The sequence below is a fragment of the Macrotis lagotis genome, chromosome 8, assembly GCF_037893015.1.
Source record: "Macrotis lagotis isolate mMagLag1 chromosome 8, bilby.v1.9.chrom.fasta, whole genome shotgun sequence".
Lineage (NCBI taxonomy): Eukaryota > Metazoa > Chordata > Mammalia > Peramelemorphia > Peramelidae > Macrotis > Macrotis lagotis.
The window spans coordinates 105,099,098-105,223,877 of NC_133665.1; the positions used below are offsets into that span (position 1 = coordinate 105,099,098).

At 38.9% G+C, this 124,780-nt stretch overlaps 4 protein-coding genes across 7 annotated transcripts; 2 read left to right on the plus strand and 2 right to left on the minus strand.

Annotated features, from left to right (window-relative positions):
* Positions 1-3,386: 3,386 nt before the first annotated feature.
* Positions 3,387-11,656, plus strand: KLHDC8B (kelch domain containing 8B). The gene is made up of 5 exons (XM_074197928.1): positions 3,387-4,036; positions 6,602-6,766; positions 7,051-7,275; positions 7,448-7,549; positions 8,312-11,656. The coding sequence occupies exons 1-5, from the start codon at positions 3,661-3,663 to the stop codon at positions 8,506-8,508; spliced, it is 1,065 nt and encodes a 354-aa protein (XP_074054029.1). The 5' UTR covers positions 3,387-3,660; the 3' UTR covers positions 8,509-11,656.
* Positions 10,895-33,100, minus strand: CIMIP7 (ciliary microtubule inner protein 7). The gene is made up of 5 exons (XM_074197929.1): positions 32,829-33,100; positions 22,214-22,307; positions 18,487-18,600; positions 12,007-12,063; positions 10,895-11,444 (listed from the first exon to the last, which is right to left on the minus strand). The coding sequence occupies exons 2-5, from the start codon at positions 22,241-22,243 to the stop codon at positions 10,914-10,916; spliced, it is 732 nt and encodes a 243-aa protein (XP_074054030.1). The 5' UTR covers positions 22,244-22,307; positions 32,829-33,100; the 3' UTR covers positions 10,895-10,913.
* A 74-nt stretch (positions 33,101-33,174) lies between these two features.
* On the plus strand, positions 33,175-112,237 carry IHO1 (interactor of HORMAD1 1). 4 transcript variants are annotated; one of them, XM_074197925.1, is made up of 9 exons: positions 33,175-33,275; positions 35,587-35,666; positions 42,477-42,543; positions 49,644-49,815; positions 76,776-76,963; positions 87,409-87,457; positions 87,640-87,727; positions 109,648-109,751; positions 110,349-112,237. In XM_074197925.1, exons 3-9 carry the CDS (start codon positions 42,488-42,490, stop codon positions 111,492-111,494), a joined length of 1,803 nt encoding a protein of 600 aa, XP_074054026.1. In that variant the 5' UTR covers positions 33,175-33,275; positions 35,587-35,666; positions 42,477-42,487; the 3' UTR covers positions 111,495-112,237. The 4 variants fall into 4 exon arrangements, with proteins under 4 accessions (XP_074054026.1, XP_074054025.1, XP_074054027.1 ...); XM_074197924.1 differs by lacking the exon at positions 33,175-33,275 and adding an exon at positions 33,343-33,505; XM_074197926.1 differs by lacking the exon at positions 33,175-33,275 and adding an exon at positions 33,343-33,490.
* Positions 52,519-52,941, minus strand: LOC141494920 (large ribosomal subunit protein eL27-like). Its single transcript, XM_074196043.1, has one exon. It carries the CDS (start codon positions 52,939-52,941, stop codon positions 52,555-52,557), a length of 387 nt encoding a protein of 128 aa, XP_074052144.1. The 3' UTR covers positions 52,519-52,554.
* Positions 112,238-124,780: the final 12,543 nt, after the last annotated feature.

The following is a 124,780-nucleotide window of genomic DNA, read 5'->3' on the forward strand; positions in this document are numbered from 1 at the left end:
AATAATATCCCATTACATTTTCATACTGAAATTTGTTCAGCTATTCCCCAGTTGTCAAAGAAGCAATCAAATAGTCTAATTATAGAATCATAGTCTAATTGAAAAAACAGGAACTTTTAATTTTTTAAAAATTTTTTTATTTTGTCATCTCCAGGCTAGGGATCCCCTAGCTCCTTCGACCAGAATCATATGGCATGTTCTCCTGTGCACACTGCAGTCTGATCATCCTCTAGATGAACTTTAAAATGTATCATGTCCTTCCTAAAGTGTGACCCCGAAGCTGAGCACAGTACTCCAGGTGTGGCTTCACTAGGACATTGTACAATGACACTTATTACCTGTTTTTGTTTGTTTTTGGAGGTAACGGGGGTTAATCGACTTTCCCAAGGTCATATGGCAATTAAGTGTCTTGAGATCTCATTTCAGCTCAGGTCCCCTGTGCTTTGGGCCATTGCTCTATCTATTGTACCACCCTGCCCTACTATCACCTTCTCTTGCCTCTCTGGAAAATCTAGGATAGCATTACCTTTTTTTTTTTTTAAGGTTTTTTGCAAGTTAAATGGCATTAAGTGGCTTGCCCAAGGCCACGCAGCTAGGTAATTATTAAGTGTCTGAGACTGGATTTGAACCCAGGTACTCCTGACTCCAGGGCCAGTGCTTTATCCACTGTGCCACCTAGCCACCCCAGCATTACCTTTTTTTGATTATCTGTTTAAATAGGATGCAGGAGGCTTAGTGAAGATGGGGCCACTCTCAGAATCAGAAGACCAGAGTTCAAGTTGTGATCAGCTATCTTTGGTAAATCACTCCACCTCTTAGAGGACTCTAGATAAAGACCAAGTCTTCAAACCTTGAAGACTTAGTGTTATCCTTGAACCTTCTCACATATTCAATCATTTGCCAAATATTACTATTTTACCTCCCCAATATCTTGCACCCAACCTTTTTATTTACTGCCATACCCCAGTTCAGACCCTTACTACCTTTTGACTGGACCATCACCATGACCCCCATTTGGTCTCTTTGTCTCAAGTCTTTGCCTGCTCCAGTCCCTCCTATACATGGCTACCAAAGTAATTTTCTTGAATTGAAAATTTGGCCATGTTACTCTTCTACTCAATGAATGCTAGTAGCTCCATAGTGCCTCTAGGATCAACTTGAAACATCTTGGTTTGTTCTTTTTTTTCAAGTTGGATGAATAGCTTTTGTTTTTACATTATACCTATATCCCCCCCCCCCCCATATTCGTCTTCTTTTTTTTAGCTTTCTTTTTCTTATAACAGATTTTTTTAAAAGAAAGAAAAAATCAGCAAAACCAGTGAACATATGTAAAAACTTGGGCATGATATACAATATTCCACACCTATTGATTCCTACCGCTGCAAAAGAATGGAGGTGTCTTCTCCCATCTTTTCTACGGGCAATAAGTTTGTCCTTTAAAATTTGTTGACATTTTGTTTCACTTGTTCTACGGTGGCTGTTCCTTCCATTTATGTTGTTGTAGCTGTCGTGTATATTGTTTTCTTGGTTCAGCTTAATTCACTTTGCACCATCCATTTGGCTTTTAAAACAATTCACAACCTGGACCCATTTAGTGTTTTTAGCCACCGTACAGATGCTTCTCTTTTTTTGTAGTCTTCCTCTAGACAGACCTCCTCTCTGCCTTTCACACATAGCACTCTCATTTCCCTTGTCTCAGGGCAAAATGACTCTCCCCAAAGTCATTCCTTCTTCACTTTACCAAATCCTTTGATTCCTTCAAGATAGGGTTCAATCATCACCTTCTCCGTGAAGCCTTTCTTGGTTCTGGGAATTGTTAGTGAAGTACCATATTAATACTTGTGTAACCACTGTATAAAGGGGGTCCATGACACTTTTCTGGGTCCTGAGAAATTCCCTAGAAAAACAGTTTGGCTATGCTCCTAAGTCTGGGAACATCCTGACAGGGCTAAAATAGTTGACCCTTGAGAGTCAGGAGATATACCATCAATTCTATCTGAGACTCATCTAATGGTCTTGTTAACCTAATCCTGTTGCTGTTTCTGTAATATTCCTGCTCCCTCCTAAAACTGCCTCTCCTGGTGCAGCTGAAGCGGTGAGATAGTAAACTCCACCCGACCTAAGTCTCCCTGATGGCACTGACCTGGACCACCAGACACAGGTTAAGACCTAAGGCAGATCCTGACCCCCTTCCCTCCTTTATGGGCCTCCTATCCATATATGTTACATGTGTGCAACCGTCTGACAAGGAACTATCTCTAACTGCTATCTGGGCTTCTGTCCCCTGCTTGCTCACATACCCCGGCCCTCAAAATACTATAAAACCTTGCTCATTCTATTCTCAGGTTGTTAGATTGGGGTTTTCATCCTTAGCAACCCCCGAGGTAAATACGTTCTATTCTAAATTTCGTTTGGTCTCCAACTCGCTTTTTTGGGGTACAATACAGTACTTTTCTCTTGTTTTCGTTTTGCGTTTATTCTGTATTTTCTATCGGCTTATATGTGCACAGTTGGCTCTCGGAAGGTCAACTGGAGAAAAGATTTTGGGTTTTTTTGTCTTCCTGAGCGCAGTGGCCACTGCGGGGCCCGCAATGATTGCTCGGTGAATACTTGTTGATGGATGGACTGCCGAGCCGGACGGCGGAGGCCCCGGCGCGCCTCTGCGGGGTCCCGCCGCGCCGCCGCCGCCTCTCAGGCTTTGGGGGGAGGAAGGCGCCCAAGTAACCGGGGCGGCGCCGCAGCCGCAGCCCGGCTCCTCGGGGGGAACAGGGGAGGACGCCCCCAAGGGGGGAGTGGGGAGGCTGGGGGAGGGCGGGCCTCCGGGCAGTCACGGTCCGGCTTGGGGCCGGCGGGACCCCTCAGGCAGCAGGGCCGCCCCGTTCCCGCCGGCGCTCCCCGGGGACTGCGGGCCCGAAGCCTCAGCCCGCTGCCCCCTCCACGTGGGCAGCCGCCGTGGGGCCGCTAGGGGGCGCGCCGCCGCCGCTCCGGCCCGGCCCCGCTCCTCCTCCCGCCGCGGCCCCGCCCCCTGCTCCCGCCGCGGCCCCGCCCCCTGCTCCCGCCGCGGCCCCGCCCCCTGCTCCCGCCGCGGCCCCGCCCCCGCCTCCCGCCGCGGCCCCGCCCCCTCCCGCCGCCCCGGCGGACCAAGGGTTAAGGCGCCGCATGGCGCCCCCGGAGCCGCCGAAGGCTGGGGGCGGGAGGGGGCCGCCGGGGAGGGGGCGGGCCTGGGCCCGGGCCCGCCCCCTCTGCCCGCCCCGCTCGGCTCGGGGCTGCGGGCCGGCGCCTGGCAGAGCCCCGTCCGGACAGCTCGGCGGCGGGGCCGGGGCCGGGCCCTCCTCGGGCGGCTTGGCCGGGCGCCTCCTCGGTGCGGGCCCCGGCTCGGCCCCGCGGCGCTCCCCCCCGCCCTCCCCCGGGGGCCCGGGGCTCCCCGGCTCGGGACACCCCGACGCTGCCCCGGGAGGTGGGCGGGCTGCGCGCGCAGCCCCGCCGCCGCCGCCTCCCGCTCCCCGACTTTCTTCCAGGCAGAGCCCCGGGGCCCCCCCGTCCGGCCCGGGCCGCGGCGGCTCGGCCCCGCTCCCTGAGGCGCCCCCCGAGCCCGGGGCTCCGCCGGGTCATGGCCCGGGGCCGGCCGCCGCTCGCCGCGCCCCCCGAGTGAGCCCAGCCATGGCCGCCGGCGGCGCGCGGAGCTTCGCCTGGCATGTGTTCCCGGCCATGCCCACCTGCCGGGTCTACTGCACGCCCGCCTTCCAGGACGGGCACCTCTTTGTGCTGGGCGGCTGCAGCCGGGCGGGGCTGCCCCTGGGCACGGCCGAGCTGCTGGACCTGGCCTCGCACAAGTGGCTCCCGCTGCCGCCGCTGCCCACCCCCCGGGCCGGCGCCGCCGCCGTGGCCCTGGGCAAGCAGGTGCTGGTGATCGGGGGCGTGGACGCCGGCCAGAGCCCCCTGGCCTCGGTGGAGGCTTACCACCTGGACGAAGGCCGCTGGGAGCCTCGAGCTGCCCTGGCGCAGCCCGCCATGGGCGTCTCCGCCTTGGAGAGGGGTGAGCGAGCGGGGACCGGGGCGGCGGGGGTGCCGGGGCGGGCGCCAGACCCCGCAGGCGGCGGAAGGTGGCCGCGGCCGCGGACCGCGAGGCGCCGGGCCGGAGCGCAGCGCTCGGGGCTCGGCTCGGAGGACCCGAGGGCCGGCGCTGCTCGGCCACTTGGTGCCCACTGGTGCCCACTTCACCTTGGTCGAGTGATTTCATTTCTCCCAATCTGCCTTTATTCCTATAGAACGAAGGAGCGGACCTTGATGGGAGACCGAGGGCCCCTCTAACTTTTGAGTGCGCCTCGGAGAGGCTCCTGAGGGGAGCGATCAACTGGCCGCTGAGTGTCCCAGAAAGACATAGGACTTAGGTTCCTAGTGGATCCCCAGGGGGAAAGGAGTCTCTGCCAACCCTGCCGTACCCCATTCCCAACCGTTTCTCCCCCTTCCAAACACACTGCCTAGGGTCCTGGCACCCCTGTGGTGGTTGTTTCTCTGCTTGGCCCCCACCACACTTCCCCTCAAGACCAGCATTTTGACCTGGGTGACTTGATTCAGCCCCTTCTACGGTTAAGACTTTTTGCTCTGCGTTAGGGCTTCTCACGAAGGAAAAGCTTATAGTTTACTGGAGGATTTATAACATTAACAGTTTTGTTAATATTTTTATTACTAAATGAAGCAAGGGCTTATTGAGGAAAGCAAGGCAACACTTGAGTCTTGAAGAATTTTAATGGATAAGAAGCAGCGAATGTGGGAAACCCAACCGAAACTTAAAGAGAATGTGAACAGAAGTGATGAGAAAAGAATCTGACTCAAACAGCTAAGGACTAGACGAGCTGCTCAGATCTAGGGAACTAGATAGTAACTGTACCTCTGTATCCCAGATGCCACTCTCAAACTTCCCCACTGCCATCACCTAGCACCCACACACTTAGCCCACATCCTTTAAGACTACACAACCTGACCAAGAGCTGGTGCTCTGAGTGGAAGGCAAGGAGTGAGGCTCCAGACATTTTTGGGTAACCAAGGAGGGCCAGACCAGCTTCAGGGAGGGCAGCTCTTCCATTCAAGGGAAGGAGGGAGGCCTTCTGGAGTAGATTGGCTAGAGCCTCTATCCCCCTTCTCCCCCTCCCAAAAAAAGAGAAAAAAGCAAAACAATCTTTATTACTCATCCTGGGAGACATGAAGCTTGGGAATGCAGACAGCAGTGGCTCCCAGAGTTATAAATAGGCTGGGAGGGAAGGGAACAAATGTGAAGATGGGCTAAGAGGAAGATCTCTGTCTAAAACCTTGAGTAATGGAATTGGAATAAGTCCTGTCTAGTTGATGTCCATTCCCACCTGGGAAGCAGGGCAGGGAGATAATTGGAGATCAAAGTTCTGGCTAGATAGCAGATCTCTGGTCCTCCTAGTAATTGTCATGGAAGCACCTGACTGATCTTTACTTCCTCTTTTTGCTTTGCTGTACCTGTAGGATATCCTGCCCCCCAACACACACACACACACACACACACACACACACAGACACACACCCCTACCTCTCTCTCACTCTCTCAGAAAGATGGGGAATAGTATTCCTGGAAACCAGATTCCTCTTTCCAAATATTCCCAAACTGGAGTCCAGGAAAATGTCCCTGTTCAACTGGGGCCAGGGCAAGGGCTAATGGAGGTATTTGGGAATTCTCCCACTCTACAGTCTTCTCATATGTTAAGAAACAGCCCACAGCTGTCTTATTCTTCCTCCATATTTAGGTTGGATCCTATAATCCAAGTAGAAACTTCATTTTGTTCCCCCCCCTTCCCTGATGTCAACTTTATATAGAGACCCCATGGACACCTTCTACCCTGAGACTGAACCCCAGCATTGAACCTCCCTAGGCATCAACTTCTTCCTCTCATCATGCATGAAATCCTCTCCATCCTCAGGTTTAGACTTCAATTTAGCCCCTATTCTAGGTTGTCTCTCCTATAACCCCCTCTCCTACAAAGTGATCTTTCCCCACTGAACTCCACCCTCCCCAATTCAGAATCCTTCCTAAATAGAACTCAGCCCCACCTCATCTCTGTTTAATTTCCTGCTGACCTTAGTGCTCCAGACTGAACCCCCTACTTATTCAAATACCTCTACCCACGCTTAAGTGTGCCCTGGGTTGGGGAGACCTCTAGGTTGTGGATCTAATTGACTTAAGACTTTGATGCTAGACTGGTTGCTATGGAGTCTCCAGGGAGACTGCCAGCTATTATAATTAGATCCCCGCTTTGTGCTTTGAGAGAACCAAGGGGTGGGGATGCTGGTGAGTAGCCCAGGGAGCAGATATCGGCGGGAATCTCCCTCCTTGTTCCCATGGGGGGCAGGGATGGAGCTCAGGCTAGACAGGAAGGGGAAAGAGGAATGAGCCATGGACAGCATCCTGCTGCAGATGGTCCAGCTCCTTGATCTAACAGCTGTGATGTGCCTGTCCCAAAGTACTTCTTTTAGTCTATTGTGAGCATCAGGCTAACCAAAGTGTCCCAGAGTAGGTTGATTCTGGGCAAGCTTCCTTCCAGGAATTGAAAGTCTGAAGCTGCCCTCTCTCTGGCAGATGGTGTGGTATATGCCCTAGGTGGAATGGGTTCAGACACAGCCCCACAAGCTCTGGTGAGGATGTACGAACCTTCAAGGGACCGATGGCTCTCCTTACCTTCCATGCCCACACCCTGCTATGGGGCCTCCACGTTTCTTCAGGGAAATAAGATCTTTGTTCTAGGTAAGTGACTCCGGGTCTGAGGTTGAAAATTTGGGTGACTAGAGTTAGGGATTTATGGCCACAAGACAATTTCTGATTGAGACCAGCAAGGATTAGACCTTGAACTTGTTCTCCCAAACATTGCTTTCATTCTTTGCTGTGGGCAGCAGAGCTTGATGTAAATAATTGAGAATTGCATGATTTATGCATTAGGAGAAGGACCAAGGGATTGGAGGCTGAAAGGCTGAGAAGAGAGGATGTCCTGGTCTGACTCCTCTTGGAATCTTTTCCCTTTTTTTTTCCAGGGGGCCGCCAGGGGAAGTTGCCTGTAACTGCTTTTGAGGTCTTCGATGTTGAGATGCAGAATTGGACTCGGTACCCAAGTGTGCCCAGCCGGCGGGCCTTTGCTAGCTGTGCCATGGCAGAAGGCAGCTTCTTTAGCCTGGGGGGCCTGCAGCAGCCTGGACCCCATAACTTCTATTCCCGCCCACATTTTGTCAACACTGTGGAAATGTTTGACTCTGAGCAGGGTAAGTGCGAGGTCACTAGCAGGCCAAGAGTCTGAGTGCAGAGATCCAAGGGCATGGGCATTTCTGTTTAGATGCAGGACTAAACTTGGTCTTCAGGTCCATTTCTATTCTCCCTTGGGAGCCATAGCAGAGGGGTAAAAGCACAGAGAAACTTGTCTTTTGTTTCCTGCAGGTACCTGGACAAAGCTTCCTCGTTCTCTTCGAATGAGGGAGAAAAGGGCAGACTTTGTGACTGGCTACCTTGGGGGCCGAGTCGTGGCAGTGGGAGGCCTTGGTGAGTTTCATTAGAGCTCTAGTCTTGTTTGTTATATCTCTGAGGTGAGGTGGGGAGAAGGTAGGAGTGTGGGAGTAGTGAGCTTTGCCCCATGGAGTTACAGTGATTACATTGGTACGTGGAGTGCTAACATCTGAAGCTTAGACACTGTCTTCACTTTCTTGGGTGTGTATTGATGTATAAAGACATTTAATGGACCTTCAGTTTACCTACCCATAAATTGGGGATGGGTTAATTTCCTTAACTTCACAGAGATGATTTCAGAACATAAATAGATGAGGACTTTTAAAACTCAAATATGAAGTGGATTTTCTTAGGGATCTTTGCTATGGTAAGGGGAGGTCTTCTGAAAGAATTGAGTATACTTTTCAGCATTAATGAAGTCCTTCTGCTTGTAGGATTAGGGTATGGTGTACAAAGGACACAGACTTAGGAGCCAGACAACCTAGGTTCAAAATGTGACTGACCATGGATGAATTACAGAACCTCTGAGAGGCTCACTTTACTCTTCTTTAAGATAGGATTCCAGTATAATCTATGCTTATCCCAACAGGGTTGTCAAGGAAGGTACTTTGTACACCTTAAAGCACCAAATAAAAGTAGTTATAAAACCAGAGGCTTGGACTAGATGACTTGTGGGGTTCCTGGACTCAGTGTTCTTGGGGAAGGACTGGTATAGGGCTGCCATGTAGATTGGCCTTCTGGGGCTACCCTTGTACCCAGAGCTCAGATTCTCATCACCCTGGATCTCTCCTCTCAAAGGCAACCAGCCATGTCCCCTGGGCTCTGTAGAAGGCTTCAGCCTGGCAAGGAGGAAATGGGAGACACTGCCCTCGATGCCGACAGCTCGATGTTCCTGTTCCAGTCTCCAGGCCGGGCAACAGCTTTTTGTCATTGGTGGAGTGGCCCAGGGCCCCAGTGGAGCTGTGGAGTCCTTATGCCTACGGGATGGGGTCTGAAGACTGGCACTACCTACCCGATGAGATATGCCCACCAAAGACTACATTGGCGCTTTCTGCAGAGACTGGGTGGTAGGGAGGGGAGGAGGGTGTGCTGCCACCCCTGGCTCAGTGATACTGTTTTCCTAACCATGTTTAGAACAAAATTTGGCTTCCTGAGATAGGAGTAGTGCAGAGACATGAGCACGCCCTCAGGAAGAGCTGAACCTGGGACATGGAACAATAGCTAAAGGGTTGACCCACTTCTATCCTTAGAGAGTAGGGTGAGTAGGGGAGGTGGTGAGGGCAAGTTAAGCTGGCTACCTATGACTGAGCTCTCTGGCATTAACACATCTTGAGCATCAGGGCTCTAGGGACTCCCCCAGTTTACTCTATCCCTATACTCCCTTTGCCCTTCTCCGATGTGGTTCCCACCCCAGTTCTACCACAACAGGGAGTTGCTGTGGCCCTTCATAGCTGTCTCATCCCTGAGGGCCTAAACTGAGAAAGTCAGGAATAGCTCATGGGACCCAACAGGAAGTCCTCCCTAGTTAGTGCCTATAAGGAGGTGACTTGACACACTTGCACCTCCTCAATAAAGTTGGCCTTCACTGTAAACACCACACTGTAAACACACAACACTCAGTGGAACTGTTTGTACTGAGGGAACAAAATACCTGTGATTTGGGGGGTGTTCTTGTGTGGGGGAAATCTGAATTTTATCCTGCTCAAAGACCTCTCTGCTTACTACTGGTATAAGGTGGACAGAAAGTTACTAAATGGAATTGGCACTGGACACTGGTTATACTTCCCCATTCTACCAGTAGTTGTTGGGTGACTTTGAGCAAGTCCCTTCAGCTTGTTGTGCCTCAGCTTCCCTATCTATGAAATGGGGATCTATAATATAACCTGCCCTACCTACCTCACAGGGCTGTTGTGGGGCTCAAAGCTGTCATCACATGAAATATGAAGACCTACTGAAGTGCATGGTGGTGTCGATTACTCTGTGAACTTTGCTTTTCTCCGTTCTCTTCCAAGGACCCATCAAGGGGAGGACAACTTGAACCAGAAATTTATTTCCTTTTTTAGAATTCTAGTGTTGGGGCTTTTATGGGTAGTATGGTACATCTTTCAAATGCCCTGTACTCAAGCAGGATAGAGGACCAGTGACACTAACAGTGGATTGTGGCAAGAGGCTTATGTGATGATGTGTCACACTATAGCCATCTCTGTTCTGTTCCAAGGAGCATATTCTCTGGCACATGTCACCTTATTTGTAAAGGCCATCTGGAATATAAGCAGGAGGCCTGGCCACTATCAACCTTTTAGAAGCTCAATTTATCTGTCAAATAGGGTTTAACAACTTCCCTTTCTGCCACATGGGCATGCTATATGAGGATTCATGAGAAAATGGAGGGAAAATTTCTTTGCAATGCAAGCCCTAGAGTGATTTGGCAGTCCTTTTAGATTTTGGACAATCTTGAGGTATCTCATATTTTGACCTTGGTCTCCCTTTGAGAGGCGGGGAATTTTTGAAAGGAGGCTATGGGTATTAAGAGTATAGTCCCTTGCTCTTCCTACACTGACCAAACTGTTCATGAACTACCTATGTCAACAGCATAGTGTTTGTCCCTAGGTCAGGTCTTGATCCTCCATCTTCTCTCCCCAATGGGCAGTGTTTGAAGATCTAAGCCACAAAGGGGCTATGGTCCTTTCCAGGAGAGAGAACTTTACTGACTTTACCTTGATCTCACTCCTGAAGGTGGTCTGAAAGTTCTGCTTTTTCCTATAGCTGTTTCATGTGGGAGTCAGATGAGAGCTATCAACATACCATAGCTGGTACTGCTGTGTTTTCTGTTAACTTGATTCACTCCCCATTGAATACTGCTGTCTGTAACACTCCATATACCTATATTCATTCTGATCTCCTACTTTGGGGAGGAGTTTCTGGATCTACCCCTTCCTACCCAAGTCATGCCTCTCAGCACTAGCAGGGAGCTTTTGCTTGGCTTGCTGGTCTCTGGCATCCTTGTAGGCACATTTCTGGAGGACATTAGATTTGGGAAGAACCTCAGGATATTTAGACTAAACTGTAGCTGAACAGGACTTCCTTTGATTTCCTTTCCCTCAACCTCTACTTGTGATGGGAAATGCAACCCAGGCTACTTTGGAACAACTTGAATGCTCCAAGTGTTTCCTGACATCAAGATGAAATCTTCCTCTGGAATTGCTAACTGTTGGTCCTAGTCCTTTGGGGCCAGAAAGAAAAATGGAACCCATTTCCAGATGGTGATCTTCAAAATATCTGAAAATAACAAGTCTTGTCTTCTCCAGACTAAAAATCCCTAGTTTCTTTGAAGGATCCTGCTAGGAAAAAAAAGTAAAAAACAGGCTGGTGTACAAGGTGTTAAGGGAAAGGATGAGGACTAACCTGCTTTCTTTAATGGGTCAATCCATTGTAAACAATCAGAGACAGTGAGGTGCAGGAAGGGTTCTGTTTTCTTATGATTCACTGTAACGAGTTCAGGCAGAGTTTCAGGGCCAGGGGAAGGGGAAGTCCCCAGTTTTTCCTTGCTCTCACAAATCTCCTTTTTAAACTTCTCATCTGGCATCTGGTGTACAAATTGAACCTCCTTTTTAAACTTCTCATCTGGCATCTGGTTTACAAATTGAACCTCCTTTTTAAATGTCTCATCTGGCAAATGGTTTACAAGTTGATGGCAGAAAGTGTGTTGGTAGGTGGTGCTAGGTATCTGGTGTACATCTAGACTCTGAGGGATTCCAGCCTGAATATAATGGACTAAGGGCTGAAGAAGTGGTCCATCCATGCCACCAGGCTCCTTGTGGTAGTCTTTTTGGTAACTAGAAACAAGGGGCTTCTGGGTTTCATCATAAGGCCAGTTGAAAACATTGCATTTCTTCTTGAGTTTCTCCCAAGCTTTCCGTTTCCCTATTCCCTGTTATAACAGGAGAAAGGGGTCACAACTCATTGATCCAGGCCCAAGGCTACCCTCCCCAGGGTCTTGCCTTCCTCTGACCCTACTATTGCTGATCTCATCAGCTCAGTCTAGCCTATTCACAATTGATGTAAAGTTTGGTCTAGTCCCCAAGGGACACACAAGCACATTCCATCCCTAGCAAAACCATCTATCTGCCATATTCCCATCTCTGGCTTCTTTTCGCACCCCTTAAATGCCTTTCCCTTTTCCTCTATATATCTTTCAGACTTTGCTCTTAGATTTATTCTAAGGCATAAATCATTGATAAAATGTAACATTTCCAATAGTTGCTCATTTTAATAAGTCAACCTATTAAGGCATCAGCTATGGGATAGGGCAGAGAAGTATTTTGGCAGAGCTTCTCCAGTGCCTTTCGAATCCCATTCAAAGTCAATTGTCTAATTGGTTGAAAGGTTGATTTAAAGGAAAAGAATGGAAAATCCCATCTAATGTCAGGACCTGGACACAACTGGGGAAGGGAGTGAGGAGCCTACTCTTCCCACCCTCCTCCAACACTCACTGGATCAAAGACACCTCGATTGTCATGTTTGGAGAATAAGTGTTGGTCTGGTGGTTCCTGGAGAAAAAATAAAAAAATAGTGTAAGAGGGGGAAGTTGTTCATTCTCTCCTCTACTTTATGGCTCCATGACATGAGTTCACTGAACCAACCCAGAGTTTTCAGTAAAATGGAATTGTGTTCTCTGCCAAAGATTTAACACTGCCAAAGATTTAACAAGAAAACTAAGTGGAGAAAGGACTGCTATGGACTCCAGAATCATGTAGGTGCCTCTTCCTGGGTTGAGTCTGGGTAATGCTGTCTTCTGAAGATTGAGGTTTGTGGGAATCCATACACTAGGAACAAAGATCACCATCTTCAGGAGTGCTCTGTGCTTATACTGGAGACATTTTTAATGAGATGTAGAAGTTGCCCTTTTTTATGCTATCTACAAATAGCCTTCCTCCTCCAATGTGACCAGTGACTCTGTAGCCTTGGACCCTGCCAACGGCCATCAAAGTTCAAAGAAAGGAAGCCTGCTATAGCAGAGGCCAGGGAGAACCCAGATCTCCTACTTCCCAACCCAAGGTTTTGTTCATGTTATTATACTGCTTGTTTGACGATACTCAAGTTTGCCTTCTCCTAGGTATTAAACATATCAATAAAAAGTCAAGCACTTCCAGGAATTTAATAAAAAAAGTGCAAAAAGAAGGGGGCTTAGCCCTACCTGATCTAAAATTATATTATAAATCATCAGTCAGCAAAACTGTCTGGTATTGGCTAAGAAATGGAGTGGTGGACCAATGGAATAGACTAGGTGTAAAAGCAGGAGATGATTATAGTAATCTGCTGTTTGATAAACCCAAAGAGTCTAGCTAATGGGACAAAACTCTCTCTTTGATAAAAACTGGTGCGAAATTGGAAGTTAGTATGGAAGAAACTTAGATTAGACCAACACCTCACACCCTTTACCAAGATAAGGTCCAAATGGATACAGGATTTAGACAGAAAAAACAATACTATAAGCAAATTAGAAGATCAAGGACTAGTTTACCTGTCGGATCTATGGAAAGGGGAGCAGTTTATGACTAAGGAAGAGATGGAAAACATCACCAAAAACAAACTAGATTATTTCGATCACATTAAATTAAAAAGCTTTTGCACAGATAAAACCACTGTAACCAAGATCAAAAGAAATGTAAACTGGGAAACAATCTTTACAACTAATGATTCTGACAAAGGACTCATTTCTAAAATATACAGAGAACTGAGTCACATTTAAAAAAAAAGCCATTCCCCAATTGACAAATGGTCAAAGGATATGTAAAGGCAATTTGCAGATGAGATCAAAGCAATCCATAGCCATATGAAAAATTGCTCTAAATCATTAATTAACGGAGAAATGCAAATTAAAGCTTCTCTGAGGTACCACCTCACACCTCTCAGACTAGCCAATATGACCAGAAAGGACAATGATCATTGTTGGAAGGGTTGTGGGAAATCTGGGACACTATTACATTGTTGGTGGAGCTATGAACTCATCCAACCTTTCTGGAGAGAAATTTGGAACTACGCCCAAAGGGCAACAAAAATGAGCATACCCTTTGATCCAGCAATACCACTACCCAGTCTATACCCTGAAGAGAGATGATGAAAAGGGGTAAAAACATCATTTGTGCAAAAATATTCATAGCAACCCTGTTTGTGATGGCAAAGAATTGGAAATAAAGTAAATGTCCTTCAATTGGGGAATGGCTTAGCAAACTGTGGTATATGTATGTCATAGAACACTATTGTTCTATTAGAAACCAGGAGGGACAGGAATTCAGGGAAGCCTGGAGGTATTTGCATGAATTGATGCTGAGTGAGATGAGCAAAACCAGAAAAACACTGTACACCCTAACAGCAACATGGGGGTGATGATCAACCTTGATGGACTTGCTCGTTCCATCAGTGCAGCAATCAGGGACAATTTGGGGCTGTCTGCAATGGAGAATACCATCTGTATCCAGATAAAGAACCATGGAGTTTGAACAAAGTTCAAGGACTATTCCCTTTAATTTAGAAAAAAAAACCAGATATCTTATTGTCTGATCTTGTTATCTCTTCTTATTTCTTGCTTAAGGATATGATTTCTCTCTCATCACACTCAATTTGTATCAATGTACAACATGGAAACAAAGTAAAGACTGACAGATTGCTTTCCATGGGGGGTGGGGGGAGGGAAGTAAGATTGGGAGAAAAATTGTAAAACTCAAAATCTTTAATAAAATAAAAAAATTAAAAAGGGAACACAGTAAAAAAAAATATCACTTGAACAGAGAAGGGCAGCTCATCAGGCTTGCTAGAAAAACCCCATGATTCAACCTATTAGAAATTTAGAACACCTAACTTTCTTTATTGTAAATCTATACTCAACAAATGAGCAAATTAGATCTTAAGTGTATTTGCTTTCTAGGAATGGGCTGTTCTGTTCAGTGAAAATGCAGATGGTTCTTAAGAGTACTTATTGACATATATGCCCTGAATCTATTGGTTTTAAAAACTTTGCACATCATATTCATCAACTGAGAAATCTAATGCAGAGCAGTAAGATGATCAAGACCTGCATCACTCATTTAACGATTCCCTTAAGTCCAGTGGGAGTGGGTCAAGATTCTGGGCCTTCTGTTCTCTATACACACACTTGAGGACCTCATAAGTTCACTTGGGGGTCAGTCTTTCCTTAGGTAACTTTCTGATCTATATAGCTAGTCTCTCTCCTCTATATAGCTAGTCTCTCTCCTGAGATCCAGTCCTACATGACTAAAATTGCCTATTGGATATTTTGAACTCAATGTCCATAGATGTCTCAAATGTAACATATGTCAAGCACAACTTATCTTTTTTTCTGAACAGCATAGTCACTCATTTAGATTTGCAGTGTCACCCACATACTCTCACCTATGTATCCAACCAGTTGTCAAGTTTTGTAGATTCTGTCACTAACATCCCTTGCATATGTCTCCTTTTCACTCATTGAGCACCATCTTAGTTCAGGCCCACAAGAAACACAACTGGGACTATTCTAAGAGCCTCATTAGTCTCCTTGCCTTCGGTCTTTCCCCTCCCTAATCCATCCTCCACACAGCTGCCAAAGTGATAGAATAGGCTATGACACCCCCAAGATCAGCGAACTACTGATCTAAAGGAATATACTCCTTAGTATCCTCTAGGATCAAATTCAACTTCCTTTGTGTGGCATTGAAAGCCTTTCACAATATAGCTTCCACTTACCTTTCCATGTGTACACACACATACACATGTATATATATATATATATATATATATATATATATATGTATATATATACATATATATACATATAAATATATAATCAATAACTCCTCTATACTTTATGATCTATCAAAACTGGTCTTGTGGCTTCTCACTAGTCTCAATGCCTTTGTCTTGGCCATCTCCCTCAGTGTCTTTCCTTCAGAGTTCAGTGCAAGTGCCATCATCCAAAAGAAGTCTCTCTCTTTCCTCAAGTTGCTAATTCCTTCCCTCCCAAATTCATCTTGCATTTATTTTTGTATACTTATTTATATGTGTATTGTTCCCAATAGTATGTAAGCTCTTGAAGACAAACACGTCCATTTTTGTCTTTGTATTCCCAGCAACTGCAACAGTTACTAAAAGTAAGTACTTGGGCCATTGCACAGCCCAGGCAGGGATAGTCTTCTATGCCTATATATTAAATATGATTAAAGCTCTCCTCCAAAGCCTCATTGTAGCAGGAAGGTGACTCTAAATTCTTGAAGGCTCTGCCACTGAGCACTAACTCTGGCAAATTCCTGGCCATGCTAAACACTTCAAATATAGAATGAACTGTGTATGGATTGTCATCTGAGTATGAGCCCAGAAAGTGACCTCCCAAGCTATGAAGTTTTTGAGACATTGTGATCTACAGCTGATGAACTGACTGATGAAATCAGTTACATGCATAACCTTTCTTTAAAAAAAAAGTAATAGCCAGTGGTAAAGGCACGATACCTAACAGTTCTTATATTTGGTGCTATTAATGATGATCCTAGGGCAACTGCATCGCCTTTTCATTCATAAAAAAATGCTGTGATGCTGTTCACCAAATCAGGCAAAAGAATTTAGACGTTTTAGAAAGGTTTTCAATAGCAAGAATTAAAGCAAAAAAGTTTGCTGTTAATCCTCATTTAACCAGAAAAATTTATTAGAATTCAATATGTGACCACTTCTCAGGGGCATTATGGTACAATGGGAAAAAGTGCTAAATATGAAGCAAGAACAGCCCCCTCACACTAGTTATTAATTGTAGCCACTACTCTGCCCTCTCCAGGTCTCAGTTTCCTCATCTGTAAAATATATAAAAATACCTATAGTGCTTACTCAACAGGATTGTTTTGAGGAAACAATGATAACGAGCTGCTTTGACAACTTTAACTCACCATATATATTAGCTATTATTACATAAATTAAGGATTCACCATATTAGTCCCTTTGATTTTTACAATGGCTTCAAGTTTGTTTTGATTGTAGTATAGATTCTTTTCACCAGTCCTGAAGTGTGTTTAAGTAGTCACATCCTGCACTTTGGAACTTTAGCTCCTTTATGACCTCCCTCACCCTGTTCAGCTTCTGTTCAGGACTGGTACATCTAGGGAAAAGTAACTAGGGAAATGACTCAGTTGTTCATCCCAGACTGTTTCAGCTCCACCACTGACACTTGGGAAAAAGTTCACAAACTAGCTCTTACTAAAAGCTTTGCTAATAATTTCAAGAGCTGAAACTCATCTGCTTATTGGCTTTCAGACAGAAATTATTTGTTCTGAGTATGGGGGGTAACTGAATTATGGGGCACAGGGATTGGAGATGGTCAGTCTTGCAAGGTCTGTTGAGAAAACTGAGAACATGGAAGTATCTCCTAGGACTGTCTTTTGAGATTATGACATTTTTTCTAGATTATATACTAGAGAAGGTAGGCAAGTTAGGGAAGATTGTATACTAGGGAAGCTAGAAGTGATATATGGAACTTAGAATTAAAACATACTCAAGTCTTATTTCAAAACAACCACCCTTGGAACCAGACAAATGACTTCACCTATCTGAGTCTCAGCTTTCTGATCTGTAATTTGGAATAATATCTGTAGACCTTTCCCTTGAAAGGTTGTTGTGAGGAATGTGTGGGGTTGCCCCAAAGCCAAAAAAGTATGGGCATAAACTTTAAACAAGGATGCCCTCTGTATGTAAAGCACTTTGCAAACCTTAAAAGTGATCTAGTTATTAGTTCTGTTGTTGAACCAATACATTATGTATCAGAGTAAATGGAAGGTTGGGAGAGATCTGCCCAGTGGGACCTTATTTATCTTGGTGAATCTAGGGCAAAGTCTTGATTATGACCTTTGTATATCTGATAGAATCAGAGATATGCAGAGAAATGATTTGTGAAGAATGTGATCTAATTCAAGAAAACTAGAACAACTAAAGAAGTGTTAGCTTTCCTTCTACCTTTGCTCGGACAAGCCAAATGAAACCTAAAACTACTTTCTGGTAAATACACAGGTGAATTTGCCTACCAGAAATGAGCTGTTCAGTTCAGTGACTGAATATAGTGAACTATTGGCTGAAGAACTGATCCATCCATGCCCCCTGACTCCTAGAATGGGGAGGTGCAATGAGGCTGTGAGAATTGAGAAATCTAATTGAGAACAAGACCCTAATGAGATTCACTCTTTCTCATGGCCAGTCCATCTTCAGTCATCTGCCCTGGGCCTCTCTCTACTTGAGAGCACCACCTTCAGTAGCTTTTTTTGAACATTTGATCATGTAGCTAGCAATGAGTATTGGTAGACGGAGAAACTGCCTTTCACACTAGATAGGAAGAGGAGAAAACAATTCATGTAAATAGATCAATAGGGGATCCATTTGATTTGAACAGTGTCATGACTTGACTTCCTTTGGGAGAGCAGAATTCAAAATTAACTTCCCAGTCTCCTAAAGATCAACAATCTTTGGACCACTAGACTTAGAGTTGGTAAAGACCTTAAGACTATCCTCTTCATTTTATAAGAAAACTCAGGCCCAGAGAGGAAAAGAGACTTCACAGGTAGTAGTAGAATTGGGGTTGGAGCCCAAGGGTGATCCCTCAGATCCTGTACTCCTTTCACATTCCCTGGATAGAATAATTCCTTTTCCTTCTCAGAGATATTTTCAGAATTTGTTTTGGTTTGTTTCTTTGTTTTTAATCTCTGTCTTAGAAGATAAAGGCTGCGTCAAATTCTGGGGTAATTCATTGTGGGTGAGGGCCAAGAAGTCTACTTGAGGGCAAGTGACTCTAAACCTCTGGTTCTGCTGTGAATTTGCAGCATCAAGAAAAAAAAAAGACTTAATTGATAAGCAAAAGGAAAGTGAGGTCAAAGAAAGGAGCCTGTTACCTGCCCAGGGTCTATAGTCAGAGGTGCCTCACTCCCCCCCCCCCAACTTCTTACCTTAAGTCTTTGGAGGAACACTGCTGGAGGCTGGGGCTTGGCTGCCAGGCGGTATTCCTGAGCTATTTCACACTTGAATTGGCCTCTATAGTGGCCATAGAAACCAGTGTTGTACTGTAATAGGTAGTAGAAAAGATGAATGAATATGGCTGGTTCCCAGGGCACCTGGGCCTAAGGCTATCAGTTTAAGGCTGCTTCCCAAGGCTTTGTCATTAGGGGAGTCTCAACCCACAGAGATTCCTGGCTAGGCGATGCCTTTGAACAAATGGAACTCATAGAAGCACATCTGGGAAGAAGCAAATCTCTGAAGGAAAAAAACCCAGGTCTCTGGAGTTCAAACCTCTCAAGGAATGTTTCTGACTTCAGCTCTTAGGGGGAAAACAATCAGATATACTATTTTAGGGTAATTAGAACTTAAAACATGTAGAGCTTTACAAGACAAAGGAAGGCAAGGGGGAGGGAGGGGAATAGCTTCTTATTGTGAAGATTATAGAATGTGGGGAGCTATTCCTTCTTCCAAGGGATTAGAACTATTACAGAAGCAGCCAGATTTGTCCTGAGGGAATCCAAGACATTGGAGATTTGACTATACAGTAGGAGTGTGTGCATCTCCCCCATCCCACTCATCCCCCAAAATGCCAACAGTTTCTAAATCCAGTTTGAAAGGTGCAGACTAAGAAGAGGTATGATCAAAATCCATAGCTTCATTAGTAGTCTAGATAAGAGAAGCACAGCCTTATTTACACAGCAAATGTTGAAATGCTAAGTGTTTTTGGGGGTGGGAGGTGGTGGGATGGTAAACATTGTAGGGGATGGTTATCATGAATGATGTTAGGGAGAAGCTGTGGTAGAGTAGAAAAAGTCACGATTTTGGTGTCAGAAGGCCTGGGTTTAAATTCCAGCTTTGCCACTTTCTAATTGTGTGACCTTGAGGAAAGTTAATTTCTCTGGGACTTGCAAAATGGGAATAAAAATTCCTGTTGTATAGATTTGTATAGAATGGTATATCTAGAGCTGAAAGTGAGTGGAATATTCCCCTCTTAAGAGTTAATCTTCCTAGTGAAGTCCTCTCAGGGTTAAAAATCATTAAAACAAAGACAGACTATTACTCTTAGACTATTCTTAGAAGAGGGAGAGAGGCCTTGCATTCCTAGTCAGACACCCTCTCGATTCTGCTAGGGAGTGAAACAGTGGACTATTACCAGAAAGACCTTGCATTGATTCTGTTAGGGAGGGAAATAGTGGAACACTTCCAAAGAAGAGATCTTGCAGTCTTAGTTAGCCACCTATTTGATAATGGACTGTGAAAACAGTAGCCTGCCTTCTCTTATTTAAGAAGTGCTAAACTAAGAAGACCTTGCATACTCAGACATTAATTCATTTAACAAAAGGTCATTAGAAATCTTCTTTTCATACCCTCACCATCTGTATGGTGAAGTAATATTTTATGAAAACATTTTATTCTTCTCTTTGTTGCTAGGTAGATTATAACTCTGAAAACCTTAATGAACCAGGTTGGAAGAGAGGGGGCTGGGGGGGGGGCAGTGATTGTGCTAGGCCATATAATCTTGCTTAACTGTCACCTAGGGGCAGCTCCTTGATCTTCATTACCTTTGTGAGACTTGCGGGTGCCCTTTTCTCAAGAAAAGCCAAAATAAACTTTCCTTTTGCTCAGAAGAGTCTCTGTATTTTTTAAGTGGATTTTTATTCCACACAAAAGGGACCTTAATAATGATTTAGTACAATCCCCTCATTTTACTGATGAAACTCAGGTTTACGGAGGTTAAATGACTTGCCTAATATCACAAAGTTGGCAGTGATCAGATCTGGGATATTTAGAAGGCTCCAATGAAATAGTATTGGTGTCTGCTGGACAGCATCAAGATCGTAAACCTAGAGCTGCAATGGACCTTTGAGGTCATCTGCTTCAACTCACTCCTACCCACTCAATCTAACCAAATTCAGGTCCCACCCATAGCTAGTCAGTGTTTAGAGGAAGGCTCTGAACCTAGCTCCTCTTTTGCAGAGCTGTTAGTATTTGTTCTATACTTGGCTGCCTCCCTTCAGTTCAGGAGAGATAAATCATATATAACACACTCAAAAACTTCTTAAAATAATATAGGCAAACAATGTAAATGTAAACAAAAAAGATTTTGATGGAATTGTTGACAAAGCCATAGATGTTACCTTACCTTTTAATAAGATCAATGTCCAAGAGACCCATCATAATCACTCATATTATGTACTGAGCTGAATGGACCACTGGGTCTAAAACCCAGGCATACAACTCTTATGATCCTAAATTGTTTCTGCTGCAGCCCTTTGCCTGGAAGAAGAAGAAAGCTAAGCCCAGACATCCCAGACCCAGGAAGGAAAATGAAAGGCAATAGGCAAGGAAAAGTTCTTCAGAATTGTCAGTAGGCATCCACAGATAATTTTGGGAACAATTTTGTAAGTAATACTTTTCTTTAAAGATTTACACTACTTCAGGTTTATATTTTCTTATACCTGCCCCATCAATAGAAGACTAAGTGGCTCATGGTTTAATGTAGTTAAATAAATTCCTTTTTTCTGGGTTGCTTTTCACATAGTAGCTTCACTGAAACACATGACTTATCTCTGGGAACTTGGGGTGTGCCAAAAGGATACAATGATGATATAATACTTCCTTATCCAATATCCCTGGGTTGGTGTTTATGTAGAGGAATTGAAGTCAAGCTGACTAGATCAGAATAGAGGAGAAAAGCTTCATTGATAGCATCTAAACTGGATGAATTGGTCAGTGGAAGTAACTTGAAAAAAATTTATAGCTATATTTTATTTTTTCAATGCCTTCATTTCTGAATACAGTTCTCTGCTCCCCCTCTACCTAGTGAACCATCTAAGGAAGAATTAAAAAAAAAGAGCAGTCTAACATAACCATCCATCCCTTCAACCATGTCTATACTCATCACCTAGAGTGCCCTGCCTCAGCAAATACAGGAGGCAGGTCCATTTAAAAGAAACTTGAATTGTGAATGGGGAGGGAAAAATTGGAAGACTATCAAGAGGTTCATGTTTAATATAGTTACAAGCTCATATCCTAGTCAAAGGGTAACCCTTTGGGCAAACTCCCTTCATTGGTTTCCAGTTTTCTCTTCTTAGATAAAGGTGGATTAGACTCAATGATCTCTAAAATCCTCTCTAAAACCTAAATCCTATATTCAGATTTGTAATTATTAGGGTAAAAGGGTTTTTGATTCAGGATGCCAACATCTGGAACCTCTAAAGGTGCTGATCACATGTATGCTGCTGAAATTGGAAAATGAATTTAGCAACTAATTAGTTAAAATATGAAGGAATCAGTTGGTTCTTCCTCTCCATGTATTACACTCTCATTCCTGGATGACTTCCCTCATAACAGCCACAGCAATTCCCAGGGTTTCTCCTCCATTTAAGACTATGTCCTCAAGTTCAACTTCTGTCTGACAAAAGTTCTCTTACCTAAATTTTGAAAAGTTGATTTGAGGCTTTCTAATAATAATATTCTGTTCACTCCATCAAACATTTTGGGGGGATTGACTGAGGCATTAGAATATCTAGTTAAACCTATAATCTTTAGGTTCTATTTATATTTAATTTTCTTGGTTCTCTTGAGTTAACATGTAATCAATTAGTAGAATAGCCACAGAATTAAGGTGCCGGACAATTATGTAACTAACTGGTTATAGATAGGATAGGCTCTTACCCAAGATCCAACTAAAGCACTTTTCATCATCTCCCAAGGAAGGAAAGTGAACAGCTGGAGTAGCTGCTATTGCCTCTGTTTGAGATGATTAAACCTGAAAAGACAAATGCACTGTGGTCAGCTCCTTGTTGCTTAGATACCAGATGAGTTGTGACTGCACAATCCTGATTGTTGGAATGAAAGATGGCTTTCTTTGCTCTATTTTCCTTTGTGTTTTCAATTCTCCTCTAGACAAGGTAATCTTGAAAACAGCTGTCCCTGGAAGATCATCATATATGAATCCATGTAATATAGAGGAGATGAAATTAAAAGTAATATCTGATTTAGAGAATTGTCTGAGTTCCATTGGCTTAAATATAAAAGAATGTCAGGAAAAATTTGCATTTCTAAGCCCGACTCTTATACAGGCAGGGATTCTAATTTTAGAAACAGTTCCAAGGGAGCCAGAAGAAATGTTAAAAGGGATGGGAAGGGTTTCTTTTTTATAATTTTTTAAATTGTTTTTTTGAATTGTACAATTTTTCCACCAATATTGCTTTCCTTCCTCCTCCCCCCACAAAAGGCAGTCTGATAGTCTTTACATTGTCTCCATGTTATACATTGATCAAAACTGAATGTGTTGAGAGAGAAATCATATCCTTAAGGAAAAAATAAAATATAAGAGATAGCAAAATTACATAATAAGATAACTTTTTTAAAAATTAAAGGTGATAGTCTTTGATTTTTGTTTAAACTCCACAATTCTTTCTTTGGATACAGATGGTATTCTCTATCGCAGATACCCTAAAATTGTCGATGGGAAGTTCTTAAAAGGTTAAACTTAACAGTGAGTTCCTGTTAGCCGGCAAGAATTCTAGGATCACCAAGACTCCCTGATAAGTCAAGTTAATAAGAATTTATTAGCACCTAAGATGTCCTAAGTGCTGGGGCTATGTTGTTGTTCAGGTTTTTCAGTTGGATCCAACTCTTTATGACTCCATAGGTTTGCTATTCCCTTCTTCAGCTCATTTCGAAGGTAAGGAAATTGGATTAAGTGACTTGCCTATGCTAGTATGTGTCTGAGGTCCCATTTGAACTCAGATCTTCCAGAATCCAGACCAGATACTTCTCTACTGAGCCACCTAAAGGAGTCTACACAATCCAATGGGAGAGACATTATGCAAACAACTAAATACTAATAAGCTATATACAGGATAAATTAGGTATTATCAAAGAAATAAGATACTAGTTTAAAGGGCAACTAGGAAAAGCTTTTTTTTTTTTTAATTTAGGGCAATGAGGTTAAGTGACTTGCTTAAGGTCACACAGGTAATTAAGTGGCTGAGGTCCAGTGCTCCATCCACTGTACTGCCTAGCTACCCTAGAAAAAGCTTCTTGAAGAAGGTAGGATGTTAAGTTTAGAAAGGAAGTTAGAAAATCCAGAAAGTAGAGATATGGAGGTAAAGAAATCCAGGCAAATGGGGGGATGGAACAGGGCTGACATTCAAGTGAAAATTCGTGGATTCTAAAGATGGAGTGTTTTTATGTGAGGAAAAGCTGGGAGATCACATCACTGGATTATAATAGAATATACAGGGGGAAATAAAAAGTAAGAAGACTGGAAAGAAAGGTAGGAAGAGGCCAGGTTATGAAGGACTTTAAAAGCCAGATGAGTTTATGTTTCATTCTGGAGATAATGAAGAGTCACTGGAGTTTACTGAACTCCAGTGACTCTTCACATTACTGAATGTAGGATGACATGGGGATAAATGCTTTACAAAGATCATTTTGTTAAGATTAAAATACCTACTTTGGTACCTTTTAGTTTGGAAAAATACAATGGGATGCTAAGGAAAAGAAAAACCTGCCAGAAAATAATACATTATATAAAACACTCCTAACAATCTCCTCTCCCCCTGCTTCCCAACTTCAATTCATTCAGTATCTATTAAATGTCTGCTAAGTTCCTCATCTGTAAATGAAGTAGATAAGGAAATGGCAGGTATTACAGTAAACCAAGTGAACTTGTCAACAATGAAGTGACAAAGGCCTGCACCAAAATAGTGGCAGTGTTAGAGAAAAGAAGGGGATGGATATGAGAGGAGATAAGAAGGCAGAAATGGCAGGACTCAGCAACAGATTGGATGTAGGAGAAGGGCAAGAATTGTATATTTAGGATGATGGTAGAAATTTAATTATACCAGGCCTTATTAATTCTATGTTTCCTCCCTTCCTCACCTTTGTTTATTTCCAAATAATCTTTTAACATCAAAACAGTAAGGATTTACTAGGAGGGAAAGGAAAAAAATGTACCTGGACTCTAAAAATATTTTTTTTCTTCTTCAGTCATGAATAGACGTCTGTTTTCTCAGTGTCTCCCAGAAAGCACACAATCAAATATTCCTAGGTCAAAGCTCTATTCAGAAGGTATGAAATTAATGAAGTTCAAGTGAAGGCTGAGAGTATAACAGAACCCTAGAAAAGATAGGTAGTACAATGGACAAAGCACTGGTTTTGGAGACAGAACAGACCTAAGTTCAAATCTAACCTGTATGACCCTCAGGGCAAGTAACCGAAACCCTATTGCCTCCTCCCTCCAAAAAAAGAAAAGAATATCTACTGTACATGAAAGAAGATCCATTCCAATCTCCATGATTGCTAGTCAATTAAAATTAGATCTGCCTGTTATGAAAATCACTGTTTTTGTTTAATTTACCTATAAATGGAAGAAAACAGTAACAAATTTCTTTTAAAGATGATGAACTGAAATGACAATTCAATATGGCATCATGCTAGGTGCGATTAGTACAAAGACATACATACATACACACACACACACACACACACAGACAACAGTCACTGCCCTTTAAGGTTGGAAAAATACAATGGGATGCTAAGGAAAAGAAAACCCTGGCCAGCAAATGATACATTATATAAAACACTCCTAACAATTTCCTCTCCCCCTGCTTCCCAACTTCAATTCATTCAGTATCTATTAAATGCCGGCTAAGTTCCTCATCTGTAAATGAAGTAGATAAGGAAATGGCAAACCATTCCTTTGCCAAGAAAACCCCAAATGGGGTCACAAAGAGTCAGACAAGACTGAAATGAAGAACAATTCAATATGTATCCTAAGTTTATTGAAAAAAAAAAAACTAAATGTAAAGTTCCAGCAGATAAAACAATCTAGATCTGGAATTCTTAACCAAGTGTTAAATGTTCATGGACAAATTTCAGGGAGGTCCATGCATTGGATGCAAAAATACATTTTAAACCAAAATTGGACATTTCTTTCTATTATGAAAGTTGTGTAATAAATCTTTATTCTGAGAAGGGTTTCATTAGGTTTCATGAGACACAAAAAATGGTTAAGGAAGCCCTGGTACAGAGTGTGTTAAGGAGTTGAGTTAATAAGGGTTAGGTAGCTCCTCCATGTATAAAGGATTAATGGTATTGCTGTAGGGAGAATAGGAAATTTCCCTATATTTGGAAGTATTCTATATTTGGAGTTTCACTTGGAGCAGCACAAAAGCTATGTAGAGGGGCACAGGGAGATAGATAGGTGTAACTACCCAGAGGCCCTTCTGGATCCTTTCTTCCTAGTGTCCTGAACCAGGATACATTCAATTTGGCCTAGGATTTATTGTATTCTCATACAATAATTCATCAATCTATGTTTTTCCTGCCCTCTGGGAAAATTTCTGAATACAGTTTATGTACCATTTTTCCATTAAGGTACTTAGCTTCTTCTCAAACTTCCCCAAAAGGAAAAAAAAACACTTGCATTATAGTTTAAAATATATTTTCTGCATGAAATCAGAATTTATAAGATACAATATAAATAAACTTCCCAAGCAGCTGGCAGTCTGCTGTTTCCATCAGGTCTGAACTCCCAATTCAGTTCACAACTTACTTTTGCCAAGGGAACAAATGCACCCTGGAGCTGTTGGCAGAGGAGACCAATCATTTGCTCCCTTCCCCAAATCAGTCCTAAACTGGTAAAAATGCCATCTTGCCACCAGTGACAATCATACTTAACTCCTGTAGAGGCAGCTGTTGCTCCCTGATGTATGCTAGGCAAACTCTGGAGGCTGAAGCTCACTATGGATGCCTCAGTCATTTCCTCTGTACTTCCTACACTAAGGACCAGGCCCCCAGGAAATTACATTTTAAATTCATCCATGACACTTCTCATCAGCTCAGTCTCTCTTAGTTTTCAGTATTCTACTGTAGTAGATAATGTTGTGATAGAACTTTTTATTTTAATATCCTAAGGTTGTACAAATGCCAAAAATATTTCCCTACTTTGGTACCTTTTAGGTTGGAAAAATACATGGGATGCTAAGGAAAAGAAAACCCTGGCCAGCAAATGATACATTATATAAAACACCCCTAACAATTTCCTCTCCCCCTGCTTCCCAACTTCAATTCATTCAGTATCTATTAAATGCCTGCTAAGTTCCTCATCTGTAAATGAAGTAGATAAGGAAATGGCAAACCATTCCTTTGCCAAGAAAACCCCAAATGGGGTCACAAAGAGTCAGAAAAGACTGAAATGATGAACAATTCAAATATGGCATCATGCTAGGTGCAATTTGTACAAAGACACACACACACACACACACACACACACACACAGAGCAGTCACTGCCCTCAAAGAACTTACATTCCCCTTTAACCATAGTAGGAACGGGGGCAGCTAGGTGGTACAGTGGATAGAGAACTGGCCCTGGAGTCAGGAGTACTTGAGTTCAAATCCAGTCTCAGACACTTAATAGTTACCTAGCTGTGTGGCCTTGGGCAAGCCACTTAACCCCATTGCCTTGCAAAAACCTAAAAAAAAAACCCAAAACAAAAATTAACCATAGTAGGAATGGTCCCATATGTTTTCCATGAACCATGCTTATCTCTAACTTTGTTTATGTTGGTTCCTGTCTGGAACCAACAAAATAGGTGGTTTAATATATCCCTAAGCATACTAAATTTTATCTCTTTAAAAAAATTATTTGAAGGCAATGGGATCTAGTGATTTGCCAAGGTCACACAGATTTTATCTTCTCTAAGCACCAAATATAGTGATCTGCAGAGAGTAGGCACTTGAAACATTTGAAAGGACTGTCCTGTCCTTTCAACCGATATGAATCTTAGCCCATAATTCCTACTCTATAATTTGCCAGCAAAGACATTTCACAACTTCCCTATTAGTAGATGAATTGCCCTTGTGTAGTTCCCTGGAAGTGCTGGATTTTCTTAGCTTTTACAAAGAATGTTTTTCTGTTAAAATGTCAGAGGGAAAGGGGGTAAGGTCACATGAATAAGAAGTAAAACAAGGAGATCATAACTCTTAGGTAGTTAAGACGTCCAGAGACAGAGCCTAGCCCCATATCTCTGTTTCTGCTTTTACTAAAAATAAATCTGGCTTATTTCCAGGTAGGACTATGATTAAGCTTTCTATTTTTGTTAAAATGAGAGTCTGTTTTTCTTTGGTTATATAGACTGTGTATATTTAAAAATCCATGTAGCAACAATGCTAAACTCACTCAGGTTTCCTTCTGTGCATGGGACAGCTAGAACTAGGTAAAGAATGTACTCTTTAGTGGAGATCTGCTGTATATTTCAGCTGCCCAAATACAGTCTTTTACAGACTAGTAGAAAATATAGTATAGATTTCTCATAATATACAACTGAATGTTTTGGCTGAGCTTAGATGCCAAAGCTTTTGGATGGATGCTGGGCTACTGTTATTTGCTTAAATAATCAGCTCATCTGTTTTCTGGTTGTTTGAACATATGGCAGAAATGTTCTTTCTTCTGTCTTCTGTTTCTCAGTAGAAAACATTACTTTTGAGCTATGGTACCAGCCTTTTGGATAGGGATTAACTATGAATTCAGATGGGGAAGCTCTTGAAAGCAGAGGACATATCTTTTTTTGGCAGCCACCAGCTCTGGGAACCTGGTACAATAAAAATACTGTATAATAATAATAATAATAATAATATAAATTTCTGTTGTGTTAAGAGTTTTCAAAGGGTTTTTTTCTCTCACATCTATAGACTCCTTTCAATTGAACATTTATTAAGTGTATATCATGTTATTTTTGCAGCAAACCCTGGAATACTGCAGGACTTTATCCAAGACCACTCAAAGAGATTGGTCAAACAACTCAACTTCAGGAAGAATGTATATTGCTAAGATTGTGGTGTGAAGTTAGCAGGTGATTAATCAACTTGATGTTACCTGCTGAGTATCACCTTCTGAGCATCTGGCTAGGGAGAGTTAAAGTTATTCTAATACTTAGCTAAGGGCCCTGCTTCCAGCCTGGGACCAACAGTCTTCATAGCTAAAGGTCAAGTGGTCACTAACCGCCATCAAAATCATCAGTCTAAGATGAAGTCAATTCTTTGAATTTCCTTACTTCCAGTTAACTGCTCAAGGTCCTTGGCTCCATCACATCCTCTCTCCAACATTCATGCCTTTATTATGAATACCGACTGAAAAAATTGCTGATATTTTTGCAATGTTCTGGACAACACAAAAGCTGGTGTTTTGAGTGGAAAACTAGAGATTGAGAATGGGGCCTATCTCTGTCTTTCTGTATTTTCAGTATTCTTTACATAATAAATCTTTAATAAATGCTTCTTTACTCATTCAGAGGCAGAATCACAAGTTTAAATTAAGGGAGTGTTGAGAGAGAAGAATGAATTAAAGATGATTCAAAAGTTATTAAAGTGGGTTTGGAAGAATGGCAATTCTCCAGAATTTGGAGAAGAGGTGGGTGAAGGAGAAATGAGTTCTATTTTGAATATAATGAATTTAACCTCAGTAATCTACCATAAACATAGCCATATTGAAATCTCCCTATCACTTCTGATCAATAGCAACTAAACTAAAATAGTAGTTGTATGAGCAGAGATAAGGAGATTGCCATAAGAATAACTGCAAAATGAGCTGAGATGCCAGGAAGACATACAGGTGGAAATGTAGTTCAGGAAGGAGTCTGGGGTTAGCTATAGAGCTGGGTAGTCATTTGTAAAGAGATGATAGCTGAATAAATAAACTAATGGGATCACAGAGAGAACATGTTTTAGGACCCTGAACTTTTTTTCCAAATGAGTCAGGATTGTTCTTAGGATTCAAAGAAATTGAGTGAAGAGAAGTCCTTATCAGATTTTCCTCTTTGCTTTTAATGATAATTGCCTTCTAAACAAGCAATTTGTGATAAGACTTTCATACCCAAGAGAAAAACACAAAAAACAAATGTATAAAAATCTATCAATTTAAAATGTAAATTATATCCTTGGTAGCTAATAAAGGTCTTTGAACAAGTTAATATGAGATGTTCTGCAGGTTCATGTCCTGTATTGGAATTCAACCTGTTATCTGAATAGACTAGCAGTCTCATATGAGTCGGTGGGAAGGAATATAGTTGGGAGAGAATGTGGTTAATAAAGGAGTTAGTTGGCATTAACTTCAAGAGTTCCTAGAAGAGTAGAGAGCAGTGAAAAGGTCTGCTGTTACAGGTTGATTGTTTGGCCCAGTAACATCTCAAAACCTTTTTCCAGAATATCTAGGAGGAGAGGTAGTTGGCAATGAATGGCAAAAGATGCAGAGAGGATTAAGAAAAGGGCAACAGATTTCACAGTTAATAAATCACAGTTCCTTTGGAGAGAGTTATTTCATTTGAATGGTGGAGGTCTGAAGTCACATTGCAAGGAGGCAAGATGTAGGAGGTGAAGAGTAAAGAGAGTGGGTAGAGATTTTTTTTTCTAGGAATTTGGCTGTGAAATAGAAAATTCATACCGGAGAGTTTAAGGGAATGGCAGAGTCAAGTTAAGATTTTTTTTTTTTGAGGATGGAAAAGACTAAAGCACATTTGTTAAATTAACATAAGTTAAGAAATTAAGGAAAAGTCAGTAGCAGATAAGTAGAGATTAAAGATTAGAGAAGGAAAGATCAAAGGGACAATTTATTAGAGGAAAGGGGGAGAACAGGGATCAAGGTGCAAATAGAGGGGCTGGTTTTGGAGGAATAGGCTACCTTTTCTCTGACACCTAAGCAGAAAGAGATGATAAGGGGAAATGATACAAAAGGACTTTCAGAGGTGGAGAAGGGAAAAAAAGAAGGCATCCATAGCAAATGGCCTTGATTTTCATAGAGTCATTTGGAAACCAGGTTCTCAGTTGAGAGAGATAAAGAGGTGATAAAGGTACTGGGGGTGGGGGTTGAAAAAAGAAAAAAAATCTGGATTTCTTTGGCAATTAATATAGAAGGTCAATCAGGAAAGAACAAAAGTGTTTCCATGCTCAAGAAAATTCTGCTGAGATTAGATAACATAATTGAATAGAGGATCGATTCACAGTAATGTGGTTTTTTTCCTAGTAATATTCAGCAACATTTAGCTTTGAGAGAAGATATACATTAGGATCACAGAGTTAGATTTGGAAGAGATCTCAGAATTGAAGTTTGACATGACATTTGCAACAGAGAGGATAAGAGAAAGATTCAAGAGCAGAAAATAGTTGCATAATTGAACTGAGTTCAAGATTTCAGGATATATTATGTTTTAAAACAATTCAGTACTATGATTTAGATATAAAGGATGACATCATAAACAATTAGAGGAGCTGAGAAGAAATCACCAGTCAAATCTCTGAATAGGGAATGAATATGACCAAACAAGCAATGGAGAGGTTCACAGGAGATGAAAAGAAAAATTTTTTTTTTGACACAAAATTTAAAACTCTTTGTACTTGGAGCTAAAATTAGAAGAGAAGCAGGAAAATGGGGGGAATCTTTGCAGCAAGTTTTTCTGATAAAATCTCATTTATAAGACATAGATAGGGAACTGATTCATAGTTATAAGACTAAGAGCCATTCCTCAATTGACAATTATCAATTTCAGACAAAGTAATCTTAGCTATCAATAGCCATATGAAAAAAAATGTTCTAAATCACTAATCTAAATCAGAACAAACTGGGAGATATTACTTTTTATCCACAAAATTGGCAAAATTGACAAAGAAAAAAATGACAAATGTTTGAGGGGCATTGGGAAAACTGGTACAATAATGTACTACTGGTTGATTTGTGAACTGGTTTGGTCATTCTGGAAAGCAATTTGGAACTATGCCCCAAAAGTATAGTTCATACCCTTTGATCCAGTGATAAACTATTATGGGGCTTATGCCCCAAACAGAACAAAGAAAAATGAAAAGGATCCATTTATACAATAATATTCATAACATCTCTTTTTATGGTGGCAAAGAATTAGAAACTAGGGGAATGGGATGTTTATCAATTGAAAAATGACTAAATAAACTATGGTATATGATTATGATGGAATATTATTGTGCTGTAAAAAATGATTTCAGAAAACCCAGTAAGACACAAATTGATGCAAAGTGAAATGAGCAAAACTAGGAGAACAATTTATACAAAAATAGCAATATTATAGATATTGATTTGTTTGATTAGCTCTACAATTTCTATAATCAACTGTGAAAGGCATAGTAACTGATCAACACAAAGACCCCCCCATACTTCCAAAGAACTCATATTAAAAAAAAATGGTTATCCACCAGTAGAGAACTGATGATTCAAGAATGCAAATTGAAGCAAATTTTTTTCTTGCCTTCCCCCCTTCCCCAGAACATGATTAATGCAGAAATTTGTTTTTAATAATTTTGTATTTGTAATGGGTTTTTTTTTTTGCTTTCTCAATGGGTGGGGAAGAAAATATTTGGAAGTATAAAGTTTGGGACTCTCAATAAATAATTTTCTAAAAAAAATATTTGTTCAAGATGATACACAGTAAAAGCCTGATTCCCAAAGCTAATTCTCTATTACACTTCATTGCCTTCTTTTTTTTTTATTTTAGTTTTTGCAAGGCAATGGGGTTAAGTGGCTTACCCAAGGACATACAGCTAGGTAAGTGTCTGAGGCTGGATTTGAACTCAGGTACTCCTGACTCCAGGGCCAGTGCTCTATTCACTGCACCACCTAGACGTCCCACTTCATTGCCTTCTAATCTAAGTTGTGGACAAGTATGGGTTTGGCGTCCCTAGATTTAGCCCCGGAGAAGGGAACCAGAATACCAGCATCCTTAACTGAAGCTGACAGAAGGCAGAGGCATTGTTTACTCAGGTGGTTCTCTGAGGCAAGGGCAGATAGAGGGGTATTTCCTCCAAAGATTTTAGTACTGTTCATGAGAAGGGCTGAATCTGGAACCCCACCTTTTGGGGAGGGTGAGAAGGGAGGAAGGGGTCTTTATTAAGTCAGGATCACCCCCCCACCTGGGTGGCTAAGGTGATGATGGGAATGGGACAGAGAGCCCCCCTGCCTGGCTCCATTGTCATACCAGTTACATGAGCCTCAGCCACATCCATTGAGGGTTCTGGGTTCAGATCCTCTGACCATTACACTCTGTGTCCCAGGGTTTCAGTAAAATGGGAGGGTGGGACTAGCCCCTCTATAGATCCTTCCAGCTCCAGGCCGCCTGGAATCACAAACACCCCGCTTTCAGACAAATTAAAATTGCAGGTTAGAAGCACCAAGAGAAAAAAAAATTAAAAATATAAAAATAAAGAAAAATTAAAAAATTAAAAAATAAAAAGCACCAAGAGAAAAAATGAGAGCACCTGTCTGTCCTCAGGGGGCCTATAGTTTTTTCATGAACCACTTCCCCTTATGCTGTCCACTGTGGAACGGAGATCATCATGAGCGTCCAGGGCTAGGCCTCTTCACCCCTGATGGGAAGGCTGGGGCCCCTAGTCCTTCACTGAAGGCCTTTCTCTAGGGGGAGGAAAAAGAGGGGCCCCGACCTTGGGGATGCAGCCAGCTTCTGGTGTTTCCCCAGGCTTCCCCGGATGGGCCTGCGCCAGGCCACGTGCTTGTTCCTGCCTTTTGATTGGTTGCTTCCTGGAGAGGGAAACCTGATCACGTGGGAGGCCGATGGGCGGGGCCTCTTGTGGAGGTGGGGCTCAAGTGTCACACAAAGGGTGAGGCTGAATTTCCCCCCACACCTCCCCCCAGGTTTAGGGGTTGCGGTTCCGACTTGAGGGGAGTTCCGGGGGCAGCTTTTTGAGGTAATCCTTCCGAGTTGATCCTGTGAGAAATGAGCCCCCCCCCCCCCAGATTGCAGGGTGGGGCGCTCTGGAGAGCAGGCCCCTGGCTTCGCGCTTCCCCTCCCGGCCTTTGCCCCGCTTTCCCGCGCTACTAATGCTGCGCAGGCGCAGCTCCTCCCTCATCCCCTCCCTCTCCTGGACCCTTGGTCTATGCGATGGAAGCTCCTTGAGGACAAGTATTTTCGAATTTGGTACTTGTTAAAAGTAGGCCCCCGTCTCCGCGACCCCTCCCCCCCTTACCCACGGAGGTCGCGGTCTCGAGATCTATGCAGCCCATTCCCCCAGCCGTCGTGCCCTAGACCCAGCGTGGGGAGAGGAACCCGGGTTCACTTTAACTAACCCCTGTTTCTTCGTCTGTAAACCGAGTCATCTGGATAAGAGTTGGCTTAAATGATAGACCTACTAACACTAATGCTAGGCTTTAGATGCATGAAATGAAGAAGAAACAGATCCTACTTTCTTTACAATGGTTTTAACCCTTCTCCCCCTATATTTCTCTACCATCTTCCCCTCACCCTTTGAGATCTCCCCTCATGTATGGGCACATATGTATATATATATATATATATATATAATATATATATATGTATGTATGTATATATATCCTCCCTTTATATACTCCACAGAAATATATGCACAAAGCAGTGCTGGGGTTCAGTCAGTTCTAATGGGTTCCACAGAATTGGTACTTAATTTTTTGTTGTTTCACAAATGGGTTGATTTATTTGAACCCCACCACTGATATATGTAGTTGTATTTTAATATATATGTCTACACATATGTAAATATGGTATACTTGGGGTTTTTTTTAGGTTTTTGCAAGGCAATGCAGTTAAGTGACTGGCCCAAGACCACACAGCTAGGTAATTATTGAGTGTCTGAGGTCCGATTTGAACTCAGGTACTCCTGACTCCAGGACCACCTCATATATACTGTAAATGCATACAACATCTCTTCCCCAAAATATATAGTAAGCATAGATATATAAGCTGCGGAAATGATAAGGAAAACGTCTTTGAAGTAGTAAGACTCAATAATCTTTGGACATATAGGTGCTGAATAAGCATTTTATTAAATACTTTCTGCATGGAGCATCTGGCTGATGCTAAGTAAAGAAGGTGAAGAAAGCAGATCCAGGCTTTCTGAGAAGACTTGCCATCATTGAGGGTGAATACTTAATTACAGACTTAAGTAGTCCATTACATTCAGATAAAGTTTAGTAACATAAGTGTAAATAAGGTAAGTGCCATGGAACTTCACCTGTTTGTTTAAAGTTGTGATCTGCACCCCCCTCCCATTTTTACTTAAATCAGCTTAAATCAGAGTGAGTAACAGTAGCAGATTGAAATGTAGGGCTAGAGGAGCACTGTGATATAAGAAGCAAATGTATTTAGCTCTGATTATAGGAAAGGAAGTATCTAGGTGAGGAGTAAACAGGAAAATGGGGGATCCAGCATTTATGTAAATACACTCACCATTCCTTCAACTTGATCAGTCTTGTGTGGCAGTGCAAAGTGTAGTTTAGTGGGAAAATGTAATTCCCACTCATTAGTGAAGAGACAAAATCCTTTGCTATATATACCATTCTGATTTTGTTCTTGAGTATAGTAGATATTTTTATAAAAGTTCTTGAAATTTTATTGTGAGCTGATTTTAAAAGTAGCAACAAATTTATTTTCCTTATTTTAGGATAATTATTTCAAGTAATGTAAAAGAACTGGAAAATGATTGTATTTTTTTTCCCTCAAAATCTTTTTTGTCTTACTTTTTTAGAAAGAAAGGTGACTGAAAGGGTCAGAGAGTGGTAGAAAAAGATGGAAGAAATGACTATTTTGTAAATGAGTTTGTAAAACATATAGTTATATTTTTTTAAAAAAGGTGACAGGAAAATCTGAAGTTTTTTTATGTATTATGGGATGACTTGACTAGGCTATTACTTTGCTTAATTCTTCAAACAAATAAATGATCACACTTCTTATAGGGGTTCCTTAGATTATTAAATATTAGCTATTTGTGAATAGGTTTCTATTTTACTGATGCTAGAATAACACCTGCTACATAGCTTAGAAACTTACCAATTAAAATGTTGATTACTTCTCAAAAAACTTAACTCCTTTTTAATCCACATAATCTGCTTGGCATCAGTTTAATTTAAAATTACCTTGCCTCTGGACTCCAAAAAAAAAAAATCTGCATTTCTTTTTCTTGCCAAGTGTTTACATATCTTACTGTGTTTACATATCTAGAATTTTGTTTATTTTTTTCCTTTCAGATCTGTGACATCTTTAGTGTCAAGAACTCCTGGTGTGGAAACTCTTCTACCACTTCAACAGCTATTCTGCAATTCTGCAGGTCAGAGGGCTGCCTGGGCCACCAAAAGGTTAAATGATTTAGCTAGGATTATACAATCAGTATGTGCCAGGGACTAACTCAGACTCATCTTTTTGATCCTGAGACTCCATCCATTATGTTGTGTTGTGGTTCTTGCATATATAATTTTTGGTTCTATGATAACTTCACTGTTATGAACTTTTAAATGTTGCTGATGTCCTTTGACTTTGGTTTGAATGTTTGAACTTTGTGAGTATAGAATGCCTTCTGGGTTCTCTCTATCCCAACTCCCACAAGCATTGTGTGGGTTAGGTTTCCATGAAGCATTCCTCTCCCAAAAAGAACCATGTGGTATTGAGGTTGGTTTTTGTACTATTATTACTCACAAGTTCTCATCTTATGTACTCCCAGATGATAACTAGCCAACCAAACTTAGATTTTAGAAAGGAGTATTTACTGAAATGCCATAGAAAAATGGTATAAACAGAAACTGGGGTGCTCTCTCTCCCACAAGTACATAGAGTATAAGGTAAAGTGGAATCAAGCTTACAGAAACACATGTAGCAAAGTGGTAACTCACAGCTCAACCTGGGAACACAAGTCCTTTTTGCCTCCAATGAGAATTCCTGAAGTTCCTCTGATGGATGTGTGGCATTCTGCTGGACCTTAACAGTAGGGACCCTTGAGTCCAGTTGCATTTTTGCATTATTTTTTCTTTCACAAAAAAAGTCACTTTCCTCAACCAGCCTTTCTTCAGGAGGTATACTTTGTCCTTTCAGCTTTGAGATGGATGTATTGTTTGTACTAGTTCAATCTCTTTGATGACCAGTTTAATGCGAGGAAGGTGACAATACTCCCTCTGGACTTACCTCCACCCTTTTGCTGCTATGGTTACAGTGTGTACAAGGATCAGATCTTAAAAAAACTCCCCAAACTTTCCTACTTTCCTACACTCCTGCTTGAATCCCTTTGTGTTTGTATGTTTAGATGTGTGTGTGTGTGTGTGTGTGTGTGTGTGTGTGTGTGTGTGTGTGTGTGTGTGTGTGTAACAAATCGGTGAAGGGATTCAAGAAGGAATGTGGGTAGACTGGGAGTGTTATATAAATACATATACACATATGTTCAGAATGTGTGTTTTATTCTTTAACTAATTTGATGTCATTTAATTGGGTAACTAGGCGTCACAGTGCATAGAGTGCCAGGCCTAGAGTCAGAAAGACTCATGTTCCTGATTTAAAATCTCACCTCAGGTACTTACTAGTGTGAGCTTGGGCATGTACTTGACTGAACAAAAAAGAAAAATTTCATCTAATGACTTGCATTTCTCTACTTGCATCTAGTTTATATCTTTGATTAATTGATTCAATAGTGATATCTATGAATTGTCCATACCTAATTTATAGATTTGATTGATTGAAAGAAGCATACTTCATTTTCACCTGATGGCTATATCAGTGTACAATGCATCTTGTTAGTTACTTAATTGGGGCTCAGGTGAAGTGTGTAAAACATTTCTGTTACATGGGCTTGTAAACTTTTTTCTTTTGATCCATGAATGAGGCAAGATTGTGGCAAGATTTGAGAACTGCAGTTCTATCTAATGATGAGTTTGTACCTTTAGAATAAATACCTGTGGTCAATCCATCAGGATTTGGTGAATTTAGATAACCCTCTTTGGGGAGTATAGAAAGGCCTCCTGGGGAGCTAGGACTATGACCCCAAGCACAGTGTGTGGGATAACAATCCATTTTAAAAAATAGAGACTAGGGGTGGCTAAGTGGCATAGTGGACAAAGCACCAGCCCTGGAGTCAGGAGTACCTGGGTTCAAATCCGGTCTCAGACACTTAATAATTACCTAGCTGCATGGCCTTGGGCAAGCCATTTAACCCCGTTTGCCTTGCAAAAAACCTAAAAAAAAAAAAAAAGACTCCTCTAAGAAAAAAAGAAAGTTTATTTTGGCTTTTCTGGAGAAAAGGGCATACTTAAAGTTTCACAAAGGTAGTGAAAATCAAGGAGCTGCCTGATGTGACAGTCAAGCAAGATTATATAGCCTGTCCTGTCCCCCCCCCAGCCCCCTCTTCCAACTTGATTATTTAAGGTTTTCAGTTACAATCTTTTACTTGAAAAATCTCCCCTTTAACAAAGAGAAGAATAAAATGTTTTAAAAGAATATTACCTCACCATCCAGATGGGCCACCTAGCCGCCCTGGAATATTAACTCTTAAGAGGGAATATTCCACTTAACTGGTAGGAGTCTAAGTGAATTCCAGTTTATCATTCTTGACCTTTTCTGTTTCATGGGCTAAACTTTTCCTGAACTGTTTTTGCTGTTTGAACTATAAACTTCCTTTAAGTGTGAGGCATTTAATAAATGTTCAAGTGAAGCTAGATTATTAAAAAAATAAACTCTTTTCTTTCTGCTTTCATCTCATTTAGTTTTGTTATTTATTTATTTACTTTGTAAGAAGAATCATTTGGTGAACTCCTTTGAAATTAGAGTACAGGGGCAGCTAGGTGGCATAGTGGATAGAGCACTGGCCCTGGAGTCCGGAGTACCTGAGTTCAAATCCAGCCTCAGGCACTTAATAATTACCTAGCTGTGTGGCTTTGGACAAGTCACTTAACCCCATTGCCCTGCAAAAAAAATCTAAAAAAAAAGTAGAGTACAAAGAAAAAATTAATATATCCCTGTATTCAGACAAGTTGAAACTAATTAATTGCTGTATTTAGTAAAAACTAACCAATTTTTTTCAGATAAGACAAATGTAACTTAGAAGATAGTCTTTTGCTTTTATATCACCTCCATTTCCAAAGATATTCCTTCCCCTTGCTCCCCAGAGAGCCATTCCTTATTAAAAAAAAAAGAGAAAAAAATGGGAGGAAAAAAAAGCTATTCACCAAAGTTAGCCAACACCTCAACTGAGTCCCATAGTATATGCAATGTTAATGTATTCCTTTAGTTCCCTACCTCTTCAAAGAAGGGAGGGAAATGCAGGTTAGTCTTTTAAATAATAATCACTTAAATTAGAACACAGTGTTCTTTTTTTTTTTTTAGGTTTTTGCAAGGCAAATGGGGTTAAGAGGCTTGCCCAAGGCCACACAGCTAGGTAATTATTAAGTGTCTGAGGTTGGATTTGAACTCAGGTACTCCTGACTCCAGGGCCGGTGCTCTATCCTCTATACCACCTAGCCACCCTGTAAATGAACTTTTGAGACAAAGAAAAGCAATTAAGAAAAATGTCAAATCTGATAATATAGACCAAATGCTAGCTGCTGCAGTTGTCCTTCCAACTTTATAAAGAGAGAGAAGAGGTAGGTTTCATTATATATTCTCAGGGAGTTGAATTGATTTTTTCCATTACAAAGACTTGAAGTTCTTTTGTGTGATCTTTTCATTTTCATTGTTGTAGTCACTATGTTTATTATTTCTTAGTTTTGCTTATTTTCCTCTTCATCAGTTCATATAAATTTTCTTGTTTCTCTGAATTCCTAATGTTAAACCCAAAGAGCAAGACAGAAACCAAAATTTGATAAGTTTTGGAGATTATTACCTGACTATGTGGAGTTACATTTTCCCTCAAATTGCATAACACCGAGTGTCCAAAGAACAAGGTTTTTATAGTATTGGGGGGGTATTGTGAGTAAGCAGGATACAGAAACAGAGATAGCAGTTAGATATATTTCCTTGTTAGACTATTACAAACATATGCAAACATATGGCCTAGTATAGCTCTTGCTTTATGTCTTAACATGTTTCCCAAGACAGAGGGAGTCACATATTCATGGGCTTCCCACAGATTCAAGGAGAGTGGAATTTACTATCTTATGGTTCCAGCTGCATCGGGAGGAAGGGGAGGAGTCTTGGGAGAAAGCAGGAATTTTATAGATACAGTAAAATGATTAAGTTAACAAGAGCATTTTGCAAGTTTCAGACAAGTTTTTGGTATATCTCTTGAACCCAGAGTCAACCATTTGGGTACAGTCAGAATGTTCTCAGACCCAAAATGGTGCCTACCCAAAGTTATATTTCTCAGGAGTTTCTTGGGGCCCAGAAAAGTGTCAAGGACCCCTTTTATACAAGGATTACACAAATATTAATATTGTACTTCACTTATATGCCTCATACTGCACTATAATGGTCCATTATAGTCACATACTGAAATTCATTCAATCATTCTTCATTTGATGGGCATACATTTAGTGTGCTACAACAAAGAGTGGTGTGGAAGATTCTGCACCATTTAGTATGTTGGATCCTTGTTTTTGTATTTGATTTCCTTGAATTATATGCCCTAGGCCAAAGGGTATGGACAATTTAATCATTTTTCTTGCTTAATTAGGATATTAAGTTTTAGTGCTAGATTATCATCCATTTTCTGAGAAAACTGAGATGTACTCAGAAGATTAGGCGACTTCTTATAGTCACAGGGCTAATAATTTTAAAGAGAGAACCAGATATTTTTGAATTAGTTTTTAGATTATGAAAATCGAGGAAAAGGAGAAAGTGATGTGTATAACCATTTTTGACTAGTGTTTAATTGTAAAGTCAAGACCTTATAACTTTGTGGTTTCTGAATAATGTGTTTGTCTGCTGGATTGCATTACTGTTTTAGAATAAGAAACAGGCTTGGAATGCCCAATTAAGTTCTATCTATTTTAAAAGAATTGTTTATATTTTAGTATAATAAACTTCCCAAAATAGATGGTATAAAATACAAATGTTAATATTTACTCTCAAATGTTTCAGTATGTATTTAGTGTTCTGTATGACTCTAGTCAAGTCACTTTATCTGTTTGTCTTAGTTTCCTCATCTGTAAAATGAGCCCAAAAGGTGGTATGGCAAACCACTCCAAACCACTTATCTTTGATAAGAATACCCCCAATGAAGTCACAAAAAGTTGGACATGATTGAAAAAACGATGGAACAACAAAGAAATAACTATTACTGCTTCTTACGTATTATCTCAGTACCTGTATGTCTTCTACACATTTGTTGAAGTCAGTGTTAATCAGAGTTAAATCAGTTAAAATTAATCATTGTATAAATATTTATTAAGCACCTGCTTTGTAACAGACACTGTGTTAAGAACCAGGGATACAAAGAGAAGCAGTTCAAGTCCCTGTTCAAGGAGATCACAATCTAATGGACGAGATGCAAACAACTATTTGCAAACAAGTTTTATGCAGCATAAACTAGATATAATCAACATAGAGAAGGTCTTAGAATTAAAGAGAATCAGGAAACACTTCTTTATATGATAGGATTTTAGTTTGGACTTGAGGGAAGCCAGGAGGTGGAGATGATGAATATTTCAAGTCTCAGGGAAACTAGGCAGCAAAAATTTGGAGTCTTGTAAATGGAGTTGAATTGTGCACGGAAAAGGAAGGAGACCAGTGTCACTGGATCTCACAGTTCCTGGAGGCTGAAGAAGGCATCTAGGAGGGTTATTACAAAGATAATATATTGTAATCATTTGTATGTTATTGAATCTCTCTTAGCAGAACACAAGCTTTCTTTTTTTGCAAGGCAAATGGAGTTAAGTGGCTTGCCCAAGGCCACACAGCTAGGTAATTATTAAGTGTCTGAGGTTGGATTTGAACTCAGGTACTCAGGTACTCCTGACTCCAGGGCCAGTGCTCTTATCCACTGTGCCACCTAGCCGCCCCTGAAAATAAGCTTTCTGATGGCAAGACCTAGATTTTATTTAGCATGCTATAAGGAAAAGAATGCTGAACCTGGGCTTGAATCCCACTGCTGAAATTTCCTAGTTTTGTGACCTCATGTCATCTCTTGTGTTAACTATAATTTCCCTTTGGCTAAAATGAAACAACAAAGTTAGTTTTATAAATGAAGTTTAACTCTCTAGGATCTTACCAAAACCCATGGGTGTATGGCATCCTTACAAATGCCAACACTGACTCAATATTTTGGGGGAATTTTTATACAATTTGAACATGTAATAATAAAACTTAGGTGGCCAACCAATGAGATTTCACATAGATGACATGATTTTACCAAACAATTCTCTCAAATCTTATAATATTTACTGAAAATTCCTATTGACAAGAATTCCACTTATGTTGAAGAGTAAATGTTTACAAACAACAATAGGATTTTCTCTTTTCTTATCCAGGATGTCTCTTATCTTAAAGTTTGTTGATCAGGTACTAACATTGAGATAACTGGATAGTATTGATATAGGTGTAGTCAACATTGCGGGAGACAGGCCTTACATAACAGAATAACATTTTATAAATCTTAGTTAAAGGTTAAGAGACTAACTTCTGATTAGTAATATATAGATCAAGAAATGTTAATTCCATCTTAAAGATATCATACTAGACCCTAGGATTATTGCTTTTTTCAGTTGTAAAATGAAGATAAATTGTAATAATCTCTCACAGGATTTTGTGATCATACATTTAGAGCTGAATGAATCACAGAGATCATTTGTCCCAAATCTCTTGTTTTAAAAATGAGGTTTAAAGATATGAACTGTCATGTTCAAGGTCATGTAACTGATTAGTGACTAAGTCAGAATTCACATGTAGGCCTGGTCAACTAAATAAACATGGAATTTTGACTGAATTAGCTGATGATAGATTAGAATACTTTCTATTTTTTTTTCTCTATTTCAAAGCAACCAAAAATTCTTCCTAGGGAAAGGTTTGTGCTTGTTAAGATGGTAAAGAAAACGTCTTGATGGAAATATAATATAGATACTACTGTTAGGACATCCTGGTTTCCACAGAATAGGCATTTGTTAATTGTTTTTGAAAAAATTACTCTAAATTGGTATAATTAATGATTTTTCCTTATTTCTAATAGAATCTTAAGAAATGAACTCTAATATCTGGAATGTCAAAGAGATGTTCAGTGTCCCTCTGGGCCCAGGGTAAGTTTTATAAATATATACTCTGTAGATTAAGGAAGATCTTGTGGCTGCATTTATTATCTTATTTAAGGAGAAAATTTAATTCAGTAAATATATCCATTAAATAATACATGACTGACATTGTTTTAGGTACTATGGGCAGATACAGATAAAGTATAAAACACAGTCCAGGTTATTCAAATTCTTTATAGTCCAATTAAAGAAACAGTTTAATTCAACACGTTTGTTCAATAAGTAATTACTTAGTGTCCAACTCTGGTTTAGATATTACAAGAAATACAGAAACTGGACATATGGTCTCTCATATCTAGGAACTAAAATCAATTGAATGAATGAATGAAAAAGCATTTATTAAAGAATTTTCTATTTGCCAGGCACTGTCATGCACCCTGATGATACAAATTCAAGTAAGCAAGGCAATCCCTGGCCTCATGGAGCTGACATTTTGAATGTGGGTCCTCCTGACTCCATAGTCTGTGGTCTATCCGCTTTGCCATCTACCTGCCCCGGAGCTGACATTTTAATAGAGGAAGACAACATATCTAATTAGAAATAGGCAGAAAGTGGTGTGGGAACTGAGAACAGAACTAGATAAAGTGAAACCTCACCTATCAGAGGACAGGGTCAAAGGGAATATAACTGAAGAAATAATTTCATTCACCAATCATTTATTAAACACCTACATTGTTCCCACACTAAAATAGTAGATACTTTGGAGTGTAAAGGGTCAAAGGGAATATAACTGAAGAAATAATTTCATTCAGTAATCATTTATTAAACACCTACATTGTTCCCACACTAAAATAGTAGATACTTTGGAGTGTAAAGAGGATATATATATATACATATATATATATGTATGTATGTATGTAAAAAGATGTCCCTACTATTGAGGACCTTACCATCTAAATGGGTAGATAAGACATAAACACACAATGAGCACATAGCATCATAAAATAGTTATATAGCTTTATGAAATTATGTGGGACAAACTCAAAAAGATAGAAGTTCATGATAGCTTTTAAATTGAACAAGTTAGGTATTATCCTGTCAGATATCCTAATCTGTGGACTGACTAGAGAAAATTTTCCAGCCCACATAGACAAAGTAATTTACCTGTGAGCACATATTGGTACCTACCAGCTATGTCTTTTACCTAGCTTCTGTTTTAACTAATAGGTGAGAGGGTATTCTAGAAGTGGAGGGAAGAAATTTAAGAAATTTCTAATTGTCCTCCTGTATGAGTACTCATTGCATGATTGCTTTTGTCCAGACACTTACATGAAAATTCATTATTAATATATCAGAAATCTACTGTTTTGTTCTCTTTAAGAAAAAAGTTAGTTAGTATTGAGTATGAAAAAAATTTACAATCTTTGTTTATTTCAAAACTTACCTAAAATATGGGAATAGAGTGTGATTCAACTTGACCTTCTAATTTATTCCAGCTCAACTAATCACTGTGGCTTTGTGAGTGGGGGTGGGGAATCACAAAGATCTATTTTGAACTACTATTATGCAACTTTTCATCTATATATGTATATACATTCATATTTACATATATACTCATATATATATTAATACTTATAGCTCTATCTTTCCAGAGTGTATGGAGTTTGTAATTTATCATTATTTTTCATTAATGATATAAAATATTTTTCTTGCTTAGGATATGTATTATATTTATATACTACTTATTTTAAATTTTATATTTTGAAAAGAATGACCTTTGTGGGTTTCGGATTTTTAAAATAATTTGATAGTACCCTATGGCACAAATAATCTATATTTCTCTTAAATTTGACATTAATACTCTCTTATTTGTTCAACCTATATGGTTTATTATATTCAGATGGAATTGACATTAATTTTAGTTCAATTTCATTAGTGCTTTTTGGGTTACAAAGTCTTCCCCCCAACAACCCTAGGAAGTAGGTAGAACAAGTATTATATCTCCAATAGATAAGTAATAAAACTATCACTTGCCAATATGCCTAGTGGTAGATTTGATAGAATCAGGGAGTCCAACTCAGCTCTATGACTTCCACTGTATGGCAGCACTGTGCTCCTACTGCTCCCTACATTCTTTAAGAGTTAAGAGAATGAATAATATTGCCAAATTCATTATAGGAAGATAATGAATGGAGTAACTTCCCACAGGAAATTTTGAAAGTTTCAACAATTGATAATTTCTTATCCGAGTATCTTTTCTTTTTTTGTAAAATGAGAAGGTTGGACTAGATGATAGCTCAAGTCTAAAGGAGAGGGCAGTGATTCTTCTGAAAGCTGTAAGTGTATATAAAATGTAAGTAGTCAAGAAAAATACAAAGACAGGAGTTTTTTTTTAAAGAAACATTTTATTTATTGTGAGTTTTATAATTTTTTCCCCTAATCTTGCTTCCTTCCCCCACCCCCCACAGAAGGCAGTCTGTTAGTCTTTACATTATTTCCATGGTATACATAGATCTAAGTTGAATGTGATGAGAGAGAAATGATATCCTTTAGGAAGAAAAATAAAGTATAAGAGATAGCAAAATTATATAATAGGATAAAGGTTTTTTTTTCCTAAATTGAAGGTAATCGTCGTTGGTCTTTGTTCAAACTCCACAATTCTTTCTCTGGATACAGATGGTATTCTCCATCACAGATAGCTCAAAATTATCAGGTTGGCCAGTATGACAAAAAAGGGAAATGATCAATATTGAAGGGGATGTGGGGAAACAAATGTATTGTTGATGGAGTTGTGGACTTATCCAACCCTTCTAGAGAGCAATTTGAAATTATGCCCAAAGGCCTATAAAATTGTTCATGTCCTTGGATCCAGTTATACTACTAGATCTGTATCCCAAGAAATCACAACAAAGGGTAAAAAAACCCACATGTACAAAAATATTGATAGCAACTCTTTTCAAAGTAGTAAAGATTTGGAACTTGTGGGAGATGCCCATTAGTTGGGGAATGACTGAACAAACTGTGGTATATGAATGTGATGGAACACTATTGTTTTATAAGAAATCATGAGGACAGGACTTAAGAATAGTCTGGAGGAGCCAAGATGGCAACAAGAAGGGATCGAGTCTTAGGGGCTCTCTGAAAAAAATTTGAAACTAAGGACTCTAACTAAACTTTTGAGACACAGAACCCACAAAGGGACCCAGAGAGGCAGTTCTCCTACTCAAGGTAACCTGAAAAAGAGCAGAAAGGCTCTGTTCCCCCGGGGTTGGAGGGGGGGGCCCACCCCTCTGGTGGGCCGCCAGAGCGAAAGAACTTCAGCCTCCCAGAGGCAGCCCCAGGGCGCTGGGAGCTTCAGTTCACAGCAGCGGGGGAGTCTCCTGAGCTGCACCCCAGGGAGCACCGGGCACAAAGTGGGGGAACAGTGGGGGACCTCTGCCAGAGCGAGCACGTGGAGCCCAGCCCTCAGGGCACACAGGGAGCAGCATGGTCTTTCAGCAGCAGCCCTGTGGCAGAGGAGGGTGCTTAAGGTCATTCACAGACCAGGAGGGAGGACAGAGCCTCACACACTGAGACCCTTGTGGGAGTATCCCAAAAGCTCAGGAAGCACCGCAAAACCAGGCCCAGGCTGGGAAAATGAGCAAGCCAAGAAACAAGAGGAAGACCATTGTGAAATATTTGCTTATGAGCCCAAGAAGGATCAAAATATTCAGTCTGAAGATGAGGAAGCACAAGCTCCTGCATCTAGACTCCAAGAAAAACAGAAATTGGGCTCAGGTTATGACAGAGCTCAAAAAAAGACTTTGAAAATCAAATGAGGGAGTTAGAAGAAAAACTGGGAAAATAAATGAGAAAGATGCAGGAAAAACATGAAAATGAAGTCAGCAGCTTAGTCAAGGAAGTACAAAAAAATACTGAAGAAAATAGCATGCTAAAAACCAGCTTAGGACAAATGGATAAAACAGTTCAAAAAGTTATGAGGAGAAGAATGCTTTAAAAAGCAAAATTGGCCAGATGGAAAAAGAGATAAGAAAACTCTCTGAGGAGAACAAATCCTTCAGACAAAGAATAGAATTCAGGGAGATTGATGAATTTACCAGAAATCAGGAATCAATACTTCAAAACCAAAAAAATGAAAAATTAGAAGAAAATGTGAAATATCTCATTGAAGAAACAACTGCTATGGAAAACAGACTTAGGAAAGATAATTTAAAAATTATTGGAATACCTGAAAGTCATGATCAGGAAAAGAACCTTGACATCATTTTCAAAGAATTACTACAGGAAAATTGCCCTGATATTCTAGAAGCAGAGGGCAAAATAGAAATGGAGAGAATCCACCAATCCCCCCGAGAAAGAGATCCCAAAAAACCAACCCCTAGGAATATCATAGCCAAGTTCCAGAACTCCCAAGTCAAAGAGAAAATATTACAAGCAGCCAGAAGGACACAGTTCAAATATTGTGGAGCTTCAGTCAGGATCACACAGGACTTAGCAGCAACTACAGTGGAAGCTCGTAGGGCTTGGAATACAATATACTGGAAGGCAAAAGAGCTTAGAATGCAGCCAAGAATGAACTACCCAGGAAGGCTGAATGTCCTCTTCCAGGGAAAAAGATGGACTTTCAGTGAACCAGGGGAATTTTAGATGTTCCTTTTGGAATGGCCAGAGCTGAACAGAAGGTTTGATCTTCAGATACAGGACTCAGGTGAAGCATGGAGATTGGAGGAGAGGGGGAAAATATGAGGGACTTAATGATGATGAACTGCATGTATTCCTGCATAGAAAAATGACACTGATAATACTCATATGAACCTTCTTAGTTAACAGAGCAGGTAGAGGGAGCTTTTATAGTTGAAGCACAGGAGAAAGCTGAATTCGAAGATAAAATATGGTGTAAAAATGGAGTCAATACAAAGAAAAGGGAAATTTAATGGGAGAAAGAAAAAGGAGAGGGGGAATAGGAAAGATATTTCATATAATAAGATTTTTTTATTACAATGAGCTATTGCAGTGATATGGAAGGGGGGAGGCAAGGGGGAATGAGAGAACCTTTTCTCTCATCAGAGGTGGTTAGGAGAGGAAACAGCATATATACTCAATGGGGTATAGGCATCTGGAGTAAGAAGGAGGGGGGAGCAGGGGGAAGGGGTGGGGATATGAATAAAGGAAGAGAGGATGGACCATGGGGGGAGAGTGGTCAGATACAACACATTTTCTTTTTTACTTCTTTCAAGGGGCTGGGATTGGATAGCCTGTCCAGGACCATGGGGCCAGGTGGATTCTGGGCCTAAGGGGTGTTATGGGGGCCCAGGGCTTCTTGGCCCCAGGACCAGGGATCTGTCTGCTGCACCACTCAGCTACCCTACAGCAGAGTCAGAGTGAAAGGAAAGAGAAAATATAGTACATGGTAGTGGAGAAACAAGAAAGGAGGGAGTTGTGATCAGCAATGGCAAAGTTGGAAAAATATGGAAGTAACTTTTGTGATGGATTTATTATAAAGAATATGATCCACCCATGACTGAGTTGTTGGTGTTGGAACAAAGACTGAAGAACATTTTTTATTATTATTATTTGGGGGAGGGTACAGGGCAAATGGGGTTGGGTGGCCTGACTGGGGCTACATAGCCTGGCTCAAGGGCCAATGCTCTGTCCACTACCCAGCCACCCCTACTATTATTACTACTTTATTTTATTTTGGGTCTTTTTTTTTTCTTCGTTTTGGTTTTTGCAGGGCAGTGGGGATCGGGTGGCTTGCATGTCACACGGCTGGGTGATTGTTGGGTCTATGGGGCTGGACGTGGGCTTGGGTGCTCATGGCTCCAGGGCTGGTGCTTCATCCATTGCGCCACCTGGCCATACCTACAATTATTAGTATTATTTTTTTTTATTTTAATTTTTTTCTCTCCCCTTTACTTTATCGCTCAATCAAGTCTATATTCATGAGGGGGAAGAGGGTATTTTGTTTACTCTTAAACAAGAGTATTTTATTAATGTATAAAAAAAGCATTTGTACAAAATGAGAATAAAAAAAAAAGAATAGTCTGGAAAGACTTGCATAAACTGACGCTGAGTGAAGTGAAAAGAACCAGAACATTATATACACTAACAGCAACATTGGATGATGATCAACTATGTGGTCTTGTACATTTCAGTAGTGTAATAATCAAAGACAATTTGAGAAGACTTGTGATGGAAAAATGTCATCCATTTCCAGAGCAGGAACTGTGGAATTTAAATGTAGACCAAAATTAATATCTTCAATTTTTAAAACTTGTTTTATGTATTATGTCTTTTGTTTTCTCTCTAATATTTTTTCCTATATGGAGTTGATTCTTCTTTCGCAACATGATTAATATGGATTTATGTTTAGCATGATTATACATGTATACCTTATATTAAATTGCTTTCAATTGGGGGAGGAGAGGGGAGTGAGGGAGAAAAATATAAAACTCAAAACCTTGCAAAAATGATTAGTAAAAATTATAATTACATGTAGTTGGAAAAATAAATAAATAAAATATTTTAAAAATTATTCTAAAACAATACCAGGAATTCTCTTGATATTTTATTAATAATGATTATTGTAGTTTAAACGGATACCTAGTGGAATGCTGGTGGCACTATACTGAGGATGAAGAAGACAGTAGTGAAATGGTTGTTTGTCAATTAGATATGTTTGGAAACAGCATTGAATTTGGAGCCTAAGAGCATTCAATTATAAATTTATTGCTTATATTAGAATGTGAATTCTTTGAGAACAGACTGTCTTGCTTAAATAGGTGCTCAATAAGTACTTTTTAAATTCATTCATTCGGTATCCTCTGGTTAGCTTATAAATAATTTTCCTTGTCCATTAAATGAAGGGTTGAACTCAATGATCTCTAAATACTGTGACTCCAGAATTTAATTGGCTCAAAATATCTCTTAATTTGAAGCATATATTACTCTTTTTTTTTTTTATTTTTTTGCAAGGCAATGGGGTTAAGTGGCTTGCTCAAGGCCACACGGCTAGGTGATTATTAAGTATCTGAGGTTGGATTTGAACCCAGGTACTCCTGACTCCAAGGCTGGTGCTCTATCCACTGCGCCACCTATCCGCCCTATTTTTTTTTTTAATATTACTCTTTATTTTTATTTTATTCCAGGACCAATAAATCATCTAGCTGGAATAATAATGTTGATTGCTCCAACCTCACTGATTCCCAGTTCCTCTTTGGGTCCCAGTTCTATCCAGAGAATTCACAATCAATTTCAGCACCTTTGGACTTCAATCCCTCCTTGAGACATGCCAAAACTTCACAACAGAATTCTGAGGATGTAAGTCTGATTTACATAATTTGTTTGCAATCATTTCACCATTCTTATGGAAAGTAGGATATATGTTTTTTGTTTTGTTTTGTTTTGTTTTTGCAGTGGGAGACCTTGATCTTTTATATCTGAGGTCTTTAAGTTTTACAATTTTCCCCCTATTCTTGCTTCCCTCCCCCCTCACCCCCCCACAGAAGGCAGTCTGTTAGTCTTTACATTGTCTATAGTCTATAGTCTATACATGGTATACATTGATCTAAGTTGAATGTGATGAGAGAGAAATCAAGTATGTATGTTTTTTAAAAATTGTTTAAATAGTCTTAGGAAGTATACATCTCAAAGAATAATATTTCAAGAGAATTTACTAAATTGATGAGTGATTTGCTTGCTTAGATGTAATGGAAAAACAATTTATTTTTGTAGTTACTTTTGTTATGTAATAATGGAATTATGCCAAATATGTTTGGGCTTCAGCTTTTCTTGGGGAAAGTCAAATATTGCATTACTTTTTCTGAGACCAGTAATGCAATTTTGCTTATAAGATTTTGTAGAGGGAGGCTTACTGAGAGGTGCTTGGTAATATAGTAATATGTATTTTTCTTCTTGACAACAAAATTTTCTAAGAAGCTCCAGGTGATTTGTAGACTTTAGATATTGCCTCTTTCTAAAAGATTCACTTAAAGAAAGTGAATATTCAGAGGAGACAAATGAGACATAGTGGAGAGATTTGTCCATTTATATTATGTGACTCAGTACCTATACCCAGAATAGCTTCTAAATCTCTTAAATCTTTAATCATTGTTAATTAGTCTGTTTTTTTGCTCCCTAGTGTTCACTGTTGCACCGATTAAATTGAGAGACAGAAAGAGAAAAGGAGAGAGAGGAGGAGGAGGAGGAGGAGGAGGAGGAGAGAGAAAGAGAGAGAGAGAGAGAGAGAGAGAGAGAGAGAGAGAGAGAGAGAGAGAGAGAAATCACATGATGCATTTGTGTGGGACAAATGCCACTTAAATAAATTTTGGAGATCTCTCAAGGTATGAAGAGAACGGGCCATAATCAATCACAGAGATTGAAGCAAAAGCAAAAGGCCCAAGAATCACATTTATCCTAACTCAATTCCAGCCCCACACTGACCCACCCTCATTAATGAGGAATGTGGTTTTACAATCTAGACTGCAAGATAATCTAAGGAAAAGAGCATAAAATTCAAACTGAAACCAGATAATCTCTTCAACCCCAGGGATTGAATGGTCATCCCAACTTCTACAGATAAAGTGGGGTTAGTTGACTCTTCACCAATATTCCAGAGGTTGCTTTGTCAAGGGAGGAGAGACACATAGTTATCTATTCTCCAATCTATAATATTCAACTGAAGAAATCTCAGACTTTATTCCACTCACATTGGAAATAGCATTGGAGGGTGGTGAGGTGATGAGGTGGTGAGGTGGCGCAGTGGATAGAGCACTGGTCCTGGAGTCAGGAGTATCTGAGTTCAAATCCAGTCTCAGACACCTAATAATTACCTAGGTGTGTGGCCTTGGGCAAGCCACTTAACTCCATTTGCCTTGCAAAAAAAACAAACAAACCAGGAAATGGCTTTGGACTTGGTTTCAGGAAAGCTGGGTTCAGTTCTTTGCTCTATTACTTCCTGGTTTTGAGTAAACTATTTTCTAAATTTTAATGCCTCAAAGAAATGTAAGTTATCATTTATTATAATATTTTTCAGGTTCACCTTTGCATTTGATGAAGGTTTAGTGACTTAAGGACCTAGATCATAAACTAAACCCTCCAGAGGAATTTCAGTGCTAAAATTGAGACCCAAGTTAATGTACTTCTCAAGGCATATAAACTTTGAGTTTGGATTATGAAGGCAGAAAAGAAACTTGTCAATTGTGTATGTCATTGAGATGTTTTTGATAGAGACCTATCAACACAATTACTGAGTTGCATCTGAGCAGGAGCAATTAAAATTAAATAAATACATGAAATGTAACCTACCACTTTCCCAAACACTACTATTAAGAATTCACTGTTGTTTCCTGAAATGTATACAGTTGGCATTAAGCCATTTCATCTGAAAGATTTTTACATCCCTTAGTACTGCATTAGAAGCTTAACTGGGCAAAAAGAGCTCCATTTCATATTTTTTCAATTAACAGATATTTGTTTTTTCTAAAGTTCCCTCAATCTCCATACAATCCCCTTTTTCTAGTCCCATCTGAAAAAAAGAGAAAAACAAAACCCTGTAACACAACATGTATAATCAAGCAAAACAAATGTACTCATTGGCCATATCAAAAATATATGCCTTAATTTGAATCTTAAGTTTATCACCATTCTTGGCAGGAGTTGTACAGCATGTTTCATCATAGGTTCTCTGGAATTGTAGTTGTTCACTGTGTTGATTAGAGTTCTTTTTAAGATCCTTCAAAGTTGTTTGCCTTTATATTGTTGTTGTACTATATATTTGTTTTATTGGTTCTGATTACTTTATTCTACATTATATCATGTAAGTATTATCATTTCTTATGACCCAATAATATTCCATTATATTAATGTACAATAATTTGCTTAGCCATTCTTCAGTTGATGGATACTTCCTTATTTTCCATTTCTTTGCCATTATAAAATAGCTACCTGCTATTTGCATATAAAGATCCATTACCTTTTTAATTTCTTTTTTTTTATTTTTAATAAACATTTTATTTTCTGACCAACATAGTAGTTCTAAAACCGTAGCTTCCAGAAGAACTACATGTTTTTACCTGTCTTGTACCTTTCCTCAAACTTGACCTTGGCCTCCCTCCTGGCCTTCCGTTTCAGTGCAGGGTCATGGAACACATCTTGGTTGACAACTGTTTTGTCCAATGGGATATCCACAGAATATCTGGTAGGCATGAGATGGTTGTAGTTATAAACCTTCACAAATGACTTGATTTTTGATCTCTTGGCAATCTTCTTTTTGCCCATTGCTGCTGTCACTTTGCGAGGATAGCGGTCAATACCTGCCACCAAGGCATGGCTGTAGGGCCTGTTGGAGGTCCCATTATCAATGTTCTTCACAATGATGGCTTTGCGCCCTGAGTACCGTCCCACCAGGACCAGCACCACCTTCCCGGGTTTCATGAACTTGCCCATTTCGACGCGAAGAGGGACGCTCCTTGAGCCCCTTTTTAATTTCTTTAGGCATAATATAATAGTATTACTCAGTCAAAAACTGTACCAGTTAGTGCCTTTTAATCATAGTAGCTCAACCAACAGTTCATTAATTTTCCTGTTTTCTTTTTTCTTTTTTATTCTCATTTTGTACAAATGTTTTTTTACATCAATAAAATATTCTTCTTTAAGAGTAAACGAAATACCCCCTCGCCCATGAATATAGACTTGCTTGAGCGATAAAGTAAAGGGGAGAGAAAAAAAATTAAAATAAAAAAATTATACTAATAATTGTAGGTATGGCCAGGTGGTGCAATGGATGAAGCACCAGCCCTGGAGCCACGAGCACCCAAGCCCACATCCAGCCCCCTACACCCAACAATCACCCAGCCATGTGACATGCAAGCCACCCAATCCCCACTGCCCTGCAAAAACCAAAAAGAAGAAAAAAAAAAGACCCAAAATAAAATAAAGTAGTAATAATAGTAGGGGTGGCTGGGTAGTGGACAGAGCATTGGCCCTTGAGCCAGGAGTACCCAGGTCCAAATCCAGCCTCAGACACCCAAAGATCACCCTGTTTTGTGGCCCCAGGCAGGCCACCCAGCCCCATTTGCCCTGCACCCCCCAAAAATAATAATAATAAAAATTGTGCTTCAGTCTTTGTTCCAACACCAACAACTCTGTCATGGGTGGATCACATTCTTTATGGTAAGTCCATTGCAAAAGTTACTTCCATATTTTTCCAGTGTTGCCATTGCTGATCGCAACTCCCTCCTTTCATATTTCTCCACTACCATGTACTATATTTCTCTCTCCTTTCACTCTGACTCTGCTGTAGGGTAGCTGAGTGGTGCAGCAGATAGATCCCTGGTCCTGGGGCCAAGAGGCCCTGAGCCCCATACCACCCCTTAGGCCCAGAATCCACCTGGCCTTATGGTTCTGGACAGGCCTTCCAATCCCAGCCCCTTGCAAGAAGTAAAAAAGAAAATGTGTTATATCTGACCACTCTTCCCCCATGGTCCATCCTCTCCTCCATGACTCACATCCCCCATCTTCCTCCTGTCCCCCCCTCTCCTTCTTACTCCAGATGTCTATACCCCATTGAGTATATATGCTGTTTCCTCTCCTAGCCACCTCTGATGAGAGAAAAGGTTCCCTCATTCCCTCTTGCCTCCCCCCTTCCATATCATTGCAATAGCTCATTGTAACAAAGAAAAATCTTATTATATGAAATATCTTGGCCTATTCCCCCTCTCTTTTTTCTTTCTCCCATTACATTTCCCTTTTTTTCTATTGACTTCATTTTTACACCATATTTTATCTTCGAATTCAGCCTTCTCCTGTGCTTCAACTATAAAAGCTCCCTCTACCTGCTCTATTAACAGAGAAGGTTCATATGAGTATTATCAGTGTCATTTTTCTATGCAGAAATACATGCAGTTCATCATCATTAAGTCCCTCATATTTTCCCCCTCTCCTCCAATCTCCATGCTTCACCTGAGTCCTGTATCTGAAGATCAAACCTTCTGTTCAGCTCTGGCCATTCCAAAAGGAACATTTGAAATTTCCCTGGTTCATTGAAAGTCCATCTTTTTCCCTGGAAGAGGACATTCAGCCTTCCTGGGTAGTTCATTCTTGGCTGCATTCTAAGCTCTTTTACCTTCCAGTATATTGTATTCCAAGCCCTATGAGCTTCCAATGTAGTTGCTGCTAAGTCCTGTGTGATCCTAACTGCAGCTCCACGATATTTGAACTGTGTCCTTCTCACTGCTTATAATATTTTCTCTTTGACTTGGGAGTTCTGGAACTTGGCTATGATATTCCCAGGGGTTGGTTTTTTGGGATCTCTTTCTCGGGGGGATCGGTGGATTCTCTCCATTTCTATTTTGCCCTCTGCTTCTAGAATATCAGGGCAATTTTCCTGTAGTAATTCTTTGAAAATGATGTCAAGGTTCTTTTCCTGATCATGACTTTCAGGTATTCCAATAATTTTTAAATTATCTTTTCTAAGTCTGTTTTCCATAGCAGTTGTTTTTTCAATGAGATATTTCACATTTTCTTCTAATTTTTCATTTTTTTTGGTTTTGAAGTATTAATTCCTGATTTCTGGTAAATTCATCAATCTCCCTGAATTCTATTCTTTGTCTAAAGGATTTGTTCTCCTCAGAGAGTTTTCTTATCTCTTTTTCCATCTGGCCAATTTTGCTTTTTAAAGCATTCTTCTCCTCAATAACTTTTTGAACTGTTTTATCCATTTGACCTAAGCTGGTTTTTAGCATGCTATTTTCTTCAGCATTTTTTTTTGGATTTCCTTGACTAAGCTGCTGACTTCATTTTCATGTTTTTCCTTCATCTCTCTCCTTTCTTTTCCCAGTTTTTCTTCCAACTCCCTCATTTGATTTTCAAAGTCTTTTTTGAGCTCTGTCATAGCCTGAGCCCAATTTCTGTTTTTCTTGGAGTCTTTAGATGCAGGAGCTTGTGCTTCCTCATCTTCAGACTGAGTATTTTGATCCTTCTTGGGCTCATTTGCAAAATATTTCTCAATAGTGTTCCTCTTATTTTTCTGCTTGCTCATTTTCCCAGCCTGGGCCTAGTTTTGGGGTGCTTCCTGAGCTTTTGGGATACTCCCACAAGGGTCTCAGTGTGTGAGGCTCTGTCCTCCCTCCTGGTCTGTGAATGACCATAAGCGCCCCACTCTGCCACGGGGCTGAGGTGGGGGGGGGGCCCTGCTGTTCTATGGGGGGGGGGGGCCTAGACTGGGATCAGGATCTGAATGTGGTCAGAGCCCCAGAGTCCTGTTCTAGGGGCAGAGGATAGAGCTCTGCTATCTCTTGTCAATCCCCTCCCTCAGCTCAATGGGCTCGTGCCCTGAAGGCTCCTGCTTACCAGCTCCACCTGCTTCTGTTTCTGGATCTGGGCTGCCAAAAGACCAAGCTGCTTGCTGTGTGCCCTGAGGGCTTGGCTCCACTTGCTTGCTCTGACAGAGGTCCCCCTGCTGTTCCCCCACTTTGTGCCCAGTGCTCCCCAGGGTGTAGCTCAGGAGACTCCCCCACTGCTGTGAGCTGGGGCTCCCAGCTCCCTGGGGCTGCCTCTGGGAGGCTGAAGTTCTTTCGCTCTGGCAGGCCACCCCTCTGCTGGGCCACCCCTCCGACCCCGGGGAGCAGAGCCTTTCTGCTCTTTTCCAGGTTACCTTGAGTAGGAGAACTGCCTTTCTGGGTCCCTTTGTGGGTTCTGTCTCCTGAAAGTTTAGTTAGAGTCCTTAGTTTAGAAGTTTTATCAGAGAGCGCCTAAGACTGAATCCTTTCTTGTCTCCATCTTGGCTCTGCCCCCCAACAATTCAATTTTCCTGTTTTCTTATAGTCCCTCCAATATTTGTCATTTTTATATGGTTATTAAAGACTTAGATTAAAGGCTTTGAAAATTATCCCTTTATAATCTTCCAATTCTGGAATGACTTGCTTTCTTATAAATTTGAATTAGTTCCTTATTTATGTTAGAAATGAGATTTTTATCAGAGATGCTTGCTGCAAATACTTTAAGCAGGAAACTCTTTGGTTTTATGCAAAAGCTTTTAATCATTCACAGTTTTAAGTGTTTATTGTGTAACTACCCTCCATCCTATTCTTTTATATTTTTTCTTTTCTTGGATCCCCCTTCTATCTTCTTCTTTTTTTGTTGGTTTTGTTTGGCAAATGGTCACACAGCTAACTAAGTATTAAGTGTTGGAGGATGGAATTGAACTCAAGTCCTGACTCTAGGGTCAGTTAGTGTATCCAAAGCGCCACCTAACTGCTCCTCTTCCTTTATAAAAAAGAAGAGAATGGTAAGTAAGTAATATGCAAAGCCCTGGCAATTTATGCTTTATGCAATCTACATATCATGCTTAATCATAGATTCTTATCTTTCTTGCCCCTTAAAACCCTTTACAATTAAATATCCACAGGTGAAATTTCTTTTGATTATGACTAATATCTCCTTCTTATTTCCCTCCTCCCTCTTTTGTTCCCTGTTGAGTTGATTGTACCAAAGTTTTTGCATGTATTCTACTATCCTTTGATTCATTCCAGTGAAAGTTATGTTCTAGAGATGTCTGTTTATATACCTAGATTATGTGAGATATCAAGTTTTCCTTTCTTCTCTTCCTTTCTTTCCCTCTTTTTTGTTTTTTAATTTTTATTGGCTCTCCTATTGTTTTTATTATTTACATGACAAAAATATGAAACCTATTGAGGTTTCACAATGATGCTTAATCTGTGCCAAATAGTGTCTATTGAAGACCATCTGATCAAACCCCACTCCAGACTTGTAACAGACTTGAAATAAAACCTAGACCTCAAAAAATCCAATCCATGTCAGTTTTAAGTATATTATATATATAATATATTTTATTCAATAACAATTCAATATTCAATAACCTTATATTCAATAACATCTTTGATTAACCCCTTTCTTTTTTATTATATAACTATTTTATTTGTTTTCCAATTACATACAATGGTAGTTGCTACCAGTCATTTTTTGGTAAGGTTTTGAATTTTACAATTTTTCTCCCTCCCTCCTTTCCCTACCCCCACAGAAGGCAATCTGATAGAGGCTTTACATTTGCATCCATGATAAGCATAGATTGAAATTGAACTTGTTGTGAGAGAAGAATCAGATTAAAAAAGGAAAAAAGAAAACATTTGAGATAGCAAAATTACATATAACATAAAACTTTTAAAAATTGGAGATAATAAGCTTTGGTCTTCATTTAAACTCCACAGTTTCTTTGGATACAGATGGCATTCTCCATCACAAATCCCTTAAAATTATACCTGATTATTGTACTGATGGAATGAACAAGTCTATCAAGGTTGATCATCACCCCATGTTGTTGTTAGTGCATAGTTGGTTCTTCTGGTTCCGTTCATCTCACTCAGTATCAGTTAATGCAAGTCTTTCCAAGCTTTTTTGAAATTCCATCCCTTATTATTTCTTAGAGAGCAAAAGTGTTCACTCACATATATATCCCACAATTTGTTCAGCCATTCCTCAATTGATGGGCATCCCCTCGATTTCCAATTCTTTGCCATACAAATAGAACTACTAAGAATATTTTTGTACATATGGAATTTTTACCTTTTTTTCATGATCTCTTCAGGATACAGACCCAGTAATGGTATTGCTGGGGCAAATGGTATGCACATTTTTATTGCCCTTTGGACATAATTCCATATTGCTTTCCAGAAAGGTTGCTTTCTCTTTTTAAAAAAATCATCAAAGGGGCAGCTAGGTGGCACAGTAGATAGAGCACCGGCCCTGGAGTCAGGAGTACCTGAGTTCAAATCCTGTCTCAGACACTTAATAATTATCTTGCTGTGTGACCTTGGGCAAGCCACTTAATCCCATTGCCTTGCAAACAAACAAACAAACAAACAAACAAACAAATAAATAAATAAATAATCATCAAACAATAAAAATCATTTGAGGTCCTCTGTTTCAACTAATTCCTTTATAACTCTCTTGATGATATAAGAAATCTGAGGAAAAAACTTAGGTCTTCTACCCCTTTTTGAATGTAAATATTTAATCCTTATATAGGTCTTTCTAATTGCTCAAATTTTACTTTCTTTTGATTCTTATGTTCATATTAGATCATTTATAATAAGAATTTGGGGTTCAACCCCTTATTAGTGATTTCTTTCTTAAATCACAACCCTTGTTACTGACATAACTACTGACTTTTTCTTCTATCAAGATTTTTACTTTCTCATGATCAGAGACATGGACATGTCTTATTTTCCAGGTTTATGTGGTGCATATGTCAACTTTCTGATGTCTTTTACTACTTGCCTATTGACATCTATCTTTAGGCAGCAATTTGATAGATTCAATTTACCACAAACTCCTCCTCCAATCAGCAGATTTGTTTGTATGACTTGGCCAGCCAGGAAGTTGAGGCCCTAGCTTTCTTTTTCTTTCTTTTTTTCTTTTTCTTTTCTTTTTTTTTTTAGATTTTTCAAGGCAATGGGGTTAAGTGGCTTGCCCAAGGCCACACAGCTAGGTAATTATTAAGTGTCTGAGGTCGGATTTGAACCCAGGTACTTCTGACTCCAAGGCCAGTGCTCTATCCACTGCGCCACCTAGCCGCCCCTGCCCTAGCTTTCTAATTGGTAATTTTTCCACTACAACTTAGAATCTAATCAAGATATAAATTGGGCTTCCATAGTCCCAACTCCCATCCTGTGCCCAGGTGGTAGGCCCTTAAGTCTAGATAACAACTCCCTGACCAACCCTTTGGACAAATGGGTATAGGCAATAATCCCACAAATCCAATAATGTCCCTTTAGTGCTGGTTGGTCTTCCTGGAATATAGTTTCCAACAAATGGACAATACTGTTCATCCTTACTTCCAAGGAGCCCTCCTAAAAAAGCCATATAATCATCATGATGATAGTTATATTTCCAAAGTTGCTGCATTTCCTTCCACTGGCAAGTTTTTATACCAGTGTCTTTAGATAGATCTTCCTGGCTCCAAAATTGATCAAAATAAATCCCTGATTTTGTGCCATTGGACTTATCCCAAGAATAGCTATTGTATCTAGTGATGTTCCTTTAATTATTTTTCTTGCAAATGTCCATTTCTGTACTTTCCTTGCAAGTCCATACTAACTCATAATCACAGTTTCCTCCCCAATTTTTCATCTTTTTTTTTTAAGGTTTTTGCAAGACAAATGGGGTTAAGTGGCTTGCCCAAGGCCACACAGCTAGGTAATTATTAAGTATCTGAGACCAGATTTGAACCCAGGTACTCCTAACTCCAGGGCCGGTGCTTTATCTACTGCACCACCTAGCCACCCCAAATTTCATCTTTAAAAGGATTCAAGTATCATCATTACATCTCACACGAGTCTCAGTCCATTTATCTCTAAGTCCAGAATATATGTACCCTGCTTCTGGACATGTCCAGACATTTGCCACTCCTGACCAGACCAGTATAAACAATAGTCATCCTGAATTGACTCAGGTCATATGCCACTGGAATTTTTCTCCTCTGAATCAGAATCCTGTGTCACAGTGCACCTCTGACCAGGAACTGAGAATTTAGGCCAGACCCAAGGGGACTGGCCCCCAAGGAGTACCTGGGTTTAAATCCAGTCTCAAACTGCTGTGGTCTGCCAAAACTCCAATAGTTAGCCACACCACAAGACTGGACAATGACTTCTGTCAGCTAGATTCTTCTCCCACTATTATTAGTAATACCCTGTTCTCTTAATCAGAGATAGGACTCTCCCTAGATAGGATATACAGACTTATGTAGGATGTAATCATGCCACCTAATAATCTCCCTCCTTTTCTCTCAATGGAGAACATCTTTATCTCTCCTCCTCCTTTCCATAGGGAGAGGAACCTAAGTAGGGGTGTCATACTTATAGAATTAAGGGGGAATTTCAGGTACAGATTCCCTGACTAAACAATATACACATAGGTGAGAGATGGTAGAGATGAACTGGTCCAGTATCACTCCTCTCTTCTCTTCTCCCCTGGAAACATCCAGTGTCCTTCTGCATCTCCTGAATCAGTTCCAAAAAGTCCTCTCCAACTCAGGTGACTTGTTAAATCCTTGTCTTTTGGTAAATAAACTGCTTAACATTTTACTCAGATCAAGACACATATTTTCATCACAAGACAATGAGATTTTGGAGTTTATTACAATTTGCATTTTGCCTTACTGTCCTATTGACATACATACTTAACTTTAACACAATAAACTTCCATTAATGTTTTACTACATGAGCAGTTCCACTGAGAATTACCACATTAACTTAAGCTTGTAATAGTTTTTTTTAACTGACTTTTTTTGGTTTATTTTATATTATTACAATAATATTGTTGTGAAAGTAAACATAAATCCCCCTCCCCCCAGTAAGATGAGAAACTTCAAGAATAGTGAGAGAGAAAAAAAGTGTACTTTGGTCTGTGTTCAGATTCCAACAGCACTTTCTCTGGAATGGGTTGGCTTCTTTATCATAAGCCCACCAGACAAGTTTGCTTCAATATTTTTCCCACAGTTGCTATTACCAGCTGTATTTCCCTCTACTCTATTCCTCCCCGCTCTTATTTATTCCATTCTCTCATTCTGTCCTTGTTCAAAAGTGTTATATCTCAGTACCCTCTCCCATGATCTTCCCTCTCTTCTATCATCTACTCCTTCCTTTCCTTCCCCCATTCTCCCTTACTGCATACCTTTCCTCTCATTTTTCTCTAGGGTAAGATAGATTTCTGTACCCTATTAAATGTGTATGTTATTTCAACTCTGAGCCATTACTAATGAGAATGAAGGCTCACTCATTGCCCCTTGCCTTCCCCAGTTCCACTCCATTGTGAAAGATTTTTCTTGACTCTTATATGAAATACTTTAACCCCTTCTTCCTCTCCTTTCTCTTCCTCCCAGTACTTTCCTTTATCACCCACTTTTTGCTATATTATACTATTATATTATTCCCTCCTATGCCTTATATATGTTCCTTCTAACTGCTCTTATAAATGAGAAAGTTCATATGAGTTATCAGTATTTTCTTCTCATACAAACAGTTCAACATCATTAAGTTCTTCATAATTAGTCCTTCTCATCCACCCCCTCTATGGCCCACCTGAGTCCCATACTTGGAGCTCAAACTTTCTCTTCAGCTCTGGTTGTTTTAATAGGAAAGCTTGAAAGTCCTCTGTTTCATTGAAAGTTTATCTTTTCCCCTGAAAAAGGATGTTCAGTTTTTCTGGGTAGTTGATTCTTGGTTGTAAGCCAAGATCTTTTGCCTTTCCAAGCCCTTAATGTAGATGCTGCCAGATCCTGTGTAATACTGCCTATAGAGCCATAGTAGTTGAATTGTTTGTTTCCTGGCAGCTTTTAGCATTTTCTCTTTGACTTGGGAGTTTTGGAATTTGACTATAATATTCCTGAAAGCCTTTCTTTTGGAATCTCTTTTGGAAGGTGATAGTGAATTCCCTCAATTTCTATTTACCCTCTCCTTCTAGGAACTCAGAGCAATTTTGCTGTATTATTTTTTGAAAAATGAGGTCTGGGCTCTTTTCATGGTTGTGACTTTCAGGTATCCCAATAATTTTTAAACTATCTCTTCTGGATCTGTTTTTGAGGTCAGTTGTGTTTCCAATGAGTTATTTCACATTTTCTTCTAATTTTTTTTTTGGTACAGTTTTATTTCTTCCTGATTTCTTGCAAAGTCATCAACTTCCTTTAGTTCCATTCTGCACTTGAAGGAGTTATTTTCTTCAGAGAGCTTTTTTATCTCCTTTTCCAGCTGCCTAATTCTGCATTTTGAGGCATTCTTCTCCTCATTTGCCTTTTGGGTTGCTTTTTTCCATTTGGCCTAAACTGGTTTTGGACATATTATTTTCTTCAGTATTTTTTTGTATTTCTTTCACCAAGCTTTTGACTTGGTTTTCATGATTTATCTGCATTGCTCTCATTTCTCCTCCCAATTTTTCCTTTACCTGCCTTAATTGCTTTTCAAAGTCTTTTTTGAACTCATTTATAGCTTGAGCCCATTTTTCTATTTCTCTTGGAGGTTTTGGATACAGAAGCTTCAACTTTGTCATCTTCTGAGTATGTATTTTGGTCTTCCATGGTACCAAAGTAATTTTCTATGGTCATATTCTTTTTTTATCCTGTTGTTTGCTCATTTCCTCAGCCTATGACTGATTTACCACACTTCCAAGGCTTTGGGAGGTTTTAGGGATAATCCACAGGGACCTTAATTCCTTCAAGGTCTTGTGAGTATTAAAGAAACTTAATTCTTATCTCAACATGTAACTGATAGCAGGTGTCTGAGCCACATTATGGCTATTAAATCCAATTCACCTAAAACTTCTTTTTCTGGTTTGCTTAGTAACTAAAAAGATCTAGGACATCAAAGGACAGTTCCTTTATAGACATAATCACTGAATGTCAGTATCCAGGCAGAGATCATATGGGTAGTCAAATGTCTTCTGCCAGATTTACTGTACAAGTGGGGGTGGCTAGGTGGCGTAGGGGATAAAGCATTGGCCTTGGAGTCAGGAGTACCTGGGTTCAAATCTGGCCTCAGACACTTAATAATTATCTAGCTGTGTGGGCTTGCCCAAGGCCTATTTAACCCTATTTGCCTTGCAAAAAAAGAAAACCCCTAAAACCTAAAAAAAACAAACCCCAGATTTATTGTACAAGTTAAACATTATCCATATGTCAGTTATTGGAAAATCCCATCAAAATGGTCCAGCCTCAGGTCATATAGAAAAGCCACCCCTTCAACTGCACATCCCTGTCACTTGACATCTTCAGCCCATTGGTTTCCTTGGCTTCAACAGCATGACATTGATCCAGCAATATTTCCTTTTTGCTGACTATTCTGGTATCTGACATAAGAAGAGAAAATTGATTAAAATTCTCATCATCTAAAATAGTTGTTTTACCTAATTAGAATTTCCAGTGAATCCAATTCACTAAATTCCAATTACAGTTTTAAATGGGGTCCCAATTAATGACTCCTCTACCTAAAGCTTGGAGTGTCATTCCTGGGTCTTTGCTAAAACTAGGAATTCTAACTATGGTTGGCCCTACAGGCCTCATCTCCTAAATTCTCACCTAACAATTAAACTAAATATTGTCACAGAAAGATCTCAAATTATCTTGTGTTTATCTTTCTCATATTACAAAAGTGCTTTTATTTCAAAGCAAACACCCACAGCTTTGGAATACATACATACATATCTAGAGATCCAATATTCCCAGTACAAACACACACACATATACCTAGAAACTTCTATACATAAACTTGTTTAGCTACTAGCCATTCTTAACATATAAATTATTATTTTTGTTTTTGCAAGGCAGTTGGGGTTAAATGACTTGCCCAAGGTCACACAGCTAGGTAATTATTAAGTACCTGAGCTTTATTTGAAATCAGGTCCTCCTGTCTCCAGGACCAGTGCTTATTCCACTGTGCTACCTAGCTGCCCCCAGCATACAAATTACTTTCAGAATTCTTTAAAACCATTAGAATTAGGTGACTTTAAATTTCCAACATGCATTATTAATTCTAATATAACAAAACAGCAATAAGAATAACACATAAATTACTAGATTGTACAAAGCAATATTTCTATTATTACATTATTCATGAACCCACAGATCTATCCCAAAAGGGGTCATAATTTTTGGTATTTCCCTTATTGCCCTTCAAAGCAAATTTAATTTCAGGCATTAACAATATTTAAATAACTATATATTCATAAGAGATAGACAAATATTGTAAATATAATCTCTTTGAAGTTACAAAAGAATATCTAATAACTGATAAATTCATCTTGTTCATCGATAAGTTACCTTACAGTGGGATCACACAGTTGTTATTTGTTCAGTCATCAGTTAGAGCCCCCCCACATCAGCTGTCTGCAGTTACCAAGAGAGAAGTCCACATTCTTGATTCCTTTAAAATTTAATTATTAATTCACATTAAACATAAGATTCTTATTTAAACATCTCAATTCCCTTAGAATAGGAGCAAAATGAATATCCCACTATCTTTAAACTTTTGTCTTCCAGACCTCTTTACCCAGATCCTCTAGAATCCAATCTCATACATATGATAACATTCATTTAAAATTCCAATTTAATTTCAACTAAATTTCCCAACAGTTTAGTTTGATAAAAACTTTAGAGTACCTTTTACAGAGAATCCAGCCCTCATATTCCAAAAACTCCATCCAAAATAAAAATACAGTTGTTAGTATTATTAGGCTTAACATTAAAATGAATTAGAGCATTTTCCCAAAAGAAATCAGTAAATATCCCTGATAACACGTATTTTTCTCCTTAGTTAATCCAATACCACTTTCCTTTGACTCAAAGGTATTACAATAGAGTTCAAGATCGGGCAGCTAGGTTTGCCTTGCAAAAACCTAAAAAAATAAAAAATAGAGTTTAAGATCTCAAATTAATTAAATAATCTGGGTTATTTAATTCCTCCCATTCTGTACAAATTTTGTCAGAATGTAACAATACTAATAACCCTTTTATAAAAACCCTCAAGAGTGATTCCCAGAATTCCAATTCTCAAAGGGGTCCTCCTTAAAAACAGAGTGAGTCATCACTTTTAGGCCATGTGGCCAAAGCAGAGGCATTCATCAAACATGATTTCCTTTCAATAAATGTGTCTCCTAAGCCCTGGATTTTATATTTTCTTCCTTTCCCAATCACATATCCCACCTGTAGCAGGGTCTCTTTCCCTTTAAGGCTTAAGTACTTTGTCTCCTGCCCCATCCCCCCACCCCCACTCCACCCTCCCACCCCACCCACCCCCTCTCCACAGATGGGTGGGTCACTCCTCATCTGAATTTAGCTTAGAGTTCAAGTCTTAACAAAATGGCAGATGAGATCAAGGCTACCATGTGTCCAAACCCCCCACCCCCTTCCTCCAAACCCAGGGATGGGATCTCTCCCAGACAATCATAAGGATAAGAGATGTTCCTCCTATAACTTCTCAATCTTTCCCTTAAAAGTTCTTTCTCTCTCTCTCTTCTAAGCTCTCCCCAAACCACAGCTTTTTCTCCTTAAGAATCCCCCCTTCCCTTTTCTCTTTAACTCTACACACCAGCACAGTTACAACCAGCTCAATGAGGGAGGGGTTGATTTCCATGAGGAGAACTACAGACTTACCTCTTCTTCCCCCCCCCTTCTGAAACACCTCTGCCCAACTTCCAAGTCTCCCAGTTTAAAATTTAGATGGAGTCCCCAGACCCAGAAATAACTAACACAGAGCATTTACACAAGATAGGACATAGAACAAACACAAACACACACACCCCTGCACAGGAACATTCAAACTCACTCATACATCAGACTGGATCCAATCGCCTTCCTTACTTCTAGCTTACGTGGCTTCTGACTACGGGCCATGTGGCTCCCTTGTCTCCCAAGTCAGGAGGCAACCTTTCCCCTTTAAGATTTTTGGGAAATTCCTGAAGAGGGAACCAAAATCCCCCTTCCCTCTTTCAGGGCACTCTATTATCCTCTGGCCTCTCCTTCAGGATAGATCTTCCACCTGGAGTACTTCTCAGCTAGTCTAGTGTGGTTCTGATCACCAATGCCACCCTAGAGATCTCCCCTTTATCATGTTTTACCCTCAAATATTTTAATCATTCTCAATTCCAAACTTGGGCCAATCTTCCCAGGAATCTCTGAAATATTTTCTCCAGCAAAGAACACCATGAAAATGGGCTTGAAATCAAGCCATTTTTTGTGTGTATTATTACAGAAAAAGAGATTTACATTATAATATCCCAAACGAGTCACCAAATTGTTATAAAATGGTTTTTATTAAGATATCTTAACAAAATGGCACACCTCCCTCATGGTGGCAGACAGGAACAAGAAATCCCAGAAATGAAAGGTCTTTTATGAAGTTTGAAAGGCTTTGTTCCTGCCCTCTCATGCCAGTTATAGGCTGGGGTCACAATCTTATTGATACATGGGCTCCCATACATTTCCCCCATCCTCCTCATTATACTAATGAGCAAAAACAGCTAGATCTTCTTGAGCATGTGCAAAGTGTTTATAATGTAAACTAACAATCCTCCCTTTGCATTTTTTTTTTTTAGTTTTTGCAAGGCAAATGGGGTGAAATGGCTTGCCCAAGGCCACACAGCTAGGTAATTATTAAGTGTCTGACCCAGGATTTGAATTCAAGTATTCCTGACTCCAGGGCCAGTGCTCTATCCACTGTGCCACCTAGCTGCCCCCTCCCTTCACATTCTTGTGGAATCCAAATACCCACATATTCCTCACATTAGTTTCTACATACTTTTTTTAGTCATTCCATCAGGAATGTTTAGAAATTCTCCATTTCATTAAAGATCCATTTTCCTCCCTGTAGTATCATACTCAGTTTTATTGAAATATCATATTCTAAGCTTTCTCCTTTATTGTGGTAGCTGCCAAATCTTGTGTGAAACTGATTTGAATTTAATCTCTCTAGCAGCTCAAAGTGCTTTTCTTTTCTTTTTATCTTTTTTTTTTGCCTAGAAGTTCTGGTTTTTGCCATGTTGTCACTGGGAATTTTCATTTTGGGATTTCATTTATCAGGTGCCTAGTAGATTATTCAATTTGCCCTCTGCTTCTAATAACACTGGTAAATTTTCACTTATAATTACTTGAGACTTGTTTGGGGGGTCATAGTTTTATATGACTTTCATATAGTGAATGATTCTTAGATTTTTTTTCTCTTTGATTTGTTTTCAAGATTAGTTATTTTTTATATGAAGTACTTTATAATTTCTTTCTTTTTTTAGTCTTTTAACTTGTTAAAAACTTTTTTGTTATTTCATGAAGTCATTAATTTCTATCTGGACCATTCTAATTTTCAGGGAGTCTGTTACTTGGGTAGTTTTGTACTTTAAAAAAAAAAGTATTTTATTTCTTCCCAAGTATATATAAAGTCAGCTTTTAGCATTCATTTTTTTTTGTTTATTTTTTTTAGATTTTTTGCAAGGCAAATGGGGTTAAGTGGCTTGCCCAAGGCCACACAGCTAGGTAATCATTAAGTGTCTGAGACTGGATTTGAATCCAGGTACTCCTGACTCCAGGGCCTGTGCTTTATCCACTATGCCACCTAGCCGCCCCTTTAGCATTCATTTTACAAAATTCTGAGTTCCAAATTTTTCTTCTTCCCTCCAAATGGTAGGCAATTTGATATAGAGTATATGCATGTGAAATCATGTAAGACATATTTTCATATTAGTCACAATTTTGAAAGAATAAACAGACCAAAAGGAAAAAAAATGAAAAAAAAAAAGTAAAAAGTAAAAAGAGTAAGCTTTGATCTGCATTCAGTTCTTTACCTGGATGTAGATAGCATTTTTCATCATGAGTCCTTGGTAACTGTTTTGGATCACTGTGTTGCTGAGAAGAGATAAGTTGGTCATTAAACAATGTTGCTATTACTGCAGACATTGTTCTCCTGGTTCTGCTTATTTCCTTTTGTGTCAGTTCATACAAGTCTTCCCAGGTTTTTCTGAAATCTGCTTGTTCATCATTTCTTATTGTATAATAGTATTCCATTACATTTGTATACTGCAACTTGTTCAGTCATTCCAATTCCCTAATTGACAAGCTATAAATATTTTTTGCACATGTAGGTCCTTCCCTTTATTTATGATCTTTTTGGGATATAAAACTAATAGTAGTATTGCTGGATCAAAAGATATGCAGAGTTTTGTTTTCCTTTAGTCATAGTTCCAGATTGCTCTCCAGAATGGTTGGATAAGTTTAGAATTCCATCAGCAATGCATTAGTGTCCCAATTTTCCCACATCCTCTCTAACATTTATCATTTTCCTTTTTTTATCATATTAGCCATTTTGATAAGTTTGAGGTGGTACCTCAACAGTTGTTATAATTTGCATTTATCAGGTCAAAAGTGGTTTGGGTTTTTTTTTTGTTTTGTTTTGGCAAGGCAATAGGGTTAAGTGATTTGCCCAAGGTCACACAGCTAGGTGATTATCAAGTGTCTGAGGTCAGATTTTGAACTGACTCCAGGGCTGGTGCTCTATCCACTACACCACTTAGCTTCCCCTAAAAAGTGATTTTTTAAAATACAACTATAGATAGCTTTAATTTCTTCATATGAAAATTGTCTGTTATAACCTCTGACCCATTTCTCGATTGAAGAATGGCTTATATACTTATAAATTTTATTCAGTTCTTTTATCAGACATACTTGCTGCAAAAATCATTTCTGAGCTTTCTGCTTTCTTTTCTTTTTGCAAAACAATGGGATTAAGTGACTTTCCTTAGGTCACACAGCTGGGTAATTATTAAGTGTCTGAGTCTGGATTTGAACTCAGGTACTCCTGACTCCAGGGCCAGTGCTCTATCCACTGCACCACCTAGCTGCCCAACTTTCTGCTTTCTTACTAATCAAGGTTGTACTGGTTTTGTTTGTGGAAAACCTTTTAAATTTAATAGAATCAAAATTATATATTTTATATCTTATAATACTCTGTATCTCTTGTTTGGTTATAAATTCTTCTCCAGAGATCTGACAGGTAAATAATTCCTTGCTCTCCTAAATTTGCTTTTAGGTATCTAAATCATGTACTTATTTTAACTTCATCTTGGTATAAAGGGTAAGATGTTTGTCTATACCTAGTTTCTGCCATATTGTTTTCCAGTTTACCCAGCATTTTTGTCAAATAGCAAGTTCTTTTTCTTTTCAAAACAGTTTTCTTTATTGCTAAATTTAAACACCACTTTCCAGACATAAAAACATTTCCCATACTGCTATCTATTTAATTCTGTACCTGCAATTCAAAGCTGCTCTCCTTCAAATTCCTAGTTGAATTTTTGAATTTAAATGTTACAAGCCTTGTAGAGATTATTACGATTATTACATTTTAGAAGTTTCTCTTTGCCCTTTCTATTTCTAAATGAAAAAACAAAAGAGGACTTCAGTGGGGTTGAGTTGTAAAACAATCAAAATTAATCCAGACTAAGTATGTCTCAAAATCATTGGCTACTTTTTTCATCTTGTGTCCATCCCTTTTGCCTGAAGATAATTTCCTCAAGGTCAGGTCTTCTGAAGCCTTGTTTAGTTGTATTCTTTAGTTTGAAAGTTTTCTGCATTGTTGGTAATATCTTTAAATTTAATTTTGCTTATTATGTATCAGTTCACACTACCCAGGATTCTTTTTTTTTTTTTAGGTTTTTTTGCAAGGCAAATGGGGTTAAGTGGCTTGCCCAAGGCCACACAGCTAGGTAATTATTAAGTGTCTGAGACCGGATTTGAACCCAGGTACTCCTGACTCCAAGGCCAGTGCTTTATCCACTACCCCACCTAGCCACCCCCACTACCCAGGATTCTAAGAAGACCTCTCATCCTTTTCTGTTGTGAAATATTCCATTATATTCACATATTATTTAATTCATGCATTTTCCAATTGTCTCAAGCTATCTAAAATACCTCAGATTCTAGTTAAATTTAATTTTCCCCCCTTTGGAAACAAGAAATATTTCCATTATCACCCATGAATTTAAAACATACTCCACCATAATTATTTTCAAAAATATTAACAAACTTTCTTCCCGCTCCCCAATTAAAATGCTACCATTATATCACACAACTCCTAATTTTTTCCAATAAATTTACCTTTCTAGATTTCACTGACCTCTTCTGATTCTATTCCAAATTTCCTACTCAGATCTGGTCTTTCTATCAAAAAATCTTCAAAATCTTCTACTGTATTAAATGTCCATTTTTTCCCATGTATCATTATACCCAGTTTTGCAGGGTATTTTATTCTTGGCTGTAAGCCCATGTCTTTTGCCTTTCTAAATATTTTATTCCAAGATTTCCCTCTCACTTATAGTGGAATCTGCAAAGTCTTACATGATCCTGACTGTCACTCCTTGATATTTGAACTGCTTGATTTTGGATTCTTGTAATATTTTATCTTTGACATGGGGATCAAGAAGTTTTACTATGACATTCCTAGATGTCTTTATGTGGTGATTTATTAGAGGAGGTGACCTATGAATTATTTCTATATCTCTTCTACCTTCTGGTCTTAACAAACGTGGGCAGTTCTCACTTACGATTTCTTGAGATATAGTATCCAAGCTTTTGATTATATCAATATTTTCAGGGAGACCAATTATTTTTATATTATCTCTTCATGACCAATTCTCTCTGGTTTTAGATACCAGATATTTCACATTTTCTTCTTCATGTTTTTCAATCTTTTCACATTGTTCTACCATTTCTTGCTGTCTCCTGGAGTCATTCAATTCTATTTGATCTATTCTTCTTTGCATTGACACCATTTCTTCATTGATGTCTACCACTTTCTCTTTTAAGTTGTTTATTATACTTCCAATTCTTTCTTGTAGATCTTTTATTTCATTCTTTATATCTTGCTTCATTTCTTCTAGGAATTCCCGAAGTCCTTGAGGAAAATCCATTTCTTCCTTTACTGTGGAATTTCTTCCTTCTTCTGGGATATCTTTAGGTTTGATACTGGTTGTTGTTTTCATCTTTGATGTATCTATTTCTCCAGATTTAATTTCTGAATTGAGGTTTTGTGTTAGGGTCCTATTATGTCACCTAACATATTGCTTCTGGGTGGGTTGACTAGCCAAGAAGGGTCTTGCCTTTAATCCCTTGGGTTCTTGCACTGACTTGCACATTCTGTGATTATTGGAACTATTTGGATCTTTGAGGTTTGTAAGTTAAATACTATTGGCCTTCTTCCAGGTCTCAGAGTTCCTGAACCTGGGTTGTCTTGGTATGATATCTGTGAGTACCTATCACCACAGTATTCTTCCAATGGGTTTTTATAATGGAAAAAAAATTACCTGGATGATTTGGGGGGGTGGGGAGAAAAGGGTCAGTTCTCAGACAGAAGTCACTGAAATGCAATTTCTCGCTGGATTTCAATGAAGAGAGAAGCCTTTAGGGATTGTTGGAGCAGATATACAGGAGATATTTGGTCTTTTTTGAATCTCAAAAGTCCAGAGATGATCTTCAACTCTAGGAACTTCTTTGAAATGTTGTAGGAATTCTTGTCCAAATATGAGCTGCCTTAGATGACTTCTTCGGAACTATGAGACTCTTTGAACTACTCAAAAAGAGCAAGTTTGGTAGCTCCTCTTCTCTCTGGTGTCAGAAGAATTCCTATTCCAAATTCAGTTTCCCAAAAAAAGTCAGGTCCAGTGATTTTTTAGACCAGAGGAAATCACAAGATTCGACAGAGTTGGAATTTACCTTTCTTCCTTGGTAGGTAAGCCACCTCTCCAGCAAGGCTTTCCTTCACCCAAGCAACTCCCTCCTTATCAACAACCTCCCCCACTCCTTAAGTAGTGAGTTCTTATCCCAGAGGTTGGGGTCTTTGGATTTATCAAACACTAGGTTATTATGGTCATTTACTACAGTATCTTATACTCTAATGGTGAGTGGGATATTCTTTGAAGAAGTTTTTGCAGGGTATTTAGCGTTTTGGCTGAACTGTAGGATCTCCATCTGCTGTGGTAATCAGGCCAGAGTTGAGAAAGCAGACACTTTTTAGGACACCTTTTATTAAATATAAATGCTTTATTTGTTTTCCAATTATTTACAATGTAGTTTCTACCAATCATTTTTTGGCAAGGTTTTGAATTTTATAATTTCCCCCTCCCCCAACAGAAGGCAATCTGATAGTCTTTACATTTATTTTCATGATATGCATAGATCAAAATTGAATGCATTGAGAGAAAAAAAACATATCCTTAAGGAAGGAAGAAAATATTAGAGACAGCAAAATTAGGTAAGACATAAGATGACCTTTTTAAATTGAAGGTAATAATCTTTGTTCTTCTTTTAAACTCCACAGTTCTTTCTCTGAATACAGATGGTATTCTCCATCACAGATCCCCTAAAATTTTCCCTGATTATTTCACTGATGGAGTGAGCAAGTCCATCAAGGTTGTTCATCACCCCATGTTGTTAGGGTATACAATGTACTTCTGGTTCTGCTCATTTCACTCAGCTTCAATTCATGTAAGTCTTTCCAAACTTCTCTGAAATCCCACCCCTCCTGATTTTTAATAAAACAATAGAGTTCCATCACATACATATACCACAGTTTGTTTAGCCATTCCCCAACTGATAGGCATCCCCTTGATTTCCAATTCTTTGCCACTACAAACAGAGCTGCTATGAATATTTTTGTACATGTGATGTTTTTACTCTTTTTCATGATCTCTTCAGGATACAGACTCAGTGGTGGTATTGCTGGATCAAAGGATATGTACATTTTCATTGCCCTTTGGACATAATTCCAAACTGCTCTCCAGAAAGGCTGGATCAGTTCACAGCTCCACCAACAATGCATCAATATTAGGGCACCTTTTCTAGCACCTTCCTCACATCAGGTAAGCAGTGTGATCCTTAAAAGGGCTGCTCAGTCCCCAGGGGACTGTCAAATCCCACTGCTGCTTTCAATGGGGAAAGGACCCTATGGCCTGGACCACCTGTGTTGAGGGTTGTGACTACAGCTCCCAGTGTATCGATACCTGCTGCTTCATCACTTACCTGTCACCACAGGACTTTAAGGAATGGTAAAGTGGTATGGGTGATGTCTTTTGATGCATGTATAAATTGGATTTGAGGTAGAATTGCACGAAGTCATCGACCTCTCCCTTTCTTCCAAAGTCATCATGATTCAGTGGCAAGACAAGTGGCTCTAGATGCAGTGGATGACCTTGATGTCTTCAATGCCTACCCAAGCTCAAAGTACTCCATAGCACCTGCTTCAACTGTCTTCATGGCCTTTGGAACAGAGTGCTCTCATCTGCCCATTCCACCAGTGGAAGATTTCACATGCTTGGGGTCAATACTACTGACAACTTACCAATGAGTTTGAGACTCCCTCGATTATTCTCAACTTGGTTCTGGTTTAGCTTGACTGCCAAAATAGTTGGGTCTGACCACTATGCATGCTACAGCTTCTTGGAGCCACAGATGAGAATTAGGTGACTCAAGTGAACATCAAAGATGGAAAGCAGCATTGAAAAGGACTCAGCAGCCCTCACACCAGAGGTACTGATCTTCCTTGAATATACCCTACACCCCTGAAGTTCCAATGGAAAATAAATTTTGAATGCTCTTAGGCTCCTTTTAAGTGGCAAAGCATCTGGTGATTATTCTATTCCAACTGAGATCTGCAAAGTGGGGAGTCCATTGCTCATCCAAAAGCTGACTGAAATTTCCCAGGTTGTATTACATGAAAAGGTTATCTCTCAAGAATTCAAGAATGTAGGGGCGGCTAGGTGGCGCAGTGGATAAAGCACTGGCCCTGGAGTCAGGAGTACCTGGGTTCAAATCCAGTCTCAGACACTTAATGATTACCTAGCTGTGTGGCCTTGGGCAAGCCACTTAACCCCATCTGCCCTGCAAAAAAAAAAAACACACAACCTAACAAAAAAAGACTATTTTTGGAGAACTCACACAGGGCAAGTGCTCACAAGGGGGTCAGAAGAAGTGATACTGGGACACCCTGAGGGTCTCTTAAGAACTTTAGAATTGATTGTACAGCATGGAAGACACTGGCCCAGGACCACCCAGCATGGCGTCACCCTTATCAGAGAGAGTGCTGTGCTCTTTGAGGAAAGCAGAATTGGACCAGCTCAAAGAAAATGTGACATACATAAGTTTAGAGTAAGCACCCCCTGTGTTCACATGGACTTTTTGTGCCTAACTGTGGTATAGCATCCTGAGCTCGTATTGGTCTGATCAACCACAATTAGACACAATGCAATTTGTGTCAAACATAGTGATGTCATTTTGGACTTCTCTGATAAGGAAAGGCAAGAATTAACCATAGTGTCTTATATACTTAATCTCTTCCAAGGATCCATCATTCTCTTTCTTAGCTTTCACTAGATTATTTTGATGATTACTATGTTATAATATAGTTTGAGATCTGATGTTACCAGGCTACTTTCCTTTGCATTTTTTCCCATTAATTTACCTTGATATTCTTGACCTTTTGTTCTTCCAGATGAATTTTTTGTTATTTTTTCTAGCTCTGTAAAATATGTTTTTGGTGGTTTGATTGGTATAGCATTAATGAGTTAATTAATTTAGGTAAAATTGTAACTTTATTATATTGACTTGGCCTACTCATGAGCAATTAATGTTTTTTTAATTGTTTAGATCTATGTTCTGTAAAATTGTGTTCATTTAGTTTCTGGGATTGTCTTGTCAAGTAGACTCCCAAGTAATTTATATGATTTGCAGTTATTTTATATGGAATTTCTCTTTCTATCTCTTGCTCTATTTTGTTGGTAATATAGAATTGCTGATGATTTATGTGAACATTTATTTTATATTCTGCTACTTTGCTAAAGTTGTTAATTATTTCAGCTAGTTTTTTAGTTGATTCTCTTCAGGTGTCTCCAACTTGTGGGCTGCAAAAGACCCTCAAAGCCCATTCCTGATGCATTATTACGCTTTCTTATTATACTCATTGGTAGTGTGGGTTACATTGTAATCATAAATGTTCAATTCTTTTTGCAGCTCTTGACAAGTTTTTGTTGGGCTCTGTGGCCCAGAAGAGCTAAAAGGTTGAATACCCATGAAGGATTCTCTAAGAATACCATTCTATCATCTGCAAAGTTTTGTTTCCTTTAATTTCTTTTTTCTTCTCTTCGCCATAGCTAGCATTTCTAGTACAATATTGAATTATAGTGGTGATAATGGGCAGCCTTACTTCACCCATTATCTTGATTGGGAAGATTTCTAGCTTATACCCATTATGGAGAATTCTTGCTGACAGTTTTAGATAGATGCTGTTAATCATTTTGGTTTTGGTTTTGGTTTTGCAAGGCAATGGGATTAAGTGACTTTGCCCACAGTCATATAGGTAGGTAATTATTAAGTGTCTGAGACAAATTTTAACTTAGGTCCTCCTGACTCCAGGGCCAGTGCTCTATCCATTGTGTCACCTAGCTACCCCTACAGTTTATCATTTTAAGGGAAGATTTCCCATGCGCACTAGTGTTTTTAATAGGAATGGGTACTATATTTTGTCATAAGCTTTTTCTGCATTTTTTGAGATAATCCTATAATTTCTGTTAGTTTTGATATTGATATGGTCAATTATACTGATAGATGAGTTTTTAAAAAAATATTTAACCAACCTACATTCTGGCTATAAATACCTGATCATAGTGTATGATCCTTGTGACACATTGCCTTAATCTCCTTGCTAGTATTTTATTTAAAATTTTTGCAACAATATTCATTAGGAAAATTAGTCTATAGTTTTCTTTCTGTTTTAGTTCTTCTTGGTTTAGCACCATATTTATGTCAGAAAATAAATTTAAATGATGGGACTCCTTTTTTGCCTTTTTTTTTTACAAATAGTTTCTATATTACAGGAATTAAGCATTCTTTAAATGTTTGATAGAATTCACTTGTGAACTCATCTGATCTTGAGAATTTTTCCTTAAGGAATTCATTGGTGGCTTGTTCAATTTCTTTTTTTTCTAAATGTTGTTATTTAGGTATTCTATTTCCTCTTCTGTTAATCTGGGCAATTTATAGTTTTGTAAATATTCCTCAATTTTATTCCTTTTGTCATATTATTGGCATATAATTGGGCAAAATATTTCTTAATGGTTGCTTTAATTTCCTCTTCATTGGTGGTAAATTTACTCTTTTCATTTTAGATATTGGATATCTGGCATTGGTTATTTTGATATTGGATATTTTCTTCTTTTTAAGTCAAATTTATCAAGTTTATCTATCCTAATGTGTTTTTTACCATAAAACAATCTCCTAGTTTTATTATTAGTTGAAGAGTTTTCTTACTTTTGATTTTTAGTTTTTTAGCTTTTCCAGTTTGATGCTCAATTGGGAATTTTTAATTTGTCCTTTTTCCTATAATGGAATGCCCAATTCTGCTCTTTCTCTCCTTTGTTGATATAAGAATTTAGAGAAATAAAAATTTCCCTAGGTACTGCTTTGACTACATCCCATAAATTTTGCTATGTTGTTTCATTGTTGGCAATCCTTTTAGTGAAATTACTTATTGTTTCTCCAAGAGCTTTATTTTCAATAGACAATGTCACTTTTATTTTTTCTGGAGAATCTATTATGCCAAGACTAAAGTGAAGTGCTCAAAGTTACAAAATTACATGTTTGGAATCATGTTGTGTGTGGAAATGGTCCTACTTTGCAAATAACTGGGAATGTTACAAGTACTTTGCATCTGAGTGTTATGAAGATTTCTTTCTATTTCCAACAGAGTGAACCAAGTATTTTCACAAAGTATCAGGCAAAACCTCAGCTTTTTGGGGGAGATGCAAAGAATAGAAACTTACATCTTTCTCATTTGCCTACTGGAAAATCAAAAGGTGTCTTGGAGCAGTTTGAGGAGAATAAAAAGAGAGCACAAGATAAACAGGACAGGTATGCAAACATACCCAAAGACAGGTAAGTGAAGGACAATTCATTTCCTTGAATAGAAGAGGAAAATGACTACCATCAAAAGTTTTAAGTTTAAACCTGTCACATGTGGGCAAAAGAATATGTGTTCCTGTTCCATGATTGCTGCTGATTATAGATTTAATTGAATAAAATATGCCCTCTGCTTTAAAACTTTAGGGTTAGAATGGGTAATGCAGATTTTTGCCCATTTTGGAAAAAGAATGCTTGAGGATTTCCTATGAAAGGAATGGTAGATGCAAGCTCAATAGCCTAAATGCTTTCTGAAAAATATTCCCATTTTCTTTCCCAGGAGAAATGGCATGTGATTGGCTACCTGTTTTAGGAGAAGAAAAATGAAGGGTTTTGAGCTGCATTTCCAGAAGAGGTTCAATAAAGCACAAGACTGTTTATTGCTGACTTTCCCAGTGAGAAACTGGGGATTTTTTTTAGGTTTTTTTTTTTTTTTGGCAAGGCAAATGGGGTTAAGTGGCTTGTCCAAGGCCACACAGCTAGGTAATTATTAAGTGTCTGAGGTTAGATTTGAACTCAGGTACTCCTGACTCCAGGGCTGGTGCTCTATCTACTGTACCACCCAGCTGCCCCCAAATTGGAGATTTTTTTAAGACCTGAAGGTCCATTGGTTTTACTTTGTGAAGTGGTTGATGTTGTATCTTGTTATTTTATCTTGATTAAATTTATTTTTTTTTAAAGATTTTATTTATTTTGGGTTTTACAATTTTCCCCCATTCTTGCTCCCCCCCACCGCAGAAGGCATTCTGTTAGTCTTTACATTATTTCCATGGTATACATTAATCTCAGTTGAATGTGATGAGAGAGAAATCATATCCTTAAGGAAGAAAAATAAAGTATAAGAGAGAGCAAAATTACATAAGATATTTTTTTTCTAAATTGAAAGTAATGTTCTTTGGTGTTTATTCAAACTCCACAATTCTTTCTCTGGATATAGATGGTATTCTCCATTGCAGAGTCCAAAATTGTCCCTGGTTGTTGCACTGATGGAATGAGCAAGTCCATCATATCTTGATTAAATTTAGGAGGTAAATTAGAACTTTTAAATTCAATTTATAGGTAGTGAAGCTTAAGGTCCAGAGCTCAGAAAGTAATTTGTTGAGTTTTTGGCATCCACCTCCTAATAGTCATGATTATCCTTTAGTTGTGGTCTTAATCTCATGCAATCACAGTTACTAGAGTATAAAAGGGCTCTTTGAAATTATCTACTTCAAACTTCTTACTTTACAAGGAAATTGAACCCTTTATAAATTCAATTACCCCAGTCACATAGGCCAGCAGCAGCAAACCTAGGATTTGAACTGAGATCCTCTCTCTATTAGTGTTCTTTCCACTAAGCTTGCTAAAGCTTGCTGATCTATTCCACATACCAGACATATTTTTACACTTGACAAGAGATAGTGACATAGTTTTATCCATTAGTGACATTATGACAATAAACCTATATATATAATTCAGTTTACATAGTGATAGTAATTCTTCCTTACTCTGAATATTAGTTGCTTAATTATGTTTGTTTTCTTCACATTGGTTGGGGAAAAAGGTAAAAAAAAAATGTCTTTCTAAGTTGCTATAGGCAACTAGACACAAGATTGTAGGATTAACCTGACCCCTTCAGTTTACAGGAAAAAGTAAAATGAGGCCGACAGAGGAAAAGGGACTTGTTCAAGGTCACACAGGTGGATCAGAGCCAGAAATGAACCCAGTATCTCTAACTCCAAATGAACTTAATTACTATTGAGGGCACCATCATCCTTCTTGTTATCCAATTCCCTAACCTAAGAATCATCCTTCACATCTTACTCTAGATTTCTCACTCTCACTCACATTCTAATTCTATTTGTGTGTATGAATATATATATATATATATATATATACATGTATACAGACAAACATATATACAATATGTAGTTATACATAATATATATTACATATAATATGAATCATATATTATATAATATGTAATACACACATATACACACACAATCATTTGCCAAGTCCTTCTTCACAACATCTCTTGGATGCATCACCTTTTCTCTACTCACATGACTATCACCCATGGTCAGGCCCTTGTCATTGCTGACCTAAACTATTACAACAGCCTTCTCACTAGTCTTTTTGTCTCTAGTCCTAACTCCAAGTAAATTCAAATGGCTCCCCCTTACCTCCAGATCAAGGTTGGTATTTAAAGTTCTTTTTACCATGACCTTCTTTATATTAATCCAGTTTCCTTCTACATTGCTTCACTGACTTTGTTATCTTGGCTGTGTTGGCTTACTTGCTGCTCCTCATCCATGATTCTCCATTCCTGACCTCTGCCTTTACCCTGGTCATTTTCCATACCTGGAATGCTAACTTTCTGGCTTCTGCCTTTTAGACTCCCTGGCTTAATTTACCACTTATGTCAAGTCCAAATTTTTTAGCCCTTTCCTGGTCTCCTTTTCCTTTTAAGTTTTACTTATGTATGTGTTTTGTACATGGCTCAGAGTCAGGGAAGACCTGGGTTAAAATGTGACCTCAGACACTAGCTATATGACTCTGGGCAAGTCACTTCAACTCTATCTACCTCAGTTTCCTCATCTGTAAGATGAGGATAATGTTAGCACCTACTTCCCAGCGTTGTTGGAAGGATCAAATAAGTTCATAATTGTAAAGTACTTATCATAGTGGTGGGTTAGTTATTTTATTATTTATCATATCTGTATGTGTTGTTTCCTGAACTAGAATGAAGTTCCTTGATAGAGGACTTTCGCTATTTTGTTCCATTTCTTAGCCAAGTGCTTTTCACAGGGTAAACTCATAATGATTGCTTAATTGATTTCCATTATACTTTCCTCTCTCTCCTCACTCTCCAAGAGCACTTAATTAGAGCTTTCTCCTGCCTATGTGTCTTCCTCTGGGATGCGCATCTCATAAAGAATGGTGCTTGTCAGCCAGCTTCCCCCCAGGGTCATTGTATAATCCTGACCTTCAGAAGGGCACTGGTGCATGAGTTAAGTCAGGCTGAGTCCTTTGAGATTTGAGACCAGCATCTTTCCCAGAACTACTGTCTACCTTTCAGATGAATTTGGTATAGATCATTCATACTGACACTGCTGAAGACAAGCAGCTTCTTTCAGATTGAGGCTGATGGTTAGTGCATCTCTGCTCCCTGCAGATTCCTCATCTCTTTTCTGGCCTAGTTTGTGTTTTGCAGCTTATCTCTTTCCTGGCACTGGCACTGTCATTCTTTTTGCCCCCTTCCCCTCCAGGCCAAATCAGTCAGCTTTCTTCTTAAACCTCTCAGCTATAAGTCGTATACATGGCCACTGATTTTCTTTGTATACCCTTGCAACTGAAAAAAAAAAGGCTGAAAATATCCAACATAATTTTTTTAAAGTATAGCACCTCCTTATCAAAGTAACTATGCTGGAGGATTTGTTTGATTTAATTACTACTTTGACAGTTAATAGTTATCATTCATTTTACTTTTAATAGCTGCAAGATATATATATTTTTATCCTCAAAAGGACAAATGGAATTTCTAAGGGCACTCTGAGGAGATGATTTCTTTCTTTTCCTTCTATTTGTAGTTGTCTTTCCTTTAGAAATAAAAGCAACAAACTTGCTATTTATAGGACCTTTGCCTCTTGATTAATACATATTTTAAGCCATTGATTGATGGGTTTTTTTTTCTCCAGGTACTGTGTCTCTGCATTTCCTCTGCATTTTCTATCATCTGTTCAATACAGTTTACATAATTTTCAGAACCATTTAACATTCAGTGAAAATAGAGAACAAATTATGAACTTTCTGTTCTAAGAATGTCTCAAAGAAGTTAAGAAAAAAGTCAGGACTCTATTTAGAAACATTCAAGAATAAGAAATTGTATCCCATAATTGAGGAATAGGAAAGGATAGTTATAATAAATTCCATTTCAGTGTAAGTTCTTGCTTTTAGTTTCTTGTTTTCTGTCAATGAGACCAATTCATAATGTGGTGAAAAAGAAATGAAAAAATGAAGGAGAGGGGAGAATGCAAAGATGGCAACTTTGGCATTAGAGAAGGAATAATATTGAGTCCAGTGTTCAAACACAGTTCAGTTCAGGTAAATGTTAGGTTAGCTTTAAAAGAATAGCATTTGATCAACCTTAATGGACTTGCTTCATTACAATATTCAGGGACAATTTTAGGGTATCTGCATTGGAGAATACCATCTGTATCCAGAGAAAGAATTGTGGAGTTAAAAAAAAGGCCAAAGACTACTATACTTCAATTAAAAAAAGTTGTCTTATGTACTACATAATTTTTCTATCTCTAATATTTTATTTTTTTCCTCAAGATATGTTGTTTCTCTCAACACATTTAATTTTGATCACTGCATAGCATGGAAACAATGTAAAGATTATCAGACTGCCTTCTGTGGGTGGTAGGGGAAGGGAAGGGAGATTGGGGGAAAAATTATAAAATTGAAAACATTATAAAAATGATAGGTAGAAACTAATGTTGTGAATAACTGAAAAATAAATAAAATATTTATATTAAAAAAGAATGGCATTATAGCATGCCCTTTGATCACACTGAAGTTTTTTAATTTATAGTTATATTTATGGATAATCACAGTAAGGGGATATAAAAATCAAAGATTCTCCAAAGAAACCTGAATATTTAGATAATGGTGATAGTGAAGCTATTGATGTTCTTTTGGGAGAAATAGATTAATTAGCCTCATTAAGCACATAACAACCAGTGATTAGATCAAAGAAAGATTATTTCTGTCTGTGAAGAATTACTCAGGATTATGATGAAATTAAACTGCGGTAGATTTAATGGTTGTATTCAATGACAAACCTTGTTTTCACAGCAAAATAGCATACAAAGACCAGATTCAAACCTCGTGACCATTCCTCACTATGCCCAGGTCCCCTGATGGTCATTCCTGGATCTGTGACCCAGAACTGAGTAGTGAACAACAGAGCTGCCGATTGGCGTCTGTTCCTATAGCCTTAATGAGGTTAGGAACCTTCTGCATGAGACTAGGATTCTGGCTCTGGAGCACAGCCTCTATCCTCTCTCAGCTCTCATACTCTAGAATCTGCTGCAGCTGCATTGCTCCTCACAAAGCCCAATCCCAAATGTCCACAAGCCAACCTGAACTGGAATTAAGACTCATTTTGTTTTTTTTTCCCTTTGATTTCCTGCTTAGGACTGCAAGCAGCATCATGAAGTTCATCAGTTATCTTAGATCTGATTAATACCTATATCTTACTTAGGGAGATGCAATTATATAGTCAGTTCTTTGTCTTGTTTAGAAGATATGACTGTTTTCAAATGGACTAATAGAATTTCCTAATTTGTTCTTTTTCCTATAGAAAAGGTTAGATTATACTGATAGCCTTTAGGTGTTCAAAGTAATAGTTTTTTTTTTCTTTGAACAGAGTAAAAAATTACTTCAATGGACATAAAGATCATAGTATCTCAGCGTTGGAATCTCAGGGTCCTAGTCTAACATATACCTAAACAGGAATCCCCTAAAAGTAATGAAAAATTAATATTCCTAAGTAATTTATTCTTTAATTTGGAGGTATAAAATGAGCTCTGAACACACAGATAATGAAGTTTATTAAGGAACCTCTGATCAAGCTAATTTATCTCCCCACTACCCTTAAGGTGACACCTGGTTCAGTACCCCACAAAACCTCTGAACTTAACAACCCAGAGGAGTCAGTTTTGTTTTCTGGCCATGTCTCTACTTCAAGATAAAACTATGCAGAAATCTCTAAGACAAAAGTTAAATGTGATTTTTGCATATTTCTTTATATGTGGTCAATAACCACCACAAAGATAGGTAAAGAATTAAATATACAACATGTTTATAGGCTCTAGTCTTTTTTTCCTCCACCACAAAAACTCATAAGATACAAAAGACTCATAAGTATGTATGAACAATATAGGAAACATAAGCACTTAATGAGTATATTATACTGTCTCAGAAGGTTATATACACTTTATATACACTTATATACACTTTAGACAGAACAAATTCTCTCCATTTATTCATTTACTTATGACAACATGATGGAGGGCTGGCAAGGTCTTCATGAATGGCTCTATTCCTTTATCTTTAGGGTTCTTCTGTTGGTGGACCTCTTTCCCTCAAAGTATATAGTAATAAAGCAGCTAATACATGACTCTCAAACTCACGATTCCTCCCACAAATTGGAAACATTCGTTCTCAGGATTGATGGTCTCTAATTTATGACCCAAAAGAAAAACAAAAGCAGAGGCAAGAATTTAGGATTAGGAAATCTGGGTATAAGCATATGTTTCCCTCTGCCATGTGTTTCTGCTGTAAATTGCCATTGATTCTTCTGTTTGGAGGTAGAGGAGCGAGATCCCCTTCCCTCCTTTTATGGTATTCTGTTCCTGAAATTCAGGGGAAAGAAAAAAAGAAAAAAGTTCCAAGTGGTGGGCTGTTCTATGGCTTACTCTTATAGAACCCAGGGAAGGTAGTTCTTCAGACAAAAGTCCAACCTATTGGACTTTAGTAAGTCAGTCATCAGGAGGCAGCTTCAGATATTGGGGACCATTCAGACCATTGTGTTCTCTCATAAAGAGTCTAGGGCCCATGCCAACCTCCACAAAAGATGACAATAATTAATAATAATATAATAATAATAATAGCTAGCATTTATAAAGTGCTTTAAATATGGCAGAACTCTTTGCAAATATTAACCAACTTTATCTTTATAACACTCTGGGATAGTGTTTGAGGCTTGACTACAGGTATAGCCTCTATCTTATCTTTCTCTCTACCTTCTCCAACCTATAATCTCATTTTAAGGTCAATGATTTATGAGCTCATCAAGTAAATGTGGGGACTACCCAAAGGGAATGATCAAAGACTCCCTTGATTCATCTCAGCCTTTAGTTCCTGTTCCATAAAATGAAATGGCACCTATGTTAAGGATTGTTGTGAGAATCAGAAATGGGACCTTTTTTATTTTAATAGTTTGCAGTGACTCACAAGTTGACATTTCAAATCTAGATAGATAAGTTTGAACATTCTTAAGAAGTTAAATTAAAGGGAATCAACAAATCATGTTTATAACAAGTATAGAAAGAATTTACATTCTTTTTCTATGAGTTTTAGGTTTGGATATGCAGATAGTGTTTTCAGAGATAGTGTTCAAATATCTAGAATATATTCTGAAAATAAAGAATCAGCCCATGTTTGGTGATGTGATTCAGTTGTTACTTTTAATTAATCTATATTCAAGCATTTTTTAAACATTTTTAATGTTCCAGGTAACTGTACACAAAGTACAGAGAATGAAACAATCTCTATTTATATGGAGCTTATAATTCTAATAGGGGAGACAAGTACATATATAAGTAATTACATATATAAACAAAGTCATTAAATATAAGGCAGTTTGAAAGAGAGGGAACTCACAGTTGGGGGAGGGATCAGGAAAGATTTCTTGCAAATGCTGGTATTTGAATGGCATCTTAAAGGAAGATTCTCTTCTATCTTATTGTTGTTTTTGTCCTTATTTAAGAGAAGAATGACACCAGAAAGGTGATGTTTTGACTTGCATTGGATTTAAGTGAAGCAGGGCTGTGCCTCACTGTGTCTAGTGGCAAGCTATAGATCAGGGTGATTGGAGATGGCCCTGGATGCAGTGGGAGACCCTTTTATTTTTATTTATTTTTATTTTTTTATTTTTTTTTGGGGGGGAGATCCTTTTAAACTAAGATTTTTAACAGATCTCAGTTTGTCTGAGGCAACACCTATTCAGTGATTAAGTCAAGGTAAGAAATGAGGTCAAAGGGGTGGCTAGGTGGTGTAGTGGATAAAGCATCGGCCCTGGAGTCAGGAGTACCTGGGTTCAAATCCGGTCTCAGACACTTAATAATTACCTAGCTGTGTGGCCTTGGGCAAGCCACTTAACCCTGTTTGCCTTGCAAAAACCTAAAAAAAAAAAAAAAAAAAAGAAATGAGGTCAAACAGTGACTTGTTTTACCTAGTTAAAGAAATCAATCCGAGAGTGTAAGACCCCCTCAGGATTTCTGGTTAAAACAGAAACCATTGCTATTTACACTTACTCTAAGCCATCAAGACCCAAACTATGACGTGTAAGGCTAGGGCTGGAACCTATTGTTGGCCAGTCAGTGAGAGTCAGTGTTATTTGGGTTTAAGACCTGGTTATGTAGCTCCATTTGAATCCCAATGGGCTTATCAAAATCTGGTCATTCAATGCTGTATTTCAAATAATCTTATATGAAACTTAAAGGGAAAAACGAGTCAGTTGTCCCAGGTTTTTTTTCTCCTCTCAAAAATGATAGAATAAATAAGTAGGGAAGAGGAAAACACTAGTCTACAAATCCCATGATACCCTATGAGGTATCAATTATCAAAATCTATATTTCTTTGGGCAGAGCACTCACAGGCAAGGCTTTGATAAAAACCCTTCCATCTATGTGGTGGAGTAAGAAGGAATGTATTCCAGGTAGGTGGGTCACCAAAGAAAGCAAGGCTCAGAGAAGTTATGTCATCCCTGAGGAACAGACTGCCTGTTTGACTGAATCACAAAGGGAGGAGTGGGAATAGGGTTCAATTATAGTTATGTAGTATTGTTGAATTCTCCAAAAGTCATTCTTTCCCCTCCTTACTTATTTTCAAGTAATTTCATTATTTCTTCCAAATAAAAACATGCTTAGTTTTAAAATTCTTCTTATCCTACCCTAAATCTTTATAGTTTAGTAAAATCTTGAAATATTCCATTGAATTCTAATCTGAAATACGGGAAGAATTGACCCAGGATTATTTTAGCATAATTCAGATTTAAAATTTGATAGAACAACCAAACAAAAAAAAATTCTTACTTCAAAATTTTTTGAGCTAACCGTGGTTTATAAGGGACCAATAGAGATTAAATAAGTCTCAATCCTATCTCATAATCTAGTAAGTAATACTAGTTAAATATATTGCAAAATAAAATATGGGGTAGTGAAAAATGCAAGTTCATATGCCAACTCTTTATCACTTATTCCCTTTATCTACATAGGCTTTAGTTACCCTATTTGTAAAAGGAATTAAACTAAAAGATTTCTAAAGTCCTTTCCAGTACTAAGACCTATGCCACATAAGCAAACAAGATAAGTACAAACTTGGTTTTTCTTAAATATCTTAAACATTTTTCATTTTATTTCCTTTTAATTAAAAAGCTTTTTCTTTTTCCCACACCATCTAGGTTTTTTTAAAAAGAAAATATAGGCAAAACCCTGTAGTTTAAACAAAACAGAAATAATAATTAATAGTTGATGTTGCCATAGGGATAACTAGGTGGCACTGTGAATAGAGCCTAGAATCAAGAAAACATCAAATCTGTCCTCAGACGCTAACTGTGTGACCTTGGGCAAGTCATTTCATCCTATTTACCTTAGTTTTCCCATCTATAAAATGAGCTGGGAAAGAAAATGGCAAAAACATTTTAGTATCATTGTCAAGAAAACCCCAAAGGGGATTATGAGTCAAGATACAACTGAAAAATGACTGAGCAACAAAAGACGCTGCCATAATAGTTTAAGAATTTTGTAGAGAATAATGACATCTTTTTTCATCAGAAGTTTTTTCCAAAGTTGTCATTGGCACTTTTTACTTATGGTAGAAGTTGTGCGAAGCAAAAATCCTATGCATGTGTTTGAAACAGCAGAAAACTTCCTCCTTTACCTATCATGGTCCTAGTGAAGGACAAATTAGTCCTTCTTATTTGGGATCAAAAAAGTAATTTAAATCAGGAATCAACTGGAACATTTTATGATCCTTTCAAAGAAGGTGAGCATGGGTTCATTTTTGAGATATGAACCTGGCATATTCATAGAGAAAAAAATGATTTGCCTTTTCCAAATGGTTAAGTAAGACTGTCACTAGCTTTATTTTATTTTATTTTAATTTTTTTTAGATTTTTCAAGGCAATGGGGTTAAGTAGCTTGCCCAAGGCCACACAGCTAGGTAATTATTAAGTGTCTGAGGCCAGATTTGAACTCAGGTACTCCTGACTCCAAGGACGGTGTTCTGTCCACTGTGCCACCTAGCTGCTCCATGTCACTAGCTTTATAATGTTGGACAAGTCTTACTTCCTTTCTGGACCTCAGTTTCCTCTGTTAAGATGAGGGTCTTAGACTGTATAGCACCTTTAGGGCCCCACCCAGCTCTGATTATCTATGATTATGTAATTCTAAAGCAGTAAAATAGTATCTAAGCTGCCAAATTTTCTGATTTGAAAATTAATGCTTCCCTAACTGTGTCTTTGTTTTTAATGATAAGGTATATAAGGTATTTTGTCCACCTCATGTCTCATTAACTCCTTTCCATTTCTGATGGTTGTAATAACTCTTACAGTTATTTACATATTTCCTTTTTCCTCTTTATTTTAGTGAGACTCTAAACAGTTTCATTTCTTATGTCAAAGAAAACATGAACAAGGTAAGTGTCTCCACATTCAGAGAAGCAATAGAATGTTGAAACTATTCTATATTTGAGATTTTTGATTTTACTGTATTTGTCTTTGTTCTTTTTTGCTTTTTTCCTTGTTCATGACAATAAAAATTCTATAATGAGAGTGACATTTGATGAGTGGACTAATTTGGTTTTGTTGGATTTCTTAGTTGCAAACGTCTGTGAAAATGTTGGAAGAAGAACTCAGGTCGAGAAATCAATCCATTTTGCATTCACTAGAAGCAGTTGCTAAGACATGTAAGTAGTGTCTCCCTGGTTTTTATTACTAACAGAGAGAACTGACAATAAATTTAATTTCTTGTTTCTTACCAGGATTGAGGACTATGGGCAACAATAGAATGTACAGGGTATTTTTAGAGGAGGTAGACAAATCTCTTGAGCTAAGGATCCCTTAGCACTTATATAAAGAGAAGGAAACAGTAAATAACCATACTACAAGGTCAGCTTTCTGTCCTGGTAATACTTGGATTTGTTTCATCCTTTGCGTGGTGCTTTTTCTAAACAAAACAATATGACACAACAGAATGGCTGTCATTATGTGTAATTTTTCATAAAGACAGGTGGCTTATTGCTTGGCCATGTTTGCTTATCTGGGTGATGGCAGTGAGCCAGAGACACAGGGATCCCCAGATTTCAGCATTACTGGGTAGTGCTACAATATTCAGAAGGTACCTGTAAAGTTGCTCAAGATTAAGATGACTGCTCTTACATTTCAGTGAGGTCATTTTGTGGTGATCTTTAAAGTCTTCATCCATCACTCTCATAACTTATTGTATTTCCAAGTACTTTATGGCCATTTGTTAGTATTTATTCACGCAATTTTAAAAATGTTTTTAAAAAATTATTACTTAATTATTTTAAATCTTCTTTTCAAGTGTTGATTTCCTTGACCAAAAGGCAATGAAAATATGCATACTCTTATCCAGCAATGCCTCTACTGGGTCTGTATCCTGAAGAGATCATGAAAACGGGTAAAAGTCCCACATGTATAAAAATATCCATAACAGCTCTTTTTGTAATGGCAAAGAATTGGAAATTGAGGGGATGCTCATTAATTTGGGAATGATTGAACAAATTGTAGTATATGTATGCTGTTGTGCTATAATAAATAATAAGGGATGGGATTTTAGAAAAGCCATGAAAGACTTGCATGAATTGATTCTGAGTGAGATGGGCAGAACCAGAAAAACTAACTATACACTAACAACCTTGATGGCCTTGCTCATTCAATCAGGTACATTGTCCATCAGGGACAATTTTAGGGGATTTGTGATAGAAAATACCATCTGTATTCAGAGAAGGAACTGAGGAGTTTAAACAAAGGCTTAATATCTTTAATTTTAAAAAGTTGTCTTATGTATTATATAATTTTTCTATCTCTAATGTTTTCTTTCTTCCCTTTGGTTCTGATTCTTCTCTCACAACATGTTCAGTTTCAATCTATACTTACCATGGAAACAAATGTAAAACCTATATCAGATTACCTTTTGGGGGGGGGAGAAAAATTATAAAATTCAAAACCTTGCAAAAAATGATCCATAGAAAGTACCATTGTATGTAATTGGAAAACAAAGAAAATATTTATATAATTAAAAAATAAATAAATTGCTATTTCCAAATCCTCTCCCTCACTCCCATTCCTTCCCCTCGCATTTAAGAGGTAAACAAAAGGATATTAATTATACATGCAAAATCATGTAAAACATTTCTATATTGTCCATATTTCAAAAATAAATAAAACAAGGAAATTATACTTCAATTTGTACTATTTATCTTGATATAGATAGCATTTTTGCATCATGAATACTTTGAAATTATCTTGGATCATATTGATCAGAGTAGCCAAGTTTTTCATAGTCATCATTACAACATTGCTCTTACTGTGTAGAATGACCTCTTAGTTCTTCTAATTTCTCTTTGCATCAGTTCATAGGTCTTTCTACATATTTTCTGAAAGCATTCTACTGGTCATTTCTTATTACATAACAGTAGTCCATCATAATCATGTGCTACTATACATAATGGTTAAACCATTTCCCAATTTGATGAACATTCCCTTAATTTCTAATTCTTTGCCATCACAAAAAAGAGTTGCTATAAATATACTTATAAACACAGATCCTTTTCTTTTTCTTTGGTCTCTGGTGAACAGGTGGTGGGAGTGACCATTGCTGGGTCACAGGGTATGCACAGTTTTATAACCCTTTGGGTATATTCCCAGATTGTCCTTTAGAATGTTTGGACAGGTTCACCATTCCAACATAATTTATTAGTGCATCATTTTCCATCATACCTTCCATCATACCCTCCATCATTTATACCTTCCATTATTTCTGATAGATGTGAGGTAGTATCTCTGAGTTGTTTAAATTTGTATTTCTCTGATCAAGAGATTTAGAACATTTTTATATTATTTTATATACTTTGATTTCTTCTAAAAATTACCTTTGACCATTTATCAATTGGGAATGGCTCTTTTTTAAATAAATTTGACTCAGTTCTATACACAGTATATATATATTTGAGAAATGAGGCCTTTAACAGTGAAACTTACTGTGAAAATTTTTGATGTTACTATGTTGTTATTATACCATCGTTGTTATTATACCATTGTTGTCAATAGTACCTTTTAGCAAGTAGTTTCTCTGATTATCTCTTTTAATTGTTTGTTTTTACTTTTGCTTTGCTGAATCTTTTTTACTTCATTTGGAGCATAATAGATTCTGCTCCAGCCCTTTATTTTAACACTGTGTGTGTCTTTCTATTTCACGTAAAGAACATATTATTGGATTCTGGTTTTTAATCCATTCCACTACTTACTACTGTTTTATTGATGAGCTTATCTCATTCACATTCACAGTTATGATTGCTAACTGTCTTTTTACTTCATCTATTCCCTCTTCTGTTTATACTTTTCTCTCTTTTTGTCTTGTCCCTTCTCAAAAGTGTGTTTTCCTTCTGACCCACCATGTCCCTTAATCTACCCTCACTTTTATCATTTTTCCTCCCTCCTATAACTCTTATCCCTTTATCCCTCTATTTCCCTATTTCTATACTCAACTATGTATATATATACTTTCCTCTTTAAACCAATACTGATAAGAGTAAGGATCAAGCATTCCTTGCCCCACCATTTCCCTTTTCACTATAAAAGCTCTTTCTTGCATGTCTCTTTTATGTGAGAAAACTTTCCTCACTCCTCCTTTCCTTTTCCCCTTCTCCTTTTCCCTTTCCCTTCATTTTTTTCTGGGGGGTGGGGAGGAGAGATATCATCCCATCATAATTAACTCATACTCATGTCCTCTGTTTATGTAGATTCCTTCTAACTGCCCTAATAATGATAATGTTCTTAGGAGTGACGTATCATTTTTCCATATAGGAATGTGAATAGTTTAACTTTATTGAGTCCCTTATGATTACTCTTTTAGTTTACATTTTACATTTTAGATTATATTTTTAGTTTACATTTATGCTTTTTTAAAATCTTATATTTGAATGTCAAATTTCCTATCATTTCATCAAAATGCTTGAAATTCTGTGTGGGTATAAATTGATTATGATGTGATAATACTTGAAAACTTTTCTATTTCATGAAATATTAATTTTTCTCCTGTAGGAGTACACTGTTTTTCTGAGTAAGTTATTCTTGGTTGTATTCCTCTTTTGCCTTCCAGAATATCATATCTGAAGTCTTCTGCTCCTTTAGTGTGGAAGCTGCTAAATTTTGTGTGATTCTGATTGTGACTCCATGGCATTTGAATTATTTCTTTCTGGCTGTTTGTAATATTTTCTCCTTTGCCTGCAAGCTCTGGAATTTGACTGTAATATTCTTGGGAGTTTTCATTTTGGGATCTTCCTTGGGAGGTAATTAATGGATTCTTTCCATTTCTATTTTACCTTCTGTATCTAAGACATTGAGGGAGTTTCACTTGATATTTCTTGAAATATGATGTCTAGGATTATATTGGAATAAAGAGCAAAATAGTTAGTTATGCCAGACAGTGATTTATTTAGCCATACATGTCTGAAGAAACATGGCAGACCCATGATTCTCAGTAGCCAAGGATATTAACCATTGATTTCTACACAGTTAATGTATAATTTGGAGGGAATGAAAAAAATAAAAGGAAAAACATAATGTAGAGAATGAGATACCTGAGATTCCTTATTGGTGGAGGGGAATGGGAGACTTTGAGGTGAAAAGGAGGGGAGTTATTTTTTGACATTCCTTAAGTAAGGTGAGTTTTTTTGGAGGGGAGGGTGTAATCTTGTGACTTCTCCAGAAAAAAAGTGACTTATGAGCAGCTGAAACTTAGCTTCACAAAATGATAGTTAAAGGCACAGTTGATATTAGCAATGCTTTTTTATCCCTTTGTCATCATGACTTTGAAGGTAATCCAGTAATTCTTAAATTTTTTCTCCTTGATTATTTTCTAGCTCATTTGTATTTCCAGTGAATATATTTTTTCATTCTTTTGATTTTTTATTGTTTCTTGTTGCTTCATCAACTTCCTTTTGTTCAACTCTTAATTTTTAAGAAATTATTTTCTTCAGTGAGTTTTTGTAACTCTTTTACCAATTGGCCAATTCTGCTTTTAAAGGAGCTCTTTTTTTCAGTGAATTTTAGTGCTTCTTTTAATATTAGGCCAATTCTGTTTCCTAAGTGTTATTTTCTTCTAAATGTTTTATGCCTTTAGTGAATTTTGACTCCACTTTTACCAAGCTGTAAATATCTTTTTCATAATTTTCTTGTAGCTCTCTCAATTCTTTCTCCAATTTTTGATCTCTTTCTTTAACGCTTTCAGGAATTCTTGTTGGGCTTGGGTACAATTAGCATTTTTCTTTAAGTCTTTGGTTGTATCTGTTTTCAATATTGTCTTCTGAGATTGTGTCTTGGTCTTCCCTGCTATCATAATAGCTTTTTTTGTCAAGTTAATTTTTTTATTTTTACTCATTTTTCCAACCTATTTCCTGACCTTGAACTTTTTATTAAAGTTGGACTCTGTTCACCTGGTGGAATGGGGATATTGTCCAAGCTTCAGGATTATTTGTATTGCTGTTTTAGAGCTAGTCTGGTGCTTCTGCAAGTTCTCAGTGCTTCCAAAGTGGTGTGATCTAGAGAGATGTGTGGTTACTACTCTCCTATACTATGATTTTACTCAGAAAGGACTCTTGGTCCCCAGTAGACACAAGTGTCAGTGTTCCTTTTGAACTCTGCAATAGTGGTCTAGTCCTCTAACTTTCCTTTAGCAGACCTCTCCTGACTACTCCTTAAGTTGCCTTAGGCTGGGATAATGTCTCACCTTGACCTTTTGTTGTTTCTGCCACTCCAAAATTTGATTTGAAGTTATTTTTAAGTTGTTTGGAGGGGAATGTTGAGAGAGTGCAGCTGGGTTGTTGCCTGTTTTCTACCATTTTGATGTCCCTTTGCTTCACCAAATTTATTAATTGCTCCTGGATCACTGGAAAGTGACCTAACAGAAGAAATGAGCAGACATGTTTAAGATGAGACCTATTCATTCTTAACTGGGTGATTGGCCAAAGTTTAAGACCCTTTGCAATAGTGATCTGTTTTCTCTATATGTATGTATGTATGTATGTATGTGTGTGTGTGCATGTATGTATTCATACTCAGGTATATGCTTAATTTTAAAAATACTAATTGGATTCAAATGATCCAAATACATTGTGATAGACAGCATGTGAATTATAAAACATGCTATTGTGTGGATTGACAACTAACTTCCCATCTGTTTGCAGAGTAGTACTGTGCCATCTGTGGACTTCAAATCTTGATGCTAGAATTATCTACTGGTACATCTATTTAGACATGTACTTATTCAGGAAGGTATTTTGATTGACTAGATAGAAACCAAAGAACACATCTAAATCTGTTTTACTTCCCTGTTTACAAAAGTGTAGCAGGCATCCATTTTAAGTAGGAAAGACATGGAGAGGAGGCAAAGACAAAAATCATAACTTTCCTTTTTATTGGACTGAACCTTAGAGACCCTCTAGTCCAATTTCCCTCTTTTTGTAATGGGAATCTGAGTCCCACTTAGTCAACAAGTTTATATATTCCAGGCCCTGCAGTAAGTGCTAAGGATATGAAGAATGGCAAGAACAACCCTGCCCTTTAGGAGGTCACATTTTAATGGGGTAGAAAACATATCAAGAGGGGCGGCTAGGTGGCGTAGTGGATAAAGCACTGGCCATGTAGTTAGGAGTACCTGGGTTCAAATCTGGTCTCAGACAATTACCTAGCTGTGTGGCCTTGGGCAAGCCACTTAACCCCATCTGCCTTGTAAAAACCTAAAAAACAAAAAATAAAAAAAAAACATATCAAGAACTAGATGTATACAAGATACTTTACAGAGTAAGTCAAAGGTAATTTCAGAGGGGAAGGCCCTAGTAATTGGTGAAATCGATAGAAGTGAAGGTGTTTATGTTTGCATCCCATAACAAAGTAATGTTAGAGTTAGGGTAAGACTGTCTCAGCTTGCACAAGATTGTTATCATCATTTAAATAGTCAAGTAGAAGTAGAAATCTAAGCAAGTGACATGAAAAAGTAGCAGTCATCATTTGGTAGTTATGCAGAAGAGTATGGAATAATTCATTATTACAGATAAGAGATTAACATATCCCTGATTGGTATCTTTCTTAGTGGTTAGATGAATCTTAGAAATGATTCAGTTCAACTCTCTCATTTTATTAGTAGAGAAAGTATTCTGGCACATTCGCTATTGACCAAATAAAATTAATATTTCCTATTATATATTTTCTGAACTCCATTCTGCACTGGTTGTTTTCAAACTTCATTATTCAGACAAAAGGTGGATAGAGAAAGATATTCTTTAGAAATGGTAGGTCTTTTTGTTCAATAACTGGAACACTTATATAGTAAAATCTTTCTTTCCCTACTCTAAAAAGTTTGATATAACAATTTCCATGTAAATGGCATTTCAGTCCTTGTACTGGGACGGTTTTGTTCTTCAGAGCCAAGGAACTGATTAGAGAATACCTTGACCCAGAATAACACTGTCCCAATCTTATTACCACTGAACAAGTAGTAGTTGTAGCATTATTAAAAGAAATAAAAGAGAAGTGCATCCTACAAAATCAGAAAATGTGGCTTCTGAAAAATTTTAATTGATATATTTTGTTTTGAGACAGTATGCATTACCCAACAAAGATCTCTCCTCTCCTGGAAAAATGTTTACTGAATGAGTTAAGCAAAACTACTTATAGTGATTGTAAATGATAGTGCATGTTATAGGAGTATGGGACAATAGGCTTACAGTTGGAGGAGATAATAGATGTCATTTAGACAAATAGTTTTATTTTTTTTAATTTTTAATTTTTCCTTTCTTTTTTATTTTTCTTTAATATTTTTAAATTTTATTTTAAACTTAAATACAAAATAAGAAAAGGAAAAAAATTGCCATATACAGAGCTAAATATGAGAGAGGAATCAATTTAAAGCAAAAGATTTCCATTTCAATCAAATATTTTAAAATAAGTAGATGTAAAATAATCAGAGAAACAAATAAACAGGAGACAGGCTTACAGAACTGGGAAACACAACTTGTCAGCCTCCCAATTTCAGGACTCTTTTTCACTATGCCCTGCTGTTCTGACAGTAATTGTTAACAGAAAGGAGGAATGTGTGCTTTCATATTCACCTTTTAGAACTAAATTGTCATTTGTCTTTGATCTGAGTTTGGTTGCCTTTTACCATTGTCTTCATTTACAGATTCTCTTGACACTGATTTTTTTTTCTGTATCATCATATGTCTTTCCATGTTTCTCTAAAATCTTCATATTATGTTATATATTATTTCTAATTTTACAATAATTTTCCATTATACTAATGCCAGTTTTTTCCAATATTGGAAATGTATTTTATTTCCAAGTTTTTGTTATTAAAATGTTGCTTAGCATTTCTGATGAAGGCTTTATTTTTAAAGTATATACAGGACTAAATCAAATTTATAAAAATACCAATTCTCTAATTGGTGAATGATCAAAAGTTATGAACAAACAGTTTTCAGATGAAGAAATTAAAGTTATTTTATAGTCATATGAAAAAAATCCTCTAAAAAGATTATTGATGTAAATAATAACTACCACTTCATACTTATCAGATTGGCTAAAATGACAAAAAAGGAAGAGATCATAAAAAAATAGGAAAGGACCCAGTTTTAGGAAAGATTAAGAGACTTGGAGGGAGTCCTGGTCTCTATTTTCAGGTTCACAGACAATAACAGAGAAAAGCAGAGAAAGAATCATTAAAGGACAACCTTCCTTGCTACACTATTCATAAATTGTGAAGATTCTCAAGAACTGCCAGTTTGGGGACTCAGTGCTTTCACTTCTTTCCCTTAGTCTGCAGGTCTCTTTTCCCCACCGTCAGCTTTGGTATTTGCTTTTTCACTCAAACTAATCAAAGCAACTCTGTGACCCTTCAACAATCCATTTCTTCATCATGAGGTTGGCAGACAAGAATAATTAAGAAAGTAGGGAACTTAAATTACAGATCATCATGCCTTTCTGGAAGGAAGTTTTCTCCCACTTCTTCCATGAGAATGGCATCACCTGAGTTGTATTTAACATTTTTTATAGTCATTTGAGAAAGAAAGGCAGCCAGTCCTAGATACCAGCATCTAGATCTCATTCCTTCTATTCTGGTATGCAACTGCCTGTCTTTTGGGGAGTATCAGAAATTGTTCTACTAGTCTCAGTTTTGAAATCATAGTTATCATCATGGACTCACATTTAAGTAATTATAATTAAATATTTATATTACATATTAGTATATCTGTATCTATAAACATATGTATATATTAAGTAATTATAAATGAAAATAGATAAGAAAGCAAAGGAATAGGTTACTCAAAATTGGAGAAGAGTGAGATAGAGCAAAGAGAGAGTCTATGAATAAGCAATTATTAAGTGTGCCAATCACTGTACTAAGTCTAGGAAGACACACAAAGGAAAAAACCCCTTCAAGGAATTTGTATTCTAAAGGAGGAGAAAATATGAATCTAAAAGAAGTCTAGTTAAAGTGAAATCTGAGAAGCAAGATGCCCCTTTTACTTTGAGGGTAAGTCTGAGTCAGAAAGAGGCCTCATACATAAGGAAGGACCCATATTAGATCTGGAAAAATAAGAGATTTTAACAGGAGCTAGGCAGGAGAGGGAAAGGACGGAGTCTCACTTTTAGTAGCTTTGAGTTGCTCAGTTTTCTGCAGATGGGGTTGACAAATTAGGAAAGAAGTATAGAATTCCTTTTCTCTTAATATTATTAGTGTCCCCTTATCCTCTGTTGTCCTCTTACCCCCACTTTCTTCTTTCCTACTAAGGATATTAAAAAGAAAAAAATATTCTCAGGTCCATTGATTGCTATACTTGGATCTAGTAAAGCATTTGGCTTTGTCTAAATTACCTATAATTTCTATTTCTCCAACTAACTTTACCTTTGATCCACAAGGAGAGTAGGTCATGTAGTTCACTTGTGCTGGAATCTTAAGACACTAATAATGAATTTCAACATATCCAAATATATATATATATATACACATTTGGGAATTGATGATTTTTAATAAATATCTTCCAAGTAAAAGGGCCTAGAAAGGATGTGTTACCAACGTCATAAATCAGCTGAAGAAATAAAGATGGAATGGAATCATGCCACAAAATGACGTGTTTAGAATATTGAATCTCGAATGGAAACTTTGCCCCTTTTTGTTATGTTGTGATTTTATTGGAGTTTGTATGTCCGTTGTTGCTAAGAAACATTTCTATTTAGGTACTCTCATATAATTTATAATTAAATCCTACACTGCAAATATCTCCATGGATGTCTTGGAAACTATATGAATAATGAGCATCCCTTTTGAGTTTAAGGGTTAGTTCTTAAAAGAGAAGAAATGGATTTTTTTCTGAATACTTTTGAATTCAGAATATTTTTCAAAAGCAGAGTATTGGGTCATAATTCTGTGAATCCTATTCCAACCCTATTTTTTCCTTACATTAATCCTTATTTGACTTCCTTGCATTTTCTACCCATTTTTACTAAGCCTACCCTCTGAGACTAAGAAGGATCATATTCCTCTTTTATGAGACAGTCTTTGAGATATACTAGAAGATAATTATATGATTCCAAAGGTCTTTAATCCTCCTGGCCTATCATCTCTAGTTCCTTTATGCAATCATTATATGGCATGGTATCTTTCTTAGTGTATGCAGCCTGAGCTATTTTGGCAGCCATATGACACTGTTGACTTATATTTAGCTTTCAGTCCACTTAAAACCCCTGCTCTTTTTTTTAAATATGAACTACTGTCTAGCTATGCCTTTCCCATCTTGTATTTGCAAAATTGATTTTTTAAACCCAAGCTAAGACTTTATTAAATTTAATCTTATTTGATTTGGTCCAACGTCCAAATCTGTCAAAATCTTTAAACATCCTGACTCTACCACCCCAATATATTAGCTTTCTCTTCCAACTTTATGATAGTTGCAAATTGGGTAAGCATGCTGTCCATATGTCCTTATTTAAGTTGTTGATAAAAATTCTAAATATCATGGGTCAAGCACCAATTCCCTGGGTCACTCAGGCAGTCAACACACATTCATTAAATGTTTGCCATTAGTCAGATACTGTGCTATGCCCTGGAAACCAAAAAAAGGCAAAAATAGTCTACTCTTACAGAAATGACATTCTAATGGGGAAGACAACATGTAAGTAACAGTACATTTAAGACATATAAACAGAGTAAGTGGAAAGCAAACCTAGGAAGGAAGGCATTAGCATTTGGAAGGTCCAAGAAAGGTGGGGTGCCAAAGGTGTTTTGAGGATATCAAAGAAACAATCAGACCAAGACTAATGGACAGAGCCTTCTATGAATGAGGAACCATGAATGCAAAGGCAGGAGAACATGTTGGGTTTGAGGAACAGTCTGGCACTGATGGATCATAGAGTGCATAGCAGAGTAGAGAGTGTGAATTTGGAAAGGTAGGAAGGAGCCAAGTTACAAAGAGCTTTAAATGTCAAACAGACATTTATATTTGATCCTGGAGGTACTAGGGGCCCATTGGAGCTCTTTGAGCTGGGTGATAGGGTCTTCCCATTACTTAAGAAGATTCACCGTAGTAGGCAAATAGAGTATAGATTAGAGAGGGAGAGATTTGAGACTGAGAGATCATCAATTAGGTTAGTGTTTCCATCATTTCTACCCATGAAATCAGTTCAACCTTTTGTTGGAAATTAGATCCAGATTAGAATTTTCCTTTATTACTTCCCCTGCCTTCTTGAAGGATAAAGTTATAAAGACAAATCAAGAAATTGTTAGCTGCTTTGCTTCTGGTATGGTGAGGAGAATCTAAATTTCTCCCCAGAGAAAAGTTGAGAAAATATACCTCCTCCTTCCTCTGAAGAAGTGATTGATTATGAGTGTGTGATATTACATCTATTGTCACACACAGTTGATGAGTTGGCTCACTGAGTATCGAAGGATAAATTCAGAAATGAAGCTGACATAAAAGTAAAAGAAAAAATTAAACATGTTTTAAAAGGGAGGTAAGTTTTAGGGTATGATCCAACTATGAAAGATGGAAAATCCTACTGTACACACTGTTTATAGGAGTACAACTTGCTTATACAGTCTAGTTTTCCCTTTGACCTATTTCATTCCCTCAGTTTATCAGGTTTTCTCTCTTAAACCCCCAGACCTTTTTACATTGATTCTGTTCATTTAGAGACCCTCAGTAGTTCTAGATTCAGTCAACTGTTGATAAAAAATTCTTGAAAATTATTCATTTGTCCCATAGGCCCAAGAGACATCTTAATGAAATACTTTCCCCCTACCACTCAGGGATATTTTGGATCTCCAGTGAAAAGCGTTTCTATACAAGGAAGGGTGCTACATGGAGCACCTGCTAGAGGTGCTATTTAACCACCAGATGGTGCCTGAAGTGGGAGTTATTCCAGTCCAGTCATCAAGCATGCATAAATGTATCTGGCATCCCAACTTTGATCTATTATCTCACTCCAAACTGTGAATGTGAAGTTACGCTCCCAACATCTTTCCAGTTTTATCCCTTATATTACTTTTTTTTCCTGTATTCTTATCTAGGGGTATGGGACAATTTTGTCTAGTAACTTGGAATTCTCTTCATTTTTACCTTCCCCACTTAAACCTGTGATCTTCCCTCATTTAGGTGATATAAGGGATAAGAAGGCTGTACTTAGAGTTAAGATGACCCAAATTTAAATTCTGCTAGATATTTACTTAGCTTTGTGACCCTGGGCAAGTCACTTAATTTCTCTCAAGCCTAATTTCCTAATTTGCAAGAGGGGGGTATAATAACACTTACCTCACAGAGATTTTGAGAATATCAAATGAGAAAGATAGAGTCAAAATAGTGGAGTAGAGAAGCATTCAGCCAAGTTCTCCCAAATTCCCTACCTAATAATATCTCAGATTGAATTCTAGAGTGGCCAAACCAATCAGAAGTTCTAGTGAGACAATTTTTCAGCACAAGACAACAATTTAGAAGGTTGGTAGGAAAGTCTATCCCAATAGACCACCAGCCCTGGAGTCCAAAGGACCTGAGTTCAAATCTGGTCTCAGATACTTAATAAATGACTAGTTGTGTGACCTTGGGCAAGTCACTTTGCCCCATTGCTTTAATAAATAAAATTTTAAAAAAAGAAAGTCTATCTCACCAAAGTGGTGGTGGGCCCCCAAAACACAGAACAAGCTATGCCTTGGGGGTGATTGCATTGGCATCAGTATCAGCAGCAACTTCAAAAGATCTTAGGCCAGGATGGTGGTAAGAAGGGGATTAGAGTAGTTGGAAAGGGATTGAACGGAACTCTGTGCTGGACCTTGTTGCATCGCCCATACACAGTCCCAGGGGCAAAAAGAGTCCAGGTTATGGTTCCAGGGAAGACAGGAGAGATTGTAGAAGAGAGAAGCAGTAGCAATTAAAATTGCAGGAGATGAGGGAACCTGGTCACAGTCCCAGATTGAGGAAGAATGCTAGCATTGGTCCCTTCCTGAATAAAGGCCAGAGCACAGACAGGAAAATAGTGACCACATCTCTCCTTAAATCATATCATCTCGGAAGCCCCCAAAACTAGCTAGCTCTGAAAATAGGAGCAAGAAATACCTGAAGCTTAGGACAATACCCCCCACACACACATCCTAGGAGCAAAGGCTAACTTAGAGTTAAAAGACAAAAAATTGGCTGGAAAAAATGAGCAAGCAACAAAAAAAAAAAAAAAAAGAATTGACCATAACAAGTTACAATGGTGACAGGGAAAATCAAGACAAATCCAGAAGAAAACTCTGTCAAAGCAGCTACAAGCAAAGCCTCAAAGAAAAATATGAATTGGATATAACCTAAGAAGAATTCCTAGAAGAGATTGAAAATGATTTTAAAAATCAAATAAAGGACAGCTAGGTGGTACAGTGGATAGAGCACTGGCCCTGGAGTCAGGAGTACCTGAGTTCAAATCCAGCCTCAGACATTTAATAATTACTTAGCTGTGTGGCCTTGGGCAAGCCACTTAACCCCATTGCCTTACAAAAATCAAAAAGAAAAAGAAAGAAAGAAAAATAAAAAGAGAAAAAATCAAATAAGAGAGGTAGAGGAAAAATTGGGAAGAGAAATGAGAATGATACAAGAAAATTATGCTTCTTTTACTGAGCACAAAAGTGCTGATTAACACCTTAAAAAACAATTGATATGTACTAGATATTATATTAAGTTATTTACAAAAAAAAAAACAACAAATAAAAAACCCACAATTGGCCAAATGGAAAAAGAGAATATCAAATGAGCTAGTTTATAAACAGCAAATTGCAAACCTTTAAGTGCTCTATCAATGACAGTTATTATTATTGTAGCCCCAAAGGATTCTCTTATTCAGCATATCACTCAAACACTAGTAAAACTGAAGAGTAATTTGTATATGTTTTATCATCTGTGTCTCTTGAACCAGGCTCCTTCTGCTCTGGATAGTAACATCCAAAGTTTTCATTCCCTTAATTCCTTCTGTTTTCTAATCCATTGTTCTCGTAGGAGACAGAGTCAAGCAAAGTCTATTAAGCATTCTCAGCCTCATAGTCAAAAGAGAGAAAGGAAAACTGCCTCAACAAAAGGGCTCTGTGTTTGGCACTGAGGTTACAGAGATGGGAGTTTATAATCTGCTATGGGAGAGGTAGAGATACACAATATACAGACAAATATATTACAAAGTGATGGAGCTAGGACAAGATCCAGATAAAATGCTTTAAGATAAATTTAAATAGAGGCTGAGCTGGGCCTTGAAGGAACTGTGGAATTTCAATAGATGAAGATGAGCAGTAGAGCCTTCTAAATGTAAGGGGACAATCCATGTGAAACATGGAAGGAGATGAGGGACAGGAGGAAATTGGGGGCCATTGTACTATCCTGTTTTTCTAGAAGATGGCATGTATGAAGGGAAATAGTGTGAAATAAGGTTGGAAAGGTAAGTTAAGAGTCAAATTTTAGAGGACCTTCTCTACCAGGTCAAGCAGTTTATGGTATTTCATCTTGAGAATATCCATCATAAATTCCCTATATCACCACCTGGTGCAGGGAGTGTTTTCACTCCCCACAATCTTTTTTGCTAATCCTTCCTTCTTGAAAAGTTCCTGCTGTGTCCTTTTTCCATTCAGGCAAATGATCAGGCTTGTAGTAACTCCTGTTTCTGTAGCACTTTACCATTTTCAAAGGTACTGTGCTAACAAAAATATTATGAAGAAGGAAGAAACTAAAGCTCAGAAAAATATTCAGAACTCATGATTTTATTAGTTGGATACTGGAATATTGGACTTGACATCAGGGAATTTAGATTTAAGTCTATGGGACCTAGGAAAAGTCAATTAACTTTAAGGTGAAGGTATTAGGCCATGTGATCCAGAGAATGCACATTACAATCACTAAATGAATTAGAGCAGGGGTTCTCAACCTAGAGTCTGTGAATTAAACAAAATTAATAACTGTATTTCAATGTAATCCTTTTACTTTTAAATTCTAAGCATTTTATTTAGGCATTTAAAAATCGGTTCTGAGAAGGGACCCACTGGCTTCATCAGACAAAGGGTTACACACAAAAAGGTGACGGATTCCCCCTGTGCTAGAAGATCTTAAGGATAGTCATCTCCTGGTGACACTACATTTTGGCACTGAGTTTCTCCACTGCTAAGCTAATCCTCTCAAAACAGATGGATAGTTAGTAGAGGCTCTTTCAGCCTTTCTATCTTCTTAGGGTCTTTCAGAACTTAGATTGCATTAGCATAGCCCTTAAGAACTCTAGGTAAACTGCATTTCAAAATAAGGAGAATTTTTTGTGAGGAGAGAGAATTATTTCACCATTAAATGTCTTTCCTGGCTGAGACTGCAAGAAATAAAGTGAACTAAATTATTAAAATGGTGCAGTTAATCAACCCAGCAGGGTCTTTGGCATATTTTCAAAAGAAGGAAGACAAGACAAAAAATAAGAATTTCATTTTTTAAAGTAATTTCTGTACTAGTGACTCACAATTCCAGATTGATTTATCATTCCTTAATTGATTCATTTAATAGCTATTGAAGGCCTAACATAGCCAAGGCTGTTTGCTAGGCCAGAGGGAAGTACATCTGCTTCTGGCCTCTGTTCAGTGACTCTGCATATGCTTAGCCTCCATCTTGGGCTAGGGTACCTTTTGTTCATTCAGCATCTACTTCATCAGAAGGGTGAGGCACTGTAAGTGCTGCTACCATACAGAGAGTTAGCAGGAGGCATAGGAGGAACCCATCTCATAGATGATGGAGGCAGTGCTTCATAATATGCAGAGTCATTATGGTGCTCTAGAAATCACCGGCCTGGAAATCAGAACTTCATTTCTTGTCCTGGCTCCTGGGGACCTTGATCAAATCACTTGACCTCTTAGAGCAGGGGTGGGGAGCCTTTTTTCTTCCAAGGGCCATTTAGATATTTTTAACATCATTCACCTGCCTTATTTGGTCAAACAATTCATTCCTTTAAAAACTCCTAAATTTATTGAATTTCCATTCAATAATGGCCTGCAATTGCTGTGGTAGGGCCAGACCACTGGTCTTACACAGGGCTGGAGGTTCCCTGCCTCTATCTTTTTTCATCTATAAAATAAGAAGGAAAGATTCACTTCAATTCCAATACTGTAAATTAACTTAAACTTCTCACTTAATTCACAAACATCTGCTAGGTATCTGCATTAGACACTGGAAAAAAAATGACAAAAAAATAAGATTTATCCAGTAGGTAGAAATAGTATGTAGAGTATATTAGAGAACTCTGTTAGAATATGGCTCAAGAAAGGGAATGGGCAAAGTAAAGAACATGCAGAATATTTTAGGAAAATGGGAAGCTGGAAGAGAGCAGTAGCAATTGGGGGAGGGTATCCATATTTGCTTCATGGAGGAGGTGGCACCTTAGCTGAGCCTTGGAAGAAGAAAAAGACTGGTGGGCAGAAATGCAGGAGTGCATAGTGGGCACTATTTCCCAGTCACAATGAAGTAAAAGAAGGATGTATCCTTGTTCCTAGCCCTTTTAACATGCTGTTTTCAGGCATGTTATCAAAGGCCTTCTCTTAGGATGAACACATCAAAGTCAGCAGTCTCACCGCCAGCAAATTCTTCAACTTGAAAAGTCTACAAGCCAAGACCAAAGTGGAGGGAGGGTTGGTGCATGATCTGTTTGCAGATGATTGTGCCTCAGTGCAGCCTCTGAAGCTGAGATGCAACAAAGTATGGATCGATTTTCTGTTGCTTTTGCTGATTTTGGTCTAATAGTTAACACCAAGAAAACACAGGTGGTCCAGCACCACACCGTCCATATGTGGAACCATCAGTAACAGCAAATGGAGAAGTTTTGAATACTGTGGATATGTTCACCTACCTTGGCAGTGTGCTTTCCTGGAAGGTACACATTGACAATGAAGTTGATACACACATTATCAGAGCTGGCTCAGTATCTGGGAGGCTCAGAAAGAAAGTGTGAGAGAAAAGAGACTAACTACCAAACTGGAAGTCTATAGAGTGGTTGAGCTGATCTTATTGTTGTTTGCCAATGAAACCTAGACAGTCTGCCAGCACCATGCCAAGAAACTGAATCACTTCCATTTAAATTGTATTAGGAAGATTTTGACAATCAGTTGGCAGAATAAGATATTGGGACACTCTGAAGATCTCTCTTTTTTTAAAAAAATTATTTATTTTTCCAACTACAAGCAAGGATAGTTTTCAACAATCATTTTTGTAAGGCTTTGAGTTTCACATTTTTCTCTCTTCCTCTCTTTCCCTTCCTCCCCTGGCAGAAATCAATCTAATATAGGTTATACATGTATAACTATGTTAAACATATATCAATATTAATCATATTGTGAAAGAAGAATCAAATCAAAAAGAAAAAAAAATGAGAGGGGAAAAACCATAATACATAATTGAATACAAAAATTGAAAATAGTAAGCTTTAGTTTGCATTCAGACTCTATAGTTCCTTCTCTAGATGTGGATGGTATTTCCCATTACCAATTCTTTAGAGTTGTCTTTAATTATTGTACTGCTGAGATCAATAAGTCCACTATAGTTGATCATGACACATTGTTGCTGTTAGTGAGTATAATATTTGAAGATCTCTCAAGAACTTTGAAATTGGGGCGGCTAGGTGGCACCAGCCCTGGAGTCAGGAGTACTTGAGTTCAAATCTAGCCTCAGACCCTTAATAATTACCTAGCTATGTGGCCTGGCAAGCCACTTAACCCCATTACCTTGCAAAAACCTTAAAAAAAAAAGGAACTTTGGAATTGATTGCTGCCCACCATAGGGTATCCTCATCAGAGAGGTGCTGTGCTCTATGAACAGGACTAAATGGAAGCAAATCAAAAGAAATGTGAGATGCAGAAGTTTAGAGTAATAAGGTGTTCACCTGGACTATTTGTGCCCAACCTGTAGTAGAGCATTCCAAGTTTATATTGGTCTGATCAGCCACAGTTGACCATACCTCTAACATAGTGATGTCATTTTGATCTTCAGTAATGAAGGCTAAGAACCATTGGGGGCAGTGCAACAATCAGAAGACTAAAGGGACCACTGTGCAAACTGTGAGGATCCAGCTAAGACTGGTAAACACACTGGAGCCAATAAGCTTCAGTCAATACACAAGTTTTCGTGAAGTACCAGTGTATAACTTCCTCCAACTGGTTTTAGCCACACCCAACTTGACATGGACAGTGCAGATGATAGGGATAACTTAGTTTGAAAAGAAAAGCAAGGCAAGGACAAGACTGGTCTTATTATTCAATTGTTTACTTATTGGGTCTGAATTTAAAAGCAAGGAAGGCAAGGCCAGAGCTGGAAGAAGTTAACGTCTGGAAGCCCCAGGGAGGATGCAGAAAAGATGCAGGTAGATTGAGGTAAGAGGAAAAGTCCAAAGGAGGTTGTGATTGGAGAGAGGAATTTCAGAGTTCTGCATTGTGGAAGTAAAAGTTAAAGTTGGGTTCTTCTGGGCAGGGCTTTTGTTAATAAAATGGGGATTCCAAAGGCCAAACAGAAAAGAAGTAGATAGAGCAGGTGAGGGAGGTACTTGGGAATCCTAGGGTTGAAATAGATTGAAATGAGGAAGTTTCAGCAAGGGGCACCAGATCTTCATTGAGTTAGTTGGGTATCATGAAACAGGAATTGGGAGAGGAGGAGATGAATGTTCGCTTATCACATCATGAGAAGAATGATCCTTTTGGTTGAATCTCTGATGCTCAAGGGAACTGTGATTGACAGCCAGAGGCACCTGTATGCTCTCTCAGATTTCAGGGAGGCGGAACATCAGGTTGGGAGTTAGCAAATGGCTGAGTTGGAGCTCCCCAGGGGCCTGATTAGACCCCCTTCAGCTCCAATTTCCTCTGTCTTATCACTGTATTACAACAGAAGATGAAGCAGTCAGTAGGGACAGGACCTGGGAAGTGGGGAAATTAAGTTGAATTGGGGCAAGAGATTAGGCAGAGATAATATTGAAGGCTAATGCCTGAAGGTTTGCAAAGTGCACTGCATATATTATCTCATTTGTTCCTTCCATCGGAAGGCAACTTCAAACCATGGAGTGGCTCAAGAGGATGGAAGCCCAAATCCTACCTCTAGACACGGATAGAACACTAGGCCTGGAGTCAGAATATCTGAATTCAAATCTGGTCTCAGACAATTACTAGCTGTGTGACCCCAGACAAGTCACTTAAACCCTGTTTGCCTTGGTTTCCTCCTCTGTAAATGAGCTAGAGAAGTATATAGCAAACCACTCCAATATCTCTGCCAAGAAAACTCTAAATGGGATTACAAACAGACCAACATGACTAAACGACAACAACAACAAAAAATGCCTTAATCTCTCTGGTCTTTCCTTTCTAAATTGTGAAATGAAGTACTAGATGTGTTTGGAGATCCCCTTCCAGTTCTCAGTCTAGGATCATATAGAATTCTTTCTGTCCTGCACCTAGCAGTCTGGATCTGCTCGCCATTGGATCTAGTTGATGACTTTCAATAAGATGCCACTAAATTTATATGTGGAACCAGCTTAATACTTTCCACCTACAATACTGAAAAATGGGGCACACTCTCCCTCCGTGGCTGGTGTCCAAGGTGCTGGTGCTTTGGAAATGGAGGCCCCAGGCGGGGGGCGGGGCGCTTTGCTTGAGCCTTTACAAACCCTAAGATCTCCCTGGGCTCTGTCACTGAGTCTATGGATCAATGAAAATAAAGTCTGAAGGAGAGTAACTGTTGTAGGCCTCTTAGTTCTTTTGCTACCTTCTTCCACTTGTACGGCCTGGAGAAGTGACTCCTCTGGGCTTCAGTTTGTAGCTCTCTGTAAAAATGAGAGGGTTATGCTAAATGAAATGCTGGCCGATAGCTCCTCCAGCTCTCAAACGCTGTGATTCCTAGCCGGGAGGGGCAGAGAAGGGAGGCAGTGAGGTTGCCTGGCAGCAGCTCCTGAATAGTGGGAGAGCCTGCGTTTATTGTAAATTGTAGGTTCGGCTGCTTCCAGCATCCCTGGAGCAAAGAGGAGAGGAGACGATGTGGTGGGGGGGAGTGGTTGGATGACAGTCCTCAGCTGGAATGTTTGGCTGCCACTCACCTTGAGTGGCTTTAATGATACTCAGCTGATGATCATCCGCTCTGTTCAGGTGCGCCGTTGGTCTCACATTTAACCCAATTCTGAAGCTAATCTGACTAAGGCAGCTGTGCAACTCATTTTAAAAGCAGTGACCTAGCCCCATAGCAGCCTGCACAGTTAGTCCCTGAGCCTCAAGCAAGCAGTTCTAGTTCTCCCCTGGGAGGAAGGGAAAGGACAATTAAAGCAGTCTCACACAATGCTCACTGTTTTTCTCTACTCTGAAAGAAAGCCTTAAATTGAATGAGAGAAAGAAGAATTGGATGAGGACTGAGCCTCGTAGAAATATTAGCAGTCATCTCATCCAACCCCCTTATTTTACAGAAGAGGAGCCAAAGTTTGGAAGAGAAGGATGTGGCTTCTTCGAAGTCACCCAGGGAGTCAAGAGTAGAGCTCCAATTCTCACTTAGGTTCTCTGACTTTAAATCTAGTGAAATTTTTCATTTGTTCCAGGTTGTCATCTTTATGTTTGGGTTTCATATTTAAACTTGGTTTTGTCATGACTTAACTGGATGACAAAGGACTTTACCGCCCTCCTTTCCATTCTCCACATGCATAATAAGGGGATAGGACTTTGCTTCTGTGACTCTTAGAGATGTATTCAGTAGCTCTAGAAACCTTCCTGGAAGAGTAAGGTGGGAGCTGGCAGCTGAGCCATATTCCTTCCCTGGATAGATGATAATGTAAAGATACAGCCTATGTCAGATCATGAGTCTTAAAACAAATGGCAAAACCCCTACTGTGGAGATCTCAGATCTATTTAGTGAAGGAGCATTGATTCTTATCCCTTCCATGCCTCAGAAGCAGATCAATAAATATGTCATAGCTTGTGTCTGACCAAGGGGAAATGGCCAGGAGTCAGTTGGCCCTGTGTTTGAGGATGCATGTTCTTGGTTTCTCTCCAAGCATCCACCAGCACAAAGAATAGAGAAGCTTGGTGGAAGAGTCCCATCACTTTGCTAGGAGGGTGGGTGCTCGGACATAGCTGGTGTTTCTTACTCTTGCCCGTGATTTTACCCAAGGGGATCTTCTCTCTGTTGTGTTCAAGAACATGGACTCTCTGAGGAGGAAGAAGTCATACTTCAGCAATCTGAGACTCTCTCAGGAGATAAGCACTGACCCTTCCTTTGTTCTAAAAGCCTCCTCCCTGGAAGGCAGCCTGGTGTATCTGATGACTGCTACTTGGGAGAGTACTTGAAGCTTTCCAAAATGCTTTTTTACATGCATTATTTCATTTGATCTTCCTCATTACATAGCTAAGAGAATTGAGGTTCAGGTTAAGTGGCTTGCACTTGATCACACAGAAATGAGAAGAAGCCCTATTTCTGGAGCTCATAAAAAACTCTGAAATCAGAATGATAACAAATATTTATTAAATGCCTACCATGTTCAGAATACTGTGCTCAGACATTGGGAAAATAGGAAACAAGGCCCTTGCCTTCATAGAGTTGATAGTCTAGTTAGGAAGTGAGACACCAGCCTTGATAGCTACACTACACAATCTTACAGCATAATAAGAGAAGTCTGATGTGGAAAGTTACTAGTAACAGGAAATCAGAAGGGGCTTCCTGGAGAAAATAGTCTGTAAAGGGCAGATAGAAATTCAGTTGACAGACATGAGGAGGGGAAGGGAACAGTGTGAACCAAGGGACAGAAGTGTGGGAATTCAATGTGTAGGAAGTTCTGGGTTCAAATCTTGATGCTGCCATCCAAATAACCTTTCTCCCCGAAGACTTTTTCCTTCTTCACAAACCAAGGGTCTTGAACTGGATTTTTTTTTTTTTTTAGATTTCTCTAATTCTCAATCCTATGATTTAGTTGCTGTGTCAAAGTTGGCAACCCTATGAGGAAGTTTTAAGTAGAAAGTCACATTGAACTGTGAAACAAAATGTCTTCAGTATCCCCAGAGAAGATAAGGGTAATGTTTCTTAAATTCCTTTTTTAGTTCAAGAGAGTGCCCAAGCCCACTGTGACTTGTTGTTAGAGGCTCTTCGAGACAGAAATCAAACGGAGCAGAGAGCGCTGGAGATGGAGAAGCGACTGGAAGCTGTAAGCAGGGATCTCCATCCCTTTCTCCCTGAATTGTTCTGGGTTTTTTCACAAATCTTCTGAGTTCCTCACTATCACTACCAGAAAAGGCACATTCAGGACCATGAACCTAGCATAAGTACAACACTACTAGATTCACAGTCCGAGGTGAAGAGTGACATAGGCCCTGCCCTCAAGGAGCTCAAGAACTAACACATTTCTTTGTACTGATGTAGCCCAAGGGTTTCCTTCTCTTTTGTTCAAATCTAATGGTTGCTGGAAATGTCCAGAAGTGTAATGTGGGTGGGGGACCCTCTCTCTGGGCCCTGGCTCTTCCCTAGACCCTTGTCTCAGAAGGAGCTCTAGCCCTTTAATGAGAGATTAGAAAAGACATCATCAGGACACAGCTTTCCAGGAGAAATGTTGGCTGTTTCCCTCTAAATCCCTTTAGAGTGAGGCAATTATTTATACCAGATCATGGGAATTCAACTAAATTAAATTAGAAGCTTTCTTTCTGTTGAATGCTCTTGTTTTTATCATTGCCTATTTGTCTACATGTCTATCACATATTTTTGATGCTCATTGTCTAATGATTTTCCTCTGACTGCCTTTCTCCAGAGAGAGGCAGAATTTTTAGATGTGAAATCCAGTCTGAAGCATCTTGAAGTCCTAGCAGCTGAACAGAGCAGACAACACCAGAGGCTATGTGACCAATTAGATCAACTCAACTTCCCCAAAGTCTTATCTGAAGTGCATTCAGTTAGTTCAGAAGCTCAGTTACCCTTGCTTGTGAATGATGGAGGTTCCCAGACCTTTCCAGCTCTACTCCAGGCTTCCAATCTCATCAGGAAAGGGAAATCAATCTCAGAATCACCAGATGCAGGTGAAGCCATCATGCACCTCCCTCATCTGAATCCCTTCTCATCACACCCATGTGAAAAATATAGTGCCAAGAAGCAAGATGAAGCCAATGAAACTAATGGACACATTAGAAACCCTGCCCCTTTTTGGTTTGATAGGGAAAATCAGAGTGTAAAGGATAAATCTGTGCAAACTGATGCAGAACCTCGGGTTCTTGCTAAGAGGCTGTCTGAAAACCATGACTCCAATAGCAAGATTTATGGGGATCACTGCAAAAGAGACTTGATGGTTCAAGAAACATCACAATTTTCATCCAAAGTTATGAATGACTTGGTCACTAAGACCAGGTCCACATGTATTCTGCAAGAGTATCAGCAAGCAGCTCAATTTTGTAGTAATATACAGGATCAAAATAAAATTTATGAACAAAAAGGCAAGAGTCTGGACATAAGAAAAAGAGCAAAGAGGAAAAATCCCAGGAAAATTCTAAGAGGCACATTTATAAGAAAGAGTTTGGACCTTTCAGGAAATACCTCTACTTTCAGTTTGAGAGTAGAGGGTTCCCAGTCTGTAGCCTCTGAGCAACAAAATGTGTTTCTGGATCAAGTGAAGAATCCCAGGCAACCCTTGTCCCTGTTGCCTCCCTATAAAACTCAACAGCTTATAGTGAAAGGACAAGGCAGGGCAGAAAAGAAAGCAAGGGTAGATAGCACCCCCAAAGCAGCAAACAACTTCTTCTATGATTCCTTTTCTTCCTTTCCAAAGAGTAGTGAGGGTGATAAGCAGATGAAGTGGTTCAGTGATCTCAGGTCTAACACCTTGGACAGGCCTAAAGCCATGGAAGTCAAGGAAAATACATTTTATACTATTGCTTTTGACAGCAGTGATGAGGATGGAGAATAACTCTTCTTTGGGACTCCTGACCATCACTCCTACCCACCAACCATTTCTGCAGAGGTGGTTCTAAGCAATCACTTTCTTTTTTTTTTCTGAGGTGAGAGAGCAAGGTGATATACATCATTCTGAGCCTTGTCTTATGGTCCAGAAGAAAACTGGAACACACATACTCAAATGAAATGCCCTTTAGAGCCATATCTAAAGAACTCAACCTCATTATTCTCACTCAGATTGCTAGGTACCCAGAAAGTTTGGCAAGAACTTTGCCTTTTATGTGATTAAGGCTTCCTTAGAAACAAAATATTAACCAAAACCTTGGAATGACTTGACTAATGTATCCTTTGTTCTCATTATAATGATGATTTGATTTACACCTCATTGTTTTCAGGAGGAATGTCAATTTTGTTATTGAAGGTTTAATTAAAATAACTTGTTCTGTGGACTTACATATATTCCCAATGTTTTGCTTAAATGCGAATAGAATTTCTGAGGTTTAACTTGCAATTCTAGTTTTTCATTAATTTTCTCTATTAGTAGTTAACATTGCTGTAATAGTCTTTGTCAGTAGAGATATTGTTAAGCATCTAAACATGTACTGTATACTACTGTGAACCAAGGTAAAACTAATTGTAAATAAAGCATGGAATTAAAAAAAAACCTTTGACAAAAATAGAAAAACAAACACATTCCACATAAATATTGTATAGTATTACTATTTTTATCCCACAATTAGCTTTTTTGTACACAACTTCATTTTCTTAGATCTTTCATGCATAATTTTGATTTTAAACTTTTTTTCACCTTATTTTCACAGGATTTTAAAGTTGGAAGGGATCTTATGTCATCTAGTCTGACCCCCCCATTTTTACCGACAGAGAAGTTAAATACCCAACATGACCTGGGTAATAAATAGTTAATTAGGGATTTGAACTCTGTTGCTGAGTCCAAATCCATTGCTCATTTTGCTACATATGACTACCTTCCTAAAATTTAAATTTACTTTAATAAATTAATTTATTGATAATAAATAAAATTTAAAGAATGCCAGCAACTCTAAATACATATATTCTCTTCAATTATTATTTAGCCTTCTCAAGATGACTTTGAACCAAAATACTCCTATGCTCTTGATTTCCATATTTCTTTTGTGAATATTAGCTATGTTATTTATTTTAGAAAACTATATTGTGTAGGAAAACAGCTTCAAAATTTCTTTCTTAGACTTAAATGAATGTTTTCCTATTGTGCTGTTGGAGAGGTTATTTTTATCTTATGTCTCCTAAAACTTCCTCTTTAGCTGCTGGATCTGTTTGCCTTCCAGATGGTATTTGTTGAAAACCATAATGAACCTGCCCCTTGAGAAACAGAAATATTCTTTGGTCAGTTTTGCCTGAACAAGATCAGTATGACTTTAAGTACTGGCTTCAGTTGTTTTCTCTGGGAAAGTCCTTTGACTCCTATGAGAGAGGCCCAGAAAGGGATCAAGGCCTTGATTTTCTAGGCTATGTTGTAATCACATCCTGTCCTCTTCCTTTGTTTCCATTCTCTTCCCGTCATGATTCTGAAATCATGGAGCAAGGGGAGAATTGCTGCTTGGAGACTCTTAGTCTCAGTTCATATCATAAGACTTGTGGACTGAAGGCTTTGTATTATTGGAAACCTTGTATTATCCCAGCCTGGATTAGCCTTTTGAGAAGTTTAAAATCTAGTCATTTGAAATTCATTTAAGAAATATTTATGAAGCTCCTGCTGTGTATCCCAAGTCCTGTGAGAGATAGAAATGGATGAGACTCCACCCTTTCTCTTCCTAGGGACTAATAGAAGATAGCAGTCAACAGATAGATGTAATACAAAAGTAAAAGCATGGAGAGAGTGCCTCCCATCTACTGGAGTTCTTGCTTTCCTTCAGTAGGCTGCATCATGGTGCTGCAAGCCTAGGGGATTCTGGCATCTCATTGCATGGGCTTGGTTTCTGTCAAGGAGAATAAATAGCCATAGTAACCAAGTAACCCATGGAGATTTGAATTTTTTTTTCCAGAGTCTTTACATGAACAGAGGAGTGACATAGCAGATTATTCAGAAAGCATTATAAAGAAATGATTGGATTAATTTAAAATAAGGGATCCTATTGAGAAAAAGTCATTAGCCTGTATGACATTCATCTTCTCAAATGCCAAAAGGGAACACCTCATTCTCACATTTATTCATCAATAATCCAAACCTTTGCTTCTTCATGAATATTTCATTTTGTTATAATGAAGTTCAAGGATAGATCAATTTAGTGTCAGTAAGCTGAATTTTTTTTTGGTAGAATGAGAGATATGGTTCTCTTAATGGTGCTGGTTAATTAAAATTATGCTTTTTGTTTCTGATAATAATGAAAGCCAAGCACAGTGTTATTCTTTTTTGTCTGTAATGCTGAGAGATCAAATCTTATTCTCCTGCTAAATGTGACAAGGTTCGTTTTCAGGAACTGATTATAATATTTTTCTGTCAAAAACAATGGCAACTGAAAATGTAGAGAAACATGAAAAGGAGGTTATCTTCAGGTGGGTTTGCTCTTTTTAATTGTTTATGAAATAGATAAGACAGCTAGAGTTTCTATTGCTTTTTCAGTCCATAGTTCTTATGAAGGGTTTTGAGTGGCACCAATAGGAATGTGTTTATATCAGGAAATTATCTATAGTAGGAAGTTATCCATAAGCACATGTCCTCCAGAAATTAGACCTTGTTATGGTTCCCTCTGCCCACCAGTTGTCTCACAATTTGAGACTTACCAGGCTTGTGTAGATTTTTTTTTTACAGCTGCTCAGTGCTTTCTAATAATTCATATAATTCCTTGCAATAGCCCTATTCTTGGTGTGCATTTTGCATTTATTTTTCATAATTTCCTTTGTTGTCTACTGGGAAATACAGAGCTAAATTACTCACACAGGCAGAAGAACTATTTGAATCCAGAGTGGGATTTGATTTGCATCTTATTTGGACTTGATTAAGCTGACATTCTGAATTCAGAACCAGAATATTATCTGAAAGCTTAAGTGATATCACCTAGGTAGTAAGTAGCGACTTGTAGAGGAAGGGGTACTCACAAGTGCGATATGTTGAAAAGTTAGGTGGTGGGTTAACTAGGTGGTGACATCAAGAGTACCGGAGTTAGGAGGACTTAAGCGCTCAAATGCAGCGTCTGACAGTGTGACAACATTAGCTGTTTAGAAACCCTTTTCTTCAGGGTCATAGTCCAAAAGATTTTAGTCAGCTCATTATTTTCTCAGCTGGATCAATATCAGACCAATTGAATGACCAATATCCAGAGGACATGGATTTTCTTTCCAGTTCTATAGTCCTAGGCAAGTCCCTTCCCCTCTTGGAGCCTCAGATTCTTCGTCTGTTAAAAGAGGGGGTTGGATTAAATTACTTCTGAGCTTCCTTCCTCCTCTAAATTCTTTGGGAACAAAAGGATTCTTTCATTGCCTGCTTTTGGATGAATTATGAAATGGGTTTAATAATCAAAACTTGTTTTTTTTTACTTGGTAAGTATTTGGATAAAAAATAAAATGTCATCTCCCACTCACTTCAGAATGAAAGTAATTGCACAGTGTGCGTCAATTATTTTCTTAGAAATCTGGAGCCGGAAAAGCATTCCTCAATAATTTAGATTCAGGACCTGCTCCATGAGCAGCTACTGACTTCTCCAGGAACCCAAATGGTCTGCAGACTCCACTGCAGCTGCCATTCAATCTCTGCCCCTTAGGGGACAGGTCATTGGACCCCTTCTAGATGCCAGTCAGGGTCCAGAACTAGATGCTCTGAGCCCTGAGACACCAAGTTCAACCCTGAGGATGTCCCACTAAAACTTAATAATGGCCAGTTCCTGGACCTGAGCTACCTCCTAATACATCGGCAGCATATGGATCCTGCCAAAGTCTCCCTGAGGTGCATAGGTCCTGAAGGGGGGGAGAGCACATGATTGCTCTTTCCCAGGAACTGAGACCATGTGAATACAGCCCCCCTTCTCTCCTCTGTCTCTCTCTGTCTCTGTCTCTCGTTTCTTTCACTCTGTCTCTCTGTCTCTCTCTGTCTCTGTCTCTCCTTTCTGTCTTTGTCTCTGTCTCTATCTCTGTCTCTCTAGTCTCTCCTGTCTCTCTAGTCTCTCTCTATCTCTGACTGGTTTCTCTCTACTCTTTCTCATCTCTCATCTCTTGCTCTGTCTCTCTCTAGTCTTTTCTCTCTTCTCTTCTTCTCTCTCTCTCTCTCTCTAGTCTCTCTAACTCTGTCTCTCTCCTCTCTCTCTATGATCAGTTCCCCTTCAGGATGAAAAAAAGAAACCATATTCTTTTTTGACATCTGTGTACATAAGAGGGGCCTCCCCCCACCTCTCCCTCTTCTCTCCCTCCCTCCCTCTCTCTCTCACATCTCTTTCTTTCTAGTCTCTCTGTCTCGTCTTTCTCTCTACTCTGTCTCTCTCCTCTCTTCTCTCTCTCTCTCTCTCTCTCTCTCTCTCTCTCTCTCTCTCTCTCTCTCTCTGACTTCCTATCATCTGTATTATTTCTGTCTCTCTTCCCTCTCTCTGTTTCTGGCTTGCTCTCCACATCTGTAGTTCATGTTTAACACCCCCCCTCAACACACACACACACACACACACACACACACACACACTCTTTTTAAAGGCCAAACAGAAGGATCTAGTTTAGGTACAGGAACCAGCAGGGAACTGATGATTAATATGTGTCAAAAAGACATCAGGTACTGAGGACAAGGCAGTCATACTTTGTCAAAGAGTTTTCCCCATCTAAGGAATTTCACATCTTGGGGAAGGGGAGGGGAGAGAGTGGGGGAGAGAGAGAGAGAGAGAGAGAGAGAGAGAGAGAGAGAGAGAGAGAGAGAGACAAACAGAGAGAGAGACAAACAGAGAGAAAGGAGGAGGAAAAGGAGGAGGAGGGGAGGAGAAGGAGGAAGAGGAGGAGAGAAGAAAGGGGAGAGGCTCCTCTTATGCACACAGATGTCAAAAAAAGAATATTATTTCTTTTTTTCATCCTGGAGAGGAACTGACCATAGCAATGACTGCTAAGGACAGCTCCATTTTAGAGGATGTTTTTGTAATGGGTGCGGCAAGTATTTGGTTTTGTTGAAAGCTTTTGGATTCTAAGGAGCAACTATCTCCCAGGGGCTGAATCTTGCAATTTTCGATTGCAGATTTTCCTGGGCTGAGACTTCCCTGGGCAAATTCTCCTCCTCCCCCCTTTAAAAGTTTTACTTTTAATCAGTCTTCCACCGAACTCTGGGATCCCTATGTCATTTAGGTTCAGTTTGGGGAAAGTAATTTGGCTCAATCTCCTTTCAGTCCAGACCCTACTTCATAACTCAGGAAGGAATACAAATCAAATGTTTTGGTTAGCATGCACGTTAGCATATAAAGAAAACCATGAAGTAGAACCATTCATTGCCTCTCACAAATAAGTAGCAATCTCTCCCTGACTAATGCATTAGTGGGGAAGAATAACATCCCCACCGTCCAGGGTTTGGAAGGTCTATCCTGATATATGAATGGCATGGCTCTCTGGGGAGCTCCTAGATGTCTTTTGCTTCAGTTCTCTTCTGCTTCCACATATTTCCCATAGGACCCCTCCTCTCTGCTAACAGATCTCCCCCCACCTTACACATCTCTCATCTGGATGATGACAGGAGCCTTCTCCTGGTCAGTCTCCCTGCCTGCCCCGTCCCGCTATCTCCCCTTCCCACTATCACTCTCCTAGGTGGACACTTCTAGGTGTGGGCACTTCAGTAGGTATTATTGCTCTTTTTTTCAGTAGTTTTTTTTGGCAAGGCAATGGGGTTAAGTGACTTGCCCAAGGTCACACAGCTGGGTAATGAGTAAATGTCTGAGACCATATTTGAACTCAGGTCCTCCTGGAGTCCCAGGGCTGGTGCTCTATCCACTGAGCCACCTAGCTGCCCCATATTTTTTCTTTTTTTAAAGTCAAATCCAATGTCATCTGCCTTTAGGGTCAATCTGCCATGTTGGTCTTTTATCTGTCTTCTTCACCTGCCACCTTATAACATGGCCTATTTGTGCCCCACCTGCTAGAGCATCCTGAGCTCTTATTGGTCTGATCAGCTGCAGTCAGACAGACATGTTGTAACTTGATTCTTTTATAATGATGTCATTTTGGTCCTCTTTGAGAACAAAGGCCAACAACCAACCAACTATCTCCAGCAGGTGGTGCCCAAAATGGTCCTTTCAAACTGCTGCTGAGAAATGATTCCCCTTCTCTGTCCACAGAAGATCCAAAACCTTATTTATTCTCAATTGGATTGGGACCCAGACTTGCTTTTTTACCACTTCTTTGTCTCAGAGGTCAGGGAGAAGGCTTCCTAACATCATCCATGCCTCATATCATGGATAAACACATCTTAATCTTTCCATTGGTCTTTTGGGCTTCTGCTTATTCATCTATAATCAACTCCCTGCTGGGCAAATTCATTTGACTCTTAGAAAACTTTAAAAAAAGAAAAAGAAAAGAGGAAGAGGATAAACCTGCTTGCCTCTGCTTACATATCAGTAGTAGTGGCAGCCAAAGGGAGCCTTTGTCCCTCTTACACATTTATTCCTGCAAATACAACATACAGAAGAAAGACTAAGCTCTAGGTGCAGGTCCCATGGAGGAAAGAGTTTGGATTCCGAAAGCCTGGCTAGGAAAATCAGCTGGATCATGTCCTTCATGACCTCAAGCAAGTCATCTCTCCCATCATCTGCCATTTCAGGCTTCAGTTTCCTCCTTAGTAAATAAGGGCTTCAACTAAAGGAACTTTAAAGGGTTTCTTCCAACTCTAGACTCCACAGATCCTTCTCCTTTATCCTTCCTAAGGGGTTCTTGTGGCCCTGGCCTTGGTGTCAGAGGTCAGGGAGAAGTAACCTAATTATTTTGAAGAGGAGGATAGAAACTGAAGTAGGTAATGAAGCCAGATGCTTAAACTCAGGGATGGAGAGGGGCAAGGGGAAGGGGGAAGAGAGGAGTCTCTATAGTCTTTATAGTTTTAGGGCTCTCCCAAGCACCAAACTGATCCCTGACTACAATCCATGTTTCCCAGTGGAAAGAGACTGTTTCAGGGATGTTGCATTTCATTATTTTCTATTATTGTAGGGCCTCCTCCCTTCCTGGAGCCCACCCCTTTGCAATTCTCAGATAAGCTTCGGCTGGTCCCAGCAGGTCTCATATACACCAAAATACTCATAGCAAGACTTCTGTGGAAACAAAAAATTGAAAACAAAAATAGACATCCATTGATTAGAGAATGGCTAAACAAATTGTAGTACATGAATATACATGAATGGAACATTACTGTACCACAAAAATCAGGAATATTATAAATTTAGAGTAGCATGGGAAGATAAATATGAACTGATACTGAAGGAAATATCAGGAAAAGTGTACCCAGTGCCACCAATGATGTAAACAGAAAGAATAATAACAACATAAATCAGACTGAACACAACCGAGCCTAGGCCCAGGTGAGAAATAAGCAAATGAAGCTTCTTTTCTTTACAGAAATGGAGGATCTTGAGTCTCTAACCATTGCATATACTGTCGGACTTGACTGCCATGTGGTTTGCTTTTGCTCTGCTTTTTTTTTCTTCTTGGTTTCAAAGGATAACTCCCTGGGAAAGAGAGATATGTTAGGAAATAATGATGACATAAAGACAAAAAATATAAAAAAGTGATACTTCTCTAAAAGCAGTGAAGTATGATGGGAAGTGGATGAGCCCTTTTCTTACCCTTGTCCCATCCTTCTGGCAATAATTGGAGTTTGATGAGAACTTTATATTCATATAATTAGTCTAGAACACAGTATATAGTAGATGGTGGAAGCTTTCCTCTGGATCTTTTAATATTTTAAGTTGGGTTGTTCCTTGCTATCCCTAGTTCATTTCTTTTTCTGGTCAATATGTCCTTGATGATATCCTCTCTGACATTTCTTACATAGAAGTCATCATTAATATATCCCATAACACATGACTCCAATCCCTCTCCGAGGACTGGGTTCTCGAGGACCAGGTCCAATAGTGGGGTGACTGATCCCTGGTCACTAGCCCTGGTTACTGTCCCTCCACTCAGACTTCTCTAGGAAAATCTATAAACTAAAAGTTAGGTACAACTCATGGCTAGGTTTCTCCAAAATTAGTAACAGCATCCCTAACTCCCACATCAACATTCAATGCACAATGTGGGCATGGGTATGGAACTGTTTTATTTTTGCCCCCAGCAAATGTATAACATCCAAAATGACTTACAGAATCCTTTGAATAATTCCAGAAAGAAAAAAATACTCAAAGGTGATGAAGACACTTCCCTGGAGAAAATGTTGCTCAGCAAACATTCCTCATTCCCCTTCTACCAACATTATCTGGGCAACTCACAGCAGTAACACAGAGTGTTGGCAAGGTCCAGGTCTCCTGCATGGACCACATTGATGTGCCTTTTCTTTCTCCAGAGAACATGATGTTTAGGAAATCTTCTTCCAGGAGGCTTGTTGCCCAAACAATTAAATTCAGGAATGTTTGAACCTTTGGATATACTAGAGCTTGCAAAATAAATTCATTTTCAAAAAGTCTAGTCTCTGCTCTGTGCCCTGAAAAGGAAATTAAAAGACAGAAGAAGACAGTCAAGAACTGGAGGTCTAGGAGCATTTCATTCAGGTTCACCATATGCTGCTCTAGCCATCCTTTTCTACTTGCATTTCCTAAAAGTCCAGAGTAGAGACAGCATGAGAAAAGAGGCTCACTTTCATGGAAACTGGGGGAAAATACCAATGAACGTGTCCCACCCTCCACCACCCCCTTTACGAGGAATCTTGGAGGCAACTTGGGAATCAAAAGAGAGGACCGCATTGTGTCCTCTCCACAAGGTGCTAGGGCATGTCTTATTCCACTGCAAGGTGCAGCGGCTCTTTAGACAAAAATATCTTTCCTATAAGATCAAATGGATCATGCAAGCCCTCATCAGCCCCTTTTACAAAAGAAATCTACATGGGGTGGGCTAGGTGGCACAGTGGATAGAGCACCGGCTCGGGAGTCAGGAGTACCTGAGTTCAAATCCAGCCTCAGACACTTAATAATTACCTAGTTGTGTGACCTTGGGCAAGTCACTTAACCCCATTGCCTTGCAAAAAAAAAAAAAAAAAGAAAAGAAATCGACATCAGCCAGCTTAGTTCCACCACATAGCTTTTCATTGATTTGGGAAGAAAGAGATGGAACCAAGATGGCAGCATGAGAACAGGCACAGGAGAGAGCTGAATTTGAAGATATAATATATTGTAAAGATGAAATCAATAGGCAAAAAGGGAATGTACTGAGAGAGGGAAAGGAGAGGTAGAATGGGCTAAAATATTTTACAGAAAAGAATTAAGAAAAAGTTTTTGCAATGGAGTAGAAAGGGGGGAAGGTGAGGGGGAATGAGTGAGCTTCATTATCATCAGAAATGACTCAGAAAGGAAACAACATACACACTTATTAGGGTATAGAAATCTTTTATCCTAGAGGAAAAAAGGAAAGGGATGGGAGAAAGGGGACAGGAGGAGGGGAGGAGGAGGGGAGGTGGTAGAGGAGGGGGTAGAAAATGGGAGAGGGTAGTCAGCACATTTTCTTTTTTCTTTTTTGCAAGGTGGTGGGATTGGGTGGCTTGTCCAGGACCATGGGGCAGGGTGGTTGCTGGGTCTCTGGGGTGGGATGTGGGCTTGGGGCTTCTTGGTCCCAGGGCCAGTGCTCTGTCCACTGTGCCACTCGGCTGCCCCACAGAACACTTTTGAAGAGGGACAGAGTGGGGAGCCAAGATGGCAACAAGAAGGGATCGAGTCTTAGGAGCTCTCTGATAAAACTCATCAGCTAAGGACTCTAACTAAACTTAAGAGAGACAGAACCCACAAAGGGACCCATTGAGGCAGTTCTCCTACTCAAGGTAACCTGGAAAAGAGCAGAAAGGCTCTGCTCCCCGGGGTTGGGGGGTCGACCAGCCAGAGCAAAAGAACTTTAGCCTCCCAGAGGCAGCCCCGGGGCGCTGGGAGCCGTGGCTCACAGCAGTGGAGGAGTCTCCTGAGTTGCACCCCGGGGAGCACCGGGCACAAAGTGGTGGAACAGCGGGGAACCTCTGCCAGAGTGAGCACAGGGAGCCCAGCCCTCAGGGCACACAGCTAGCAGCTTGGTCTTTCCCCAGCCCAGACCTGGAAACAGAAGCAGGTGGAGCCGGTAAGCAGGAGCCCCCAGGGCATGAGCCCATTGAGCTGAGGGAGGGGAGTGAAGAGAGACTGCCCAGCTCTGTCCTCTGCCCCTGGAACAGGACTCTAGGGCTCTGACCACATTCAGATCCTGATCCCAGTCTAGGCCCCCCCATAGAAAAACAGGGCCCCCCCCACCTCGACCCCGTGGCAGAGGGGGGTGCTTATGGTCATTCACAGACCAGGAGGGAGGACAGAGCCTGACACACTGAGACCCTTGTGGGAGCGTCCCAAAAGCTCAGGAAGCACCCCAAAACCAGGCCCAGGCTGGGAAAATGAGCAAGCAGAGAAATAAGAGGAAGACTATTGAGAAATATTTTGCAAATGAGCCCAAGAAGGATCAAAATACTCAGTCTGAAGATGAGGAAGCACAAGCTCCTGCATCTAAAGACTCCAAGAAAAACAGAAATTGGGCTCAGGCTATGACAGAGCTCAAAAAAGACTTTGAAAATCAAATGAGGGAGTTGGAGGAAAAACTGGGAAAAGAAAGGAGAGAGAGATGAAGGAAAAACATGAAAATGAAGTCAGCAGCTTAGTCAAGGAAATCCAAAAAATTGCTGAAGAAAATAGCATGCTAAAAACCAGCTTAGGTCAAATGGATAAAACAGTTCAGAAAGTTACTGAGGAGAAGAATGCTTTAAAAAGCAAAATTGGCCAGATGGAAAAAGAGATAAGAAAACTCTCTGAGGAGAACAAATCCTTTAGACAAAGAATAGAATTCAGGGAGATTGATGAATTTACCAGAAATCAGGAATTAATACTTCAAAACCAAAAAAATGAAAAATTAGAAGAAAATGTGAAATATCTCATTGAAAAAACAACTGCTATGGAAAACAGACTTAGAAAAGATAATTTAAAAATTATTGGAATACCTGAAAGTCATGATCAGGAAAAGAGCCTTGACATCATTTTCAAAGAATTAATACAGGAAAATTGCCCTGATATTCTAGAAGCAGAGGGCAAAATAGAAATGGAGAGAATCCACCGATCCCCCTGAGAAAGAGATCCCAAAAAACCAACCCCTAGGAATATCATAGCCAAGTTCCAGAACTCCCAAGTCAAAGAGAAAATATTACAAGCAGCCAGAAGGACACAGTTCAAATATTGTGGAGCTTCAGTCAGGATCACACAGGACTTAGCAGCAACTACAGTGGAAGCTCGTAGGGCTTGGAATACAATATACTGGAAGGCAAAAGAGCTTAGAATGCAGCCAAGAATGAACTACCCAGCAAGGCTGAATGTCCTCTTCCAGGGAAAAAGATGGACTTTCAGTGAACCAGGGGAATTTCAAATGTTCCTTTTGGAATGGCCAGAGCTGAACAGAAGGTTTGATCTTCAGACACAGGACTCAGGTGAAGCATGGAGATTGGAGGAGAGGGGGAAATATGAGGGACTTAATGAGGATGAGCTGCATGTATAGAAAAATGATACTGATAATATTCATATGAACCTTCTCAGTTAATAGAGCAGGTAGAGGGAGCTTTTTATAGTTGAAGCACAGGAGAAAGCTGAATTCGAAGATAAAATATGGTGTAAAAATGGAGTCAATAAGAAAAAAAGGGAAATGGAATGGGAGAAAGAAAAAGGAGAGGGGGAATAGTCCAAGATATTTCACATAATAAGATTTTTTTTTTATTACAATGAGCTATTGCAATGATATGGAAGGGGGGAGGCAAGGGGGAATGAGGGAACCTTTGCTCTCATCAGAGATGGCTAGGAGAGGAAACAGCAAATATACTCAATGGGGTATAGACATCTGGAGTAAGAAGGAGGGGGTAGCAGGGGGAAGGGGTGGGGATGTGAATAAAGGAGGAGAGAATGGGGGGAGAGTGGTCAGATATAACACATTTTCTTTTTTACTTCTTGCAAGGGGCTGGGATTGGAAGGCCTGCCCAGGACCATAGGGCTAGGTGGATGCAGGGCCTAAGGGGTGGTATGGAGGCTCAGGGCCTCTTGGCCCCAGGACCAGGGATCTATCTTCTGTGCCACTCAGCTACCCTACAGCAGAGTCAGAGTGAAAGGAGAGAGAAAATATAGTATATGGTAGTGGAGAAATAAGAAAGGAGGGAGTTTCGATCAGCAATGGCAACACTGGAAAAATATAGAAGTAACTTTTGTGATGGACTTATCATAAAGAGTGTGATCCACCCGTGACAGAGTTGTTGGTGCTGGAACAAAGACTGAAGCACATTTTTTGTTATTATTATTTGGGGGAGGGTGCGGGGCAGATGGGACTGGGTTGCCTACCTGGGGCCACATAGCAGGGTGATCTTTGGGTGTCTGGGGCCAGATTTGGACCCAGGTGCTCCTGGCTCAAGGGCCAATGCTCTGTCTGCCACCCAGCCACCCCTACTATTATTACTATTTTATTTTATTTTGGGTCTTTTTTTTCCTTCTTTTTGGTTTCTGCAGGGCAGTGGGGATCGGGTGGCTTGCATGTCACATGGCTGGGTGATTGGTGGGTTTATGAGGCTGGATGTGGACTCGGGTGCTCGTGGCTCCAGGGCTGATACTTCGTCCATTGCGCCACCTGGCCATACCTACAATTATTACTATTATTTTTTTTAATTTTAATTTTTTTTTCCTCTCCCCTTTCCTTTTTTCGCCCAAGCAAGTCTATCTATATTCATGGGGGGAGGGGTATTTTGTTTACTTGTAAACAAGAATATTTTATTAATGTAAAAAAACATTTGTACAAAATGAGAATAAAAAATAAATTAAAAAAGGATGTGCAAAAAAAGAGGGACAGAGTGAAAGGAGAAAGAGAAAATATAATAAATGGTAGTGAGGAGGAATGAATGGAGGGAATGACAATCAGCAACAGCAACTATGGAAAAATATGGAAGTAACTTCTCTGATGGACTTATGATCAAGAATGGTCATGATCACCCCAGAGACAGAGCTGATGGTATCTGAACCGACTGAAGCACATTTTTCTCCCTCTTTCTTTCACTTTATTTCTCATGAGGTTTTTTATTTTTGTGGGAGGAGGGGATTATGTTTACTCTTAGAACAGGAC

Coding starts and splice junctions, on each gene's coding strand:
- KLHDC8B (XM_074197928.1), top strand. CDS start 3,661: ATGGCCGCCGGCGGCGCGCGGAGCTTCGCCTGGCATGTGTTCCCGGCC. Junction 6,767..7,050: donor AAATAAGATCTTTGTTCTAG/GTAAGTGACTCC, acceptor TTTTTTTTCCAG/GGGGCCGCCAGGGGAAGTTG. Junction 7,276..7,447: donor AATGTTTGACTCTGAGCAGG/GTAAGTGCGAGG, acceptor TGTTTCCTGCAG/GTACCTGGACAAAGCTTCCT.
- CIMIP7 (XM_074197929.1), bottom strand. CDS start 22,243: ATGATGAAAAGTGCTTTAGTTGGATCTTGG. Junction 18,601..22,213: donor GTGCTTTAGTTGGATCTTGG/GTAAGAGCCTAT, acceptor TACCTATTACAG/TACAACACTGGTTTCTATGG. Junction 12,064..18,486: donor TGTTCCTCCAAAGACTTAAG/GTAAGAAGTTGG, acceptor TTTTTTCTCCAG/GAACCACCAGACCAACACTT.
- IHO1 (XM_074197925.1), top strand. CDS start 42,488: ATGAACTCTAATATCTGGAATGTCAAAGAGATGTTCAGTGTCCCTCTG. Junction 76,964..87,408: donor GCAAACATACCCAAAGACAG/GTAAGTGAAGGA, acceptor TCTTTATTTTAG/TGAGACTCTAAACAGTTTCA. Junction 87,728..109,647: donor AGAAGCAGTTGCTAAGACAT/GTAAGTAGTGTC, acceptor TTCCTTTTTTAG/TTCAAGAGAGTGCCCAAGCC.
- LOC141494920 (XM_074196043.1), bottom strand. CDS start 52,941: ATGGGCAAGTTCATGAAACCCGGGAAGGTGGTGCTGGTCCTGGTGGGA.